At 43.5% G+C, this 144,179-nt stretch overlaps 2 protein-coding genes and 1 pseudogene across 3 annotated transcripts; 2 read left to right on the plus strand and 1 right to left on the minus strand.

Annotated features, from left to right (window-relative positions):
• Positions 1 to 1,982: 1,982 nt before the first annotated feature.
• LOC133073958 (small ribosomal subunit protein bS18m-like) lies at positions 1,983 to 39,001 on the plus strand (annotated as a pseudogene).
• Positions 39,002 to 47,764: 8,763 nt separating this feature from the next.
• On the plus strand, positions 47,765 to 54,947 carry IL12A (interleukin 12A). The gene is made up of 7 exons (XM_061167860.1): positions 47,765 to 48,048; positions 48,669 to 48,820; positions 51,754 to 51,867; positions 52,218 to 52,259; positions 52,336 to 52,377; positions 52,476 to 52,619; positions 54,346 to 54,947. Exons 1-7 carry the CDS (start codon positions 48,033 to 48,035, stop codon positions 54,499 to 54,501), a joined length of 666 nt encoding a protein of 221 aa, XP_061023843.1. The 5' UTR covers positions 47,765 to 48,032; the 3' UTR covers positions 54,502 to 54,947.
• Positions 54,948 to 60,706: 5,759 nt separating this feature from the next.
• On the minus strand, positions 60,707 to 103,080 carry LOC133074206 (NACHT, LRR and PYD domains-containing protein 1b allele 5-like). 2 transcript variants are annotated; one of them, XM_061168232.1, is made up of 17 exons: positions 102,935 to 103,080; positions 90,347 to 90,378; positions 88,415 to 88,459; positions 81,777 to 81,812; positions 81,401 to 81,430; positions 77,514 to 77,558; positions 76,417 to 76,464; positions 76,212 to 76,258; positions 76,066 to 76,115; positions 75,332 to 75,549; positions 74,970 to 75,220; positions 71,522 to 71,656; positions 68,613 to 68,751; positions 67,158 to 67,211; positions 66,822 to 66,902; positions 64,052 to 64,324; positions 60,707 to 62,212 (listed from the first exon to the last, which is right to left on the minus strand). In XM_061168232.1, the coding sequence occupies exons 1-17, from the start codon at positions 102,964 to 102,966 to the stop codon at positions 62,193 to 62,195; spliced, it is 1,536 nt and encodes a 511-aa protein (XP_061024215.1). In that variant the 5' UTR covers positions 102,967 to 103,080; the 3' UTR covers positions 60,707 to 62,192. The 2 variants fall into 2 exon arrangements, with proteins under 2 accessions (XP_061024215.1, XP_061024216.1); XM_061168233.1 differs by lacking the exons at positions 60,707 to 62,212; positions 64,052 to 64,324 and adding an exon at positions 64,339 to 66,325.
• Positions 103,081 to 144,179: the final 41,099 nt, after the last annotated feature.

Here is a 144,179-nt window from a genome sequence, read left to right on the forward strand (position 1 = left end):
CAACCCACTCCAGTATTCTCGCCTGGAGGATCCCACGGACGGAGGAGCCTGGCGGGCTACAGGGCTCACAAAGTGTCAGATACAACTGAACACACACGCACACACACCGCAATCCACACAGGCTGAAATCCCAACACCCACGGCATCCCAGAGACTGCCTCAGGGTGGAGAAGACCACGGCTGCAACAGGGCCCAATCAGACCCCAGCAGGCACGGCGTGGAGCCTACTCCCGCAGCAGAAACACGCTGAATCGCAGCCCAGAGAACTATGGAGTGGCTCAGAGACAGAACCAAGGAGATATCTGGGTGTTCTGGCCTAGATTGCTGCGTAGTTGCTCAAAGCTAAAGTTAGCTTTCCTTCCTGTCAGCATTTATCAGCTTTCATTTGAACCTTCTCAGCTGATGTGGAAGAAAATGTGGCTCCCCGGCATTGTGGAAAATCCTTCACCATCAATCAGCCTTTTTCCAGAGAATTCAGATATCTGCCAGCCCAGCTCCGGAGAGCTCTTTCAGGTCCAGGAAATGTGCTAGTGAGTCAGTTTCTGGGGGCCTAATTTCATTATTAAAGAAGGTTCCTGTGCTATGAGGAACTACAGCTGTGAACTCTCTCTCTCTCAGCCTATTCTAAATTTAGGATACGAGGTTCCATGGGGCAAAGCACACTTCTCTATGAATCCACAGAAATCCCTTCTGAAATTATAGCTGGGCAATACTCTTTTGTTTCTATTCTGTCACCGCGTCAATTCACAGACAACGTGTAACCAAAACATGGAGGAGAATTTCAAGCTTTGTACAACTGTTGAAGAGACTTATACAGAGCAATGCTGTTATTGACTAACTCATGGTTTCCAGTAAGAAGGAAAAAAAAAAAGGCTCCTTATTTCTTAAGAAAAATCTATCCATTGAAAGGTCATCCACTTGTTTTGTTAAAGACCTTGGATGCTCACAGGGCCTATAAGCTTGTGGGGAGGTAAAGACAGTGAGTCCTCATGTTAAAGGAAAGAGAAACATTACAGGGGGGTCTCATGTTTTTAAGATTTTAATCTTCACATTGCGTGTTAGCATGGAAAAGTACCAAAACCAGCTATAACAATAATAGCTACTGTCTATTCTGTTTATTTACCATGTGCCAAGCACTTTATATGCAGCGTCTTATTTAATCCTCAGAACAACCTTACAAGCAGAGCTGACATTCAGCCTTCAGTAGGTTTTTAAGCTACTGAAATATTTCTTTACTGGTTGGTAAAACACACACTGCCCTGGGACCATTGAGTGACAGCCCTCCTCCCCATGTTCACAACATTCTCTCCAGCCTTCCTCGCCTCTGGGGACATCCAGGACTGTCCTCTAGACTAAAGCTTTCATGCCAGTGACTGTTGTGATTGGTAAGTGTCCAGGCTATACTCCTGATTACATATTTTCAGTGTCTCTGCTACCTTATGAGGTAGATATGGTTATCCTCATTTGCAGAGGAAGAACAGGCAGCTTGAGACAGTATGGCAGACTCTCTTTTCCAAAATTAGCTCCAATAATAGTTCCAAGCACACATGCTCTTCCAGAACCTTGTCACTTCCCCATCAGAGTTGGCATCCATCTCCCCTCCCCTAGAACCTGGGGGGTAGGGGTGAAGGGTTGTGTGACTGTCTCAATGAGCAGAATGTGACAAAAGCAGTGCTCTGTGACTTCTGGGGCTAGGTCAGCAAAGAGGGCTTCCCTTGTGGCTCAGCTGGTAAAGAATCTGGCTGCACTGTGGGAAACCTGGGTTTGATCCCTGGGTTGGGAAGATCGCCTGGAGAAGAGAAAGGCTACCCACTCCAGCATTCTGGCCTGGAGAATTACATGGACTGTATATAGCCCATGCAACGAGTCAGACATGACTGAGCGACTTTCACTTTTTCAGCAAAGTGATCCGGTTTCCACTTGGCTTTCTCAGGACACTTGCTGTCGGAGTGTAACCACCATGGAGAAGCAGCCCAAGCCATATGAAGAGGCTGTGGGCAGTTCTCTGGCTGATAGTCTCAGCTGAGGTCCCAGCTGCCAGCCAACCTCAACAGCTAGAAGTGGGAGTGAAGGAGCTTTCAGATGATGTCAGCCCCCAGCTGCAGAGCTACCCCCTCAGCCTGTGAGTTTCCAGTTAAAGCCCCAGACACCAGACAGCAGAGACCAACTGTCCTGATATGCCCTGTCTAAATTTCTGACCTAAAATGTACCAGTATGCAAAATGGGAGGAATTTGTCACCTGGCACTACATGATCAAGTGCTGTGCTAAACTGCTTCAGTCGTCTCTGACTCTTCGCAACCCTATGGCCTATAGCCCACCAGACTCCTCTGTCCATGGGATTCTCCAGGCAAGAATCCTGGAGTGGGTTGCCATTTTGGCCCAAGGTCACACAGCTAGTAAGTGGTGAAGCCAGGATTTCAACCCAAATCACCTGACTTTGAAAGCTGGCATTCTTAACCACCCGGTAACACTCTTCCTGTGTTCACAGCATCATGAGGCAACATGGTAAGGTGAAGATGCCAGCTGGACAACCCTTCAGTGGATGTGTGGAGTTGAAGGGTGGGCCTGGCTCTTTTTATTCTATGACTCTGCTGTATGTGGTTCCAATTCCTAACACCACCTCCCAATCCAAGATGACAGCTCCAGTTCTAGCCATCATATCTGCATTCCAGTCACTAGAAGAGGAAAAAGGGAGAAGCAAGAACCCCACCTTTCAAGAAAACTTCCTGGGAGGTGCAGACCCTATTTCTGTTTAATGTACCACCACCCAGAACTTCAGTACGCAGTGTACTTAGCTGCAAGTGATGTTGGATGACCTTGTGTTCAGCTAAAAACTAGAGGCATGGGACTCCCTTGAGGGTCCAGTGGCTAAGACTCCATGCTTCCAATGCAGGGGACCATGGTCTGATCCCTAGTCAGGGAACTAGATCCTACATGGTGCAACTAAGTGTTCACATGCCATAGCTTAAAGATCCCATGTGCTACAACAAAGATGAAAGACCCCGTGGGCCACAGCTAAGACCTGGCATGCCAAATAAATAAATAAATATTTGAAGTTAAATTATTCAATAAAAACTAGAGGCATGTTTCTGTAGATTCTGGGGAGTAAAGGGAAAGACTTGATGCTTTGACAACTGGCAGTCTCTGCCATAGTGAAGAAAGGGGCTTGTATAAGAAATGAATCATTTCCAATTTGGAGCCATACTCTTCCCTATCTTCCTCTACTTACCCCAGTCTTTTGGTTAAAAAAATATATCTATCATCCATTATTAAATACTTTCTAGAGAATTTAAACTGACTTTACTGTAAGAGTGTTAAGTACCTTGAGATAACAGGAATCCCCTGTGACTGGGTTGAAGGGGAGACTTGCCCTAAGGATAATCTGGGCTCAGTCTGCTTGGGTTCCTCATGTTCCAAAAGGGTGGAAATGTCACGTGGACCAAGACTCTGAAAAATAGAGTCACATTCAGTCTTCACACAGAAAAAGCCACACATGATTGGCTGGTAGTTTTTTGGGGGAGGAATGGGGGAGCTGTGTCGAGCCTCAGTTGAGGCGTGTGGGCTTCTATCTAGTTGTGTTGCACAGGCTTAGTTGCCCTGCAGCATGTGGAACCTTAATTCCCCAACCAGGGGTTGAACCTGCCTCCCCTGCATTGGAAGGTGGATTCTTAACCACTGGACCACGAGGGAAGTCCTGATTGGCTGGTAGTTTTGGCCTGGTTGAAAAATAAAGTTTAAAGTGAATTTTGCAGGAGCCCATTTCCAGTTTTCAAGATGTATTTCCTTCCCTCTTAACTGTCCATCTAGAGAATTTTTTGGATGATATCTCTTTGGATGGCTACACTGCTAAAACTGATTTCACTGATTACTCCATAAAATCTAAATGCCTACCATATTCTACAATTCCAAGATCGTTCCCAACATGGAAAGCTTTTAGGAGGTAAAGGTGGAAATCACAGGGTCCCTTGGAACAAGCACATCATTTGACATCATTACAAGCCTTTAAGGTCTACATTTTTCAGTGCTTAATGACTCAAACACAAAGAATTCTTTTAAAAAGGGACCTGACCTGCAATAACCAATGGAAATGAGTTTAAAGGAAAGAAAATCATACCATCCCCAACATACAGATCTGTTTTTATATCATTTCAATGAAAATTTGCTACCACATAACTAAATAAAACAGAAAATGAAGCACAGCTTAGCAATAGGGAGAAAAGGCTCTAAATACAATGTTCTGTTGGCACAAAAATGCATCTGTCCTCTGAACTGGAGTCTATTTGATCCTCATTAGAGATTTCTTCAACTTGCTTCTCCAAGAAATGGGACTGCAGTCTTCATAGAATGTTTCATCCAAGCCTCCAGAGGAACTTGGGAAAGGGTAGGTAACAAGAAGTCCTAACCCCATGAATTCCCTGAAACCTGAAAAACCCTGATCCTGAAAGAGAACTGGGTAAGAACTCTGCGACCATCACTTTTTGATGAGAACAGGGCAGATGTTTGGGTTCTGCCCACAGGAGAAGAGGGTAAATTTTGCTTTAGCACATGTAAAGCCAGCCCAAATATAAAAACAGAGTAAGTTGGGACTTCCAGTGCAGTGGATGTGGGTTTAACTCCTGGTTGGGGAACTAAGATCCCATATGCCGTAGGGCAATTAAGCCCTCACGAGGAAACTACTGAGCCCATGCTCTGTAACAAGAGAAGCCCACGTACTGCAACAAAAAGCCTACACACCGAAACAAAGCCTAGAGTGGCCAAAATAAAAAATAATAGTAGTAAAAAATAAAATAAAAGCAGCATAAGTCTGCATAACATTTTATGATGTACAAAACAGATTTTCACACACATCACCCTCAGCCTCTACAAGGCTTGCAGTTTGTAAGGAAGGCATATCATCCGCTTAATTCTGATAATGGTAAGGAAGGTTCTGAGTACTTATGATTTCCTAGGAGTCACCAGCTGGTGAATGGAAAAGCCAGAACTCAAACCAGGGCTTTGATGCCAAATAGACCATTCGTTCCACTATACCACATTTCTCTCTCTCTCCACTTTTCCAGGAGTTCAGGTTGTGTAAATACATACAGCGTAAAAAAGATAGAGAGGTTTTAAAATATGTCCACAGATTCTCCAAAACTCCTTGAAAGAAGTAGAGTCTACTAATTCCTCTTTCTTTCAGCATGGAATGGACTTAGTAACTGATGCGTAATAAAAAGAATATGGTAGAGATGACTGTATAGTAACCTGGTCACAAGAAGCATTGCGGCCTCCTCCCTGTTTGAGTTCATCGTCCTTGGGGAAGTCAGTGACCATGTTGTAAGGGCACTCAAGCAGCCCTGTGGAGAGAACTAAGTTCCCCATCCAACAGGCAGCGAAGAAATGAGGCTCCTACCAACAGCTTTGTGAGTAAGCCACCTTGGAAAAGGATCTAGACCCAGTCAGGTGTTCAGATGACTGCAACCTCAGCTAACATCTTGACTACAGGTTCACGAGAGACCAAAAGCCAAAACCTACCAGCTAAGTGGCTCTCAAATTTCTGACACATAGAAATTGCAAGATAACAAAGGTTTATTGTTTCAAGCCACTAAGTTTGGGGGGTAATTTGCAACACAGAAATAGACAACTAAGATACTAGGGAATACTTTATTCTGTTCCTTGACTCCCAAGTGTGTGTTCTTTCCATGATACCACACATTTTTCTATCTTTCTTCACTTTTCCAGGTGTCCAGACTGTGCAACTATACACAACCCAAGAAACTCCTTATTCAGTTCCTTGGCACCCAGAAGCCCTACCTTTTGGGCACATTCACCCAGATTCTTGTTATCCTTCAGCTATTGAGTCAATATGTTATTATTTAATAATTTAATAATAATCACCCCTTCCAGATACCCCTTCCAGATACTAACAGGGAACTTCAACATCTTAACCTAAAGGGCAGTCTCAACAGAAGGTAGAGTGGGAGGGGAATTTCTGGCCATTGAAGATCCCTTGTGTTCCCCGGTCTTTTTCTTTACGTAGATGCCCTACCGGCTGTGCTCACTATGTGATTACCCAAGACAACCAAGGACCCAAACCTTGAATTTGAAAAGGGTCTGAGAAAGGAAGTAATGGAAAGGTGAAAAGTAGAAGGCTGACTTCGAAAAGGCTACACGCTGAATCATTCCAACTCTATGACATTCTGGAAAAGGCAAAACTATGGGGACGATAAAAAGATTGGTGGCCGCCAAAGATTAAGGGCAAGCGAGGGATGAACAGGCAGAGCCCAGAGGATATTTAGGGCAATACTGTAGTGATGGACACATGTCATTAAGTAGTCACCTAAACCCATAGATTGGACAACACTGAGAGTGAACCCTGATGTAAGCTATGGCTTCTGGGGGATCACAGTGTGTTAATCTAGGGTCGCTGATTTTAGCACATGTACGTCTCTGGTGCAGGATGCTCATAGTGGAGGAAAGAAGGGCATACATGAGGAAAGAGGATAGACAGGGAAGCTCTGTACTTTCTACTCAGTTTTGCCCTGAATCTAAGACTGCTCTTTTAAAAAAGTCTATGAAGGGACTTTCCTGGTGGTCTCGTGGTTGAGAATCTGCCTTCCAACGCAGGGTACATGGGTTTGATCCCTGTCCAGGGGAGTAAGATCCCATATGCCTCAGAGCAATTAAGTCCGCATCACACAGCCAGTGAGCCTGCCTGCCGCAACTAGAGTCTGAGCACTGCAACAGAGTTCCCATGTGATGCAACTAAGGCCTGACGCAGTCACATAAATAAACATGTATTTTTTAAGTCTGTGAAGACCTGACAAATAAAATCTAAGAGAACAAGTAGGAGGTTAGTCTAGATTTATAGATTGTATAGAAGAGAGGCAGACAGCAACAGAGGAGGCCAATTTTAAGGAAGTCTTCCATCTGACATCAGAATACTTGATGTCCATGCAAAGAGTCAAGATGACACCTCATCAACAGCAGAGTCTGTTTCTGGGCTATTTGTTTTCTGCCGAGCCTTAGGCTAGATGCTGGGAGTCTGGTAGATGACTTCCCAGATCTACAGTCTATTTAGGGAAGCAAGATGACTCACAAAAAGGAGAATAAGCAAGAGCAATGAATAGAACCCAGGAGACACTTGTTGCTGAAATGCGAAGCAGTGAGGTCAGGTGTAGATTGGCTAGTAAGGTGATGGGTAAGAAGTAAGTGGATGAAGTGGGGGGGCGGGTGGTGTTAAATGATGCCAGGTACAGAAGATAAAAGGTAAAAAATTGGGTGGGCAAAGTGGCTGTTTTGTGGGGATTCAAGTGAAGGTATCTTAGAGAAGCAGGATTCTGGGTGATGTTGGTGGGGATGAGGGCACTGAACATGGATTTTAAATCCGTAACTCTAAGTCTATGGACTTGACGTTGTCCTCCAAAGTCTCAGCAGCTGGAGAGCACCCCCAATGATAGAAATGGAATGTGCGTGTGCTTCCTCTGCCTCCATAGGGAGCCCTGTCCGCAGCTGGGCATCTGCTCTCACAAGAGGACCTGGTGTTTCTGCCCCACCCTGTGCTTTATCTCTGGAGCCCGGCAGCCTGTGGAACCACCCATCTGACCCCAGGAAGGGACTCCAGAGGCCAGCTTTTTGTGTGTCGGGGTGAGGCAGGGCTGGTTTGTGGTATGAGCCCAGGACACTCAGACAGAACTCAGAATTGACTGTCAGACACTCAATGGAAATGAAAGGTCAGGGTAAGGGGGCCACAAAGAGGGCAGCCAGTCAGGATGTGGAACCAGTCAGACAGAGATTCCCTGAGATGGGAAACCCCAAAGCCCAGCCTTGTTATACAAACATCACTCTCAAATGGGAAAAGGACCCCTAAGGTACAGCCCTGAAACTGCCTATCTTTATCTGTTCCCATCTGTGAATCGGGGAAGCTCACAGTCCTTGCCTCACAGGGGTGCTACGAAGATTAGGTGAATTCATACATGAGTGATCACTTGGGGCTTCCCAGGTGGCACTAGTGGTGAAGAATCCTCCTGCCAATGCAGGAGACACAAGAGAAGAGAGTTCAATCCCTGAGTTGGGAAGATTCCCCCGGAGTAAGAAAACAGCAACCTACTCCAGTACTCTTGCCTGGAGAATCCCAAGGACAGAGGGGCCTGGTGGGCTACTGTCCATGGGGTCTCAAAGCGTAGGACACAACGAAGAGGCTGAGCACACAGGCACACACAAACATGCACAATTGTTCAGAACCATGCCTCGCACAAACTGCTTCCTAAAAAGATTAGCTGTTGCTATTGTCATGACAGAAGTAGCAACGGCTCCTAGCAAGAAAATTGCCAGAGGAGCCCACACACCATTTGCAGACAAGTACGCATCTGGACAGCATGCTGGAAACTCTTTTTGAAACACCTGTGGAGCTGACTATCCTTCAGGAGACAGTCAGGGGACTGCTTTAGGGGACGATCCATCCCAGCCAAGCCCCCAGGATCCTGCCTCACTCCGTGTGGGAAGCCATGAGGGGGTGGCTATACAGGGGCCCACTGTCATATCATCCTATGCACCATGGGGACCGTCTTGTGGCCAGGCAGCAGCCACTACCAGCCTCAGCCCTCAGCGAGGCGTCGGCAAGGAAATACGGTTTTCCCCTTTCAGGGGGAGATTTGACCTGAGAAAATCAAGTTGCCATTATCTCAGGCACAGCCCATCCTGAAGCCCAGATTAATTCCCTCGGTTTAGTGAAGGTGCCGTTCCCAGGGTTATCTTTATAATTCACACTCCAAATGCTGCAGCCAAGGAAGGATTTTACTGATGAGCGAGGAGATGAAACAGCTTCACTCAGTCACCACAGTCACAGAAGGAGGGGCCTGGGCTTGTCAGTAGGCCAGATGCATCTCTCAAGAATCTTCACTCTCTTCCGACTGAGGCAGCTCTCCTCGTTACCATCTGTGTTGTGAGTCACCACGGGCAGACGGTTCCGAAGTCTTGGGGTCCTCTTCCCTTTCTTTGTGGAGACCCCCTCCCCACTACTCTTCACCAGCATCCGTGTGCTGCCTTCAGCTCGGCTGGCTTCTAGACTTGGAAGCATCTAACACTGTTGGTCACTCATTCAGAAATATTTCTTAAGGACCCATTGTGTGCCAGGCACTGGACTAGGCCCTGGGGATGAAAAGATGGCTAAGATAAGGTGTCTGCTCTCTAGGGTCCCTGTCTACTTGGGGTGGGGGTGACAATCATGAAAAAAGTAGTGTGGTCACTTCTATACTGTAGGACTGTTATATGATTACAGGACTCCAAGCAGAATACATGAGGGACCACATCCATAACCTATCCCTTGATGGACGTCTTTGGGTCCATCCCTGTCAGGGAGAGTTATGTTTTAATAAAAGCACAGTACAGAAAGGAAGAAAGGCTTTTAAGATGAAAGGATTAATCTGTAGGAGAGAAGAAACACCTTGCCAGGGAGAACGAACTAGCGGAAGGAATTGTCCTTGCGCTTTTTAACTGTTGGAATGTACCTTCCTTAGAAGGCAGTGCCAGGACCTAAGATTATAACTCAGATGCCCACCTTCCTGCCAAATGTCTTTAAAAAAGAATCACTTAAGAGTAACAGTTTTCCTACAGAGAAGAGGGAATTTTGTCTGCTGTAAAGAAAAGTGAGATTTTTCACCATTTATTGTTGCTGTTCGGTCGCTCAGTCGTGTCCAACTCTTTGCACCTCCATGGACTGCAACGCGGATCTTTATACTAAGGACATGGTTTCTTCCAAGATTCAAACCCCTTTCCAGGGGAAGAAGGTGTCTGGAGTCAGTTGTTAATGCGTCATCATTTATCTGGCAAGGGATGCTCATGGGCCCCAGGCCACGGAGGGAGAATGTCATGGTCCAGGGTGCCCAACTGATGCCCAGCAGTGTCAGCTAAAATTAGGCTCTATCTCAGCCGCAAAGATCTCCCTCTTTCGGGAAAAGCTATTCTGGGAGATAAAGGAATCTGGTTGTTGCCTTTTTACAACCCATTTCTAGCTAAGAATGACTTCACTGGGTGTTCTCAACCACAAGGAAAAGGGGAAGCACTCTACTATTCAATCCCCACTTTGAGCTCTGCCCTGCCTACCGCCCTAGATCACGGCCAAAATTAGGAGCACACTGTCCTGGGACCCCACCACTGCTAAGAGTTGGCACTCATTTAAAAATAAACAAAGCTGAAGGAAAAGCCACTGGAGTTGGGTTCTGCAGGTCAACAGACTATCCATAGGACAAGCACAGTGTGAAAGGGTCTAACACAGACACTCAGGAGAAAGAAAGGGACAGAGACCCTCATGTCGTCTCCAAAGAATTAGCAACCTACCTGCAAATCCCACCACCCAATAGAGCAGAGATTATCTAATAGTTAATTATCATCTCTAAAGGATGATGAGTGGAATACTCAGTACTATAAATGGAGGAAAGAGTTGAGAGGACAGCAATTCTGTGGGTTAATAAATTTACAGAAAACACAGGACTTATGTTGGGCCCTTGGAGCCCTCAAGAAGGCAAAGGAAGGCAGTCTCAAAACCAGTCATTGTAACTCGAATGGTGTTTGCAAGTATCTGGGCCAGAGATTTGAATTGTACATGTGAGAGGTGTGTGCTCAGTCATATCCAACTCTTTGTGACCCTATGAACTGTAGCCCACCAGGCTCCTCTGTCCGTGGGGTTCTCCAAGCAAGAATACTGGAGTGGGTTACCATGCCCTCCTCCAGGGGATCTTCTCCACCCAGGGATCGAACAGGCATCTCTTGCGTCTCTTGCATTACAGGTGGATTCTTTACCCACTGAGCCACCTGGGAAGCTCACACTAACTTATGAAAGCTTGACCTGGCTCCTGCAGTTGTGCTTATTAAACTAGGAATTGATTTTTAACTAGGAAAGATTAGTTTTTACAAAATGACTGAACTCAAATCAAAAGAGACCAACATATTTTTCTAAAATGACTGATGCAAACAAAAACAAAGGCATTTATTCATTCATTTGCTCACTCAGCAAACACTAGGTGTCTGCTAGTGCCAGCCAGTGTTCCACATAGAAGGTTCCTGCCTTTGGAGCTTACAGTTTGGTAGGGGAAAGCCAGACACTAAAATAGATTGGATAAACAAGGAAATTTCAGGACTTAATAAGATGAAAATGAAACCAAGTTATGTGTTCAAACTACTAATTCAGATTGAGTGGTCAGGGAAGGATGCTCCAGAGAAGTGACTTTTAATAAGAAATGGAAATGACAGGAAGGAGCTGGAAAGGCAATGATAGGGCACTGGGGTCATTCCAGGCAAAAGGAACAAGACCAAAGGTAGAAGCAAGCTTAATATGTTCAAAAAACTGAAAGGAAACAGGGGCTGGACAGTGATGGGCAAGGGGAGGGTAGCACAAAATTAGTTAGGAAAGCCAGGCAGGGCCATGTCACAGAGGCATCACAGGGCAGGGTGAGCAGCTTCGACTTTATGCTAAGTGTGACAAGAAGCCATCAGTGGTTTCAGCTGCTGTGTGGAAATGGGCAGGAGTGAGCAGGGAGGCAGGGAGACCACATCAGGGACAGGAAGGCTGGTGAGGATGGCCATGGCTTATACTAGGCACGCATGCGAGCTGACCCAAATCTTGATTTTTCCATTACCATCATCAGAAAGCATTAACAAGCTATACTTAGGTTGAAAAAACCAAATTCTCCCAAACAAGATCCAATCAAACCACGTAGGGATGCCCTTTTCCATCAGGCCATGTTACAGTTTAGTTAGTGTGCTTGCTGAGTCAATCAGTCGTGTCTGACTCTTTGGGACCCTACAAACCGTGGCCCGCCAGGTTCCTCTGTCCATGGAATTCTCCAGGCAAGAATACAGGAGTGTGTTGCCGTTTCCTCCTCCAGGGGATCTTCACAACCCAGAGACCAAACCTGCATCTCTTGTGTCTCCTGCATTGGCAAGCGAGTTCTTTACCACTAGCGCCACCTGGGAAGCCCAGAGTTTAGTTGGAGTCTCGGACAAAAGAACAGACAAGACACCCTCAGTGAGGTATCCTTGAATCTTTAAGAGCCTAAGCATTTGGTGAGAAGATGGGTTTGAACTAACTGTACCACCACCTTTCTAAAATTAGCAATGGACTGTCCCTCATTTTGGAGAACAGGAGATGAGGTTTGAATATGAATCTCCTCTGGTACCTTCTGAACTTTCAAGCATATCCATTCACCAGTCTCAAACTGGTTCTTCTTGGCCGGGCAGGAGGAAAAGGAATATGATTTCATCACTCACTGTTCCCACACAGTTTTATATAATGTTCTACAAGGTAGAAGAAAACTTTAAGAAGTATATAATTATCATTTGCCAGATGCCAACTTTATACAACTTGATTTTCTTGGTTACTGGTCTCCATTTTGTAAATTAGTTCAAACCAATAAATCAAGCTCCATTTCATGCCACGAGAGCTGCAGCCTAGGCTAGCAAGCCCTGTGTGGAGAACTTTATACAAGAATAAGATAGTAAAGGTTGTGATCTTAATGCCCATTTTATATGCATGACTTGAGTTGAGCCCTTATGCATAATTCATATGGTCAATTAGAGGCTTTTACACGACTCCCCCTTTAAGAGTTAACTAACAAAGGGCAATATCAGCCATGGCAACAAGGATATTATGTAAATCTATCTCTGTACCAACATAAGAGGGGGTGGGTTGATTAATTAAAAGGACAGAGGAGGACGGGAGGCAAGGTACACATGCCTCTTGATGTTACTCATCATTTATTAATATATTTAATTGAAAAGAATTTTGAAGGGTAAACTTGTGTTTGTATATTGCCACTGGGTGGGATGGCTCTGCTTAACCCTGTAAGCAACCATTTGAATCAGTGAAAAACACCTGATTTCATTCATTTCATTTCTTCTCCTTTCAAGGAACAGCATCATGAAAAGGTGAACTAAGTCTTGGATTTGATATCAGCTTTAGCCCATTATACTAATCAAGATACTTAACTCCTTTGAGACTCAGTTTCTTGCATATAGAATACACATGAAAATACCCATTTATTTACCTGGTACAGAATGGGAGGGGACTATCCAAGGGTATGGATAGGAGGAGGCAGGAAATATTGGGGATCATCTGGAAGGCAAGCAACCAGATGTCAGAAGGAGAGACCAAGGTGATTCTCCTAAAGTCACTGGGATGATACAGAGCCAAGTCAACTATAAAGGTCCTGACATAACTGCTGTTCATTGAATTGCTGGAGGGAACCAAAGTTCCCTCTATCTTACCAAACAGGACTTCGACATTTTCATTTTCAAAAGCTGATCTGAAAGCAGTGATAGGGGGACTTCCCTGGTGGTCCAGTGGTAAGAATCTGCCTTCCAGCGCAGGGGACACAAGTTCAATCCCTGGTGGGGGAACTAAGATCGTGTGTGCTGCAGGGCAGCTAAGCCTGCACGCCACAGTGAAGACCCAGCACAGCCAAAAAGAAATAAATTTTTAAAAAATTAAAGCACTGGTAATGTCTGACCCATGAGTATTTAAAATATTTACACTTTACCTGAAGAACAGATGTTTCCATCAAGTGCATCTATAAAGCAAGACTGAGGCAAGAAGAAAGTTAGGCTTGCACTCTCTCTCTTGGTTTTCAGTACTGAGACAAGGTCAGGGCTCCTATCCAGAAGAACCTTCTAGACAAAGTGAGTGAAGCAATCAAAGTTTTTTCTGGATTTCATAAACAGTCCTGAGGTAGCTTATAATTGATGGGTGACTACTTCCAGGCAAACCGAATTCTTGTAGACAAGACAGCAGCCACATTTCCCACGAACTGCTAGCTTTTGACCTTATTTCCAACACCTGGGAACTGAAGACACTTCCTCCCACATCACAAGTATTTACTCTTCAGTATTTTCTATTTTAAAATTATGGTGTAATTGCATTCTTATCCCACATGACAGAGAATTTGGGGATTGTTCTGATTCAGCTGTAGAGAAGAAATTCTGCATTTCTGTTCCAAAACAACCTCTGTTGTTTTTTATTATAAAATAATTTACGTTTACTGTATACATTTTAAAAAGCAAAGAAACATCTGAAGGAACAATTAAAAATTCACTGCCAATAGTTGATGTGTTTTCTTAGGGATTTTCTTTCTGTATATGTGGCACTAGTGGCAATGAATCAGTCTGCCAATTCAGGAGACTCAAGAGACATGGGTTCGATCCTTGGGTCAGGAAGATACCCTGGAGGAGGGCATGGCAACCCACTCCAGTATTCTTGCCTGGGAAATCCTATGGACAGAGGACCTTGGTGGGCTACAGTCCACGGGGTCGCAAAGAGTCAGAAATGACTGTGCACACATATATGTGAATATAGCTGTAATTACGTTAAAAAGCATGACCTATTTTCCCTTAGGGAAATTCATAATTGGGGTTGTCTTCTCTCTGAATTGGAGAAGGAAATGGCAACCCACTCCAGTATTCTTGCCTGGAGAATCCCATGGACAGAGGAGCCTGGTGGGCTACAGTCCACGGGGTCGCAAAGAGTCAGATACGACTGAGAGACTTCACTTTCTCTCTGGATTTCAGCATTTCATACATCACAGGGGCCACAATGATGTGAAATAAAACAAAGTTACAACTATAAACTTCTACAACTACTTGAAATTATAAAATGGATACAGTCTTTTTATTTATTTTTTGGTTTTGATACAGTCTTTTTAAATGGGTGATGTTCATTATTCCTATCATAGACAGGATCCCAAATTACAATGACTACACATAGACTTCCAAGCCACTGAGCACCACTGCTAATTTTTGCAAGATGTGAGCATTCTTGGAACCAAAGAGTTCCCTTCCTAGCCTTGCGGGAAGAGGAGCCTCCAGGATCACAGAGAATCATGGATTTGCAGAGCTTTGCTGTATTACCTTATGTAGCCCCAGACTCTAAGCGTGACCAGTTATGAGACTGATAGCACTGAGGGTCTTTGCCTTTCCTCCCTGGGAGCTAGAGACCAGTTGATACCACAATTCCTTACACTCCTAAACCACAGTCCACAAGGCAAGCCTCTCTTGGTTTCTGGCATCTCACATATTCTTAATTCTATATTCCTTAGAATATCTTTCACCATCTCCATCCATTATCATTTTTTTTCCTAAGAAAACTTCTGATCATCCCCCCTGGAATTCTCACTCCATGTGAAAAAACCTTGCAACCTCTCCTATTTCTGGTAATGTCACAGGTTATTTGGAACAACTTCCTGCTGGAAACAACTAAAGAGGAGCTGAATTCATCTACACTCCCTCAACACCTCCATTTCCATTTCTGAAGGATGTGGAAACAGCTCACTTCACTTCAGATGTCAGTGTTTATTAACACCAGGGCAGATAAGATAAACATCTGAACTGTCACAGATTAAATAATTGAGACAGACGTGAAAGCTTTTTATGTTGATGCTCTTGCATATCATTTATTGACAATTCAATCCTGTTTAACTCTTTCCCATCCCATTTGGGGGTTTGTTAAGGACCTGCTGGGATATTTTTTGCAAGCCATTTTGGACCAATTCTTTAGCAAGCAAATGAATTCTCTGTAAAGGGTGGCAGGCCAGTGGTGGCAATGTTGGGAGAATCAGACTCTTTCTCAGTTTGGTGCCAAGCTGGCCCATGTTCCCCTCTGTACCTGGTTCAGACAGCTCCCAGGTACTGGGTCTGAGTGGGGTCTGACCACTGCCTCCCCCTTACTGAGTTCCTCTTGCTCACTTATTCTGATGCCATTATTGAAACTGAGTCAGAAGTTAAACTATGATTTATATGCCCTTTCCTGTACAGCTTTGTGTAAATAAAGTTAATAATTATCTATCTAAAGTTAATAATTATCTATTTTTTATTTGATTATTTTCCAACATGCTTTCTAACAATTTGACCACAAATTCTCCATCAGTCTTCTAAATTCCACTCAAGATGTTTGGAGGCATCAGGTATTTATCAAATCATATTCCTGAAGAATTTTCCCTTGGAGATTTCTGACTTGCTCTGATCTTGTTAAACCAAAATTGAGGGGGAAAAGCTAGCCTATATTTAAGTAAAGATTCTTCAGCCATTATAAAAGTCAAACAAGAAGAAACAAAGGAAGAAAAAAGTAACTGGGAAATCTTAATGTATTGATAATTCTGTAAGGAAAATGAGTTTAAGAATTGTGAATAGCTAAGATTCCAAGCTCAGGAATTCCCCACTCTTGGGACAGCTTTGTGATTTCTCTCTCTCTTTCCCACATGAACTGTAACCAGACCTTCTCACTCTCTCCATCTAAGACCTTGGTCCTTGTCTCACCGCTCTTTCCTCACTGCCTGTTCCAGATCCTGGTGGTCCAGACATCTTCCTGACTCACCCCTCACCTCCACGAAGTCTCACTGCCTTGATCACACACCCTTACCCAGTCCTGGTCCACACGCCCAATGCCCTACACTCTGCCCAATCACTTCTGTTGTTTTTAATTATGCACATGTCTTGTGATTATTGGGGATTCCCTGGTAGCTCAGATGGTAGAGAATCTGCTTGCAATGCAGGAGACCAGGGTTCTATCCCTGGGTCAGAAGGATCCCCTAGAGAATGGACTGGCAACCCACTCCAATATTCTTGCCTGGAGAACTCCAGGACTGAGAAGCTTGGCGGGCTAAAGCCCCGGGGGTCGCAAGGAGTCAGACACGACTGAGCGCAGCAGTGCCATTGTGAGGATTATTTATACTATGTCCCCTCCCCACCCACTCTCATATAGAGAGACCTTCAAGTTATATTCACTGATGTATCCAAGAATCACTAGGACAGTGCCTGGCACATGTGTCAAAAAGTGTAACTTTTTATTGAGTGAATAAATGATTGCCCAACCCAGCACCCCAGATGCTTTTACCACCCTGGTTTTCTCCCACCTTCATTGTGTCCATTTTTTAAACTTGAATCTACCCAACACTGATTTTCTCAGCCTCTGATGCTGTGGCTTCTGCTATTTTCAAGCTGCTGAGATTAGCTGGAGAAAATCACAGAGGCCTGCCAAGGAGATCCTCCACAAAATCATATTGTTGAACTCATATGTGACTTTAATCATGACTAACAATCTCTGTGGGCTTCCCAGGTGGCTCAGGGGTAAAGAATCCACCTGCCAAGCAGGAGACATGGGTTCAGTCCCTGGGTCAAGAAGATCCTCTGGAGAAGGGAACGGCAAACCACTCCAGCATTCTTGCCTGGAAAATCCCATGGACAGAGGGGCCTGGCGGGCTACAGTCCATAGGATCGCAAAAGAGTTGGATACGACTTAGCAATTAAACAACAACAATCTTCGTATTTATCTCATGTTGCCTCCCTAGCAAATTCCACACCGTGATGTCCCAAAACAAATTCCCTTTTGTATCTGTGTAGAGTCAGACTTGTTGCCCAACCACAGCCAATGTTCAGACTTGAGCAACTGTTTTCATTTTTGTAATAGGTTCTTTCCAGCTCTATTTTGTCCCTACTCTTTTGGCCTCTCCCTCACCTACATCTAACTTAGGCAATCTTGCTGAATTTTAAATCTACTTACAAGCTGCCTTAAATGATTTTGTTTTAATAGGGTTATAAGTTTGTTGTTGATGTGTTTTAGTTTCTTAGGTAATTTTAAAGCACTTTGTACTTTGTAGATTAATTTTGATGGTCATATAATATTCTATGATAATGTACTTACTTTCACTAATGTTGGACATACATATGTTTTTCCATATATTTTATCATAAAAGCCTAGGCACATAAATCTTATTTGACATTTCTGCAAATTCCTAATGGTAGATTCCTAGATTTATTGGAGTCAAAATAAGACTTATTTAAGACTTATGATAAATGTAGTCAAATTTCTTTTCAGAAAAATGGTACTGATTTATGTTCCTATTAGTCACAGTGATCACTTCATTATACCCTCACCAGTACTAGTATTTTTGTTTTATCATTTTTTTCAACTGGATACACAAAGAATAGCGTTTCATTTTAATTGCATCTCTTTGGTCATTTGTGAATATGATATTTTTCATATATTCATTAGCTATATGTACTTTTCCTTTTGTGGATTGCCTATTAAATATCTCTCCCCATTCATCTGTTGAGATATTCATGTTCTTGGTCATTTTGTCTATGTTATTGAGAAATCTATGGCAGTAACTGTGTGTAATGTTTGCTAGAAATAATTTTCTGGCTTGAAAATTGCCTTTTCATTCATTTTTTTCTTCTTAATATGTACACACCATTTTTAAATCTTGTCAGAGCTTTGTATCTTTGCCTTTGGGATCTTTGCATTTGTTTGTAACCATGGAGAGTCTTCTCTGATCCAGAAATTTTATAACATTTTCCAGTTTTTGTTTCTAACAGTTTGACATTTATAAAAGCTATTCTTCATATATCTGCATGTGCTATGATACGAATTTTTCCCCCAGCCAGTCAACCATTTGGTCCAGTTTTGGAGTTTTAGATGGACCAACAAATAATATCCTTTCTCCATCGTGAGTTGAAAACCTATTAAGAGATAAAGACACAAGGCACAATGCAGCCAGATGTTGTCTTCTTTATTTCTGGGTAAAGCTGATTAGAACATGTAGTTTTAGATAAACAGCCAAAATAGCCTGTCAATACACCTCACCCCTGGACTAAATAATTGGAGTCACATGAACTCGGACCCTTCTAAGTCAATTCGGTTGTGTCCAACTCTTTGAGACCCTATGGACTGTAGCCCACCAGGCTCCTCTGTCCATGGGATTCTCCAGGTAAGAATACTGGAATGGGTTGCCATGCCTTTCTCCAGGAGATCTTCCAGACCCTAATCTTTTATGTCTCCTGCTTTGGCAGCAAGTTCTTTACCCCTAGCACCACCTGGGAAGCAGGCTGTGCTAGATAGACCCCAGTGAATTCCCATCAGGCAGGAGCAAGAACTTCTTCAATAAGGGGCCACAAAGCAAAGGGCAGAACAGCAGTCTGCAGCCCAGCAGATCCAAGAGAGGAGGAGCCTGAGCCACTTAACACTGTATTTCTTCTTACAGCCTCATCCGTGAGCTATTTCCCTCCTCTCACTCTAGGGAGGAGAAAGCGAGGACTTGGGAGAGAAGTGGGACGTGGGACTCGATGTAAAGACTCTGTGTAGAGAAACACACATTTAGGAACAGTCTCTCTCCCTTCCTTTCTCCAACCCCTTCCATCCACACCAATAAATATCTAGCACCATTCATCGGAGAATCTTCCACTTGAGTCCTTTCTGTGACACCATCTTTATCATTATCATATCATCTCGTGAACTCAGGCCCTGCTGTACTAAGTCGCTTCCGTGATGTTGGACTCTTAGGGACCCCGTGGACTGTAGCCCTCCAGGCCCCTCTGTCCACGGGATTCTCCAGGCAAGAATACTGGAGTGGGTTGCCATGCCCTCCTCCAGGGCATCTTCCCAACCCGGTGATTGAAGCTTGGTCTGTTTCTGGCCTATCTATTCTGTTTCACTAAACTATACTAGTAACAGAAACAAATTGAAAGCATTACTGTTCTTCTGATGTCTTTCACTTTCTGGGAAAACTAATCCCTCTCTGCCATCCACCTGTTTTGTTTTATTTTCTCAAAATATATTAGTTACTATTGACTGTTGTCCTCTAGCTGCATTTTAGAATGATTTTGTCATATTCCAAAAATAACCCTATAGGGATTTTGATTGGAATCATATTATAACTATAAATTAATTTGGCAGGAAATTGACATTTTTTATAATAGTCAGTTCTCCCATCCAAGAACACAGTATGGTTCTATTTATTGAAGTCTTCTTTTATATCTTGTCGTAAAATCTTGTCATTTACTCATATAAATCTTTCATAGTTCTTGTTAAGTTATTCCTAGGTATTTCATCGCTTTTGTTGCTATTGGGAATGCAATATTTTTCTCCATTATGTTTCATCACTAGTTTTGTTAGTAAATAAAATCCAGTAATTTTCAGATATTTATCTTAATATATATGTGCATGTTTGCATACACGCAGGTGTCCTCAGTCTTTCACTCACGTCTGACTCTTTGCGACCCCATGAACTATAGCCTACCAGGCAACTCTGTCCATGGAATTCTCCAGGCAAGAATACTGGAGTGGGTTGCCATTTCCTACTCCAGGGGCTCTCCCCAACCTAGGAATTGAACCTGTGTCTCTTGCATCTCCTGCATTGCCAGGTGGGTTCATTACCCCTGAGCTAGCTGAGAATCCCCCTCTATGTACGTATCTTTAATTTATTAAGTCATCCTTTTCACTCTTTTATTAACGTCAGTACTTCCTTCCTTGGTCTTTCTAGACTGGAGTTTTCCATGTGTGCCTCATGCCGTCCACTGTTGTGCTGAGAGTGGGACTCAGATGCTCCGTAAAATACTGACTGCCAGCAGTCAGGGAAGGTCTGGTGCGGCCACTTGTAGCTAGTCACCTACAATCAGGATGCTCCTTGGAGACTCAAGAAAGAGTCCCAAGCAGAATAATTCTGACTACGAGATCACTATTAGCAATGAGCACAACTGACCACATCCCACACACCTTGCTTTGTGCCAATCTGTTAAACCAACCCAAGGAGTGCCCTCTAGCTAGGGCGGAGCACGTCTCTGCCTTGTAGCCCTGGGATCATGGAGCTGCTGGAGGCGTGTGGGTACCAAGTGCCCACGGGCCCAGATCACAGCCCAAAGGGGCTCAGGGAAGGTTGAAATCCTGGTCCTGACGCACAGGAGATGCAGCCATATTTTTGTGCCGATGGATTCTTTTAATGACCTTCAAACTACTTGCAAAGTGACTGCTCAGATAACACCAGTCTTTTCTTCACATTAAAGAGCTTCATCACTTCTTTGAAGCACATGAAATGAAAAAGCTACATTGATTTGAAAAGTCTATTTGCATCATCACAGCAAATTTCAGTATCACATTTGTCTATGAAAGAATGAAAGAGCTGTTAGATTCTCTTGGCAACTATTATACATTTTAAAGATTAAAAACTAAATATTTAAAACTAGCAAATTATATGAACAAAGTTTCTCATTCATGTTGAGTAATAAAAGATGATCATTAAAAAGTCAACATAAATAGATATGGATAACTCTTTCAGGCATATAATCTTTTTTTAAAATATTATTTATTTATGTTGTGCTGGGTCTTCATTGCTGTGAGGGCTTTCTCTAGGTACAGTGAGCAGGGGCTACTCTTCGTTGTGGTGTGAAGGCTTCTCATTGCAGTGGCTTCTTTTACTGAGGAGCACAAGCTCTAGGCGCACGGGCTTCAGTAGTTGCAGCATTTGGGTTTAGTTGCTCCGAGGCATGTGGAATCTTCCCGGACCAGGGATTGAACCTATGGTGGCTCAGACGGTAAAAGCGTCTGTCTGCAATGCAGGAGACTGGGTTCAATCCCTGGGTTGGGAAGATCCCCTGGAGAAGGAAATGGCAACCCACTGCAGTACTCTTGCCTGGAAAATCCCATGGACGGAGGAGCCTGGGGGGCTACAGTCCACGGGGTCGCAAAGAGTCAGACACGACTAAGCGACTTCACTTTCACTTTCCCCTGTAATGGCAGGCGGATTCTTATCCACTGTACCACCAACGAAGTCCAGGCTTATAATCTTAAAGTTATGTTCAGAGAAGGAAGCCTAAGTTTTTAGGTAAATAATTTGAGAATATTTAATATGGAAGTTTTATATAAATTCAATATTGAATATCTTCCCTAATACATTACATTTTAATTTTATTATCATAATTATATAATATAAGAACACACTAAAATTTTTCACCAAGCTATAGAAAATTGCCTCCAGCCTTCCTATGGTTTATTCCCATATATCTTACAGATATTATTATTTTCTTCAAGGACCATACTGTGAAAAAGGACTGAGAATCTCTGTTTTAGTTGTTCAGTCACTCAGTCATGTCCAGCTCTTTGCAACCCCACGGACTGCAGCACACCAGGCTTCCCTGTCCTTTACTATCTCCCAGAGTTTGCTCAAACTTATGTCCGTTGAGTCGAGGATGCCATCCAATCATCTCATCTTCTGCTGCCCCATTCTCCTCCTGCCCTCAGTCTGTCCCAGCATCAGGGTCTTTTCTAGTGAGTCAGCTCTTCTCATCAGGTGGTCAGAGTACTGGAGCTTCTGTTTTAGAACAATAAACAAACCATGATAACCATGTACCTTCTTTTATAATAAGCTTGTTATTCCTGCTTTAAGCCACTGCAACAACAAAACCTTACACACACACACACAAACCACACACACACAAAAGCAACTGTGGGTTTGATCCAATTACTTTCTATCTTCTCCAAGGCCATGTGCCATCAGGCGTCCTATTTTTCTCCTCAGTCATTAATCGCTTTCTCTCTTGGGCCCCTTCTCTTCAGTTTAAAGAAACAGGATCAGATTCTCCATCTTGAAAAAGGAAGGAATAGTCCACCAACTTTGGATTCGCAAGCAATCTTTCTAGCTCTCACCTTCCTTTTACCGTCAAACTTTGTCAAAAAATGTTTGTGCTGACTTCCCCTCCCGCGCCCCTCCTTTACTCCTGAACCCACAATAGTCTGGTTCCCGCTCTGATCGTGCTACCAAAATCATCTCCGATGATCATCTCCCTTGTGCATAACCCTACCATCTCTTTTCAGTCCTCATCATCCTTGGCTTCTTTGCTGCCCACACTGTTTTTCTTTTTAACAAAACTATTATTTATTCAACATTTCTTGTGAGTCAAGGATTGTGCTAAATCTTTTATTTAGAACACTGGATTCAATCTTCATAATAGCCTTATTTTAGGTAGGTCTTACTCTACCTATTTTACAGATGAAAAAACTGAGACTCAGAAAGATAAGCAAAATTCCCCAAGGTCTCACAGTAAGTAAGGAGCAGCAGTGGGCATTCATATGACCAGAATCTTTCCAGTCCCTGGTTGCCTTCTACGACATTTTGTTTGCCCCGCTCTTTATTCTTATCCTGTATTTCTGCTGCTCATTTTCAAAATTAGGGAAATTTTCAGTCATTATTCTCTCAAATATTTTTTCTTAAGTTTCTTTCTTCTACTCTCTTTCTGGGACTGTGATAACATGAATGTTAGACCTTTTGATATACTCCCACAGGAGAAAGAGGGGTTATGTTCTCCCTACCCTTGCCAAATCTTTTTTTTTTTTTTTTTTCTGTTGTTTGTGATGGATAATTTTTATTGACTTTTCCTTTAATGTACTGACTCTTCTGTTATATCCATTCTGCTAGTCAGTCCATCTGGGGAGCTTTTTATTTTGGCTATTGTATTATTTTTTTAGTTCAGAAATTCCCATCTGGTTTTTTTATATCCACTATTTCTTTGCTGAGACTTTCTGTCTTTCCATTCATTTCAAGAATGATTACCTTTACTTCTTAGAGCATTTATATAACAGCCACTTAAAAGTTATAATTCCAGGACTTCCATGGTAGTCCAGTGGTTATAGGTAGCCAGTGGGAATTTGCTATATGATTCAGGGAACTCAAGTCAGTGCTCTGTGATAACCTATAGGGGTGAGATGGGAGGGAGGTGGGAGCGAGATTTAAGAGGGAGGGGACATATTATACCTATGGTTGATTCATGTTGATGTATGACAGAAGCCATCACAATATTGTGAAGTAATTATCTTCTCAGTTCAGTTCACTCACTCAGTCATGTCCGACTCTTTGAGATCCCATGGACTGCAGCACGCCAGGCCTCCCTGTCCATCACCAACTCCTGGAGCTTGCTCAGATTCATATCCATTGAGGCAGTGATGCCATCCAACCATCTCATCCTCTGTCGTCCCCTTCTCTTCCTGCCTTCAATCTTTCCTAGCATCAGGGTCTTTTCCAATGAGTCAGCTCTTTGCATCAGGTGGCCAGAGTATTGGCGTTTCAGCCTCAGCATCAGCCCTTCCAATGAATATTCAGGACTGATTTCCTCTAGGATTAACTGGTTGGATCTCCTTGCAGTCCAAGGGACTCTCAGGAGTCTTCTCCAACACCAATTGTCTTCTAATTAAAAATAAAATACATTTTCTAAAAAAAAGAATTCTGCTGCCAACACAGGGGACTCGAGTTCAGTCCCTGGTCTAGGAAGATTCCACATGCCCCCTGGCAACTGAGCTGGTGGTTCCCCACAACTACTGAGCCCATCTTTCACAACAAGAGAAGCCACCAGAATGAGAAGCCCACTCACGGCAACAAAGAGTAGCCTCAGCTCTCTGAAATGAGAGAAGGTCTTCGAAGCCATAAATAAATACATAATTTTTTTTAAGTTATCATTCCAAAATCTGTTGGCTTCTGTCACTTACCTTGTCTCCTGTGAGTTGACATTTCCGTTTCTTTGTATGATGGTAATTTTGGATTGTAGATTTGATATTTTGATTGTTATGTAATGAGGCTCAGGATCTTGTTTAAATCCTATGGAGCATTTTTATATTTCTGTCTTAGCAGGCAATTGATCTGGTTGGGTTCAGGCCACAGGTTCTGACCAGTCCTCTGAGGGTTGCAGTTCTAACGACAGTTGAATTCTCTGAGTTTGCAGGGCTACCGGATGTGCCATCCGGGGACCAGCGTGAGACCAGCACGGTGGCCTGTCACATAGTTCAGTTCTCACAGTCTTCAGCAACCTATTTAGGGCCAGGTCTACCCATGTACAGATCAAGGGTGAGGGGGTTCATAAACAACTTGATGGGGTTGATTTTCTCAGCTCTTTTCTCTTTAAGATCATCTTGGTCTTTTCAGTTCCCTAGGGCTTCCCTTTTCCATCTCAGTGTCTAGCTACCTGACTCTGCCATGCACTTGTTACATGAAGTGTGCGTTCCCAAACCTGGAATATGCACTCCATAAGGTAGGGCCAATTAAGTGCCATGTCCACCCCTAAACCATCGACAGTCTGCAGGGGCAGTGCCTTGAGCTGACTGGCTTACACCAGTTAGGACACTTCTAAGGGCCTGGAATGGTTGACATGTGACAAAATTGGGCTCTGTGAAGAGCAGTGACATAGCTGTTGGGTAGACAGCCAGGAGTGTTTAGCCAGCGCTTCTCGTCTCTTCTTCCCTGAAGCACTAAATGTCAGCAATCTCCTCCCAATCGCTCAGGTTTAAAACCTCAGAGTTTTCTTCTCCTCTGTGCTTCTCCTCCCCATCTTCACTCCTGCAAACATCCAAACAGATGCTCAGCTCCCTCACTAAAGTGTCTTTCCTTCATCCTTACATTTTAAAGCCCACCTTTCATACTTCCCTGGTGGTCCAAAGGGTTAAGAATCCTCCTGCCAATGCAAGAGACGTGGGTTTGGTCCCTGGTCTAGGAAGATCCCACATGCCGAGGGGCAACTAAGTCCATGCGCCACAACTACTGAAGCCCAGTGCTCTAGAGCCTGTGCTCTGCAACAAAAGAAGCCACCTTAAGGAGAAGCCCACGCACCGCAGAAGAGTAGTCCCTGCTCGCCACAACTAGAGAAAGCCCGTGAAGCAATGAAAAGCCAGTGCAGCCCAAAATAAAAAATAAAATTAAAAAATAAAGCCCTCCTTTTTAGCTTTCTTGCCTCAGATTTCCCCGCTCTGTGGTTAGCATCTAAAAGCAGAGTACAGCTGATGACCAAATTCCCCTGGCCTACAGAAGAAAGTCCTTAGTGCTGTGATCCAGGCCTCCCTGCATCTATTCTAACCGTCCATGTCTAGGGTCACGTGACAGCCCTCTGTCCCCAACACTCCCGCAGCTACCTTTGACTAAAAGTCAGTCCTTAAACATACCCTGCATCTTGTGCCTTTTGTTCCAGCTGTGTCCTCCTAAAAGACCCTTCCACCAAACCACAGTAGTCAAGGCTCAGCTAGCATGCCATGTTCTCCCGGAAACTGAGCCAACACCAAGTTAGCATTCATCTCCCTTTCCCGTTAGGGCTCGTGGACATCTCTACTGTGGCTTTTGATCACAGTGCCTTGAGCTGCACTGTTGTCTCCTTCAGTAGAGCATCATGAGCTACTTAAGATGTGAGACCCTCTCTTGTTCTCCTTTGTAGCCCCCAGAGTGTCTGGTCCGGTATCTCAGACACAGTAGATACTGCCGACCTGGTTGTTTCATTAGGTTCAATTAGAACTCACCTGCCAATGCAGGAGATGTAAAAGACGTGGGCTTGATCCCTAGGTCAGGAAGATCCCCTGGAGGAGGACATGGCAACCTACTCCAGTATTCTTGCTTGGAGAATCCCATGGAGAGGAGCCTGACAGGCTACAGTCCATAAGGTCACTAAGAGTTGGATGTGACTAAAGCGACTTAGCATGCTCACATGTAACATTCTTGGGATCAAAAGATTTCAGGAAAATAGTTTTCACCTTCTAATAGGCTCCTGTGGGTGTCTTATTCAAAAGGCATTTAAGAGGAGAAATCATTCCCTCCCCAGCAAAGCCTGGGTGCTCACCCCTATGCTCCCATAGCTCCCCGTGCCCCTCATTTTTATCATTCATCATTTTTCCATTACTCAAATAGTATCTGTTCCCCTACCTCATGCTTTCATATCATTCTTGGAAAGTAGGGACTCATCTTTCTTATTCTCCACTGTATGACTGACACCTACTACAGTTTCTGCAGGTTTGCAGAAAGCACTCACAAATATTTATTCTTTGAAAGGAATTCCATAATTAAGAGCTACTGAGAAGAGATAAAGAGAGGTTTAAGTCTGTTATATAGCATTGCAAATTGCAGTGATGAGAAATAAATTTGGACAACCAGAATCAATTGAACAACAGCAAATACGAAAACACCATAAAATATAGTCTACCTTTACCAAAACAACCTTAGACTTTTCCTTCTCTTTCTCCCTTTCTTAACTTGCCCAATTTTCATTTTCCTTTCTTTTCCCTTCTTGTTTATACATGGGAATGGGACTCCCAGTTGTCTCCTTATTTCCATTCTCATCTTCTTACACGTGAATAGAGTTTTTAGTTCATCATAAAGCCACATAAGTAAGTTGATATTTTTCAGCCACCCTTGTAGCTTGGTATAGCCATGTGGCTAAGTTTTGGCCAGTGGGAGGTAAGTAGAATGATTAGAATGATATATGCAAATTTGGGGTCCTACCCTTCACAGAAAGAAGTGTGCTCTCTCCTTCCATCTATCCCCTTCCCACCAGCTGAAATGCAGATGCGCTGACTGAAGCCAGAACGGTCCTGTTGGCCCACAGAATAGAAGCTGCATGTCATGATGTAGCAAGAAGATTGCAGAAGCCTGATCCCTAATCCCACGTAGCCACCAAACCCACCCTGGCTGCTTCAACCCACATTGTTAGGAAAGTGATCCAGAGAACTGTCTATTTTATTGACCTTTGTCTCTTAAAGAACACCAATATTTACATCCTTCTAGAGCCTGTTATACAGAGTGAAGTAAAAAAGAGAATAACAAATACAGTTTATTAATGCATATATATGGAATCTAGAAAAAACAGTATTGATAAACCTATTTGCAGGGAAGAAATGGAGACTCAGGGGCACAGTAGGAAAGGCAGTGAGTGAGTGGGATGAATGGAGAAAGCAGCATCAATATACATACATTCTGCTGTGCCGTGCTGAGTCGCTCAGTCATGTCCGACTCTTTGGTCACCCCGTGGACTGCAGCCCGCCAGGCTCCTCTGTCCACGCAATTCTCCAGGCAAGAATGCTGCAGTAGGTTGCCATGCCCTCCTCCAGGGGATCTTCCCAGCCCAGGGATTGAACCCAGGTCCCCTGTATTGCGGGCAGATTCTTTACCATCTGAGCACCAGGGAAGCCCTAATATACACTCTCATGTGTAATGATACATGGTTAGCTGATGAGAAGTTGTTGTGTAGCACAGGGAGCCCAGTCTGTGACGCCCTAGAGGGGTATGATGGGGGGAAGGGAGACAGGCTCAAGATAGAGGGGATGTATGTATAATTATGGCTGATTCACTCTGTTGTATGTCAAAAACCAAAATAACATTGTAAAAATTAAAAAACAAAAAAAAATTTTTTTAATATAATGCATGGTCGTCTTTATGGCCATTTTTCCTAATAGAAAAAAAGGAAAAAAGATACCTTTGAAAAATCCTACATTTGCTCTGTGTCTTGAAAAATTACAGATACATGCTAAAACTATTAAAATAATGTTGACTTTTCAGTGTCTAAATGAGAAAGGAAATGTCGTAATTGGATGTCTACTGAGAATCATTTTGGTTAAAAAAAGAGGTTAGGCAACTATACCCATTGAGACTTTTGAGACAAAAGAAAAAAAATCTAGCAATAACATTACTGATCAATATTTAATGTTACCTTGAGTAGACAACAAAAGGGATTCTATTGAAAATGCCTTTTAAATTATGTTTGTCTCAGAGTTCTGAATCTTTCATTCACTTCTCAATAAAATGAATTAACTACTTAATTTGTGGCCTGGCAAAGCGAGGCAAATTATTGACCAAGAATCCCCCTAAAATACCTAGGGTAAGTACTGAGATGTGTGAATTTCATTAATTTAGCTGCTGAGATCTTTGATTTCTTACTCATATTTATGTAACATTTCCAACTTATTGATGATAACTTCATTTTTTTTTTTTTTTACCACACTGTGAGGCATGTGGGATCTTAGTTCCCCAAACAGGATTGAACCCTTGCCCCTGTAATGGAAGGGCAGAGTCTTAACCACTGGACTGCCAGGGAAATCTAATAACTTTATATTTTAAATTAAAAAAAAAAAAACAGTAGACTCAACATTCTTAGATTTAACCTCATGGTTTCTAATATCATGAAAAACTTAAGAAGTACATCATATTACATAATTGCTCCAGTTCACAGAGGAAATTATATCCTAGAATAATCCATTTGACAGTTCACAAAGGTCTGGGAACATTCAGGATCTACTTTCTAGTATTATGACAGTCCTCTCTTCAGCAGGAAGCTTGCCTGGTTCAATAGACTTCGTTCATCAAGAAATCTGATGGGGACTTTCCCTGGTGGTCCAGTGGTTAAGAATCCACCTGCCAATGCAGGGGACACAGGGTGGATCCCTGATCTGGGAAGATCCCACATGTCTTGGAGCAACTAAGCCTATGTACCACAACTACTGAATGAGTCCTAGAACACATGCTCTGCATTAAGAGAAATCACCACAATGAGAAGCAATGAAGAATAGTCCCCACTCACTGTAACCAGAGAAAACCCTCGCTCAGCAATGAAGAGGCAGCACAGCCATAAATAAATACATATTTATTAAAACATAGTAATAACAAAAAACCAAACACATGTTTAAAAAAAAAGAAATCTGATGAAGGTTTCCTTCTATACCGTCTAGGATCTGTAGTGCCTGGAGGACCAAGAGAAGAGACTATTTCTTTTCAAAAACTTTTCTGTTAGTCCTTATTGGTAATGGAGAGAATCAAGTGTAAGTTACTGATCCCTCTTCCTTACAAACCATTCCCTTGTTGAAGGCACATCTGCATTACTGATAGATATGCAGTTCATAAGGAAGCTTATCACTCAAGAGATTGAAGATGAGTAAGGCCCTCCATAGAGGCATCCTTGACTAGAAGTTCCTGTGTGTTCACTGTTCTCTTCAAGAACCTATCACAGAAGAAAAGAAGAACCTAGCCCAAGGTCATGTGCACAGCAGGTGCTTAACGAAAATCTGCTGAATGAATAAACAAACAGATTCAATGCATAACGTGAGGAAGCATAAGACATACTTCCTGCCTTCAAAGAGCTTACCAGTCATACATACCCATTACATAAACCAAAAGAAACTCATTTCCTAAGAAGCAAAGGATTAATACAGATTTTTAGGTACTGTAGTTTTTCTGGAAGGTCATTCTCTAGGGTTTTGATTGGAAAAGATAAAGGTGAGAGGGGCCAAAAGAGAAGGGGAGACAGAGAGAAGGGAATTCCAGAGAAAAAGAAAGGCAGGTCCAAGACACCAGGCAGATGAAATGGCAGAATAACAGAGTGGTTGAGAACAAGGTTAGGGAGAGAAGCTGGGGCTGTGTGTGCGGACGGCTCCAGACGACCAGCCAAGAGTGTGGAGTCCATTGTGGGTCATGGGGAGCCCCTCTAGTTTGCTCCATTGGACGAGACAGACAGGAGGGGGCAGGAATAGGGGGGCAGCTGCTACCAGGGCTGTGTAACCAGGAAAGAGTGTTTATCAGGGCAGTGGCAGGGCAATGCAGAAAAGGCATTAAAACATCTAGAAGCTCAGCGAACCACCCCTGCAGGGACCTGAATGAACCTGCAGTACTCCTTCAGGCATCTCGAGTCAGTCACCTGGGTGCTACTATGACACAGGGCAAACTAAAATCGACTCTAAAGTAGAAAAAACTTTATAAAAGAGCTCTATTAACTTTGTTTAAATTTTTTTCAGAAATATACAAGGTCATTTATTTTCAAAAAATACACAAAGTATATAGGATAAGTAAAAATTACCCCAAATCCCACTCCCAGCCACCAAGATTACTGTTACTATTTTGGTCAATACTTGCCCTCACATTGTTCTATACACAGATACATACAAAGTATGATAGAATCTTATTAGATGTAATTATTCCATACAAGCTCTTCCAGAATCAATTTTCCTCACCCACTAATACGTTGTAAACATTTTTCCATTTTGATAAATATTGATCTACATATAATGATGTCAATCAGTTTGCCTCTATCACAAGGTTCCACTAATGGATATTTGGATTTTCCTTCTGTGTGTTGCTCTAAACAACCCTCTGATTAACCTCATTGTGTATATTATTTTTCAACTGTATGATTATCTCCATAATACAAATCTAAGAAGTTGGATTAGCTAGCTCAAAGGTATATATCATTTTATGTTTTGACACATATTCCCAAACCACCCTCCAGAAAAGTATGTTTATTCTTTTACTCAATAACTATTTTTTGAGCACTTACTATGTACCAAACTCTGTTCTATGTGTTGGAAATACAACAGAGAATAAAATGGACAAAGTCTCTGCCCTCATGGAATGTACATTCTAATGTAGGACAATAAACAAATAACTAAACATATATTGTCAAACAGTGGTAAGTGTTACAAAAGCACAGTCAAACTGAGTAGGGGGCTGGACAGTCCCAGGGGTCAGGGGAGGAAATAGAGTGTTTTACATAAGATGGTGGGGAAGGGACTATGAGGAGGAGGCATGACATCAGACACGTGCATGCCCGTGGGGACCGCAATACAGAGAGGGAACAGGAAAGCCAAAACATCTGACGTGGGAACACGGCTGGCATGTACCATGGCCAAAAACCCAGTGTCTCTGGAGAGACTGGAACAAGAGGGAGAGTTGTGGGAAATACAGATGGAGAGGTGGCCAGGTCAGACCAGAGAATTAGGGATGAGCACTTGTAGAGGTGTTCGAACTCGTTATGATATTGGCTAAAGGAATGAGACTCTAGCCTGAGACTATTAACAGGAGAAGAAAGATGGAACTGGGTCTGTTTCAGTTGTGTTTTACCACTGCTCAGGCTTCTATTCACTAAACACTGCTTAATGAATGTCTGCATTCCTTCCTCCCCTCTCCCAAGTCCACCTTCCCACTTATGACTAGGGTCTGGCAAGGATGGAACACGTGTAGGACTATGTATATGGAAGATGATTTAAGCGTCCATTATGCAGGTCTTATTATGAAGTCTTAGGATATCTCCCAACTTCAATGAGATCTGAAAACTCTTTTTGCCGGCATCTTAACTAAGGTGAGAGAGTCCCTGCTCCCCTGATTGGAGACCTCTGTCATCTTAATAAAAACTCAGGCAGCCACGTGGGCTCATCACGGCTGATTTAAATCCATATGAACTTTCCCAAGTCCTCCTAACACAGAATTTTTAACATGGAAGGTGATCTACAAACATATGCTGGATAAACAAAAGAATATTCACAAATTTTCTCTGAAGCACCTTTATTTGGTAGGAAGAAGCTCTATCCTATTAGTTTGATTAGTGTCAGTATCGGCGGACACGTTCTGACCACGTCCTTCAATTCTGATGTGCTCTGATTACAGCTCCCTGGGCCCTGCCTTTCGTTGTCTCCTTGCCATCTGCTGGGAAAGCTCAGGGGATTTAAATGTGTCCAAAGAGAGCTTGGGACTTCCCTGGTGGTTCAGTGGTTAAGACTCCACATTTCCAATGTAGGGTTTGATCCCTGGTCCAGGAATTAGATCCCACATACCACTACTAAGACCCAGAGCAGCCCAATAAATACTTTAGGGATCCCAGGTGGTTCAAGGATAAAGAATCTTCTTGGCAGCGCAGGAGACAGGAGACATGGGTTTGATCGGGAAGATCCCCTGGAGGAGGAAATGGCAACCCACTCCAGTATTCTTGCCAGGAGAATCCCATGGACAGAGGAGTCTGATGGGTTACAGTCTGTGGGGTCACAAAGAGTTGGACATGGCTGAGTGGGCACAAGGAGAGCACCTACATACAGTGTTTAGGGCAAGGTTTGAGTAAACACAGGGCTTTACTCTCTCCCAAAGTAATTATTTGCTTGGGATAAGGATTTCTTCTCCAGTGATATTATAGAAATTGCACAGCCAAAAATAAGACTAAGAGCAAAAGAAATTTTTTTTAATTCAAAGAAAAAAGGTGACTTGCTGACAGTGGAAATTGCAATGTTGGCGAATTTACTGTTCTTTAAACAAAATTAATAATAGCATTTTCTTCTGGTTATGAAAGTACTTTGTACTCATTCTAGAAAAATATTTTAAATATCAAAAAGCATAAAGGAGAAAATAAAAATTACTCATAATTCATTATTCACAGATGACATTTTGCTGGATTTCCTTCCTTTCTAAACATCACTATAATCATACTATATATTGTACAGTTTTACATATCTCTTTTTCACCTGACAACAAATTCTGAACCTTTTCCCCAAAAAAACATTTTTTAATATTATTACTAAAAGATACATAATGTTCCAACTATGCCTTTGTCATAATTTATATTATGTGTCTATTACAATTAGTAGGGGGATAGAGAACGTTAGTTTTCAATCTATATTATAAACTCTTATAAATAATGTTTCAGTGAACATCCTTGTACATAATCATTATTTAAATCTCTGAACAACGTCCTAAACTAGACCCTCAGAAGTATAATTACTTGGTCAAAACATGTGACATTTTAAAAGCCTTTTGATAAGTATTCCAAAAATGCTTTCCAAAAAGTTTATATTAACTTACACTCCCCTCCCACTACTCTCAACCATCCCGCTCATGCCACAGTATTTTAAGAGAGTAGCAAAGAGGTGCTGGGTTCAAATCTCAGCTCTACTATCTTAGGAAAGTTATTTAACCTCACTAAAGCTCAGTGTCCTCATTTGTAAATCAGGGATAGTAACGGTTATTTAACTCAAAGAGTTGTCTTGAGGGTTAAATAACATAAAATTGCTTAGCACAGTCCCTAGAACGTATCAGGTAGTCAATACTAGCAGCTATCATGTAGTCAATGTTACCAGTAACCAGTAACATCACCCTTCCCCAAATTACTGCTAGCCAGAGCAATATTTGGGTGCAAAATCCCCTAAACACAGTCATAAAAAGTACCAAGCTTCCCTGTTGAAATAGCTGAAGTCACTCAATTATTGTATCCATACACAAAGCCTCAGTATTCTAAAAATACTCACCTATTTGGATTCCACCTGGAAGCAAAAAGGGTCTACTGAAAGGTGTTTTCTACCCTCTATATGTTATTTTAACAAGGGTATGTTTTTCTTTATTATTCCAAGGGAAATATTTATTTAAGGGTCAATGGCTCAAATTTGGATTTTTTTTTTCCGGCAAGAAAAGGGATCAACATAAACAGCCTTGTAATTCATCATTATAAACAGACCTCATAACCTTCAAACTACTATGTTTTGGTCATAGCCTCTCAAAAGAGATCAGTGTCTTTTTAAAAAAAAAAAAAAAAAAAAAGTCCCTGAACAACTTAACAAATAAAAAGTTATTCTAATTATTTAATAATCTGAAAGGTCTGCTGGAACTTTGCTTAGAATTCAGTGAGTTTTTTATTTGATTATCCTCCGATTCTTTGGTTGAGATAATCCCAAGGTATTAATAAATGAAATCAATTGTAGAAACTTGTTTATTAGATAGATGTCCTAAAATTGCTGCAGGAAATTAGTTTAGCTCTATTTAATGTAAAATAGATCAATTTCAAGTGCTTTATGAGAATATATTTGATTAATCTTTCTATAGAGCTAAATATTTACTGGGTGTGGAAACATTAGTTCTCAGCTGCTGGAGAGAAACTGCTCAATAGTACTCTGTGTCCATCGTCTAAAAGGCTATTACTACCAGTAGAATAAATATACAGTACTAAGTTCTTTGGACTTCCCTCATAGCCCAGTTGGTAAATCATCTGTTTGCAGTGCAGGAGACCTGGGTTTGATTCCTGGGTCAGGAAGATCCCCTGGAGAAGGAAATGGCAACCCACTCCAGTATTCTTGCCTGGAGAATCCCACGGACAGAGGAGCCTAGCAGGCTTCAGTCCATGGGATTGCAAGAGACGGACACGACTTAGCCACTAAACCACCACCACCAAGTTCTTTGAAGTTCCTTGACACTGGGTAAATTTACACCATTAGTTAGGAGAGAAACACTGGGGCATTTCATGCCGTGAAAACAACACAGGAAATGAAACTGTAGGATATCAGAAAAGGTTCTGACTGCTGCTTTCACCTGGAGTTCCTTCTCTGGAAATCTATTCTGGTCTGATACCAAAGGTAGCATCTGGGGACAGAAAACTGATTCAACTCTTCCCTTTCTGAAGTACAAATATGGCCAGTGTTTTCCTGTCCTATTTTCCTTCTCCCTACTCTGAGATCAGTGTTATCAGACCCTGTAAATTTCCCTGCAGTGGGTCCCAAATAAACAGAAATATATGATAACAAGCTGCTGGGTTTAGACGTCTTTCTGTCCAACTGTTTTGGCCAGAAAAGATGGGTAATGCCTCTTGTGAGATAGACAAGGAAAAATTCTTAGAATTGTCCAGAATGTGAGTAAGAGAAAGGCACTCCTTCCTCCTCGCTGCAGCGGCTATCACTTAGCTTGACAAACAAAGCACGGGGTAGATTTTGCTCTAAACTCTCTCTTTGGCCTACACAATCATACTGTGTAACCCCAAATTTCATTTTCACAAGTGCCATGTGTGTTGCTGAATTCTTAATAACATAAGAAAAGCAACAGGACAAATGATAAAATATAACTTCAGATCTCAGCTCCAACGTGGAAATCAAAAGGTTTTATTGTGATTCTGCATGTGCCCATCTCTGTGCAAGGCATGCAGGGGATACAAATGGAAAAGAAGAATGCAATGAGTTCCTGAAGGATGCTATGGTGTAAAGATCTCTCTGTATATTTCTCATTACCTGTTATAGAAGAGAGAGAAAGATTATCATATTACCTTCTCAATAATAAGACCTTGTTTAAAGTTCTAAGCTTCTGCTAAGAATATCAGACCCCACATAGATTCAAATCCCAGTACCGTTCCTTGCTAGATATAACTTTTAGACACTCACTAATATGTCCCGTTCCTCAATTTCCTCATCTACAAAAATGAGGATGATAAAAGTAATGCCTATGTTATATGCTGTGCTGTACTCAGTGAAAAGTGAAAGTGAAAGTTGCTCAGTCGTGTACAACTTTTTGCCGCCCGATGCCCTGTAGCCCGCCAGGCTCCTCTGTCCATGGAATTCTCCAGGCCAGAATACTGGAGTGGGTAGCCATCCCCTTCTCCAGGGCATCTTCCCAACTCAGGGATCAAACCCAGGTCTCCAGCACTGCAGGTGAATTCTTCACCGACTAAGCCACCAGGGAAGCCCAAGAATACTGAAGTGGGTAGCCTATGCCTTCTTCAGGGGATCTTCCTGACCCAGGAATCAAACCGGGCCTCCTGCATTGCAGGTGGATTCTTTACCAGCTGAGCTACCAGGGAAGCCTTGCTAAGTAGCGTCAGTCACGTCCAACTCTTTGCAACCCCACAGACTGTAGCCTGCCAGGCTCCTCTGTCCATGGAATTCTCCAGGCAAGAATACTGGAGTGAGCTGCCATTTCCTTCTCCAGGGGATCTTGCCAACCCAGGGATCTCTTATATCTTAACCCGCATCTCTTATATCTCCTGCATTGACAGGCAGGTTCTTTAACATTAATGCCACCTGGGAAGTCCCAAAGGTCATTCCTATTATTCTGTGTTCATCACAGTTTTTCTAGTGCCAAGGATAGTATATTATTTTTAAAAAGAATTCCATCTGTTGTCATAATCACTCTGAATTTAAGCTTTAACTTTGGAATGCCTAGCAGGCCCTGTATTTAAAATGGCTATTTGGTTTCTATTTCTAGCCATGGCAGGCTAGCTTGTAGTTTTAAAAAAAAAAAAAAAACTTCCCATGAAAATAGCTGGACCTAAATTAAAAAAAAAAAGTTAATGTCTGAAAACATTGAAGAGCCACTGAGGCAGCCAGGGCTTGAAGAGTCAAGTCAGTATCCCTAAAAGAAGGCAAACTCACGGAGATAAACCTGACTTTCTCCAATCCCTACTGAGTATCTGCTGACTCACACGCATAATGAATAGAGCATAGAGACGCTGAGCAGAGAGTGGCTTTTAAAGAGCAGAAAAGGGGAGCAGGAGTTTTGGTAGACTCATTGGAGAGACAAATATTGAGGCTCAGGGCCACCGAAACAACCAGAGCTTGAGTTGCTAAGATTCTGGAGGGAAAGAGCGTACAGAGAGCTGATTTAAAGAGAATTATCTAGTTTTTGCCTCTACATGTTTGCCAATTAGTAAGCAGAGCAGACTAAGAGAGGCAGAACAAAAGGACTGAGAAACTAAACGGAGCTAATGACATAGTGCTGGATAAATAAACATTAGCACTCAGAGCCTAGCAAAGCAGAGTGGGTTTTGTAAACACTTCCTGCTTTCAGTGGAACTGATTGAACTACATTCTAGAAATAAGGGTACATAGATACAGATCAGCCTCGTAAAGGCTTAAAAACCCAGGTTCAAGTCAGCTTATTCCCTTTTTAGTTTAAGGTATTCTGCTTTTAATCTGACCATCTGCCAGAGTTAACATCATGGACAGTCTTTACAACTTTTTATATGCAATGTCTGGCATTCAATCAAAAATTACCAGGCATACAAAGGGACGGGGCAAGAGAAAAAACACACAATAGAAAGAGATACAGAGATGATCCATATTATTATCTGTCACAGATAATATCTGTCACAGAATGCAAAATAATTGTGATCAATATGCTCAAGAAATTAGATGACAAGATGGAGAACTTCATCAGAGATTTGAAATCTACGTATTAAAAATAAAAAGCCAAATATAAATTCCCAAACTGCAAAATATAATAAATTTAATAACAGTTTAGACAGATGAAATTAAAATTCAATAATTGAATTTAACAACAGTTTAGATAGATGAAAAATGCATTAGCGATTCAGAAGATTGGTTAATAGAAAATATCCAGATGGAAGCATCCAAATCAAAAAAAGAAGAAAAAGGTGAAAAATACAGAAAATAGCATAAAGATATGTAAGACATTGTGAAAAGGTCGAACATATGTGTAGTTAAATTCCAGAAGTGTTCTAGAGTGAAACTGAATTGGAGCAATAGGGGCAATATTCGAGAATTTTTCAAAATCAATTTGAAGGGATCAAGTTATAGATTTAAAGGGATCAAGTAAGTTATAGATTCAAGAAGTACTACAAACCTTGAGCAAGATAAATACAAAGGAAGACACATCTAGGAATAGCATAACCAAATTTCTAGGAAAACAAGACAAAAAAAGAAAGTCCTCCCGAAAATCAGTCAGACTATCTTCCATATTACCCTCAGGAGAGCAATGAGAAACAGAAGTAATGGAAGTCAAAGGACTCTGGGATAACATCTTCTAATGCTAAAAGAAAATAATGGCCAAGCAAAAGTATATTTCAAATATTAAGGCAAAATAAAGACATTTAAGACAAAAAGTAAGAGGATTTGTTGCCAGCAGACCTGTGCTTTAAAACAAAGAAATCTAAAAGGAGCCATTTAGTCAGAAAGAACAATTATCTCTGGTATAAGATCATACAAATGTGGAGGAATGAAAAACACTGGAAAATAAACATGAATAATGACTATATAAAACTATAAAAATGACTGTTTGGAGACTTTAAAAAGCTAGTACTAGCTAGCCTGTTTTTCAGGCCTCGTATGTTGAGAAACTTTCACTGTTTTTTAAGAATCAAAAAAGGATTGTCTTAACTAGGAATATTCTGTTTCCTTCCACATGAGGGGCCATACAGCCTCAAGAAACTAACCTCAGCCCTTCTACTCACTGAAGAATAGGGCTCCTGATGGGCCCTCCAGGGATTATTTAAAGCCTCATCAATCACTGTTTAGAAACCAGCCCCACAAAAGGAAACTAGCAACATGCTAACATACTAAGGGCAAGGCCGCTGTGTTACAGGGCCTCGCCCATTGCCCAACTGTGTGTACATGATCCCAGTAAATTGTCCCAACAATCCCAGCAGGTAGGTGTTTTTCCTCCTGTTTTATAGGAGTTCAGAAAAGCTAATGAAATAACCCAAAACTGTACAGTTAGAAAATGATGGGGGGGAGGGGAGGAGCAAGGAACCATGTGGCCTCTATGGTAGCTCTTGCAGTAGGCTAGGGAGGAGAAAGATGCATTTCGTGACAGCTGCTGTCTGCCTCACAAATTCTGGGACTCATGCAGTGCTGTGAAGTTGTTCACAACATAAACAGATAGCAAGCAAGGAGGACCTGCCTGCTCCAATGGAAAATCCTTATAAAGAGCCTCTGAAAAATTATATTTTGTGTGGAAACCATATAGATTATAAGAATATACAGCTTTTATCCCAGTTTATTTCTACATTTACTGGATGCATTTATGGGAGGCACATAACAGGTCTTTGTGGGAAGAAACAAAAAGAAATCACAAAAAGGATTAAGAGAGCTCAAATATAGGGGGTTATGCCAGTTACCCTGCATATCTCAAAGACCCTAAAGTTTGTAACATCAAATATAGGGAGTAAATTATATAAAGTTATCATCAATAAACTTACTTTGCAATTAAAAAAAAAAAAAGAAAGTGATGGAGGTTTAGATTTTAAACCAGTTCTGCAAAGCCCATGGTGTTTCCACTCTACCAGGCCAGAGGCTAGAAAGGCTCCAGCCAGTGAAATAAAGTGAGTCACATAATAGTGACTACATGCATAGCACAAGTGAAATGATAAAGGGATGGATGGATGAATGAATGGACGGAATGCACGCGCATGTGTGCTCAGTCGTGTCCACCTCTTTGTGACACCATGGACCTCTGGCCCACCAGGCTCCTCCGTCCATGGAATTTTCCAGGCAAGAATACTGGAGTAGGTTGCCATTTCCTTCTCCAGGGGATCTTCCCAATCTAGAGATGGAACCCAAGTCTCCAGTATCTCCTGCATTGGCAGGCGGATTCTTTACCACTGTGCCACCTGAGAAACCCCAGAGATTACACATCAAGGTAAATCAACTATATTTCAATAAAAAAAAAAATTTAAGAGCTATCAGAATGGGCCCAGAAGCTCTCTGGAAAGTTCACTTCACCTGCCATTAGGTGATCTTTTAAAAGACAAATAAAACAAAGCGAAACAAAAATAAATACAGCTGCAATATATTTGAATGTTAAATAATTCAAACAATAAAGAGGCGATTCAATAAAAAGCAGATTTTCTCTGTACTTCAAAGATTGAATCTCCTTCTCTAGTGGAAATGGTCATTGATTTTCTATGCTCTTATGAATGTAGATCTATGTTGATGCTATACCTACATCTATGTGCACATATATACGTGTGTGTATAAATATATATGTATATACGTTTTCCTTGCACAAACAGAAGCATACTACACAGTGGATGCTGAACCTTAATTATTTTTTTTGGCCATGGCTCACAGCATGTGGGATGTTATTTCCCTGACCTGGGACGGAACCCTCGCACCTTGCATTTGAAGTGTGGAGTCTTAACCACTGGTCCTCCAGGGAAGTCCCTGAGCCTTGATTTTTCACATAACTATTTTTTTCAAGATTTTTTTCAAATGTGAACCATTCTTAAAGTCTTTGTTGAATGTGTTACAACATTGCTTCTGTTTTATGTCTTTTGGATTTTTTGGTCACGAGGCCTGGGGGATCTTAACTGCCTCACCAGGGGTCAAACCCACACTCCCTGCATTGGAAGGTGAAGTCTTAACCACTGGACTGCTAGGGAATTTCCTCACATGAATTTTGATATAATGAAGATTGTTCCTATCACGCATATAAATCTAACTCAAGCTACACTGAAGAGTCCGTTGAAAAGACGAACTATGCTTTAATGAAATAAGCCCCTATTAATGGACATTTAGAGTGTTCTAGGTCTTTGATATTAAAAATAATACTTTCAATGGAAATAAGTCCTCATGTATATGTGAACGTGTTAGTTGCTCAGCCGTGTCCGAGTCTTTTCGACCCCATGGACTGTAACCCGCCAGGCTCCTCTGTCCATGGGATTCTCCAGGCAAAAATACTGGAGTGGGTTGACATTTCCTTCTCCAATATTGTGCAAATAGTGTATAGGATAAATTCTTGGATATAGAAATGCTGAGCAAAAGTATATGTGTACTTTTTTTTATTTTAATAGCTATAGCCAACTAATGCTTCCAATAGATTGCATTAGATTACACTCCCTCCAACAGAATATGGCAACCAATTTCAACATACCCATAAATCATCAAACTTTTCAGTTTTGTGAAGTATAAGGCTAAAAACCATATCTAGTCATTTTAATTTGCATTTATCTAATTTAAATGCAGCTATTTGTCATATGTTTCTAAGTAATTTATATTTTTCTTTCTTCAAAATGTCTATTCATATCCTTTGCCCGTTTTTTTATTGGATTGTTGACTTTTTTCTTTTTAATATTCGTATTCTTACACTAAGGAGATGAGCCCTTGATCTGTCACATACTGTTGCAAATGTTTTCTTTCTAGGTTATCATTTGTCTTTAAATGTTATCTATGGTATCCTTTTGCTGTAGAAATGTTTGTTCTTTATATAATCAAATTTATTATCTTTTTCTTTTTAATGTCTAAGCATCAGGTGATCTCATCAGGCATGTAGCTGCAATGGCCAGGAGCTGTATCATTTTTGCTTGTTTGTTAAACTGTCTCAAGATGCACAAAAATTTGCAATGATATTCATAAAAACCTTTATGAATATGGAGCATCAGCGAGCAATAATAACATCTTTCCTGGAAATTTTTTCTTGAAGACCAATGTTAGTATTTTTTGAGGTTCTTTAAGACAGTATGATAACATATAATGTTGCCTATAGAAACAATACTATGCACATTTAGGACTCCCCTTTCCCCTCATTGGGAAGTTGCCACTTAACATTTAAAAGAGTGCCAAGAGTCAGTTGTGGAAGAAACTAGTGACCGTGTGCCTTAATCCAAAAATCTTAACTACCCCTCTCACTGTGTAGTGGTATTTCACAGTGATGACGCTCTCCACCTTTACAAAATACTTACCTGGTGATAGATTATATAATCTGATCCGATGACTAAACTAGGCAACCAGGCATTACCATCTCCATTTTGCAGATAGGAAAATTAGGAAAGGCAGTGGCCTGTCTTAGTTTATATACAGCTACCAAGTAGCAGAAGCCAGCTAGAATTAAGGTCTTTTGACCATAGATGCAAAGTCAGTCTTTCTGCCTCAGCTCACTACTTTTCTCCCTGCTGCTGAAACACTTCACCACCAAAAACAAAATTGCTCCATGGAACCAGCCTCATTAACATGTCATGCCTGAGGCTTGTCTATTCAACTCAGTTCAGTTCAGTCGCTCAGTCGTGTCATACTCTGTGACCCCATGGACTGCAGCACGCCAGGCTTCCCTGTCCATCACCAGCTCCCAGAGGTCGCTCAAACTCATGTCCATCGAGTTGGTGATGCCAAACCATCTCACCCTCTGTCATCCCCCTTCTTCTCCTGCCTTCAATCTTTCCCAGCATCAGGGTCTTTTCCAATGAGTCAGTTCTTCACATCAGATGGCCAAAGTATTGGAGCTTCAACTTCAGCCATCAGTCCCTCCAATGATTATTTAGGACTGATTTCCTTTAGGATGGACTGGTTGGATCTCCTTGCAGTCCAAGGGACTCTCAAGAGTCTTCTCCAACATCACAGTTCAAAAGCATCAATTCTTCGGCGCGGAACAGGAATGTAAGGCTGTGCTTCTTACCATGACAGGTCACCTTTCAGGAGCAGAGCTGTACTGGACCCCACTCTGTCAGGTGTCTGGCAGGAGAACACCAGTTGATTTATGCTCAAATTCAATGATCCCTATAGAAAAGAACTGCAGGAAAACTGACAGCGGAATCCTCGCTGTGTTGTGAAGGACCCTGGCATTTACAATACCCACCTATAGATTCACACTGACAGTTTCAACTGATCACAAACCTCTTTGGAACCTCACTTCTTCCAAGAATGGGCTGCCACTCTAAATCATGGCACCAAAGATACAGTGCTAAGTCTTCAGTTCAGAGCCTATGACCGTCAACTTGCCTCCCAAGGAGAATAACAACAAAGGCAGGTAGTCTGAGCAACTACTGCTATCTGATACAGCTGCAGTATCCAGCACTACTGATAATTTGGACGGTGTAACTTATTTCAGTTTGGGGGTGGGAGCAGCCATCCTGGGTACTATAGGATGTTGAGTAGCACATGGCATCATTTCTCCACCCACTAGACATCAGCAGCAATTCCTGTCCCCATTATGACAACCAAAAATTGTTCCAGACATTGCCAAATGTCCTCTGGGGAACAAGGCCACGTCCAGGTGAGAAACTGTGATACAAGACCTTAAAACATTCTGCCAAATATCTGAAAAGACCTCTGATTACCAGCGATGGATCTATTAGATGAGATCTCAGAGTGGCCCACCGCTCAAACTCAATGGGAAAAGCATGACTAATAGAAAAGCTATCTGAATGTACCAAACTACAAATAAAGTTTGCAAACAACCCACTCCAGTATCCTTGCCTGGAAAATTCCATGGACAGAGAAGCCCGGCAGGCTACAATCTATGGGGCTGCAAGGCGTTGGACTCGACTGAGACTAAAACACACACGCACACTTATATTTATATATATATTTTTAATCCGCATTCCTCATTCTCATCCCATCACTCCTCAGTGGGATCTATCCTAATATGTTTAACACATTTCATTTGTTTGTGAGTGTCCTTGTATAACATGTGCCATTTTTAATATATTCTTCTCATTAAAGTAAACGTAAGTCTGCAATTGCTTATCCGCAATTCTGAAACCTCACAGTTCTGGACCCCAAAAGCTTTTCCTTAAACTCACTTAGTAAAATCTGATACATGGGACATGAGGTTATTTGTAACCTTTATCCTGTTATTTGTAAGAGTATTTGTAAGGTTATTGTAAGGTTATTTGTAAGGACATAAGGTTATTTGTAATCTTTATCCTGTTACTTAATGTAACACATTCCTACATTTTGCTACAGAAATATTGTGTTCAATCATGAGATGCTGCCTTTTCTTTTTCTAAAATCCAATTTTTTTGTACCCCTAAACAAACCTGACTGCAAGAGATTGAACTGTCTGTGTCTAGTATTATACACAGATCTTATTCTGGTTTTATCTTTATGTTTTTACCTAGTATTATGTTTTGAAGATCTACTCATATTGATGTGTATACATCTAGTCCGCTACTTCTAAATGCTGCAGAATACTCCAGGAACTGGATCCCTCACACTCTATCTATTCATTTCCCCACTGGTGGGCAACTAGATGGTCTCCAACTCCCTCCACTACAACCAATGACTTAACATGTATGAACATCTTCATACATGCCATTTTATGGACTTTGGGATCTATATCTCTTTAGGATATATATCCAAGCTAGAACACTGGATAATCAGGTATGCATATACTTAATCCAACTGAAGCCAGATGCCAAAATGCCGTCCAGGATAGCTGCATTAGTCTACTTGTATTACATAAAAAGAACCCAGGATCCTACATTTTCACCAACACTTGTCAGTGTCCAGTGTACTCATTTTTTTGGTGGTCTAAAAAGTCAAAGTGATATATTATTCTTCTTTGCTGTTCTGGTTAGCCTTTGAGGTTTCTTTTCTGTATATTGTTGCCTGTTCATAAGTTTTGCCCATTGTCATTGGGGTTTCTTTTTCTTACTGACTTTTAGGAGTTCCTTCTATACTTTCCTGTTGGTTTTAGACATTGCACAATATTTTCTCCCAGTCTGTCAGCTATCTGTTAACTTTGTCCATAGTTAACAGGAAATCATACTACAGAAAATTTTAATTTTATGTAATCAAATATATGAGTATTTCACTCATGGCTTGGGGCTTTCATGTTTTTAAGAAGTCCTTCCCCTCTTGAATGATGAAGATAGTGTCCTACATTTTCTTCTACTACTGTACTAATTTTACTTTTCACATTTAGTCTTTAACCTCCTTCTAAGTGGCTCCAATTTTGTATGATAATATTTTCTACTAAACAATCCATGCTTCCCAGATTGATCTAAGTGTCATCATACCTTTATACTAAATATACATACATATGAGTCTGTCTATAATTTTCTATTTTGTTTGAAAGGTGCATTTGATTGTCCTATTGCCAAATGTTATTTTTATTACTATTGCTCTGAACTATATTTTTATATCTGGTAGGGCTATTTGCCTATCTCCATTATTTCTTTACAGGTTTAACTTAGATATTCATGTGCTTTTATTCTTTTATATTTTAGATTAGGCTTATTATTAAGTTCCTCAGAAAAGTTATTTGTAATTTGTATTGGGATTGCATTGAATATGTGAATTAACTAAAAGAGACTTGGGCTATTTATATCTTAAGATCTTCCAAGGTTATGTGTTTCCATTTAAATTAAATCACTCTATGTTCTTGACTGAATTTTCCCCAAAGATGATTTTATGCTTACATTAACTCATGTAATAATCACAACCACCCTACAGTACATTTATTATCATCATTTTTCAGATAAGGAAACTGAGCTTGGACAGATAAGTAATTTGCACAAGAACACACAGCAAGTAACTAACAGAACCTGGATTCAAAAAGTTTAGAGTCCATATTCTTAACCACTGTACTGCTTCTCCATCAACAGGCAGTTACTTTATAGTTTGGCTGCTATTGTGAATGATATCTTCTTTTTATTACTGTCTATTTACTATCTGGTACATTATTTTTATTATATTTTCTGAAAGGTTGTTACAGATGTAGAGAAATTTGCTTGATTTTTGAAAGTTAGTATTTGTATCCAATGAAGTTTATAGATAGAGTCCATACAGACTAATTCTCTTATTAGTTTAGTATTTGATCTATTCTTTCTGTTGCTTTTTTATATATCAACTGTAAATAACGAGAGTTTTGTCTTTTACTTTCCAATTTTAAATCTCTCATTTCTTTTTCTTTCCTTATCTCATTGGCCAAGACTTCCAGTATAGTGTTAGACATCATGTAGTAGCGATCATGGGCAAAGAATGTCTCTTATAGAAAAGTAATCTTATCTCAGAAGAAGGCTGTCCTTTGACCTTGGCTACAGAATGTGCAGCACATCAGAGAACTGTTTCACTAAAGTACAGGTTAGCAACCATGTCCGGTGGCCAAGAATCCATTCTGAGCAGAGGCCCTATGCTCATTTACGCTGCAGAAATTCTTTTTCACAGGAGACAGCCTTTCCAAGGGAGAAGTGGCTCTGCTAAACTTGATTTCACTCTGACTTTAAGTACATGTAACTCCATCCTAAATCCCCATGGCAACAGTACAGCTCAGCACCCCTTATTTGCTTCACACAACCTGCAGATTCAACCGTTTCTGACAATGCATTGCTCTCCATCCCCAAGGGGTAATTCATAGACCACATTGGAAGGAGCCTTAGAGATCAACTGTTGGTCTCATTTTACACACATCTAAAAGTCCCTATGGTGGGTACCTCATAGCAGATGATCTGCTAAGGGGACTGATACCAACAAAAGAGAGAGCTGGAATCAGAGGAGGGGTTAACACAGCTTTCTCCTAATTGGTTTCATCACCACATCTTTAGTAAAGGTTGGCCCTGCCATGCATTCATGGTAACATCTCAAGGCCTACCATGAGCTCATCCATCCAGACTTCAACAGGGATCCAGAGGAAGCACCACCCTTCTCTCCTGTATTCCAAAAGGCTTATCCCTCTACAAGATGAGTGCATCTGCCCAAAGGTGGACACTGGACACTGAACACTGAAGTCCTGGGGCCATAGTGCAGTCAGATCCGTTGGAGGCTCTGAGTGGATGACCAAACACACCCTTCCCTTTCATACATACCCAGGGTGACTAACGCTCATGGTAGAAATGAGTGAACTGAAAAGTCCCACAGGAACCTCAAACCCAACACATCCAAAGTGGAACTTCTCAGTGTCTCCTCCAAACTCACTCCCCTCTTACAGTAACCCCTGTGCAGGAACCAGAACAAGCTCTCTTCAGCCATCCTCGGCACCTTCCTATCCTGCTCACCTGAGGAGTTACCAAGTCTCGGTCCCTCCCCACCCTAAGGATTCCATTGCCCACCCTCGAGTCTCCAATCTGAACAGGGCTTGGTCATGCCCTCCACTCCTGACCCCTGGGACCCATCCCCCGCGTTGGTGTGTTAGTCACTCAGTCATGTCCGACTCTTTGTGACCCCATGGACTGTAGCCCACCAGGCTCCTCTGTCCATGGAACTCTCCAGGCAAGAATAATGGAGTGGGTTGCCATGCCCTCCTCCTGCAGGGGATCTTCCCAACCCAGGGATTGAACCCAGGTTTCCTCCACTGCAGGCAGATTCTTTACCTTTGAGCCACCAGGGAAGCCCCCATCCTCCACACTACTGCTGATTTTCCCATCATGCAAATGCAACCGCATCTCCTGCCGAAAACCCTAGAAGGCTTCCCACTATTCTCAGCAGAATGTACACTTACCAGCACAGACCCTACCCTCACAGCACAGCACCCTCACTCTTTCCACCCTCACACCCAGTACAGGACTGCCAGATCACCCCCTTCCTTTACCTTCCCCAACTGTGTGTCTGATCCCTGTTCCCTCGACCTAGAACTTGCATCCCATCTAATGTCTACTCACCTATCAACAATCAAGTCGCAGCTCCCTCCTTCTGGGCGCTTTTGCTGCCTCCTCAACGCCATGGCTCCTTGATGACCTTTCTCCGACCTCTCCTCCCAGGACTCTGTACATCCATCCCACTAAACTCTAACGATTCTCTCCTGGACGCTGTAAGAAACTGGATTCTCTAAGAGTAGTTATTGCATAGCCAGTCTGGTTTCATCCCTTTTTGTATTTAAGATGGTACCCAGGAATAAAACACATTGAGTCAGATTTGGTGTGGGAGTGAGCCGAAAGTGACCAGGTCACTGCTGGGTGCCCGTCAGTGTCGCCCTGGCCCACCGTGGACTCTCTGGAAAAAAATGAATGATGATTGAATGATTTGCCTACCCCCATCCAGACCTAGGCGAGAGGTCAGATCTCATCCTAGATTTGGATGGACGGGGGATGGCCTTACTCGGTGTTCCGTCGGGAGGGGGCGCTGCGGAGCGGCGGGGCCAGGGCTGGGGAACTGGGGGCGGGGGGCGTCCGAGGGGGCGAGCCAGGGGTCGGGCTTGCCCGGGGACCCTGCGCCGCGACGCTGCGCCGAATTTCACTTTCGTTTTGGGCCAGGCCGGAGGCGGCGGGGCCGTCCCGGAACGACTGCGGCCGGGCGCACGGGGAGTTAATCCGAAAGCGCTCCAGCCCCGCGGGCTAGACTCCACGTGTCATCGAGAAGCTGATGTAGAGAGAGACAGAGAGAGAAAGCAAGCAAGAGATCAGAGTCCCGGGAAAGTCCTACCGCGCCTCGGGCAATTATAAAAATGTGACCCCTGGCTTGGCCTCCCAACCACCACCCTCACCTGCCGCGTGCACCCGTCTGCGTCCAGCTGCCGGCTCGATTCCGCGTCCCGCCGCTCCGCTCAGCATGTGCCCACCTCGCAGTGAGTAACCAGCCTCGCGCTCGGGTTGGGGGACCGCGGCCGGGCGGCAGAAACTTGGGATGGGCTACGTGGAGACTGGAAGACGGCAATCTCGTGCAGAGGAGGAAGGATGCAGGGAGACAGTGCGGGCTTATCCTGCGCCCGATGAGACATCCTCTCTCTTAACCGTGGAACAACCCCAGGAGCTAAGTATTATGCCCACTTCGCAGAAGAGAAACTGAGGCCCCGCAGGATAATTTCTTGCTCAGGCTCCCTTGGAGACACCATTAAGAGGACAGATCCCAGCCAGTCGGCTTCAAAGCAAGGCTATGTCTCCCCACTGTTTCCAAAACACTGGGTGGCTTCCCCACCTGGCCTCGCTTTCCCTCTTCCTGAAACGGAGACTTTTTCTGGGTGAACTCTGCCCTGCGCCCTGGTCTGAACTCACAAGGCAATAGTGTCTGTGAGTTGGCTTTCAGCCCTAGAACAGAGCACTGCCCTTCAAGAGCTTGATTCATCATCTCTCAGTTTCTGAAAGATCAGTGGGAGGTTGGCGCCCAGGAAGGAGATGGGCGGAGATGGCCAGAGGAGATGGAAGGTGGAGGTCGGCCTGCTCATTCTTGCCCTGGATTCCCTTGCAGGCCTCCTCCTCCTGTCCACCGTGGTCCTCCTCCACCACCTGCCCCACCTCAGTTTGGGCAGGAGCCTCCCCCCGACCACAGCAGGCCCAGGAAGGAGTTGCCTCAACTACTCCCAAAACCTGCTGAGGGCCGTCAGCGACACACTGAAGAAGGTGAGCTTTTCATTGTCTTTGTCCCCACCGTGTTCCCACTGCAGTCTCTCTAGTGAAGGGACAGCTCTGAACCCCTGGTCACCTGAAGGAACTGCAGGGAAATTGTGGAAGTTAATCAGGAGCTGTCAAGAGAGAAAGAGGGAACTTTACAAATGGCCCAACTATTAGCTTAAGAGTCTCAATGAAATTGTGTCTCCAGAGAAGGCAGGCGAGGTCATAAATTACAATGGCATTCGTTTTGGCTGTGCCTGCACAGAGGAAAGTGGATATTTACAGTGTTCCCTGTAGCCTGCCAAAAGAGATGGAATTGTGTCAGGCCCACACTGTTCCTCTGACAACTTATCAATCCAGGAAACTGTTATTAGGGGCGGCCTCTGTGCTCTGGGGGCTACAAAGATGAACCGGCCCTGCCCCTCATGCTCCTCGCCAACTTCCAGTCTGGTGGCTCCGTTTGAGAGTAACACATTTCAGGGGGCTTGTGAAAGTGCACGTCCAGGCTTCCTTTTCTAGGGGGTGAATTATCTAATTTTATTTAAAGCTTCATTTTTTTTTTTTTAGCTTTCATATTTTAATGCAAAAAAATTTTTTTTCTTCTTCCTTTAAAAACACTCCAACATCTATTGCTTTGGCTGCAACAGCCTAAACTGATGTTTTTAAAGATGTCCTTTGACCTTCCTGCTCTCTAGTAAATCTTTCTGGAATATTTCTAGCTTGTTGCTTTATGAATGTCTTAAAGTAAGCTCAGTGCCACAAGTTCTCCTTAAGGAACTCATCCCACCCCCAGCCCCCGCAACCTTTCATAATGGGCTGCCCATTTTTCCTTACAGTTCAATCCATCTTAATTAAAAAGGCAGCTCACCAAGTGAAAACTGCAGAGATAAGTCCTTTGATTCCTAAAGAAAAGTTTGGTATGGGTAAAATTTAGGAGCTCTGATTTAAATAGATGCTTCATGTGAAACATTTGACTCTTCTACTCCCCAGAGGCAGCACCAAAGGTTAGAAGATCACAGAACTCAATTTGATTTTTTAATATGATTCCTGTGTCAAGTTTGCCAGAACAAATCATCTGGCTACTTGTTGAGAAAGCAGAGGTAGCAAATGCATGTGATTCAGAGGCCATGTCCAGTCCACAGATCTGTCAAGTTTGGCCAGTGTCTTTTATAGTTTAATTTTTGAGTTTGATGTCATTGAAAAAGTAGACCGTTCATATAAGAATCCAGATTTCTAGCTTCTCCTGAAAAGATTTGAAGAACTATAGCAGTTGGACCCACATTTCTAAATATATATATATATATAATTTTTCTGCTCTATTTATTCATTTTTTCATTTAAAAAGTAGTTATTGAGTGCCTACTGTATGCCAGGCACTATTTCATGGATTTGTCTTTTTTAACAATGCCATAATAATATAGATAGTCACTGTTTCATTTTGGAATAAAGGAAGGCAGTTATCACAGAAATAAAGCTATTGTCTTATTTGGAGATTTTTTTCTTTTCCTTGTTGCAGTGTAGTTGCAAATCTAACTTTTTACAACCTGCTCAGGCCTCCAGGAGCAGTGTATTCATTTTCTATTGCTGCTGTAACAAATTACCGCAAACTTAATGGCTTTAAGCAACACAAACTTATTATCATACAGCCCTGGAGGTCAGAAATCCGAAATGGGTCTCACTGGTCTAAAATCAAGGTGTCAGCAGAGCTGTATCTCTTTCTGGAGACTCTAGAGAAGAATTCATTTTCTTGCCTTTTCCAACGTCTAGAAGCAGCCCACATTCCTTGGTGGCCCCCTTCCATCCTCAAAGCCAACAAATGAGTCTCTCATGCTTCATCTCTCTGACCTTGACTCTCCAGCCTCTCTCTTCCATTTACAAGGACCCAGAGATTACACTAGACCCACCCAGACACTCCAGGATAATCTCTCTATTTCAGAGTCAGCTGATTAGCAACCTTAATTTCATCTGCAACCTTAATTCCCCTTTGCCACATAATGTGACATAGTCTCAGGTTCTAGGGGTTGGGAGGTGGATATCTCTGGCAGGGGCATTTTTCTTCCTACCGCAGACAGGGTAGCAAGCTTTACTACTTGTTGCCACACGCGTCCTGTAGTCTCAAGCTTTGATTCATGCCCCATGCTGTTCCCTCTGCCTGACGATCCCCCTCCTCTGAGGATGTCCCATCCCTGGGGAACTTTTTCATCTCTTTCCACTCCCTTTTCAGAGCCTTCTGACCCTTCAATTCAGCCCTTCTCACCTGCTGGCATGTCCCCTAGTCATTTGGGCACTGGCCTGTCTCCGCAGCTGAACTGGGAATCCTGGCGGGAATAATACAATCCCCTTCTTTGTCACGTTCCTTAGTACCTAGCATAGAATATATCAGGCTTGTTGAATGGAAAAATGATCTCAATCTTTAATCAGCAAATCATTGACTTCTTAAACTAAATTTCATAAATATGTTCAGCATGCTGGTAAGATGATGTGTGTGTGTATATACTACACATTAAATCTCCACTTGTTTTCATGGTTGCATGTTGGTTATAGCCATCAAGTGGTGACCTTAACAATCCCCCTCTAGAAGCTATATTTGAAAAAGATATTCATAAAACACAGATGCTTTGGCAAAAGGAAAAAAAACTGTTTTCACCAGAAGCAAGTGTCCCAGCATGGTGTAGAGGCTGATTAGCACAGCCTGTTGAAATGATTTATAGTATTTACATAACGGAAAAACATATCATCCGGAGAAACATGTCATAAGCAAAAGGAGAGGAGGGAGTGGGAGAGAATGTCAATGACCTGTTTCTTTGGTCTTATGAAGACCTTGAATTTTCTATAGGTCAGAGATGGCAGTCAAAGGCAGCCAACTCTTGCTTTGGTGCCAGCATTACAGGGAGCCTGGTGCCTTATTAATATCATAAGCTGAGTTTTTTTTATATTTTACAGGCCAGACAAACCCTAGAATTTTACTCCTGCACTTCTGAGGAGATCGATCATGAAGATATCACCAAAGATAAAACCAGCACAGTGGAGGCCTGTTTACCACTGGAATTAGCCACGGTATAGAGGATTTTCCTCCCAAAGCTTATAACATGGTTAAGGGCTGTGCATCAGGTCTCATCTTCTTCCAAAACTGTGCATGCTTCTGGGCTCCATCCTCATGGGATGTCAACAGGCCCCATTGTAGAAGTTCAACTTGAAACAAAAATGTGTAAAAATATGTGGTTTTTTACAACAGTGTAAAATATATGTAACACTACTGAACTATGCACTTTAAAATAGTTAAGATGATAAATTTTATGTGTTTTTTACCACAGTGAAAAAATTTGATGTTTGAGGAGTCAGAAAAATTTATATTAAGAATTAGTATCTTTTCAATGTGTGATTTTTTTTTTTTTTTTTTGCTCTAGAATGAGAGTTGCCTGGTTTCCAGAGAGACCTCTTTAATAACTGTAAGTCAGAAAATTGAAGGTTTCAGCTCATATTATGAATTCATATCATTGATATCTCATTATTTTTTTCTTATAGCATGGGAGTTGTCTGGCTTCTGGAAAGACCTCTTTTATGACAGTAAGACACAAGATTCTTTCTTCAAATGCAACATTGGGGTTGGGGGATGTTTTTAGCCCATTTCAATGGTTCTTTCCCCACTTCGTTGTATCACCCAGACCCTGTGCCTTAAAAGTATCTACGAGGACTTGAAGATGTACCACATGGAGTTCCAGGCCATGAATGCAAAGCTTCTGATGGATCCTAAGAGGCAGATCTTTCTAGACCAGAACATGCTGGCAGCTATTGCTGAGCTGATGCAGGTAAGACCTCCTGTCCTTCATGCTGAGACAGCCAGCCAGGGTCCCTGATGAAGGGCTCGTCAGCCCTTCCCGTATTGGGGGAGGCCTGAAATGCCACTTTTAAAAGCCAGCTACATTGTAGAGGAGACAGCCTCGAGGGCACCCTCTAGTGAGCGGGCAACATGAGCCGATCACGTTAAGGAGAGCAGCCTACTGTTTGTAGATCATGTGGTGTGCCCCAGGCTCTGGGCAAAGATGTTCGGACATGCGCTGTCCCCACAGCAACCACATGGGGTCTGTGGAAAGGAGGAATCCCATGCTAGAGGGTTGTTCACTTGTCCGAGGTCACACAGCTTGGAAATGGCAGAGGTAGGATTTAAACCACCAAAAAGGGATTCCACTCCACTCATCTTCTCACACATCTCTAAAAACCTCTGCAATGTTCATGGCAGGGGCCATGCATATCTGCAAATACTGTTAGTAAAAACACACTAGTCTAGTGCCCGGATAGGACCCATCTAGAACCAAAATGTGGGTGAGAGAGAAATGACTTATCACCTGGGGATGTCCACAGTGTAACTCAGAGACAAGAACTTGCCTTGTTATCTCCTGAATCACCAGAGCACATGATGCTAATATGAAACATAGAAATAACCACTTAGTAAAGAGCAGGGTGCTGCTGTGGTGACCAGGGCATGGGATAAATACGGCGTCAAGAATGATTATCTAAAAAGAAATTTATTTTTATTTCATTCCCTCTTTTTTTTTTCTTTTTTTGGTGCCAAATTACTTGTTTGAAAGGCAGTGAACATCACGCAAGTATCAAAGAATGTTACCATCTAGACAGTTGTAGATGACATTTTATTTTCAGGACCAAGAATGGAGTCAGTTCCACCAGTAATCAGACAACTATGCCCAGACATTCTGTACCTCTGTGCCTCAGTTTCTTCCTCTGTGAAATGGGGTGATGACCCACTCTACATTTCTTTTGGGCTTTTTGTGAGGAAGTACAAGCAAAAATGCCAATCATTGTGCAAATATACGGGCTTCCCAGGTGGCACAGCAGTAAAGAACCTGCCTGCCAATGCAGGAGACCCAAGTTCTATCCCTGAGTCGGGAAGATCCCCTGGCAGAGGAAATAGTTACTCACTCCAGTCTTCTTGCCTGGATGATCCCATGGACAGAGGCGCCTGATGGATAGAGTCCATGGAGTCACAAAGAGTCAGACACAACTGAGCAACTGAGCACACAGTCTTGCGTTATCAAATTAAAGGGCTCAAACTGGGAGACCCAGTGCCAGGTTGATTTATTTCACATGACTGAGCATCTGTAGCCAGCAGGTCTGATACTGACAGACAGTTTCCGATCAGTAGCAATGCATCACCTCCCTCTTCTGAAAAGGACATAGCTTCTTAATGTAACAGACAAAAATTAATTGGATATCATAGCAGATGTCTCTTAACAGAATTGTTCCTTTCTAAAATGCAACTCCCACTGATGATTTTCTAAATAGCTTTCAGGCTCTTTTCAGAACTCACTGAAGATCCATGTGCTTGGATAATGAGCACTTCTTCCCTCAGGTTCTGCCTGCCCATCTGGCTGGGAGTGGATTTGCGTTGGGTTTAGGAGAGGGAATGAGGGAGTGGGTTGCAGGCTCTGAGACATGTATTGGTTTCACCCGTTTTTACAGATGAACGTTTTAATTTTGGAATACCGTCTATGTCATGCTCAATATTTATTCTCCTAGGCCCTAAATTTCAACAGTGAGACTGTGCCACAGAAACCCTCCCTGGAAGAAATGGATTTTTACAAGACAAAAGTCAAGCTCTGCATCCTTCTTCACGCCTTCAGAATTCGTGCGGTGACCATCGACAGAATGATGAGCTATCTGAGTTCTTCCTAGAATGCTGAGGTTTCTCCTAACCTTAAAATCATTTTTACAAAAATTGGAACCAAAGAGATTGTAATCGGGCATGGGTTAAGAACTGGGGAGGGGGTGGCTGGACGTGTCCCTACTGAAGCTGGTACAGAATTCTCATGATTGTTGAGTCATCTTTCCAGACTTGCAGAATGTGACTGTTCTATCCACATGATTCTTTTGATCAAGTCTATTTCATATTTACTAGGGATGTTATTTTTATAAGTTTTCATGAGAAAATTGATGAGGGAAAATGTCCTCACAGAACGTGTTTTCTTTTTTTTCCCTTTAAAAGAAGAGCAAGGAATTATAAGCTATTTTAGTACCAAAGTGTTTGTAGAAACAAACACTCAAACATAATTTATTTTAAAGTATTTATTTATATAATTTTGTGTCCATGAAAGCATGTGAACTAACTTATATTTATTTATGTTATATTTATTAAGATATTTATTGCCAAGTGGATTTGAGCTGTATCTTATGTTGTTCTAAAAATAAAATGAATTAATTAAAAAAAAGTAATTCTGTTTTTCTAATGTGATTGGAATGCTCTGAGTGCTAAAATACACATTGTGGGAAAACTGAAAACTGGTGAAATTTGAAAAAAATCACCTTGGAAAGAATGCCATGATATTCTTGCCCATTTACTAGTTCCTTTAATCCCATATTTTATTTTTTTTAACATCTCTAAAATTTTTTATCATTTATCTATTGGCTCTGCTGGGTCTTTGTTTCTGCATGTGAGTTTTCTCTAGTTGCAGCAAGTGACCGGGCTATTCTCTAGTTGCGGTGCACAGGCTTCTCTTCACCGTGGCTTCTCTTGTTGTGGAGCATAGGCTGAGAGCACAGGCTCAGTAGTTGGGGTGCACGGGCTTAGTTGCTCTGTGGCATGTCATCTGAATCATTCCAGACCCAGGGATCGAACCCATGTCCCATGCATTGGCAGGCAGATTCTTAACAACTGGACTACCAAGGAAGTCCTTTAATCTCATATTTTAAAGGGAGCCTCATAAGACTGATCTACTTTAATACTGAGGCCGTTTGAGTGAAATTACAACCTGTGAAAATATACTTTATTATTTTTGTTCAACATCTGAATCAAAAAGTAAAACACATAAAAATGCTTTTTTCTATTAACCACAGCCCAGTAACATACTGTGCATTAGCCAAACACATAATAACATCCTCCAACTGGGAAAAACATCATTAAGAGGCTTTCTAGTTACATTATTCTAATTTTTGTGACCTCTTGGTCTCTCAGGGGAGAATTATTTCTAAATTACAATAAGAAAAACTCTCCCTTTGCTTTAAATTATATAGAACTCCTGCCCAAACCGCATGGATAATAGCCTTGTTCTGGCTTGAGAGATGTGCTTTTTAATTCTTTGAACAATGAGAATTTAAAAAGATTTACCTGATGGAATACCATGCAATTTTCAAACTCTGTTAATCACATTCCTCCTTAATATGAAAAGGCCATAAGGAATGGACTATTCAGAGTCCGTCCCTGTCTCCCCTACCTTTTCTCAGGTGAGTCCTCCCCTCAGAACTCAATTCATATCCCAGTGAACAGGGAGGGGAGTGTATATGGCCACCCCAGGTCCTCATCTGTGGAGAGATGTACTCGTTTTTCAGAGTCTCCCCCTGCCAAATTGATGTGCAATTGGATAGAAATCATCAAGCTAAGATCCCATCACATGCCTCCTCTTCTTTAGGGACTCCTCCTCAAGCTTGGATGGCCAGCAGGTGATTCACAGATAGGAGTTTCTTGCCTTTGAGTACAGGGTTTGGGCGGCCGGCTTTGATCATGGCAAGAACTCAGGGGCTTTGATGGACTGGCGCCGTTGAGTTGCTGGCATCCCACCCCAGCCCCTCCTTGGAATGGCAAGGTTGTCTGTGCCCAGAAATAAGGACAGGCAAGACTGTCGACTATGCTATAGACTGGGTTTAAACAAATGATCACAGGTGTCTCCTTGGTTCCAGAAATTGCCATGACATATCCCTTCAAAAACATTACTAGCCCAAGAAACATCTTCACAACAAAGTCCATTCTTCACTGCTTGACCAGTTTTCTGGTTTTTCTCATTTACACCTAGTCTGCCGTTTATAACTTGTATGATATGACCATGTTGTTCTGACCTCTCCCTGTCCATTTTTTCTTCTAAAAAGTGAAGATAGGGACTTCTCTGGTGGTCCAATGGTTAGGGCTCTGTGCGTCCACTGCCGGGGCTACCGGTTCAGTCCCTGGTCAAGGAACTAAGATCCTGCAAGCTGTGTGGCACATGTCCCCCTAGAAAGTGAAGATAATACTAGAACCTACCTCAAAGGATCAGATCAAGCGTCACATGGAGCAACTCCTGGCATGTAATATGTACAAAACAAATGGAAGCAATTTTTGATCATGATTATTAGCCCTTGGGTTTGGTGATGGGCCAGATGGGTTTGCTCTTTGCTACTATTTTCATCTGTGAAATTCAGAAAACTGTAGCCCTATTTCACAGCGCTATTGTGAGGACTGAATGACTCAGTACAGTGCCGGCCTCTACTCCACACTCAACATCAAGGTTCTAAAATTCTTAGATCATTTGCTTGAAGACCTCAGTGATGTCTTGTCCTGCCAGGGCAGTCGCCTACCTGGGGGCGTTCAGCAGAGAAGACTGTCTGGCCCAAGACACAGTGTCAAACAAGCAGGGTCCTAACTTCCCAGAGCAGAGGGTGGGGAACAAGGGAACAGGAAGACTGAGGTCCCTCCTCAAAATAGGCCTCAGATCCAGCCTACTAGAGAAATTTGATAACAGATCACTTTTTAAAAAGGAAATAAGAATGACTGAGTCCCAGAATTAACATCAAAAAACAGCTGACAGTGGCCCCACTGAAGGCCCAGAGCTTTGGGGAAAAGGGGTCAGTTCTGCAGAGTGATCCGGCCAGATAGCCCGGCCAGATAGCCACAGGTGGGTGTGTTACAACTCAAGAGATGCACAAGGGCCTTAGACACCCTAATGAGGAAAGCAAGCCTGGGAGTCAAAGGAGGGGAACACGGGCTTTGTCTGAAGCCAGAAGGGACAGAGGCCGGAGTCCCTGTGGCTGTGTCACCTGGACCACGCAGTTTCCCTGCTTGAGGACTAAACGGTTGGTTCCAGCTAGCACAACTGTGGCTTCCTGTTTTAAGGCAAAGTGCATCTACAATACTGCCATGGACTGAACGTCTGTGTTCCTTTAAAAGTCACACATGGAATCCCTGATCCCCAGTGTGACAGTATGAGGGGTGGGGCCTTTAGGAGGTTAGGTCCTCGTGGGACTAGTGCCCTTGTCAGAAGAGACTTGGAGGGGACTTCCCTAGTGGGCCAGTGGTTAAGACTCTGCCTTCCAATGCAGAGGGCACAGGTTGGATCCCTAGACAGGGAATTAAGATCCCACATGACTTGTGGTGTGGCAAAAGGAAAAAAAAAAAAAAAAGAAGGCTTGTGTTAATAAAGTTAAAAAAAAAAAAAAATAGAGACTTGGAGAGGTCTCCCCCAACCGCAATGTGAGGACACAGTAATAAGATGACCTGTTGCAAACCTGGGAGTTTTCACCAGACACCAAATCCACCAGCACCCTGATCTTGGCCTTCCCAACTTCCAGAACTTTGAGAACACACTTCTGTTGTTTAAGCCATTCAGCCTGTGGTATTTTGTTGTAGCAGTCTGGGCTGACTGAGAAAACATTTAAATAAGGAAGAAAGTCCAACCATATTTTTCAAAAATTGAATTGTATCAACTTTTTGGTTGACATGTATTAGGTCAACAACTCAAAAGTTTTAGTTATTTGTATGTATCTTTTAGTATGATATTAAAATTATGAGTGTAAATTATGACATCAATGTAACATCAGAGACAATACACTCAAGTAACCTTTTTCTAGAAGCAACAGGAACTAATGCTTACCCCTGCTTACTAAGTACCAAGCATGTTTCTGCAAGTGTTTATACCACAAATGCACAGAATCCTCTCAAAAACCCTGAGGAGGCACCACTGCCTTCCCCTTTTTATGGATGAGGAAATAAAGAAAGAGACCATAGAGGCTTACACCGGAAGTAGTAGACGCTGGGATCTGAGCCCAGGCGGCCTGGTTCTGCCCCGTGCTTGCAACCCGTACCCTTGGCTTCTCAATCTCAGGTCACAGGTTTCCCCCGTGACTCAGTGGTAAAGAATTTGTCTGCAGTGCAGAAGCCGCAGGAGACATGGGTTCGATCCCTGGGCCTGGAAGATCCCCTGGACAGAGGAGTCCGGTGGGCTACCGTCCATAGGGTCGCAAAAGAGCTGGACACGACTTAGCGACTAGACCATAATTCGGGTCACAGTGAGTCATCATAACCATGCAAACAACATCAAATCTACTTAAGCTTCTCCCCTCTCCCTCACTGCACTGTGAGAGATGCAAGTACAGGCAAGGTCATGTCACTCCTGTACTTGTGGACTCAGGCCCTGGCACTTAAAAATGGTAGAGAGAAAAAGGCAAATTTTCACAAGTTCCCACGGTTCTCATTTTTTAACCTAAGAATAAATAAGAAAGTCTTTTAAAAATCAAATCGTTTCCAATCACACAAAAAAAGTATAGAATGCATATGTTCCCCTGGCTCAAAACAACTGCACCTGCTGAGAATGGGGGAACACCTGTGAAAGTCACCAAGGCTCCTCCGAGTGTTGGTTTCCTGGCTTAAAACAAAGGTCCATTTCTTGCTTGAGGAACAGGCTCACTGTGGATCGGCTGGGGGCTCTGCTCTGCTGTTCTCTTCCGGAACCAGGGCTGATGGAGCAACAGCCGTCACGTGCTCTCATCACTACAGAGGGAAAGGCAGGCTGGAAGGCCTCTACAGGGTGGATGATTTAAGCGATTAACATATCTATGGCCTGGGATTATGTGGTCCATCAGGAGCAATGTGCCACCGAAGGATTACCAGTGAACTGAAAATGGGGTTATTTCCCACTGCAGATGTCACAGATACAAGCTACAAGAGACCCAGTCATCTCAACGGCAGTCACCTCAATGGCTGGTTCACACACTGCTCAACAGGAGCCAGTCAGGGGTCCAGCAGGGCACCTCAACAACCCCACATCAGCCCTCAGTAACCCCCCGAATCAGAGCAGCGCCACTTCTGAATGCTTCACCAATGCAGCTTCCAGGTGAGACTTCCTTTCACAAAAGGCTCCTCCAGCTAAAGAAAACATGGAACTCATCCAAGCCCCTCCCCGCAGTTTTTATGTCACAAAACCATCTTTTAGATTTCCCAACTTGCTTGAAAACAAAACACTGCTATAAATGCACAGATAAGACCCCCTTCTAAAAATGAAACTTATGCCAAAGGTTAAAGCACACAGCAAGAATGGACTTCTGCAGAATAAAGATGGCAGCCTAACTCCAGGCTGCTTAACTAGGAATTTACAACATGATTGGAGTAAATTGGATCTGAGTCCTCTGGAGGCTCCAGGCTGGAGGTCTCAGCTTAAAAAAGCAGGAAGAACTTCAGAACTCTGCACTCAGAATTCTACCCCAGGGCCTCTGTTAAGTAGCAGCAGCCACAGAGCCATTATCAGAAATGCTCAAACCCCGGTGTGTAGGCTGGAAGAGATGCACTCCCAGCAGTCGGGATCTCTGCCTTCAGCAAGAAGCAGGCTGCTTCACCCTGAGGACTTCCAGCAATGGCAACAGGCTGGACCAACTGCTGAAAACAACCATCCTCATGAGAACACACTTCAATTCAGCAAAGATAGTGCCCTCTTTAGAAAATGGAGTGAAAACACTTCCATTTGACAAAGCAGGGGAGAAAGCCTGTCCCCTAAAGCCACCCCCCAAAATGACAAAACATGTCGCAAATGTGCAGGAAAATCCTGTTACAGAGACACACAGGTAAGGAGCTCACTATGAATACACCTGGTTTTAAATAAAAACATACCTTCCCATGCACAGGTGGGAGAACTCATTCCTGGACATTTCTGGAGGGAGAAGGGTTAGGGGGTGTGGGGGTGCTCCTGAATCTGTGAAAACTCCTGGGTTATGTGCCCCTGCTTTACCCTCACTCAACTTTACTTCAAGAACTGGGTCTGGGAGCAAAACCAACTAATGCCCAAACAGCCAAGATAATAATAATCAAGGAAGATGATGCTTTAAAAAGTAATCTGTAAGTAAATAATAACACAAAGAAGACATATTTGCACTGTACAAATGCAGATTTATTGTTCTTCCTTTTATCCACAGTAGGAAAAAGGCTGGAAATTGTTAGGAAACCAGCTTATATACAAAGCACCTCTGAAATTGCGATTTTCTTTGGAAAACAACTTACAAAAAATAATAAACACTTAAAAAATTCAAGACCTTTAAGTATTTTACACTTCTGAATGTTAAAACTCCATGTGTTTCCTGAAATATAGAACAATTAAAAAAAAAAAACTCATAAAGTGACACTGATTTTTAATTCCACTGGATCCCTGATCATTAATAATATCAATACGTTCTTCCCTATAAAATGAATTTGTTCTTCACAGGCAAAGCTATAAAGTGTGTTCCTCTGATTAATTCATTAAGATTGAATTTACTCTCCAGCTACTGTCTACAGGGGACTAATGGTAATTTATAGTTTCTTCAAATAAGTTAACAAAACATATCCAAAATGTTAAATCACCACACACATGATTCTGGGAGAGTGACAATATCTATACATATTAAGACATATTTAAAAAAAAAAAAGATTTCACCCATTAACAAGAGCCAATATGGCCCATGATTCCCTGGGGCAAGTCCTCTTCGAGAAGAGACGACAATGTTCCTTGGTCCTGACTAAGGCTATTTCTAAGTGGCATTTCCGCACTGCCCGCCCCCCCACAAGTAAACAATCCAGGGTCAAGGTCAAGAAATGCAGTGTTTGGTGATTTCAGAAGGTTGACGAAATCTGCAGGGACTCTGACAATGGATCCAGGTGAACTTCCCCAGTTAAGATGAGGCCACCACCTGTGAGCGTTTGCACCAGCCCGGATGGGGAGAGGCTTATAATCCTTTCTAATAACCCTAGGGCCAGGTAACATGATTGATTTAATGGTCTAACAGACCACCAGCCAGACTGGTTAGTAATGTGAGACATGGAAATCACACCTCATATAAAAAGACATACTGGACCCGGCAGCACATGAGTATCTGACTGTGTGGGAGCTAAAAGAACAGGAGCCTCTCTTCATCATTAATGACACAAGGAAAAAAAGCTAGGTGAAATTGGTGCAATTTAAGTACTCCACCACTTAATTGCTAAAAAAAAATGTTCCAAACGCTTGATAGGAATTTCATAGTTCACAGACTCCAGTAGGAAAATTACCACATTTCTCGCCTGACTGCTGTTGAGTCATTTTAGGCACCCTTTATAAGTGGATGTGTTTGGGTGGGGAAGCCGGGTGGGATGGTGAGAGTGGGAGGTACAAAAAAAAAAATTCTTGATATTATAGAGGTTTTTTCTTCTTCCTCAAGGTTTCCAAATATTTCACATTCCCTTTGCCCCTGAATAATGTGAGCTGCAAGTGGTCTGTGAAAGGAGCTGCTTCCACAGGTTGTGTAGCTCTGGGTCCCGAAGTCTCTGCCTTATTACCACGGAGACAGTCTCTGAAGGCGGAAGTTCCTGAGGCTTCCTTTTCCAGCTCATCTTTCAAACCTCACGTTTCCTGTAAGAAGCCTAACAAGGGAGAGAAACGAATTCAGGGATTCATTGTTGTGGGGAAAGAGCACATGCGTTTAAAGAAAGGCCGTTTCAAACGGCCATTTCACTTGTCCGTTTCAAAAAGGAACTGCTGGAGTGGCTGGGTTTTCCTGAGATGAAGATAAACCAGTGCAATTTTTTAAGGCTGCAGTTATAAGACACTAAAATGCCCTGATAAAGACACAAAAGTCAGCCAATCACCCAGATATTTTGGCTACAGGAGGGCAGAAAACACTGGAAAATTTCTGGCTTTTTGTTCGTTTGTAACTCACTGAAGATTTTTCTCCTATTCAATGACAAATTGGACTAATAAGCTTTTATGATCCATTTCACTGCCAAAAAAATGTCACAAATCCTTATTCAGCTTTATGTGGCAACAAGTCAAGCGTCTAGCGAAGTCAAGAGCAGATAAAAACAAAACGACAAATAACCACCCATTCTACAGGATCTGTGAGACGGTCAGACTTCCAAGCCTTCCTTTGATGGAAGAGGCTATGATTGTTTCCTCAACACAGCAGAGGCCAGTACTGTCAATAGGCAGAAGTGCCTATATGCAAATAAGGAGATTTCCACATGTGGGCCTCAGTGATTTACATAATTTCAACATATTCAAGGAAAAGAAATTTGATGTTGAAACTGGCTATTCTATTGGCTTGCAGCTCTTGCATCCAAACCGGTGGGGGCGTTCAGAAAGCTCGCCCTCCACACCTGACTGCATCCTGAGAGGTCACCCCAGACTTTAACTTGTCATATAAGCTTTTGGGGTGGCTGACACACTTTTACATTCTTTAAGGAACAAAAAGTCCGCATAGAATTCCAAATAAAAACCTCTCTCTGACTTGCTTCTGAGAAGTAACACAGCATTTGTTAATCATGGTAACAATACATATTAATAAAAATCCAAGTTGTGAATTGGTTTGACCTTGGGTCTAACAATATGCTAAGTCAAGCCACAAAAAAAAAGAAGTGCTTCAACACAAAGGAAGGAACCCTGTGGTTTTCTGGACTGAGACCAGAAACAACTCCCTTTAGCTCTCTATTCCCATCTTTGCTGCTGGAGGCTCACTAGTGCCACCAAGTGGAGCACTGCATCAACACCACAGAAAGCCTGGAAGGCTCAAGGCTCCCAGTTAGGTCTCCAGTTAAAAGACATTATCAATGGACATGAGTTTGAGCAGACTCCAGGCGACAGTGAAAGACAGGGAAGCCTGGCGTGCAGCCGCTCATGGGGTCTGCAAAAGTCGGACATGACTGAGCAACTGAACAACAAGAAAGGACATTATCTACTCCTGCCTGAGTCTCGCTGCCTGAACCTGGAGCTTTATATATGCATTATCTCTTTTCATTCTCACAAGAGACCTAGGACATTGGGAGTTTTGCATCCATTTGACAGATGAGAATATAGAGGCTTTAGGCGAGGTAAGGAATTTGCTTAGTCATAGATATATTGCACAACACAGGGAATATAGCCAGTATTTTATAACTGTAAACAGAATATAACCTATAAAAATTGTGAAACATTACATTGTACACCTGTACCTTACTGTATATCAAGTATACTTCAATTAAAAAAAAAAAACAAACCTGCTTGGTCACAAACCTAGCCAGCACTTGAGAGGGTATTCAAATACTTCCTCTGATGCCACACGTGAGTCACCTTTACTTAGATTATGACCCATGTGCGTACTGTGGAGCATTTGCACAATCTTCTGAACCCGAGCTTAGACGTGACTAACACATTCTAGAGTATAGATTTGCTATTTGCAAAGACACAGCTTGACCCCAAGTAAATGACTAAGATAATTTTTTGCTTACCTCTCAGCACATCTTGGACTTCAACTGAATCAACATTTTTTAAGCAGTTACATAAATTCTGAGCTGTGGCATTACTCTGCTCCTTCTCTTGCCACTTCTTCAGCATCTTAAACTTACTGATTGTAACATTGTCTTCCTTCTCCCGGATAGCATCGATTTCGCTAATATTCAGCTTCAGGTTGGCAATGGCAATCTTTAACCACTCCTTCCCCAGCTTCTCAGCAAGGTTAAACAACTGAGTGTCTGTTAACAGGGTTTTAGTCTTCACCCCATCTAAAAGCACACGAAGAATTCAGTAGTTCCTCTCAACACTTCATTTATAGTCATTGACAATGAAAATGTATTCTCTTTATATAAAAAAGGATACCATGATTTGAAACTTTAACTGCTTTTAAAATAAATTTAAGCACCAAAAAAATCCCTGCTTTCCAAACTATTAGAAGAACCGAAGGGAATGATTACACATAAGGTTGAACTGGGGTATAATGCTCACAAGGATAATTCAGTGATTCAGGGAATGAAATTGTTTTGCAAAACTGCACAAATTAGGCTGGAGGGAAAAAAAAATAAGGCGCCAAAAATACTTTATGTGGCTCAAAAAGAAAAATATACAACTTTTCCCCTTGCCCATCTCTGCATCTTCACATACAAAGCGCTAACTTCAGTGGTCACCTAAGAGGGTAGCAAGAGATATGAACTGCAGTCTCCATTCTGCCATCTCCTGGCATTAGGGGGAAGAGCATATTCCACAGAAAAGTCAGGGTACAGCGTCTGTAATATTAGTATCTGTTGTTCACTAAGAAACCATGTCATCATTCTGGAAGGGATTATGTTTGCCAATGCAAACCAGTGCCCCAATACAAAATACCAGCCCCAGCTGGGTTTTCTATGTTCACACTTTTCAGATGGTTGTGCTATGACACAGCCAAGCTCACCAGGGGTAGAGTCTCATTAAGGATCCTCCAGGCCTTACAAACCCTGGAGCTGCCATAAGAGGGTGAGAGGAAGAATCCTTCCCGCCCCTCCGCCAGAACCATAACACTTCGCTCATCCAGAGCCAATAGTCTAATGAAGGGAACCTAACATTTATATTGAACCCTAACCACTTTACTCAAGAATGGTTTCTAAAGGGCGGCCACTGCCCCCTAGTGGTCTTCTAACACATGTGACTTCTGTTCCTCTCAAACTGCTGCAAGAAAAACCACACAGGGAATCCATCCATCCAAGACGCAAGTTCTCGGGATGATCCCCAAACCTACCGTGTCAGATTCTGTATCGAAAGTTTAACAAGATCTCAAAGTGACTCAGAGTTAAGAGATGACTATATTTTAAAAAGCAATATGGTGATATGCTGAGCCTCAAACCATCAGGATAGTCACTCAGTATCTTAAAAAATGTGAAAATATCTAAACAAAAGTAAATCATTAATAATTTATTTGCTACCACATAGTCAACTCGAAAAAGGCTGGAAATCCTTAATTTTCTAGGTAGTATTTGATCATTTTATTCTATGTCTAGCTACTTGTTCTTGGAGCTAATTTTAAATAGCCAAATAACTGCAAAAGAGGAAAAAATTTTCCTATGTGTCCCATTCAGTTATAAGTGAATAATTTTTGAGGATCTAATATACAGCATGACTATAGTTAATAATAAATACTATGCTATACTCTTTGAGATTTGCTAAGAGAAGGTCTTATGAGTTCTACCACCAAAAAAAAAGGTGACTGTGTGAGGTGATAGATGTGCTAATTAATTCAATCGGTAAATATTTCACAATGTATGCATACATCAAAGCATCCCATTGTGTACTTATATATAATTTTTGTCAACTATATTTTAATAAAACTGAAAGAAATATGTATTCCAATTTGGTTAGGTTTTAAAAATAATTCCAGAGCCTCATTTATTTTGATGTTCATTTAATAGAAATAATAAACAATTCTCTAGTGATATACAGTAAAATCAGACATACATCATCCTCTTCAACTCCAAGCGAATAACATCTTATTTTAGTCTATAGAGTTTATCTGCTTTTAGATTCACACCTTCTTACAATAATAAAAGGTATTTTGATGAAAGGGTTCATCTACATGAGGCCCCCAAAGCCTTAAGATCTTGTCTTGTGTAATTTAAGCCTGGGTTTTTAAACTTCGATTTATGAATTCTGGTTGGACTTGAATTTTGAGGTACATACTCCATCTTCTGGTTCCTTGGAGTACTGTTGTTAAGTGCTTAAATCTCTACTGTCTTTTCACAGCTATCAAGCCTTGGTCTCTGCCATTTAAATGGAAGAAATTAACTTGACCTTTATCTCTAACAATTGAGCTGGTGGCTCCCTCCCCCCAAGCATAGTTAGTAACTGTGAAGCCAGTGAATGCGCACATGGACATTCATTATTCACTTCTTCAGTGAACGCTCATTATCTTCTACATTAGAGGCTGCAGGCTCAGTGCTATACGAAATGCACAGATGGACTGGCCATGGCCACTGGCTCTACAGGCTGCAAGACCTTCCCCTGGCCCCCAATTCTACTTTCACCGAGTGCAGGGTAGGACTGGGCAGCCAAGGTGGAAAAGGAGGCTGGGGCAGGCCACCTAGGACCTTTATCCAGGCCTGAGAAGCTTGGACACAGGGGGAAGGTAGCTGGGAGAGCAGGCACACCTAGGATATGACTCCAGGGAGTCTGACCCAAGAAGAACACGTGTCAGATGAATGTCCTGGGGGAGACCAGAGGAAGTGACTGACAGCCACAGAGGACATTTTTACAAACCTGAACTGTCAATCTGCTTCATTCTTTTATCATAGACCATCTCATCGGGTAAGCTGCTACTCCTTTTTCGTCGCCTGTTACCTTTAAAAAAACAACAACAAATTGGCTTTCCCTTAGGGTTTTATTATCCACCCATCTTCAAGCTGAACTTTTCAAAAATCATTTTAAAATCATCATTCTGACAGCAAATTAAAAAAGGATTCAAAGCTCATTCGGATGATTAAGAGTTATGGAACACTTAACAGATCCTGAACGTTACTGGATTTGCAAAGCAGAATTAAAATTCTAGTGGATGGAAGGAAGAGACGAGTTTAATGTCCACTTACAAGCACTTACCACTTGTGCTGCTTTTTGAAATGTTCTGGTTCCGATTTTGCTGAACCCAGTCACCTGTTAAGGTACAATAAACAGCAGTTGGAAAAGTGGCATGAAATTGGAATTAAAGCATCGATGTGTGAAAGCACGTGAAGCTCTAGGGTTTTGGTAGTCTCTCTCAAATTCAAATGTGGGTTTTAACTTGGTATGTATGCAAATACCCTGAGCTTGAACTCCTTCCAGCATGTCTGGTGGGACCAGCGTTTCCCATATTTCAGTCATCTGCACACTGCCGGCATGGTATCTGCCACACCCAGAGGCCAGGTGAAATATCATTCCTTCCGTATTTCTCTAAATCTAAAACTACTGTAAATAGAACATCACGTGCCATATGGAGAAGGAAGCCATAAACATTTTTTAAAAATAAATAACATCTTTAAATTTTAAGTATATTTATATGTACCCCACTCCAGTATTCTTGACTGGAGAATTCCATGGACAGAGGAGTCTGGTGGGCCATGGGGTTGCAAAAAGTCAGACATGGCTAAGTGACTCTCTCTCACACACACACACACACACACACAAATACACACACGTTAAAGAATCTCATATATGTATTATCATTATGTATACTTGGTGGGTTCTTTGCAGAAACTTCATTATGATTTGACACCACCTGCCCCATGAGTTCAGCCCTGCTCAAACAGACGCCTTTATGTTGGGCAGGCCTTCCACAGGTCCCTTGAGTGAAGACATCTTATGAGTGATGGGCAATTTCTGTTCATCGTTAGGACAGGCCTCCCCAAAATAACAGAAAGCAGAACCATCTTATGAGGCAGAATATTATTAAGTAAAGTTTTAAAAAGAAGTCTTAAAATAAAAGTGGTCTTTAAAACTGCCAAGAGCTTAGTCTGGAAGAACATCTGTTATTCAGGTTGCTACATATTAAATACCTTTATTACTGTGGCATTTGCTATGATTAAAAAGTAACACCTTTCAGGTTCATTTATTTGAGCAAATTAAATAAAACAATCTCCAATACAGAATCCCAAAACTAGGACTCCTCTGGGGTAAGTAACGGTAGTTTGGATAAAAGGGCCTGTTTCAAACTGGCTAATTTAAGGGTATAATATTGAGAACAGGAGTCACACCTATACAAAAGCTTCTGGCTTAAACTAGGACAGAATCCCAAATGGATTAGATTGGGTTTTGTTTCTGGAGTATAAAGCCTCAATAGCAAATATGGGCTCTGTGCATCTGCTGAATGTGGGGATTTGACGGTGGAGGCCTGAGAACCAGAGCCAGCACTTTTGTCCCAAGAACTGGGGCCTCTGCTTCTCTTAATCGAATTTTTTGATGTTACGGTGATGGAACAGACGAGTACTCTATTTGCCTTCCACCCGAGCCACTCACCCCAACCCTCCCCAACCCCCCACCTGCCAAACAGAGTTTTAAGTCAAGATACAAGATACTCACACTCTCTCAGTTTTGCCTTCCATACAATTTCCTCAGAATCCATTTCAACCAAGAGTAATTTAAACTCCACTGGTTGCTCCAGATACACTTCAATATAACTTTTCAATTTTAAAAGTGAACCATCCACAAATTCAATTTCCTTAAAAAAAAAAAAAAAGGTGGTTTTCGTAAATTTAAAAGTTGCATTAATTAACAACATAAAATGTCAGATAAGGAATAAAGGCAATGAGAAGGGTCAGTGCTTCAGTGGACACCCGTTGAAGTTCTGACCTTGTAAATCCACTCCTTAACCACACCGCCTCTCCCTCTCCCGCTTTCAGCCCCCCTTACTCTTACTTAGAACTGTTTTCCACCTCACTGAAGCTTCTGGTCCCATGGCCCTTGTTTTCCAAAGTGTAACTTTTTAGCCCTTTCCTGACTTCCAGTATTTCATGTTCCCCAAATGGAACCTGTGCTCAACCATCAGCCACCCTCTCCCAGGTGCTTTAAGCTCCTTACCACCTTTCTCTTAGATCATTCTCTGACCTGTCCAACTGATTTCACATTTACACAACTATGTGCAGTGTTGTGTCCACATTCCCTCAGTGAACACCACCTTCCCCCAACAAATCCTGTTATCACTATTTTATGAGTAAACGATCCCAGAGAAGTGAATGAATTTGCCCAAGTCCACATCTAAGTGGTGGAACTGGAACTGGAATACACGTCTGTGACTCCAAAGTCTGAGCTCTTAACCACTATTCAGACTGTCTCCTGGCTTCCCATGCCTCTGCTTCTCTTCTTGTCTAGCAAGAAATACATCTTTAAAAAAAACATTAGTGAACTGCCCCGGGTGTCACCAATACAAACTAATGCTCTTAATCTGTTCCTCTTCCTTTCTGTTCCAAGTCACTAGTATTATCCTCCTAACCTTCCAACGGTCAGTCACCGAGCTCTACAAAGCTGAGACAGCGCCTCCCCTAACCCCACTCTCCTAAATCCCTCCAGGTTCATTTCCCCAGAACTCTCCTGGGGCTCAGCCCAGCTGCACAGTTCCGTGCCCTCCTTAGGCACCTGCGGCCACCTCTCCCAGAACAGCCTGGGAAAGCTTGTCCCCCCCAGGGAATCCCTCACCCTTCAAACCCAGAGCCAACATCACCCACGAGAAAGCCTTCCTGGAAACCCACTGCACCCGTACTCATCTCTAAAGGAACGCCACGTTATAGTAAAATTATTTCTCTGCATGAACGGAGCATTTCCCTCACTACACTGGCGTCTTTGAGGGAAAAGACTGTGACTTACCTATTTTTTAATTCTTAGCTTTTATCAGGCGGGCTGGTAATAGGCACATCTGATGTCAGTTAAGCAAATCATTAATGGTATAAAACTAATAAGAGCACCTTATATTTACACAGAGTTTTATAACTCTCAGGAGTGCCCCAAACCATTACTTTATATGATCCTTACAGCAATCTTGGGAGATTATCCCCATTTTATAGACCAGAAATTTGGTTAAGAGAGAGCACTCAGTTAGTGACAGACTATGCACCCACTATGTGACCGACTATGCACTAGAATGCAGACTATTTAAAGCCCTCTAGCTATCAACATCTTTTGTAAGAAACAACTCCTGAGATCCCCTCGGTCTCTTTCTGGGAACATCCACCCATTCAATATGTATTCTTCCCTCTCCTAGTGGTTCTTAACCTTGGCAGCACATTATAGTCACCTTGGGAGGTTTAACAAGTCCAATGCCTGGGCCATTCCCAGACCAATTAAGTCAGCATCTCTGGAGGTGGGACCCAGGCCACTGAATTTTTTTTTTAAAGCTTCCCAGGGAAATCCATTATGCTGCACAGGCCACTGAAAAGCACACCCTTCTCATTTAGTTCCACTGCCCAGACAAGGCTGCAGTTTGATTCTCGTGATTCTCTTGATGTGCCATCTGCGGGGGCCTGATCAGTATGGAAGGGACGAAAATCAACCTCTCAGATCCCAGTGGGGAGACGGTAGATTCAGGAGCCAAGGCAGTCGGGGCCGTGGGCAAGCTCTGCTCGCCTATGTGGCCTGGGCAGAGCGCCCACCTGCTTTGCACATTGGCTTCCTCAGCCGTGTTACTGTATGGCTCAAATGGTTCAAAACATGTGCAGAGATGCTTTGAAACAAAACAGGAAGGAAGACTGTCCTGATCAACCTGACTGCTTCTATGGGGTGCAAGGCCCTGATAATACCAATGCAATAAAACAATGCAACATGGACCACTGCAATTAGCTCTCTGGCCTCCCATTTTTAATATGGAATCAAAACATGTTTTCAACTTTTCATAAACTGTAAAACAGACAAAGGAGGTAGACAAAAGGAATTTCCACACAGATGTCCAGACTAGATAAGCTATGGCATACACCCAGGGCACATAATGAAAATAAACTTTAAAAATAACTAAGTCATTTCCGGGAAGCCAAAATCACTTACAAGTGTCGTGGTGTGTACAGTGAATGCTTCAAATCTAACAATTTATTCCCATAACTATTTTTCAAATGCCTTCCAGTAGGAAAAGCCCGATATCCTTTGTTAGCAACTCTTTTCCATTAACCTTTAATGCTTTGCATGACTTAAACTTAAGTTTTGTATTCCTTTGAAGCTAAAATTATTTTAATAACTTAATTTAAAATGCAAGAAAACTGAAAACCTTTTCAAAGGTAAAGAGAAATGGAGAGTCTATATTTTTGATGACTGCAGATGAACCCTGAAATTCAACAGCACCTTTGGAATAAAATGCAAGTTTAACAAAACAACTGCTTTCTTAGACACTGGGAAATAAAAAAAGGAGAACAAAATGCATTATTTTTAAATATCTTCAAGATGCTGTATCTAAGAAATCTACACACTCCCCCCACTGCTACTCCAAGCTGATTTTCTACAGTGTCTACCTCTGGGGTGATCTCAGCTTCTGGCTCACTGATCAGCCTGTACTTCTTCCCATTCTGCAGCAACTTCTGGCAAACTGGAGGCTTGTCGATTTTCATGAATTTCTTAGAGGAGTGCTTTACAGACTTGGAAATATCCTAAAGGTGGAAATAGGTTGGGTTTTGAAATCCATCAGCAACAACTGTGAGAGTCAAAGTCAAGAGCCGGGCAGTGTATGTGCCAGTCGCATTATTTTCATGTCCTCCTACAGAAGTGACGGCCAGGGAGGATGTCCCACAGTGATCACAAGGGGAAAAAGGCCCAGAAGCGGAGGCACCTTTGTCCTACGCATCTCTCACACAGCCAAACATCTCCCCACAAAAGCACTACAGCCAAAAGGGTCACTTATACCCTCTGTGGCACCACCAATTTGCTTCTGAAGGGTCTGAGCACGTTACATGAGCACTTGCATGACACATGCGGACTAATTCCATGCCCATCATGTGAACAGAGAGCACCTCTTTTACTGGAAGTGGTTCCAGCTGACTCCCAGTGTCTCTGCCCCACACTGGATATGTTCCCATCCTGCTAACACAACTCTCTTTCTGACGTGGCCCTAGAGGGGACACCGATTTTACATGTATTGTTCCAAGGCCCCCCAAGAGGTGAATGTAATCTCTGGCCCAAGCTCCCTTGGTAAAGTAGCTGTCTGGCTGAATATAAAATTTAGGTTTTTTGAGACAGAGTTCAAGGAAATCTTTTCCTACACAGGAAAAAAAAAATTAACTGGAGAAGGTGTAAAAATAAAACACCAGCCAGGAAGGATATCCTGCCTTCCCCATGCCACGCTCTCCATTGTCCTGACGGCAGCCTTCTCCACATCTGCTGATGTAATCAGCTCCTGACCCCAGCTTCCCAGGAAGTCTGGATCATGCTCTTTCAGTTAACTGAATTTACTTTTAAAATATAAGGTTCATTAAATAATAGTGCTTTTTCCAAATCTATGCTAATTCTACTTTATAGGTATGTGTGTTCAATCACTCAGTCATATCCAACTCTTTGTGACCCCATGGGCTATAGTCCACCAGGCTCCTCTGTCCATGGGATTTTCTAAGCAAGGATACTGGAGTGGGTTGCCATTTCCTCCTCCAGGAATTATACTTTAGGTGCAGTTATTTTTATACCACTTTGAAGATTACTTTCCCAACTGAAAGTATTATCTTTAGTGAGATTACAGAAAGCATATTTTACTTTCTTAGGAGGAAACAAAAAAATCTGTTACTTAAAGTTTTTACACTTTAATACATATTGCTAGTTATAATCTGTATAACATTTTTAAAGCATGCAAATACTACAACCTAAAACCACTGGGAGTGGGTAGCTTGATATAAATTCTATAACTCAAATTATAATTCACAAAGTAGTATACTTTATCATGGCTGTGTGGATCACAATCAACTGTGGAAAATGTTGAAGGAGATGGAAATATCAGACCCCCTGACCCGCCTCTTGAGAAACCTGTATGCAGGTCAGGAAGCAACAGTTAGAACTGGACAGGGAACAACAGACTGGTTCCAAATAGGAAAAGGAGTACATCAAGGCTGTATATTGTCACCCTGCTTATTTAACTTATATACAGGGTACATCATGAGAAACGCTGGACTGGAGGAAGCACAAGCTGGAACCAAGATTGCCGGGAGAAATATCAATAACCTCAGATATGCAGATGACACCACCCTTATGGCAGAAAGTGAAGAAACTAAAAAGCCTCTTGATGAAAGTGAAAGAGGTGAGTGAAAAAGTTGGCTTAAAGCTCAATATTCAGAAAACTAAGATCATGGCATCCGGTCCCATCACTTAATGGCAAACAGATGGGGAAACAGTGGAAACAGTGACTGACTTTACTTTGGGGGGGCTCCAAAATCACTGCAGATGATGACTGCAGCCACGAAATTAAAAGACACTTACTCCTTGGAAGGAAAGTTATAACCAACCTAGACAGCATATTAAAAAGCAGAGATATTACTTCGTCAACAAAGGTCTGTCTAGTCAAGGCTATGGTTTTTTCAGTGGTCATGTATGGATGTGAGAGTTAGACTATAAAGATGGCTGAGGGCCAAAGAATTGATGCTTTTGAACTGTGGTGTTGGAGAAGACTCTTGAGAGCCCCTTGAACAGCAAGGAGATCCAACCAGTCCATCCTAAAGGAGATCGGTCCTCAGTGTTCACTGGAAGGACTGATGCTGAAGCTGAAACTCCAATACTTTGGCCACCTCATGCAAAGCGGTGACTCATTTGAAAAGACCCTGATGCTGGGAAAGATTGAGGGCAGGAGGAGAAGGGGACAACAGAGGATGAGATGGTTGGATGGCATCACTGACTCAATGGACACGGGTTTGGGTGGACTTCGGGAGTTGGTGATGGACAGGGAGGCCTGGCGTGCTGCAGTCCATGGGGTCCAAAGAGTCAGACACAACTGAGCAACTGAACTGAACACTTATTTTTTTTTTCACATCTGTCAAACCCTGATTTTGAATCTGAAAGGATAATTTTGAGTCACTGCTTTATCTTTTGTCAATGCTCCACCCACCTCTAAGTCACTATAACTGTATTTAGAGTGGGCCAGGGTATAAAAGGAGATTCGATCCTCTGTTCTCAATGATATTGTTCAGAAAATGGGCTAAACAACATAGATTTATTCTGCATTCTGGCAAACGGGTTCCATTATGAATATCTAAACCCTTCCCCTCAGGTCATTCTACCTTAAACATATTGGGTGCTTCATGAATATTTGCTGCTACAAAACCTAGAATGTTGAACCCATGAAGCAAACATCAACTTTTATCCAAAAAATTACTCTGGAATGAGTTACCCTATGAAGTATGTCTTACTGGCAGAGCGTTAAGCCAAGGAGGAATCTCCAATCTCCCTACATTTGACCCAAAGACCCGAAACAGACCCCCAGTGAATCCAGAGCAGGTGCCTCGCCAAGTGTAATGTCCCAGTCACCTGGGAATTCTGAGCAGGGCAGGCAGGTCTGGGTGGTGCTGAGATTTGGCATTTTAAGGAGCACCCTGCTGACAGCAACCAGCCACTCCTGGTTCCCTGGTCCCCAAAGCACATGTTCAGCAGCAAGGCTGTAGAGAATAGATGGCCTTGGCTGTTCTCCAGGCAACCCTCTCCGAGGCCAGGCCTGCTTGATTGTGCCACACCCACCTCTAGAGAGCTATTTTCCTATCTGCTCTCCTCCCGACGTTGTTCACGTGTATAAACACCCATGCCCCAAGGATCTGAGGACCTGGCACTGATCTTATAACTTCAGTGAGTAAGCATGACATCAGACCCACCGTGGGGAGACAATTAAATCAACAGAGGCACCCAGATCTTAAATCAACAGACATCACCCAGACCTTGCGTTAAAGTCTGAACACATGGTATTCAACATTTAATATTCACTTTCATTGACTTTACCTTGATGAAGGATTCATTATTGGTTGCTACATACACTCGAAAAGACAAGGACGGGTTATGGTCGATGGCTTTGTACAGGATCACCGCCCCGTGGTGGAATACCGTCTCTTCGCTTTGAATAACAGGTCCCACAGGAGAAAGAGAGCTCACACGCCATTTGACGTGGGTGGCAGAATGGTCCACAGTATATTCTAATGAGGCCCCAGTACTTTTAACGTGGAAGACTTTGAACGTCATGCTGGCATCTCGGTCTGTTAACACATGAAGGTGAATTAGTGTCCTGGGCATTGCACGCATCGCACACATACCCACACATCCACACATGCACATGCCAATTAAACTTTTAGCAAACAAGTACTCACGACCCAAGCAGAGGGAATGTGGAAACTGAATGGAGGTAAGACAGAGCGGGTCACATTTAACATCAAACAAGGGTCCACCGACGGCCCAGGGCTTCACAATGAGGTCTGAGTATTTGCTCCAGGACAAGACGCAATACTTGATATCAACTTTCCTGTTAACCTCAAATATCAGACCAGTCTCCGTGCACTGGTAAGTTCCCTCTCCATCTACCTTCAGCCTGCATTGGACAGATAAGAACACCTGTCAAGTCCTGATGTTAGGAGAGGATTTCTTTAAAAAAAATTTTTTTAACTCATTTTTTTGGTTATTTAATTTCACTCAAAAGCGCTGAGGGAACTCCATAACATTTTGAAGCAGCATCACACTCAAAGGAACCAATCTAAGGTCTTCCCTGGTGGCTCGGTAGTAAAGAATTCTCCTGCCCATGCAGGACACACGGGTTTGATTTCTGATCCGGGAAGATCCCACCTACCTCGGAGCAACTAAGCCCGTGTGCCACAGGAGAGCAGCCCCCACTCTCCGCAACTAGAGAAAAGCTCGCACGGCAACAAAGATTCAGCACAGCCAAAACAAATAAATAAAATGATATATATATATACAAAAAAAAAAATCCAAGAAAGTACATAAAATGTGTGAAGTTATGCTGTTTTGTGTTTCCCCAACTTGGGGTTATTTTTGCATAGACAGATAAATTACTAATGGTGTCATGTCTCCCGTATTCCCAATGACTCACAAAAACTGTCCTCGGGAAAGAAGCCTGGGAGTCACCAGTTCATTGTGTTTCTGGAGAAAAAGCACAGATATAACATATAAGTAAACGTCATTTTCTTAAATAAAGCAAATTAAAGAGCCATCCTTTATAATTAAAAACATACTTACATTTTCAGCATTACAGTGTTCACAGTGAGACTGGATTTTATTAGATTCTAAATGATAGAGAAAAAATTTTACTTACAGGAATGTGACTGGCATTTTCAGATGAAATTTTTTTAACAAATATATATGATACGACCATATTACAAAATTCAAAGATATAGGCCCCCTCAGCAATAATGAGACTATTTTGGAGAATGTAAGTTCATACCTGAATTAAAATGCTGTGTGGGCAATTCTTTATCCTCCCATTCTTCAACTGTAAAAGATATTGCCACACATGTATTGGCATAAGTCAGTCACAGGATAAATCAGTTAACCCCCACCCCCCACACCCAGCTTCACAACCAATAAGAACTTTGTGCTAAATCACTTCGGTCGTGTCTGACTCTCTGCGACCCTATGGACTGAGGCCAGCCAGGTTCGCTGTCCATGGGATTCTCCAGGCAAGAACACTGGAGTGGGTTGCCATTTCCTGCTCCAGAAGATTGTCCCGACCCAGGGACTGAACCTGTGTCTCCTGTGTCTCCTGCATTGCAGGTGGACTCTTTACCACTGAGCCACCGGGCAAGCCCAACAGGAACCTTAAACGTATATTAAACATCTCTTTGAGTGGATTCGGTGATACATGACACATTCTGTTTGTGAGTCTTGCTGTAGGTATAAGGCAGCAGTCCCCAGACTTTCTGGCACCAGGGACTGGATTCACAGAAGACAATTTTTCCATGGACTGGGGGGCGGTGAGAGCCGGGGTGTTTTGGGATTATTCAAGTGCATTAGATTTATTGTGCACCTCATTTCTATTTTTATGACATTGTGATATATAATGAAATAATTATACAACACATCAGAAGGCAGAATCAGATCATCAGGCATTAAAGTCTCATAAGGAGTGGGCAACCTAGATCCATGGGCAGTTCACAGGAGGGTCTGTATTCCCATGAGAATCTTGTCCCACCGCTGATCTGACAGGAGGTGGCACTCGGGCGGTAATGCAAGCGATGGGGAATGGCTGTAAGTACAGATGAAGCTGCACTCGCTAGCCCACCGCTCACCTCCTGCTGTGTGGCCCGGTTCCTAATGGTACCAGACTGTCGCCCAGGGGTTGGGGACCCCTGGTATAAAGCAGGAAAATAAGCTTGAATGTGAAAGCTTCCATGCACCCCACTTTGGCACATTAAGTCTTTAGCTGATCTTTGGACACTGAAGCAAACAGCTCTCGCATCCCCCTTGTCTCACAGCACGGGCGCAGGGCGGACAGGATACCGTAGGGGACACAGGAGGGCAAGGGCACCGCCTCACTCTTACCCCGAGCAGACGCTTCCTCGGCGGAAGACTCTCCTAGCTCCCCATCTGTGGAGACAAAACGAGCTCAGGGCACAGGTGGTCAGGAACGAGCTCCTCACCAGTCACTCCTCAGCTAGACCAGTGTCTCAGCGGGGCAGCTACAGGCCCCGATGCAGAGTCCCTCAGAGGGGCCAGAAGTCAGGAACTAAGCTGGAGTTGTTATCCCCAAGACAGAGCCTGATTGGCATCAGCCCTTCAGCTTAGAGATTAGCGGAGCAGTGAGAGAGGAACTGACGTCTGATTTTAGGCATCTTTAAGGAAAGCCTCTTGATGAAAGTGAAAGAGGAGAGTGAAAAAGTTGGCTTAAAGCTTAACATTCAGAAAACTAAGATCATGGCACCTGGTCCCATCACCTCGTGGGAAATAGATGGAGAGACAGTGGAAACAGTGTCAGACTTAATTTTTTGGGGCTCCAAAATCACTGTGGATGGTGACTGCAGCCATGAAATTAAAAGACACTTACTCCTTGGAAGGAAAGTCATGACCAACCTAGATAGCATATTAAAAAGCAGAGACATTACTTTGCCAACAAAGGTCCGTCTGGTCAAGGCTATGGTTTTTCCAGTGGTCATGTATGGATGTGAGAGTTGGACTGTGAAGAAAGCTGAGCACCAAAAAATTGATGCTTTTGAACTATGGTGTTGGAGAAGACTCTTGAGAGTTCCTTGGACTGCAAGGAGATCCAACCAGTCCATCCTAAAGGAGATCAGTCCTAGGTGTTCACTGGAAGGACTGATGCTGAAGCTGAAACTCCAATACTTTGGCCACCTCATGCGAAGAGTTGACTCATTGGAAAAGACCCTGATGCTGGGAGGGATTGGGGGCAGGAGGAGAAGGGGACGACAGAGGATGAGATGGCTGGATGGCATCACCGACTCAATGGGCATGAGTTTGAGTAAACTCCGGGAGTTGGTGATGGACAGGGAGGCCTGGCGTGCTGCAATTCATGGGGTCGCAAAGAGTCGGACACGACTGAGCGACTGAACTGAACTGAACTGAAGGTGGAATTGTCTAAGAGTCTCTGATTTAGCATGCAGACTCTTTCCATTGGCTCCCCACTACTCGTCCCTGGCCAGCCTCCCTGCGTTTACTGCCCTCCAGTCACTCTGAACCACTCTCCACACCAAAGCAAGCTCTTGCCTCAGGCCCTTTGCACTCTCTGTCTCCCGGGCTGAATATTCACATTGCTCACCTGGTCACATTCCTGCTGTCTCTGCTCAAAAGTCACCTTATCAGAGAGGCTTTCCTGACGTTCCACCCCTCTCCCAAAGCAAGGGCCTGCCTGACACATCTCTTCCCCCTTTCATTTTCATCAAGGCACTGCTTACCACCTCGCACATGATCAGCTCAGTGTTTCTGCTTCCTGTCTCTCTCCCCATTAGAATGCAAGTTTCACAAGGACTGTAATCCCAGGGCCTGGTAAGTGTTCATTTTCTGAATGACTAGAATCCCAGAATCCAAAAATACATTATGAAAGGGAACAGTGGTGAATTTTTATATTATCTACACCGGCTACTAGTTGCATGAGCTTAGACTCTTTAGTTATGTATGAAATCTTTGTCTATTACTTTCCTCATCTGTTAAATGAGAATTAACGTAATACTACCGCCCAGAAAGACAAAATTAAATTATAGGTAGGGATTGCGCCTGGCACTCAGCAAGCAGTCAGTGAGTGCTAGCTGTTATTTTGCTATGGTGATATGTGAAACTCAAAAACATTATTAATTCTGAAGCAGACAATAACCTTTCACCTGGGAGATGACCTAATATGTTGAATACTTGCTTTTAGATTTGAAGGATCTGAACAACCTTTGGGAGGATGAGTCCCATTAGTAAGACAGGCATCTTGAGCACATGTGGAAGGTCCAGGCCACCACCAATGCCCAGGAGTGGACCCCCTCTCTGCCACCCCAGGACCCTGGCTCCAGTCCTTGCTACACAAGCTGCCTGCTCTCAGGACATTACACGGGGACCAGGGGTTGCAAGACAGAACCAGACTTTAAAAACAGCATTAAAATGAACTAGAAAATAGAGACTAAACATATTCAGAATTCTGGACTCAGAATACCATAGATCTGAAGGTTCTGAAACACTGATTCAAGTCCTGCACTGGAAAATATTTCAATCCTATCCCACAGTCGCTATCCTAAAAAGCATCATAAAATTCTAAATATTTAATGACTATCATCTACACTGCATTTCATCCACATCCCATGTTTTTTGTGTCTTGCTATTTGCCTGGGGAGCTGAGAAAATGAAAGTTGTTAGAGAAGCCTAGCACACAGTGTTCCACCAGGTCTTCCCAGCCAAAGCAGAGAAACTGATGCACTTCTCTCTAACACAAAACCCTCGGCTTCTCTTTAATCCATGCGATTCAGGTGACTATGGAGCTCAGAACAGAAGGTATGTCCAATCAGAAGGATGATGGGTGAGCCTGCACGACCAGTTGGCCCATCCACAGAGAAGCCAGCATCCCAGGGTAGACTATTTGGTCCTCCCATCCGACCTGAGAATGGAGGTGAATGCGGGATATCTTTTTGACCTCTTCCCCAAGGTGGAGGATAAAAGGTCTTTTAACAAAGAGAAGAACCTTGGGAAAGGCAGGGCCCTGTGGATAGCCCTGGACATCCAGGTGTCTCATATGGCCGAGGGCCAGGTCCAGCGGCTCCATCTCCTACATGTGCCCTGTGTGATGGCACTGACTCCAGCTTCCCATTCAAATCCGAGCCTATATCGAGCCTCACAGATTCCAAATGCCTTCCACCTGGTTGCCACCCTGGCAAGGCCCTGGGCCAAGCCTGGCTGCCTGGACCCTGGGGGCCCTGTCTCTGGATCCCGTGTCTCCAGGGTCATTTACTCAGTTATTAACCAGGGACAACAAAGAACAGATCCCAAGACACAGCCTCTGACTTCATTTCTATTCTAGTCCAATCTATGGAGTTTGGAATTCTGATTGCATTTAATTGGATGAAATAATCCTTATTATGAATAAGGAGGATTGGAAGTAGAAAGGCTGGTATACATTATTCCTTATGGGTATCAGATGGTGACATCTACTCCACGTGTGATACAGAAATAACTGCAGGTTCTTATCTACACGCAACATGACTGCAAGGAGCTTACAATTACCTTCATGGGTTCCCCACTGGGAAACTGCAGAGAGAATTAGATTAAATACAGGACTTCTGAGTGAAAAGACTTCATTTATTTTAAAATATTATAAAGAAACCCCCTGACTGCCTTGTCATAGTATTTGTGTTCATAAGCAGATTATATTCTAAGAACTGGGAGGGGAAAAAATCCTAAGGAATAATAAAATCAATTAAAATAAAAGCTTAGTCATGCAACTTAAGTTTTTCACAAAACTTTAGACCAAAAGCAAATTTTATATTTAGAATCTATATCTTTACAGTGGTTTCATGACTCAAGTTGTTCATAAACAACCAGAACAGCAAGCCAGAAACTTTAAACCACAAATGGTACCACATTTTCAGCAGTGAACAGTCTACTCTGTGATTAACTGTGAGCAGCGCCCACCACGAGAGGAAGCAGAGGCTGTGGCTGTAGATTTTGGTCAGTCCCTCAATCTCTTCTCCTCTGGGAACCGCAGAGCAAAGCCGCACATGCAGAGTCTCGGCATCAGTGCAGACCAGGAACACACCCCTTGTATTCCAAGTGTACTGAGCTCAAATTTTCAAAATGCTTATTCATTTCCCACTGTTGAGCCCAATCTGACACAGAAAAAGATCATGAGCAAGCAACCTGCAACTTAAAAATCTCAAAGCCTATCCTTCTTTCTTCCTTTCAGTAACAAAAAAGAAAGTCAGAAGAAGGAAGGATATACTCACTTGTTTTTTCTGGTTTTGCCTCCTCATTATCTACGGGAAAAAAAAAAAGGTTGAAATCATATGTCATATGAAATTCATATGAAAACTAAGAAAAAAACACACAGGCAAATGGAAGAATAGGTAAAGTGTTTGCCTCTCACCAATAGCAACCATTTCCTGTCTTTCTTCCTCAGCTCATCCTGTTTTGCCACTTTACTTGCCAACTAGAAATTATTTACCATGTAAGTACTTTTCGGTACTTCACAAAAAGGACACTTGTAATTACTATGTCCTTAAGCAACATCAGTGATATGGGCTTTACACTAAAAGAAAACTAAAGGTGTCCATGTTTAACTAGAATTCTGTTATTAAAGAAACACATACACAGATAACTCACCAGATTCAGAACCGCTCTCAGAACTGCTGTCCTCGCCTTAAAAAAAAAAAAAAAAAAATAGGATACACAGGAGAAGCACACAATGAATAAAAAAGTAGGAACTATTTTTTAAAATTATAAATATAATAAAACAGACCCAAACTCAACTAATTTCCTCCTTTGACTTCATTCTCACTGAATCCCAAACTAGTCTGATTTACGAAAAAAGGCTTTATCCTTTGGAGCTGGATGAAATACACTTTAATTACTTAAATTTGAGCCCAAATCACACTCTGGCTGCAGTAACCACTTCATTTGGGTGTCATCCAAGTCTCGCCCAGCCTGACCTGCCTTACTGCTCCCATCTTGCCTCTGCACTTGTGCATCTAGAAGGTTCCATACCCAAGTTCAACGACACAACAGTACAGCATTCTGTAATGCCACCTGCCATTTCCCTGAAGCACAGGACAAAGAGTCTACACGATTCAACTACTTCTGCAAAGAGTGACCCCAAGAATGTTCCCTCCCTTTCCTCACCCCCAACTCTCTGTCCACTGCAAGCAGGCTTCTGTTCCCACAGTTAGCTTGGAATTCTTTCCCCAATGTCCCCAAAGGCCCACTAACCCCAGACCCATGGGACAGATCCATGGTTCCCACAGGTAAAGGCATCTACTGGCCCTTCCTGTCCACACAGCTCTCCCATCTATCCTGGCTCTCCACCGACTTCTGCGTGCCTTCCATCTGCCCTAATGTGTGTGCTGGGTGCTCGGCCGTGTCTGACTGCTTGCCACCCCGTGAACCGTAGCCCGCCAGGCTCCTCTGTCCACGGGGATTCTCCAGGCAAGACTACTGGAGCGGGCTGCCATGCCCTCCTCGAGGGGATCTTCCCACCCAGGGATCAAACCCCGGTCTCCTGCACTGCAGGCAGATTCTTCACCATCAGAGCCATGAGGGAAGCCCACCCAACCACTAATACCCAGGCCCCACTTCCCACACACACCCAGCCTTCCTTCTATCTCGAGAGCCCCGCAACGACCTATGACCTACTCCCAAAGCGGATTCCAACCCCCAGCTCCCAGGGCGCCCTGACCTGTTCCTGACAGAGCAGACAAGCAACAAGGCACCGCTCTCTCCCTCACCCACCCCCTTCAAGTGCTCCTCCTGCTTCACCCTGCTTGGGATCCCCTGAGTAAGTAGTACGTGGAAAGCTATTAATATGATTCTCAGATCTTCCCTCCATACACACACACTACCAGCCAAAACCAAGGATGGGCAATAGCTATACGGAGGAAAGAAAAGATTCGAGAATAAAGATGAGAACAATCATATAGCAGCTAAGAGCAGCTTTTGCGGGGTGTTCACTATGTGTCAGGTACTATACAGTATATATACTTACTCATTTACGTGTATTCATTAATTACATTTATGTACTCATTTTGCATACATATATCTACATATATTTACATAAGAGCTTTATATATGTTAACACATTAGCCCTCACAACTGCCCAATGAGGTAGGCTGAGGTCAGTTAATCTCCTTATGTAAGACCACCACCACCACCCACCCCACTATCTTCTATTCTCCACCCAGGGAGTCTGAAGCTAAGATATCAACTTGGGTAGTCCCGCTTGAACTTGCATTCTTAACTATGTTGTTTCACTTGCAAACATGCTTCTTATTGCTTCAGCAGTTTAACACCCAGGAGCTGGTGATGGACAGGATGAGTGGGAAGAAGGGGAGCAGGAGGCGGTTCCTACATGAGATGATGCCTGAGTGGAAGGCGAGGCACTGAGACAGGGGCTGGGAAATCAAAAGTGATAAGACGTGGCCTTGGTCCTCTAGGGCTCAAAGCCCAGAGCAGTGCTTCTCAACCTTGGATGCACACTGATACCACCAAGGGAGCTTTCCACACTGGGATTCTGCCCTTCCTTAGGGGGTACTAACTAATCGGGGGTAGCATTTTTGATAAAGGTCCCCAGATAACTTGAATGTACAGCCAGGGCTGAGAACCATGGCTGAAAACCAACCCACTGTAATCACTTCCTCATTCCCCAAGCTGCACCCCAGCATGATTACCACTCCTTCCTCCAAGTCCTCAGACACACCATCCCACTGCCTGGATAGCCCTCCCCAGACCCCACCTCCAGACCCCAAGGTATCCAAGAGAAGCCAGCCCAAAGTCACTTCTGTGGACTGACTCCCTCTGCCCCACCAAGTCAGATGAGCCATGCCTCTCTCCAATCCATCCGTTTACCCCTCTGTCAAGCAGTGGCTGCTTGTTGAACTGTTGGTGCATGAGCCCTGGAGGACTGAGGCCATGTCTCACCACCCTGATCCCCCTGGCACCCATCGCTATAGATGCTCCATGAATGATGAATATGTGAACGAACAAATGCTTTGCCCCGCTTTAAAGAACCGAGCAGCCCCTACCATGTCTTTATTCTGCCAGTTCCCTCTAGCAGTCTGGGACTTCTGCGTGTATATGTGTGTGCGCGTGCGTGCTAAGTCGTGTCCAACTCTTTGAGACCCCATGCACTGTAGCCCACCAGGCTCCTCAGTCCATGGCATTCTCCAGGCAAAAACAGAGGAGTGAGTTGCTGTGACCTCCTCTAGGTGATCTTCCTGACCCAGGGATCGAACCTGCCTCTCTTATGTCTCCTGCATTGACAGGCGGGTTCTTCACCACTAGCGCCACCTAGGAAGCCCCTAGGATCTCTGCAGGGATGTAATTCTGCCTGGACCAGCCCCAGGTGAGGCCCACCTTCTGCTCCAGGTCCCTGGGAAGTGGAGTCTGGGGCCATCCCTTCAATTCACCTTCCCTCTGGTCTGGGGCCTAAGACTCCTGATTTCTATTTCTGCTTCCCTGCCCTGCAAGCCCCCTCAAGCCCCCAGGACCATTTTTCTGTCTCATGGCACATATTTGAGAACTAAATAAGAAGTCTGTGAAGAGTGACCAGCCCGGGGCCTCATACACAGTAGTCACGATTTTTAAGGGGTAGCGGTTTTGACTAACAGGTCACACTCCTAAACTCTAGTGACAGGCCAGCCCAAGCGTGCTACCACCAGCACTAAACCCTCCCCACGTTTGCGCAGGTTAGAGCTCTGGCAGCAGGAGCCCTGTTTGGGGAAGTTAGCATGCAAACAGTCCCCAGCTCTGAGTTTCTTTTCTCTCATTTTCTCATCCTGATGGGTTCCACCTTCACCACATCCAGCTGTCCTGAATGCCAGCCTAGATGCAGACAAAACCTACACCCCTTCCTTTGACCCATTTTATTCCACTAAAAATAGACTAAACTTTTTAAAATAAATCTTAAAAAAAAAAAAAATTGAAAGGAAGGACAAAAAGGTGAGAAGGGGAACAGCGGGAATGCGACAGCAGGCCAACTGAAATCCCACGTCCCACGCCTTATCCAGTCGAGGAGCCCGGTCCGCAGCAGTCAAAGTGTGGAGTCCTGACCACCGGGCTGCCAGGGGATTCCCACCTACACCTCCTGACCAGCCTCCCTTCAGCCAGCTGAGAAGGCTTCACCCCACTCTGACCTGAAGTATCTCTCCCCTCACTCGAGAATCTGAATTATCTACTATACTCTGCATTCAAACATTTTTAACTCTCAATTTCAGACACTGTTGGCAGCAGCAGGCTTTCTCCTCCTTTCGTAGACAGCGGTCCTTGCACAATCGCCTTCTAATCTTCATTTTGGTTGCATATCACGAAACCATCGTTCTCCTACTTTTTTATTTGACGTTAAAACCAAAGGGTACTTAGCACAACTTTAGGGACCATTCTTCTTTAGTCACTAGGAACACAGAAACCTCATAAAGATAACTGATGTAATCACCAAACCAGTACAAAATTACCTTGATGAAAAAGGGGAAAATATACTTAAACTTCCAGATATAAAGATAAAAACTCCCATCTGGCAACAAGATTGCCAGGTGGCCCTGTTTTCAGAAATGACAAGGGCAAGAAAACAAACTAGAGGGACAACTTTTGCTACTTGTCTGTCCTAAATATAGTCTGTTGCACATAAACCTAATCACAGGAGTAAATCAAACATGCAAAAACCACAGTCCCACAAAATGGTTCAGGACGAATGGCCCTAGGCACAGAAATGATTGAGCTTGAGTTTTTTCAAGAAAACATGGATTTTTTTTTTCTGGATGACAAGCTTCAGATTTTTTTCTTCTGATATAACTTTTTTTATTTTTCTATAACAACCTTGAGTGAGTGAGTGAGTGAAGTTGCTCAGTTGTATCTGACTCTGCCACCCTATGGCCTGTAGGAGCCTACCATGCTCCTCTGTCCATGGGATTTTCCAGACAAGAGTACTGGAGTGGGTTGCCATTTCCTTCTCCAGAGGATCTTCCCAACCCAGGGACCGAACCCAGGTCTCCCGCGTTGAGATCTAATTCATACACTACATAATTCAAAGTGTACAACTCAATGGCTTTTCATATATTCAGTTCCGTGGTGGCTTCAAAGGTAAAGAATCCACCTCCAATGAGGGAGAACTGGGTTCAATCCCTGGGTTGGGAAGATCCCCTGGAGGAGGGCATGGCAATCCAGTCTAGTATTCTTGCCTGGAGAAGCACCATGGACAGAGGAGCCTGGTGGGCTACAGTCCATGGGTTCGCAAAGAGTCAGGCGTGACTAAGCAATAACAACTGTACATCCATCACAACAATCAATTTTTCATTTTCAATATCCCCTAAAATCCCCTGTACATTTTAACTATCACTTCCAATCTCCCCATTCCCCCTAGACCTAGATGACCAATACTCTATTTCCTGCCTGAATAGATTTGCATATTCTAGACATTCCATAAATGTCCAGATAAATTCCATACATAAGAGATGGGCTTTTGTACCTAGCTTTTCTCACTGAGCATGTTTCCAAGGTTCCACCATGTTGTAGCATGTATCACCACTTTGTTCTTTTTTATGGCTGAATAATATTCCACTGTGTTGTGTTATAATATTGAATTGTGCTCCCTCCCACAAAAACGTCATGTTTTAAGTCCTAACCCACAGTACCTTAGAACATGACCTTATGTGGAGATACAGTCTTCATAGAAGTATTTACCTTTAAGTAAAATGAGGTCATCAGGGTGGACACTAATCCAAGATGACTGGTGTCCTTACCAAAAGGGGAAATTCAGACCCAGAGACACACCACAGGGAGAACATCATGAGATCACGGTGATGGCTACCTACAAAGCCAGGAAAGAGATCTGGAACAGACCTTCCCTCCTAGTCCTCCAAGAGAACCAACCCTGCCAACATCCTGACTCAGACATCTAGCCCCCAGAGTGTGAGACAACATACTTCTGCTGGTTAAGCTCCCCAGTCTAGGGCACTTTCTCACAGCAGTCGCAGCAAACAAATGGGCACACCACATTTTGTTTACGTGTTTAAAACTTGATGGACTTTTGGGCTGCTTCCAACTTTTGAATAGCATGAATAATGCTGCTGTGAACATGCATGCACAAGTTCTTTGGTAGACATACGGTTCCATTCTTCCTGGCTATACACACGGGAGAGAAGCTGCTGGGTCAAGCGGCAATTATATTTAACTATTTGAGGACTACCAAACTCTTCTCCCAGGTGGCTGTGTCAATCTACATTCCTATCAGCAGTGTGGGTGGGTGTGGGTGTTCAGTCGTGTCTGACTCTCTGTGACCCTATGGACTGTAGCCCACCAGGCTCCTCTGGTGGTATTCTCCAGGCAAGAACACTACAGTGGGCTGCCATTTCCTCCTCCAGGGGGATCTTCCCACCCCAGGGACTGAACCCACATCTTCTGCATCCCCTACATTGCAGGAGGATTCTTTATTACTGAGCCACTGGGGAAGCCCTCTATCAGCAGTGTATGAGGGTTCCAATTTCTCCACATCCTTGACAGTTCTTGCTATTATCTTTTTCATGTCACCCTGGTGGCTGTGAAGTGGCATCTTTCTATGGGTTTGAATTGTATTTCCCTGAAATAATATTGAGCATCTTTCATGTGCTTATTGGTCATCTGTACATCCACTCTGGAGTAAAGATTTTGTAATCCAAAGGTCCTATGCAATCTAGCCCCCACCTGTCTCTACAGACACACTTTGGCCCTGCCACCCCTCCCCTCGCTGATTCCAGTCATCTGACCTTCTTCAGTCTCTGCAAACAAGCACTGTGCACTTTCCCATATGGGGACATTTACACCTGCAAGTCTTTTGAACTCATATAACCCTTGTCCCCACCTTTGCCCTGTTACCACAATGCATCCTTCAGAGTTCAAGTCAACCATCACCTCCTCAGGAAAACCTCCCAGGACCACCCCAGCCAAGTATCCACCACCTGGCTGGACTCGCAGAGGACCCTGTATTAGGTTAGTGAAACCAATCTAGAAAATGGTCCAGTTGCCTCATCAGATAAATTCTCAGTTTCATTAAGTACAGCTTCATCACTGAAGTTTAAGTTACTGATTTCACTAGGCTAGGTAACCATGAAAGTTTAAAACTTAATCAGCTCTTTCAAGTAGAAAGATGAAAGCTCCTATCTTTCATGAAGATTGCTTGAAGTAAAACAGAAGAATAAATTGTTATTTATCTTGCAATGAATTGGTTATTTTATAAAAATTTCATTCGGGCATTTACCAATGTTAATCATATCTCTTACCTGATTTAGAGTCCCCTGATGTATCTAGGTTGGGGCTGGGGCAATCTAAATTTTGAGAAAGAAATCAAGTTTAGTAGTATAAATACAAGGATAAAATAGAAGATTGTGTTCATTTTTGTAAAAAATTGCTAAACCAAAAATACCAGCAGTTTCCTCTTCTATAAACTGAATCACCTTTTTAAACCCAAAGCGGCACTGCAAGTCAAATTAAAACCCAGTTACAAATGGTAAGCAAGGGCATATTCTCAAAGGAAAAAAGATTTAGACCAAGCAACCTTAAGCCTTTTCCAAGAGAGGGCAAACAGAAAGCCAATAAACTTTATAACGACCTTTGGTTGGGTCCCTGGCAACCTCTCAGTTCTGTGCCAAAGGAGTGGCACTGTCTCTGTTTGATCAACTTAGCCGCTCCCTAAAAACACCCCTGGTGATTAAGTAACTTGACACCAGAAAGGGAAAAAAAGCACCTGGTTTTAGATTTTGTAACTGAAGAGCAGACAATGGTGTTACTATACAAGAGAGTAGAGTCCTTTCCCACTGAACAGTCAATTCATGCAAACCACCACCACCGATTTAGTGAAATGACACAGATAGGTTGGAGGTGAGGATCCAGAGAAGTTGGGACCAGACTAGGGAGGACCTCAAATGCAAATTGAGAAGAATTGGCCTTGGGGGATGGTCCTCCTACAGGGAATGACATGGAGATGCAGAATTACATGAGTACTTCAAGCTGAAATGGGCCTTGGTGTTCCCCAAGACGCTGGTGGACTTTGGTGAGAGGGGCAGTGGGTACTGTTGTTCAAGATGCACTAGATTCCAGAGAGTCTAAAACCCCGCTGTAGAGATTCAGCTATGAAGTGCTAAGAGCCAAGGCCAGTGTAGGTGCATGGGAATGGAGATATTATAGTAAATATTAGAGAAAACGAGAAGAAGGGTAACTGTTGTAGAAGTTACCAACAATATCAACTAGAGCAAGAGTATTTCTGTGTAGGGAAAGACGGCCACTTAGTTACCAGGCCCCTCATCTGTATTTATGCCACGCTCAATCAGATGGCTCATGGAACAGGACCTAGCACTCTTCCATTTCATTTGTCTGGAACATTCAGCCACGCCAGGCTGGTGAACAGAAAGGGCTTGATTACTGGTTGACTGCTTTCCCTCGGCACAGGCAGAGACTACTGTCCCTTCACTGACTTTCTGTCCACCATGTGATGGGCACTCTGCAGAAATTAAGAGAAAATCCAAGTTCTAGCCAATAGCATGTGTGAGGACAAGGAAGGACCATGCAGTAGACAAATGAAATTAGGACAATATGAAAGTAAGGAAGGCGCCTGTATTTTGCTGGTCAGAGAGAGAAATTGAGAGAAGCCTCAGCAACCCCTAAACCTAGACCATGACCTTCTTTTAATAGCTGAGGTTTTACTTGACCCAGTTTCAGGGATAGAATTAGGTGTTGCTATTTTCATTAAGTATCTATAATTGATGATAACACTCAGGTATTAAAGAAAATATCTACTCGTGCATAGAATTAGAGAATTCCGTTGACGATGCTTCTCCATTCTTACTCTACTGAATTTAAAATGAGGTTAAAAAGAACATTAGAGCCAGAGTTTAAAAGGAAAGAGATGTAAGAGCATTTGTTTTCTGTTCTTAAGTTATAAAAACCACAAAGGTATGAATTCTTTACATTTCATTGTTTTAAATGTCTGTTGACAAATAATCTTAAAGAAAATTCTGAAAAATTGTCACTATTCCATCATCCTAACGTATTGATTATTTCAACACATTTCTGAAAGTTGGTGACTGCATGAATGTAATGAGGCAATTGCAGCCAATAAATAAAATGAATAAAGAAATCATTTTCTGAAAATGCAAATGTCCACACAGTGCAGCTTAAGTTTCTCGATTACCCAACGTTGACTTTAGAGTTCATACCTTTTTCTTCTGAAGAGGCACTGTGATCATCACTAGAACAAGAAAAGAAAAAGTTTTATAAATGGGTACTAACTTTATACAAGTAATTATGAAAGTCTTCAAAATGATCATACTATGTTTCTCCAGAAATGTTGGCAGGTGGGATAACTCTCTCCCTTCTCAAGGCTCTTCTTGCCCCCTCAACTCACCACTCCCGCCGAACTCAAAACCACAGGGATAGAGGTGACTTTGGAGTATGCAGGTGAAGCCCTGCCGGTCTGCTCACACCCCGGGTACCAGCAGCACCGCGCACAGGGTCACCGCGCCGAATCCCCACGCCCCACGTCTCCAGCGCATCCGTCCACCGCGCCCCGCCACGGGTCACCACGCCGAATCCCCACGCCCCTCATCTCCAGCGCATCCGTCCACCGCGCCCCGCCACGGGTCACCGCGCCGAATCCCCACGCCCCTCATCTCCAGCGCATCCGTCCACCGCGCACAGGGTCACCACGCAGAATCCCCACGCCCCACATCTCCAGCGCATCCGTCCACCGCGCCCCGCCACGGGTCACCACGCCGAATCCCCACGCCCCACGTCTCCAGCGCATCCGTCCACCGCGCCCCGCCACGCCGGCCTCCCGTCCCTCCTCCTGGTTCCCACAGAGGGCAGCTCGCTGCTCACTCCAAGGTCTTCTCACCTGCTTCTCCAGCCTCCTCCCTCAGAGCACTTCCGGGAAGTGAAGGGCCTTGGACAGCTCCCCCACTCAATTCGCTGGTCCTTCCACTTTCCTGACCTGGTGCTTGCATCCCCACCCCGGCTCTGCCCTGCTCAGCCTCACCGGAGGTCTCAAGGGAGAACTCCCCATTTCCGCTTCCCACTCCCCGTCCTCTCCCAGACTCAAAGCCACCAGCCTTCTGCTTTTTGTACGGAAACCACTGGAGCTAGAGGCACCGAGGACCCCCGCCCAACAAGCCCAAGGGGCCCGCTCAGTCCTCAGGGACCACCTCTCTAGATGAAGCAGGTGACAGGCTCAGCGGTGGCTTCCAGTGTCCCTCACCTGGTCTCCTCCCTCCTCTCATCTCGGGGGCCTCTCCCCCCTCCAGGTGCTTCATCTCCCAGCTCCATCAGTTCCTGGCGATTGGCTTTGTCCCAGGACCACCTCGGTGTGCCCTCCACACACTGCCTCAGGCCCGCCTTCAGGCCAAAGCTTCAGATCCTAGATCTCTGACCCCTTCGCAGGCCTCCTCCCTGACTTCCAGGTACTTAAGGCCCGAGGGTCACTTCAGCACTTTACATACAGTCAGCACTAGCTAGTCCTTGCCTTCTTCTCTCCAAGAAAACCTGCTCCTCCCAACCTGTCTCCGCAGACAATCACCAGGTCACCTAACTGGAACCTCCAAGTCACCACTAACGCTTTTGCTCCCTCTTTCTCAGCAAGCAGCACAATCAGACTCCTCCCACGCTTCCTCCAACCCATCTCTCAAACTTCTCCCCTCCTCAGCGCACACGGCTTCTGCCTGCCTGCAAGCTCGCTCTCTCACTGGTTCTCACACTCTCTCACAATCACTGTCTCGCTCTCTTGGTCTGCCCCTCTGCAGGACCTTATCATGTCTTTGCCCTTCCGGGGCTTCTCACTACTTCCTGGGCTGAGCTCCCTGGCACCGCACACGTGGACCCCCACCCTGCTCCCTTGTCCCCCACCCTTCGTGCTCCCCCAGAGGGAATGTTCTTCAGTGTCCAAGCACACCCTGCATAACACACACACACACACACACACACACACACACACACCACCCTCTGCACCCTCCCCTGAAAAGTCACTGCCGGGAGCCTTGCAGGTCTGGAGCTCAGCTATGCGTGCCCCACGGACACGCAGACTTTGTGCATATGAATGGCAGCCCCGCCCTCCACCATGATGCCCAAACCGCTCCTAATCCCCCAGGAACAGCATTTCACAAGGTGTGGACTTGAAGACATTAGAACTCTCAGAGTGCCTTCTAAAAACCATTTTTCTGGGCCCATCAAATCAGAATCTTGGATGAATAAATGAAAAAACAGGAAGAAAACAACAATGGTGTTATTTGCAGTTATGGGTGTTTAAAATCATTCTGGATCTTCTCATTGAATCATCCCAATAAGCCTATGAAGGCCATTTGACAAATGCAGACACTGAGGCTCGGAGAGGTTCATTAACTTGCTTGAGGTCACACAGCTAACAAACAGAAAAGGAGCACTTGACTGTTGGGACTTCACTGGGACTTCAAAGCCCCACTCCCCACCCCTTCCCCGGCTGACCCCAATCCTGGCAGTGACAGTGAACTGAAGAAGCAAAGAGCAAAAGCAGCAGAGCAACTGCTGGTCCCTTCCTTTCTCTTCTTCAGTCAAGTTAGTCAGGCGCCTCCAGATTTTGAAAACCTCCTGACTCACGGTTTTTTCTGATAAACATTCCCAAGTATTTGGTATTTCCCAAGCTCCATGTCCTAGGAAAACTATGCATTTTCATTTTCAGACCCAAGTCCTTTTATTTTTTAATCTTAACTTCTGGCTCAGGTCAGACAGTGGTGGTAAGCCTGAAATTAGGAAATGTTTCACAACATTAAGAAAGACTAAAACATGGTTCCCAATGAAATGCATACAAGAACAAGGCAGCCATTGCACCGTTTTTCTCGAGACTCATACCCTTATAATGCAGTCATTGTGCCTTTTAATTTAAAAGTAATTATGAGAACATGTAATGGAACCAGATGCCATGATCTTAGTTTTTTGAAAATTGAGTTTTAAGCCAGCTTTTTTACTCTCCTCTTTCACTTTTATCAAGAGGCTCTTTAGTTCTTCGCTTTCTGCCATAAGGGTGGTGTAATGTGTGTATCTGAAGTTATTGCTATTTCTCCCAGCAATCTTGATTCCAGCTTGTGCTTCATCCAGCCCGGCATTTTGCACGATGTACTCTGCATATAAGATAAATAAGCAGGGTGACAATATACAGCCTTGACGTATTTTCCTTTCCCAATTTGGAACCAGTCTGTTGTTCTATGTCTGGTTCTAACTGTTGCATACAGATTTCTGAGGAGGCAGGTAAGGTGGTCTGGTATTCCTATCTCTTTAAGAATTGTCCAGTTTGTTGTGATCCACACAAAGGCTTTGGCATAGTCAATAAAGCAGAAGTAAATGTTTTTCTGTAGCTCTCTTGCTTTCTCGATGATCCAACGGATGTTGGCAATTTGATCTCTGGTTCCTCTGCCTTTTCTAAATCCAGCTTGAACATCTGGAAGTTCAGCGTTCACGCACTGTTGAAGCCTGACACTTCACGGCAAATAGATGGGGAAACAATGGAAACAGTGAGAGACTTTATTTTCTTGGGCTCCAAAATCACTGCAGATGGTGACTGCAGCCATGAAATTAAAAGACACTTGCTCCTTGGAAGAAAATCTGACCAACCTAGACAGCATATTAAAAAGCAGAGACATTACTTTGCCAACAAAGATTCATCTAGTCAAAGCTATGCTTTTTCCAATAGTCATGTATGGATGTGAGAATTGACCTATAAAGAAAGCTGAGCACCAAAGAATGATGTTTTTGAACTGTGGTGTTGGAGAAGACTCTTGAGAGTCCCTTGGACTGCAAGGAGATCAAACTAGTCAATCCTAAAGGAAAGCAATCCTGAATGTTCACTGGAAGGACTGATGCTGATTCCAATACTTTGGCCACCTGATGTGAAGAACTGACTCATTGGAAAAGACCCTGATGCTGGGAAATATTGAAGTCAGGAGGAGAAGCAGATGAAAGAGGATGAGATGGTTGGATGGCATCACCAACTCAATGGACATGATTTTGAGCAAGCTCCAGGAGTTGGTGATGGACAGGGAAGCCTGGCATGCTGCAGTCTGTGGGGTTGCAAAGAGTTGGACATGACTGAGCGACCGCACTAGACTGATGAGAACATGTATTAAGAGTTAGACATCCTTATTGTACAAAATATGTCTGCTTAAAACAGTGACAAACTTCTGACTGTCCCTTTCACAGTCCCCTTTCTACAGCTGTTAATCTTTATTTCCAGACGTGTATGCATGTGCATAGATATCAGAACTTCTGCTAAAACCAGAAAACCTTTATGGAAAACCTTTATTTTTACCATGTAGTGAGGCTGCAGGGTAGAGGGTCAGCTCTCTGTATCAAAACACCCAAAAGTTATGGGGGAAGGGGCTTAGCCCGAGGCGAAGGAGCCGCCCACTGGGCAACAGCAAAGACACAGCCTGGTGGAGGAAGCAACCCCGCGGGACCCACAGGGCCCTTGCGCTGTATAAGAATCTGCTTTAGAAGCAGCAGAATCTGCTCCCCTAAAATATGTCGCTTTGGCATATTAATTACTTCAAGCTGGTTATTCTCTAAGAAACAGAAGGCAAAGGAAAAACATTGAAAACCCAGCAGGGGTTGGCCTTTTGGAAGAAACATTAACATTTGTAAGGGAAAGCTCCATGTGTAAGGGTGTCCAAATCTGTATCTTATCAGTGAAAGGGCAGGGGCTGAAATCTCAGGACAACCTCACCCGGGTTTACTGCGCTCTTCCTGGGGACTTCCCAGAACTGACTCTCCCCACCCTCAACATCCTTGTCTGCCTGCTGAGGACGGTTCTGAAGGTGAGGGATTTGGCCATTTTGGAGAGTTACTCAAGTTTTCCTTGGTATCTCCCATGTATGGCTGTTGTCCCTAAGGCATGTGCGACTCTTTCGCAACTTCGTGGATTGTAGCCAGACTCCTCTGTCCATGGGATTCTCAGGCAAGAACTCTGGAGATATTCCATTTCCTCCTCCAGGGGATCTGCCCAACCCAGGGATCGAACTCGGCTCTCTCAGGTCTCCTGCGCTGGCAGGTGAGTTCTTTACCACTAGCACCACCTGGGAAGCCCCTCTCCCATGGACACCAGTTATGGATGATCTTCTCCTGTTAATCTGACACGTGTCAATTTAATCCTTAGACCAGAAGAACCCAGAAGGGTGGAGGAAGGTTTTCTTCCTCTCTGACACGCCACATGGATGCAAGTGCCCCACATCTTCTTCCTTTCTGCTTCTCCATGTGGTTTGTTAAAAGGAAAAACGAAAGTCATCATGGAGAGGGAGGACCCATTCCAAATGTTCCCAGTGTAATTTAAGGGGCTGGAGATCAGTAGGGAATGGAAGCGGACATTTACTTAATCACTTAAAATTCCTTACATTTTCATCCCGACTCAATGGTGATGACGAGGTGTAATGTCAATGCTGCCTTGCGCCTACCAGCTCCCAGGCCCTGCCTAGAACAGGTCTCTTTCCCTGAGTGGGAGGAGAAAAACGCTGCATCTTGGCACTGTCACACCCAACCCGAGGGAGCCTTTCTCCCACCTCTGCACCGGGGCCTGACTGCAGACTGGACAGGCGCATAGTAGGCGCCAGAAGGGTTTCAATCAAATCTGGCTCCACGAGTAATGATTCTCCAGCTAAAGATTTCAACAATCCTTAAAGTGAAAATAAAACCATAATTGTTGTTGTTGTTCAGTTGCCAAGTTGTGTCCAACTCTTCACGACCCCATGGACTGCAGCACACCATATAATATATATAATATATTATTATATATCAATCCAATTATTAATATGGTATTTTATTATATTTAAACCATAATATAATAGCTAATTTTTTTTTTTAGTATTTACTGTGTGCCTGAACCCGAACCAAGGACCTGGCAGGCATCAATGGGCTCCTTGCAACAAACTTTTTAGTGCCTGATGCTGAACTATTATCATCCCCATTTCACAGATGAGGAAATAAGGCTTGGGTAACTTATCCACAAGCCCAGTCCATCTGACTGCAGAGCCCAAGCTTTTATCAGTACATTTCACAACAAAAGGCCTAAAATTCTGCCAGGCAGGTAAAGACAAAACACTTGATACTTTCTAGTCTCCAGTCCTAAGGTGTCCCTGTTTGTGAAGGTAATTCTCAACTAGAGTCACCTTGTAGTAAATAATAAAAAGTTATCAGGTATAATTAAACCCATAATGGGTCAACTCAGGCAAAGAATCAACCTGCAATGCAGGAGCCACAAGAGATACAGGTTCAGTCGCTGGGTCAGGAGGATCCCCTGGAGGAGGCCACAGCAACTCACTGCAATTCTCTTGCCAGGAGAAGCCCATGGACAGAGGAGTCTGGCGGGCTACATAGCACAGGGTTGCAAGGAGTCAGACACGCCTGAAGTGACAGAGCACACATGTGCACAAACCTATAATGAGACCCAAATCCTCCTCTAACTCTTCACCAGAATGAAACCAACTAGTGGTTTACTTCTTTTAGCCCCTATCAACCTTCAGGAAATAGGTCAAAAAAAGTTAAATGGGTTAAGAAAGTGGAAAAGAGTTAATGTTAGTCACAAACTAAAGTTAATCTGCATAATCATAAAATAGTTATACTTTCCAGAGAATAAACTCGATGAAAATACTATTCCCTATAATACAGATTTCTTTTCATCAACTGAAATCAACTCACAGTTGCTGTGATAAGCGGAGGGGATATAAAAGTGACACGTGACTCAGGAACCTGGTCCCCAGGGGCACACTAACCGAAGAGAAGACAGATTGGGAAATAAAACGTATGTGATGTGGGACGAGCACAGTGAAAGCAATATGTTATCATTTTAGCCCAGAGCAGGCCATGGTGACCTGGGAAGAATGCAGCTCTCACGCGAAGACCACAGGCATGAAACTTAAGACCACTTAAACCTCAGTGCTAAAGTCAGCTTTTGCATTTTCAGAGAAGGCTGCTGCTGCTGCTGCTGCTAAGTCGCTTCCGTCGTGTCCGACTCTGTGCGACCCTACAGACGGCAGCCCACCAGGCTCCCCCGTCCCTGGGATTCCCCAGGCAAGAACACTGGAGTGGGTTCAGAGAAAGCTACCACCCCTCAAGCAGGATCCTCGCACTGTTAGACTCAGCAAAAACTGAAACGGAAAGGAACCTATAAAGATCTTCCAGTCTGAGGCATTATTTTACAGAGGGAGAGATGCACTCTAGGAGAGGTGAAACTAATACACACCCAAGATCACAGCAAGTTAGAAGCAGAGACAATCTTACAACCTGTCTCAGGTCCTCTAGTTTACCCATCAATTCATCCATTTAACAAGCACAGATGGACCATGTGCCAGGCATCAGTGAATAAAGCAACTGGCGCTGTGGCTTCAAGAACCCATCAGCCTGCTGGGGAAGGCTGTCTACTTGCATCTGAGAAAGGAAGTGCTGTCTAAGATTGAAGAATGGGGGGGGGGGGGGGGCGGGGGGCGGGTGGGAGGCAGCTTCCTGAGGAACTGACATTTAAACTCAGCCACAAAGGACAAGCAGGAATAGGCCAAAGAAGAATTGGGGGCAGGGAGAATTGAGGTCACAAAGCTTCTGTCTGAGGCAGGAAGGAACTGATCAAGATCCAGGGACAGGAGAAAAGCAAGTGTGATCAGCGGGAGAAAGGGAGGAGATGAGAAAAGACAGGGAGGTGGAGAAACTCCAACTCTGTAGCCAAGCCGATGGCAACCCCAGGATGCTGAATGCAGATCACCTGGTCCACCGAGTGGTCTCTAAATCCTTCCTCTTGGGAAGATCTGAAGTTTGAGTGCAAAGGAGGAAGTAAACAACGCAGGGTTCCAGAATCTGCTGTCATCAACATCTCTCATGGGGAATGTCTGACCCTGGGCAACCCTGACAGCCTACAGGCTCAGACACTGCCTGCGTTGAGCCCAAAAGGTCCAAGCATTTCCCCAAAGAAAATCTCAGTCTCCAGGTCACAAAAGCCAGGCCTCCCTGCCCAAGAAGTTGTAGTACCAGATGACAAACACCCCTCAGGAGACTAGGAAACTTTAAAGCATATTCCAAGGAAACTGTCTTCACAGACTTGAGGTCTGGAAGCCAACTACACAGCCCCTTACATAGGGACAGAAGGATTTCCTGAACTCCAAGCCCTCTGGGACCAGACTGGGGTGGGGGCGGGGGGGAGTGAGAGGAGAATGGGGTCTGGGAGGGGGAGGTCAAGGACTCCATAGGGGAAAGTAACAGGCAGGTGGGGGAAGGCGGAGGAGAGCTGTGGGCATCATGAGCCAGCAGCTGTCAGTTCTCCCAAGGGACACTTCCCAAGCTGGGCAGGTTTCCCATCATCACCCAGCTTCCTTTATTCTAAGCATCCTCTGACCACCACCTATAATCAGCTCACCTGGGATGTAAGCCATCCCATCACCTTTTTCTTCTATGTTCAGGTCCCGGAATGAGAGCACGGCCTTAAATGCTTTGGAAAACATTTAGTGCCAGCAACGTGAAAAATCCACAGGCCTAGCTCTCCAGGCTGGCTCCTTCATCTATTCCCTCCCTTCCTTTTCTCCAGTTACACCAGCAGGAAAAAAAAAAAAAAATAGTGGTCAAACAGGTAGGTTTTTGGATATCAAAAAGGTAAAGGATTCACACATCATTAGTTCTAACAGGCAAACCTGGAAACAACTGCCATGTTCATCAAGAGAAAAATGGATGAACAAAATGTGATTCTGTCATAAAATGGAGTCCTATAAGCCACGAGGGTGAAAAAGTGCTTACATACAACTGCGAGGATGAATCGCGCAAACATAACAGCACAAAAGAAGTCAGACACAAACGGCATATGCTGTATGATTCTCTCTTTATAAAGTTTACAAACTAGCAAAACTATCTCTGGTCCCTTTGGGATGCAGGGGTAGGAAAGTAGGAGGAAAAGGAACGGGGCTTTTAGGATGCCATGTTCTATTTCTTGACCTGGGTGGTGGTTACACAGATGTGTTTACCTGTGATAATTTATCAGCTGTACACTTAAGATGCTGTGTTTTCTGTATGACTGTACATACACACACTTCAAGGAAGGGTTTCCAGCATCTTGGGAAAGGAAAAGTACATAGGACTTTAGCTTTGCGGGCCACGTTTATGAATGGAGAATGACCCCGGGTGGTGGGGGGCAAAAGTGAAGAGATGACTGCATTTGGGATATGGCCCAAATGGCAACTGTGGGGTGACAGGAACTAGGGTGAACAGTTTCAAGGTTTACTTCCTTCTTTCTCCTATAACTAACTGTCAATGAAATCTCTGCATACTGTACTCCAAAGGAAGTGGGACCAGGAGGAAAAACAGTTGGACCTGAGCTGGCTTAAGGGAGAAGGGAGGCAACTGGAACACTTCTATCAGTGAGGGGACAAGGAGGGGAGGAGGAAGAAGAGGGAAAAGAATGAAATCATAAATGCCCAGGGCAGGCAAGAAGGAGAGCTGGCCTGACTGGGAATGGATGGGGTGGGGTGATTACCATTACTCAGCCCAATTGAAGGGATCCCTTCTCTACTCCCCTCCCTGATCCCTGCTCTGATGCACACCTAAATTAACAGCTTTATTGTGCTGCTCAAGAGATGCAACAATCTCTGGATCGTGAAGATCCCCTGGAGCAGGAAATGGCAACCCACTCCAGTATTCTTGCCTGGAAAACTCCATGGACAGAGGAGCCTGGCAGGCTACAGTCCACAGGGTCGCAGAAAGTCAGACACAACTAAGCATGCATGCACGTTGTACTCTGTAAGTCCTTTATAACTCCTGGGAACTGAAGAATAAGAGGGGTGGGTGTGTGTGTGTGTGTGTGTGTGTGTGTGTGTGTACTCTGTAAGTCCTTTATAACTCCTGGGAACTGAAGAATAAGAGGTGTGTGTGTGTGTGTGTGTGTGTGTGTGTGTGTGTGTACTCCTGGGAACTGAAGAATAAGAGGTGTGTGTGTGTGTGTGTGTGTGTGTACTCCTGGGAACTGAAGAATAAGAGGTGTGTGTGTGTGTGTGTGTGTGTGTACTCCTGGGAACTGAAGAATAAGAGGTGTGTGTGTGTGTGTGTGTGTGTGTGTGTGTGTGTGTACTCCTGGGAACTGAAGAATAAGAGGTGTGTGTGTGTGTGTGTGTGTGTGTGTGTGTGTGTGTGTGTGTACTCCTGGGAACTGAAGAATAAGAGGGGGGTGTGTGTGTGTGTGTGTGTGTGTGTACTCCTGGGAACTGAAGAATAAGAGGGGTGTGTGTGTGTGTGTGTGTGTGTGTACAACAAAGGATTCCACATCCTCAGCATCTAACACATTATTTGGCGTACAGTTTGCACTATTAAAAAAAAAAAAAAAAAGGTTCACTGGATAAATGACAGAAACAATGTGGTAATTAGATATAAAGTTGCTGTTGCTGAGTCACTAAGTCATATCCAACTCTTTTTCGACCCCATGGACTGTAGACCACCAGGTTCCTCTGTCCATGGGATTTTCCAAGCAAGAATACTGGAGTGGGTTGCCATTTCCTTCTCCATGGGATTCTCCTGGACCAGGGATTGAACCCACACCTCCTGCATTGGCAGGCAGATTCTTTACCACTGAGACATCTGGGAAGTCCCTAGATATAGAGACCCCCCCCCCCTTAGTATTTAAAAATCAGTAATAACATTTTAAATGGCCAAAAATGTGGGAATCAGAGTGGCATACTGTGCAGCTACTAAAAATTACAAGTAACAGTAGCAAACATCTGTAGGGTGCTTTAGGGTTTACTGAGAATTACACCTCCCCCTTGTTTGACACACAATTATACAGACTTTGCTACCACACTGAAATGTGCAAATGACTCATTAGTAAGTCTTCCTGAAGAGACCAGAAAGATAAGCGATTTCGGGCTAGCAAATTTTTATGTAAAGAGGTAGGGAGGACCCACATTTCAGAGTAATAGGGTCACAAAGAGTCCAACACGACTGAGCGACTGAACCGAACTACGAAGGAGTAGGTAGGTAGAAGTTGAGTTAGCTCTGCTTTGTGTAAATAACCGTGCATGTTAATTTCACACACTATACTTCAATTCACTTCCCTTTTCTTTTGGAACAAAACTTTACTTTTGCTGTATTTGACTGATTCAAAATTCACTTTAACCACTATTTGCACGTCTTCCTGCTAACTGACCACCTCTAAGGAAGTGTTTTTGATGACCCAAGTGGACCCAGTTCTTGTGGGTCCACCCCTAGTGGGGTTTTATTAATGCTAATGTCAAGAAATTCAACAGCAGAACCTAGCCACAATAAACCTTTTGACACTGTCTTCCTGATTGCAACAGTGTTATAAAGAACAGAGGAGAAAAAAAAAAAAATCACACATAAAACAAACCAAAAAAATCCTTCCCTCCTTCCTAAAAGAATATGAGCCTAATGTTCAACGAATAATCCACGAACACTTAAGTTACGAACACTTTAAAGCTCCGTATTCTCTAGTTGATCCTGCAGAAACTGTTATGTGGCAGGGACTGTCCCGTAAGCAAGTTCCCTGCAGTCTGAATCTTGGCCCAGCGTTTCTGCACTGCTTTGGGCGGGCTTCCTGCAAGTGCTTACAGCAATGAGAGGATTACCTAAAGGATACATTTCACAAACAAGCCGTCACGTGTCTTGCGCTGAAACTGCATCCAATGCCAAAAGTCTGCTTCTGCAGATGAGAGCTCTAAAGAACTCGACCACCACAGCCCAAACCAGCTCTGAATACACATTCCCACGTGAAAAGAGGCTGCCTTTAAAGGTCTGTGGGACGCTGATGACAAACAGAGGCATTGGCTACCTTTACAGTAAAAGCAGATATCCTAAAAGCAATGTTGATCTCGTGCCTTCCGTGCTAAAGACACTATTAGGGCCCCATGGGAGCGCAGAAGGGATGACTGGCGCAGGGGGGTGATGGGGGTGTTCCACGCATGGGCAAAAGGGCATTACGGAAATAATCCCGCTCTCGGCTCAAACCATTTGAAAGTCAAGGGGCTAAAACGCCAGTGGTGTTCAGGAAAACTTCCCAAGTCCTCCCCGACCCGGGTGCAGTGGGCGCAAGGGATCCGGAGAGCTGAAGCTCGAGAGACGGGAGCAGACGAGGACAGCAGAAGCCGGCCTGCGGGGCGGGGAGTCAGCGCGGAGGCGGGAAGGGCGCGAGTCCACTCGCGCCGGGAGCAGAGGGGATGCCACCGGGCGACAAGCCCCCTCCACGCCGGCGCGCCGCCCGCAGCCGCTGCCGCCGGGTGGATGCGGACCAATCGGGCCCACCTGCCGCCCGGTTTGCGCCGCGGCTGCCGAGGGGCCGGGTAGCGGGCGCCTGCAAGCCGCGACGACAGGGGGCAGCAGCGCCGGCCGTAGCCCCGCCTCCGGGCCGAGCGCCCCGGGCCTCGGAGCCGCGCGCCACCGCCTCCCGCGCGAGCACCTGCGCGCGACCCCGGCGCAGCCCGCCCGACCCAGGTGCAGCCGCCCGGGGCCTGCCGGCGGTAGGGGATCGGAGTCCCGGCAAGAGGGCGAGTCGCCACCCCCAAGCTCCGCGCCCGCGCCAGGCAGGCGCCGCCACCGAAGGGTGCTTTGTTTGTGCGGCTCGAGCGGGGATGCCGAGGCGGGAGTGCAGCCCCCGCCCCGTCCGGAAAACGGGAAAAGCAGAGCCCGCGGTGGAGGGTGCTGAGGACCGCAAAGCCCCTCTCCACGCGGCGACGTCGGGGCCAGCCGCACCCCACCCCCGCTCTGCCCGTCCTCCTTCCCAAACCCCGACCCCCGCCCAGCCCCGCGGCTGCGCTCACCTGCTCCCCGCGACCCCCGCGTCTTGGCTCATCGTCGTTAGGCGTCTGGGAGGGGGCGCCACGCGCGCCCAGGGCTCGGCGCTCAACTAGCGCCCGGGCGCCTGCAGGAGGGGTTCGCGTGCCGCGCGCGGCCCTGCGCACCCGGAGGCGGCGGACGCTGCCGGGGGAGGGACGAGGGCGAGCCAGAGCCGCCGGGGGAGGGGACTGGGCGGGAGGGGGCGCCGGGCGCGCCGCTGCGGCCGCAGCCGGAGGCCGCCCGGGCTCCCGAACGGAAACGCACGCTCGCCGGCGGGCCCGCGCGTGCACGCCGGCGGGCACACTCTCACACGTGCGCACACCGGCCGCTCGGGGGCTGCTTACCTCCCTGCGGGAGCTAGGTTGGGTGTCACTAATGCCGGGGCTTCTGTGAAAGAGCAGGGCCAGCGCCATTCTGCAGGGAGCTCATATCACCCCCATTGGGGGTTTTCACGAGACCGCCTCCCTCGAGGAATTCCCAGATTCTCTTCCTAGGGTGTGAAAGCCCCTCGAAATTGATTTTCAGATTTTATATCTAAACCCAAGAGTCTAGAATGAGGGACCGCAGCTTTCATACAGTTAAACAGCCTTGTGACCCCCGCCCCCCCCCCCCAACTGTAAGGGTGGACGGGCTAAACCAATGGTTTCCCAACTTTACTGCACATTTGATTACCCAGGGAGTTTTTTAAATTTTGATGCTTCGAGTGGTATCCCAGATGAATTAGATCAGTGCAGTGGGATCCAGTCAGTCATATTTCTTAAAGATCCAGGTGATTCCAACATTCAGAAAAGTATAGGAACCACTGCTTAGACTGCCAGTGGTCCTGGTGGTACCGTTTTCTTTTACCCCGATTCTCAGCGTGATCCTTTGCTTGTCTATTTTCCATGTAGTAATGGGTGTCACACAGCATCAAGCCCAGGTCTGACTCACAGTAAGTGCGGAGTACACCTCTACTGCAGGAAGGACGCAAAGGCAGAGTCCAGGATGGGCCCTCTACCTTGCAGCCCCATCTTTGCTCTTTCTGACATTGTCCACAGGCTGAAATACCCTTGACCTCATGGAATTGGCTTCGCGTCATGCCTGAAGCCGGAGAAGGCAATGGCAGCCCACTCCAGTCCTCTTGCCTGGAAAATCCCATGGACGGAGGAGCCTGGTAGGCTGCAGTCCATGGGGTCGCTAAGAGTCGGCAGGACTGAGCTACTTCACTTTCACTTTTCACTTTCCTGCATTGGAGAAGGAAATGGCAACCCACTCCAGTGTTCTTGCCTGGAGAATCCCAGGGACGGGGGAGCCTGGTGGGCTGCCATCTACGGGGTTGCACAGAGTCGGACACGACTGAAGCGACTTAGCAGCAGCAGCAGGCCTGAAGCTGGGGAAGAAAAGGAGTCATTGAGCTTGAAGGGACATCTGTCTTTTCGTTTCCTCCAAATGTCCCCACCTCAGAATACCCCTGTCTGTCTCACTGTGACTCAGAGGTTCAGTGCTGACTGTGGCTCAGGGACTGGAACACCAGTTGAGTCCAGCGCTAGGACTTGATGGTTTATACCTGGGAACGAGACGGCCTTGGTACTATCACTGGGCCTTGGTGTTCTTCTGTTAAACATAAACATGAACAAGTTCTCAGAACATCAGCATCCGACAAGGCCCCTCTGTGGCCACGATGTATGAAGACAAGAGCAAGACTCCTTAATCATGTCTAAACACAGACAAAATATGAACATCGTCCCAACCACAGTGGACACACAGCCATTCTGGCCAGTTAGAGCTTCTTTGCCAATTATAGCCTTAAGTCTCCCTCTGGTCTGCCCTTCTGTGAATAAGATTTACAAAGATACACATTTGTAGAATGAACTCTGGTGTCCTGAATGCCCCTGCACTCAGCTTACAAAAAAACAAATCCTTTAATAATATTTTCTAATACCTTCTCACTGACACACCTCCAGGGTTTCCCATGGTATGCATTTCCCTCAGTGCAATGAGTAATAAATCCAACTCTTTAAATGATAGGAAATATTCCTAGTGTTCTTTGGCAAGGGAGCATTAAAAAACATCTCAGTCATCACAATAATAGCACAAGGTAACTATTACACCCTCTTCACATATAAGCTAACTGGGGTTCATACAGATCATGTAACAAACTCACACAGGGCTGCCTGCTGTCAGTGGAGAGGCAGGCTTCATGTTCACGTGGGTTTGAGGGGTGCCAGGCCGGCATATTACCTTTTCACAGTAACTCTCACTTCCAGATGAGCCTGAGTTCTAGCCCCAGCTCAGTCCTTTTCTAGCTATGGGCATTTGAGCAAGTCATTTAACTCTCTTGAGTTCACCTTCCTCGCAAAAGAAAAAAAAAAAGTAGACCTAGAAACAGGTGTTTTTTATTTAGATATACACCATTTTATTAGTTTCAGATGTACCATATAATGATTTGGTAGGTGTATATATGTGAAATGCTCACCATAATAAGTCTAGTTCATATCCATCACCACACCTAGTTACAAAAATTTTGTTCTTATGCCAAGAACTTTTAAGATATATTCTCTAAGCAACTTTCAAATATATAATACAGTATTATTAACTATAAGGATGTGTATGCTACTGGTATATTTTTCATAAACTCCCCAGGTGGCCTGACAGTACCTGTTGGCAGATCCTGGTTTTGGAAGTTACCTTGCATCTGCCAGATCTGAAGTCCCCTTTTCCAAATGTTACTATGTCACTTGACTCTTCTCACCTTCCAGAAGTTTTCTGGCTTCCAGGAGGCCCATATAATATGATAAGAAAATGAACTAAAGCCTGAAAAAACCATGTGAGTGAACTTGTATTGGATCCTTCAGCCTCACCTGAGTCTTTGGACCACCGCAGCCCTGGTGGACAGCTTGCCTACAATCTCATGACAGACCTTGAGCCACAACTACCCAGCTAAGCCATTTACCGATTCCTGACCCACACAAACTCTGAAATAATAAATATTTGTTGTTTTAAGCTGTTATATTGGGGGGTAATTTGTTATGCAGCAAAAAAGTAATACAAAGGAAATAAGATCCCACAGTTAGTGCAGTAGGATCCCACTATTTGCACTTTAAGGTACATTTAACCATATTCACTCTGCAAAGGCGGGAGAGAAAACAGTTTACAGTGTCAACAATTCTGCCTGTTGCTCCAGTGAAATGCGGGAATGAGAGAGGTGGGGCAGGTTTTATCAGTCAGTCTCTGACTCACTCCTGGGTATCTCTCACAGAGATCAACGTCTTGATACTGGCTATGTTGCCTGTATTTTTAAATATCCATGTTTTGCACAAAGTGGAAAGAATGAGGTTAATTCACTGACTTAGATTCTATATATAAGATAATCAAAATGACACTTGAAACCCCTTAACTCATCAGGACTCGAGCCCAGAACGTCCCCAAATCAAGAATAGCACTGGCTTTAGACCAGTATAAGAGGGGACCCAAACCCAGGACCCTGGCTTCAGAGGACCCTTCCACAGCTCTCATCCAATCACACTTCCCGTGGGCTAAGGAGTCCATGAGGCCCAAGGGATGTGCCCTTCCATAGCTTTTGTCCTGTCTCCACCTCTAAACCAAGCTCAAGGGAAGAGAGATCCCACATTCCTCTTCAAATGCCCTGAGCTCACTTCCAGGGCCCACAACAGGCCTTTCCCCAGTCCAACCTCACCAGCTCCAGCTCTCCAAGGCTGGGACACAGCAGGGCCAGGGGAGACGAGATGTAGCTGTCTAAAGGGATGTGGATGGAGATTGTCTGTGCAAGCCTAGTGGTCCACACATGCACAGAGGCCCTCGCCACCCAGGCCAGCAGCAGAAAACCAAGAACAAGACCCACAGACCATGAGCTGGATCTCCAAATGCTGCCTCTTGCTGGGTGTATGACTCTGACAGCTCCCACTTGACCTGTCCCTCCTGTCAGTTATTCATTTGGCAGGAATATTTGTCAAAGCAGGAAGATACGGTATATTTCATGTAACAAACAGCATGCTTGCTTGACTTATAACTTACATGTTTAGACATATTACACATGGATGTCCATGTGTACTTGGGCCTCAGGTCCCACAAATGACTGGGATGACCTGGCCCAGAACTAACTTCTTCATCTTTATTCTGTTTCACTTTTTTAGTTCTGGCCTCTTTTTGCCTGAGAGAGTGGAATCCAAGGCATTATTTGCATGCTGCTCATGACACAGCCAAATATATAAAAATAAAAGTATGATGCTTTCAAAATTTTAAGAATAAAGAAATATATTGGTGTATGATTTTGCCTAACACATTTGGTTAAATCCACAAAGATGGGGTGTCTTCTCTCTCTGAGGCCCAAATGGGGTCTCTCTAGGTAAGGTCCATGCTTGGATTTTTGTGTGTAGTTGTTATTGTTTAATACTTTGCTAGGATAATTACTCATCTCAGATGGAAATGTCCCTTCCAGACCATTTTCCTTACATCTTCATATATATTATAAAAAAAAAATTGTGTGTGTGTTTGCCTCAAAATTGTATGATATATGCACTATTTTTCCATTTGTTTTTATGCTATAATATATCTCAAAGATCTATCCACCTTAGCTACAAATTTTGCTATTCATTTATTTATTATTAGCACTATTATTTATTTTTTAGCTCTATTCCATTAAAGATAAATTATCTCATTTTGATACCTAATGTACTATATGAAATTTGTATGTGAGTCATGCATGTTTTCAGATTTAAAATGCAAGTTTATTTATGTTAAATTTTGTAGAAGGGGTGTTAGTGGAGAGAGATCTGAAGAGAAAAGATTTCCTGAAGACATCTTGGAGAATTCCTTAAATACTACAATACCAGAGTGAGAATTGCTTATGGAAGCTGTGAATAAGGGAAGACTAGCCATTTTCTGACTTAATTATGGCAAAAACTACTCAGTTTTCTGTCCATGTCTGTTTTCTCTGTGTTGTAGATTTTTGTCTTTCTGTTTCTGCCTTGGAAAGGCATGTGCAGCCAAGAAACCAACAGTGAGATGTTCTTTGGATGCTGGCATGAGCCAGGGGAAATCTTGATGTGTTCACACAACTCCTGGTTTTCTTCCTAAAGTCCTTTTGATACTCTTTTGTGTTCTGAGCTACCTTGGAGCTTGCCTTCTTTGTTTTCTAGAACAAGAGCATCAGTTTGTTGTTTAAGGTATTATTCATGGCCTCCCAGGGCTTGTTATGCATCTCCTTCTCCAACTGGCAGAAGGTTGCCATCCTCCAGGCTCCACAGGAAAGCAAGTGTTCCCACTGCTCTGCTGCCAATCAGAGCTCACCAAGGGTGCACGTTCATTACAGCAAAAACACGCCACCACTGGTAACAGGGAACTCTGCCCAGAACTGACAGACTCCTAGCACCAAAGCTAAATCATTTATCTAGAAGAGTCTTTATCTAGTTGTAGTGGACCGAATGTCTGTTTCCCCACCCCCTACAAATTCACATGTTGAAACTCTAACCCCGCTGATGTGATGGCATTAAGTGGTGGGGACCTTTAGGAGGTAATTAGATTTAGATGAGGTCATGATAGTGAGGCCTCCAAAATGAGATTCATGTCCTTATAAGAAGAGAGACACCAAAACTGTCTTTCTCCATCATGTGAAAAAATAGCAAGAAGTCAGCCATCTGTCCCTCACCAAAGTCCAAATCAGCTGGTCTCTACGAGTGTGAGAGATATGTCTAAGTCACCCAGGCTATGGTGTTCTGTTATGGCAGCTTGAGATGACTTAGACACTAGTCTTTAGGCCTCTATTTTCCATACCTGATACCATAATTTGGGGAGGGCTACTCTGCTTCTTGGCTTCCCAGGTGGTATTAGTGGTAAAGAACCTGCCTGCCAATGCAGGAGACACAAGAGATGTGGGTTCGATCCCTGGGTCAGGAAGATCCCCTGGAGGAGGGTCTGGCAATCCACTCCAGTATTCTTGCCTGGAGAATCCCATGGACAGAGGAGCTTGGTGGGCTACAGTCCTTGGGGTCACAAAGAGTCGGACACAACTAAAGCGACTCAGCATACACGCACTCTGCTTCTGCCTTTATCTAGCTGAACTCTCTTTGTCTCAGTTATTCAAAGAGACAGTGCATGAGGAAAAGATTCTGGGAAAGTGACTTTAGTCAGGAAGTTATCATTCCTGCCTCCTACACCCCTTACACCTCTACTCTAATCATGCACCCGAAGATGTAAATACATAACAGAATGGTTTCCAAATCTAGTTTTAGGATACATCGCTTCAGTTAACTCTAAAGGTTATTACAGAACAATAAAATATCACTCAACACAATTTTGACTCACCTTAATTTTAAAAATTAAGCATCATCCAGCCCTTTCCCTAGAAAATAATAGAATAAATAGAATAATTGTCATCCCAGAAAAATTGAAAATTTTCCTTTTTGTGTGTTTCAGTATTGATTTGTGTATAAACCATGCCCCCTCCACCCGTTATTGATGACAGAATCTACAAGTATTAGTCAAGGTATTTGTTAAGCTGAAAACAAATAGAAAAAGCATGCTGCACAAAGTGGGGTCCTCAGCAGCTGCAGCATCACCTGGGAGCTTGTTAGAAATGCAGAATCTCAGTTCCAGTCAAGTTCCTCTTGAGTCTCATTCTACATTTTAATATAATCTAGTGATTTGTAGGGCTTCCCAGATGGCACAGTGGTAAAGAATCCTCCTGCCAATGCAGGAGACTCAAGAGATGTGGTTTGATGCCTGGGTTGGAAAGATCCCCTGGAGGAGGAAACGGCAACTCACTCCAGTATTCTTGCCTGGAAAATTCCATGGACAGAAGAGCTTGGTGGGCTACATACAGTCCATGGGCCCACAACGAGTCAGACACAACTGATCGCACACACACACGTACGGTGATTTGTGTGCATTTTACACTTTGAGGTGTACTGGTTTTAAAGATGGTAGGTATAGGATTTCCTTGGTGGTCCAGTGGTTAAGAATCTTCCTTGCAACCCAGGGAACATGGGTTTGATTCGTGGTCAGCAAACTAAGATCCCAGTGCTATGGGGGAACTATATGAAAGATCCCGTGTGCCACAAATAAGACCTGGTGCAGCTAAATAGATTTTTTTAATGAATAAATAAATTATTATTTAATATTGGATTTATTATTTTAATAATTAAGATTAATATTAAATATTTAAATAAATAAAGATACTGGGTAGTTCACAGACTCTCCTTCAGAAGAGCCAAATTTGGAATGTTAACATCAGGAGCAAAACCCAAGTCAGTCCTCAGAAGGGCTCAGTGAAGACAGCCGCCTTGGGGCCCAGATCACAGTCTGCCACCCAGTTTAAGCGAGGCCAGGTAAAGCAGTAGCATTTTCAGTTTAATTAGTGAGCATTTAAATGAGGAGAGGAGGGGTATGCCTCTGAGAGAGAGGGCGTTTTCAAAACATAGGCAAGAGGGTTCAGCTGCTGGGTGGCCAAAAAAATAACAGACTGCCCCTCCCGATGTTTTCTTTTTTTTTTTTAAGAAGAATGGTGGAGTCCAACTCCACCATCAGCTACCCAGACACCTTTAGCAAGTGCAAGGACATTTCATAGCCTGGATTTCCTCATCTTTAACATGATAGTTTCTATTGACACAGAACTTTATAGCTGGCAAGGCATATATTTTCATTTGAGCTAACAGAGCAACTCCATGCAATAGATGAACACAGTAGTGTTACCTCCATTTCACAAACTGGAAAAGAGAGGCACAGAGTAACCTGCCTGAGTGCTGAGACCACAGAGCTTCAAGCCTTTATACTGTGACCCTGGAACCACAGCCACATGCGTTTACATGTGTGAAAGTAAACTGAAAACTGTAACACGTTCTCCCAATAAAAGGTGTTCCTTATCACTCTAGTAACATTCCGCAAACACACAGCAATCTGAACTGACTCACCCACCAAGATAGGGGTCCCAGCATCAGCAACCCCCTTTCTCTCCTTGTGTCGTGGTAAAACTATTACCAAGAAAACCTAATAATTAATATCAGTGATGATGTGCATATGAATGAGCAATAAAGGAAACCCCAGCAACCCAGATGGAAAAAACTAATCACCCTTGCGTTGTTTCATTGTTCAGAGTCTTCTGCAGGAAGTAACTGAGAAAGACTTACAATGTTTCTTTAGAACTATTTTGAAGAAATAAAATCATGACCATTTTAATTATTTGTTATTTATCCTCATATTTTTCACATTCTTCAACAAGTTCCTATGACCAATCCAAGGAGGTTCAAAGGCAAGCTAAAGGACCAGGATAATGATAAGATCAGGATTCAGGCCTTCTGTTCTCAAAATCAATGTTTATTTTGGGTTTTGCAAATAATGAATCTCTTCTATTTTTTTCTCTAGAAAAAAATAATTTCCTTTCACAATAATTTCCTTTCATCTGTCTCTTAACAGGTCACAACCTATGTTTCTTTTATCATCTGTTATGAATTCCACTAATTCTCTTCCTTTCTTTGTCACTGATGTTACATTTAAGTGAAAGGCTTTTCAACAGAGTTCTAAATTGGGCGAGGTCTCAAGGTCAAATGTCTTTGCATAGCCTGCTCAAGGAAATAGATTTTCAGTTACAGTAGTAGAGAAAGGAATATTATTTTTTTATTTATTTTTATAATCCCCGCTCTGCAAATAGATGATGAAAAATACGTACCAACACCATTCTATCTAAACTGAAATACATTTATTCACATTTATTTCCTTGCCTTTTTTGTGGGGAAAGGGGTTCTCTTCTATTTTGAATATGTAATATGTATGTATTGATAATAACCTCCATTTGTGGTTGTGCCTATTGTACACGAAAGATTATGCCAAGTATTTAAATATATTATCTGGAAACCCCCTAGCAATTTAGAGGTTAGGACTCTGCACTTTCACTGCCAAGGGCATGGGTTCAGTCCCTGATGGGGAACCAAGATCCCACAAGCCACTCGGTGCAGCCAAAAATTAATTAATAAAATATGTTATCTTAAATCCCCTTTGGTACTATCAACAATATTATCAAGACTCTGCAGTTGATTACACGGTTGAATATTTACAATAATGGTGGTGGTGGTGGTTGTCAGTCCCTAAGTTGTGTCTGACTCTTTGCAACCTCATGGACTGCAGCACGCCAGGCTTCCCTGGCCTTCACCATCTCCTGGAGTTCACCCAAATTCATGTCCATTGAGTCAGTGACGCTATCTTAACCATCTCAACTTCTGCGACCCCCTTCTCCTTTTGCCTTCCATCTTTGCAGCATCACGGTCTTTTCCAATGAATTGGCTCAGTTTTCACTGCTCTTTAGACTACAATTGGCAATAGTGCTGGGCTCTTTTGCATGCGTTGTCTTGCTTAGTCCCCACACCAGCCTTATGAGGTATCAACAGGCAGAGAGATGCCTCCAGTCTCCTTCCTCAGGATGAGTAACCCAAGGCAGAACCTAGCACGGGTGACCCACTAGCTCAACTGGCCTGAAACTCACCCAGTTTCAGCATAGAAAGTGCCATGCTTGGAGGAGACTCCTCAGGCATAAAGGGACAGTTGGTCACCCTCCTCCAGCAGAGGGCACCCCGTGAGCCCCACCACACTGCTGTCTCCGGTGAGAGCGGGCGTGACAGGCAGGATAATTGCCCACCCACTTCCTGTTCCCCTCCACTTCCTGGCAGGAGGGAGAGCACTTCTCTGCTCCTGCGAAGTTAGCTGATGCCCTTTGACTTGCTCAGTCCAGTAAAACATGAATGGAAAAGATGCTTGTGACTTCTGGGTAGAAGCATGTAAGCATCAATATGGGGAGGATGCAGGAGGGGCAAATTAGGATAAATTAGGGATAAATTAGGAAAAATTGTATACAGTACTGTATATAAAATAGGTAAACAACAAGGACCTACCATACAGCACAGGGAACTATGGTCAATATTTTGTAATAACCTACAAGGGAAAAGAATCTGAGAAAGAATAGATATATGTGTATGTATAACAATCGCTTTGCTATACACCCAAAACCTACACGACATTATAAATTAGCTATATTTCAACAAGATAATAAAATAAAAATTTAAAAATAAAATTAAAAAAAGAATCAGTATGTAATTCTCCATATTTCCTTCCTCTTGCCCTGGCACTGGCAACATCTAAACAGCTCAGCCTCTGTCAACCTGAGCCCCTGAGCAAGGACCACACAGAGCAAAGTCCTTCGTGCCTATTTGCTCAGTGACTCAGTCTTGTCCGATTCTTTTGTGACTCCATGGACTGTAGCCCAGCCAGGCTCCCCTGCCCATGGGATTAGGAGTGGGTTGCCATTTCCTTCTTCAGGGGATCTTCCTGACCCAGGGATCAAACGTGTGTCTCTTGCATCTCCTGCATTAGCCGGCAGATTCTCTACCACTGAGCCATCTGGGAATCCCTGTATATCTTTTTACACACCATAAACTTTGTATATCCTTTTGCTCTGCTAAAAAATAATAAGAGCTTAAGTAAAAAGACACCACCATATTGCAAAAAGCGCTTACGCCCAGAGCTAAAGAAAACTGCCAGTGGACATGCTTCCCAAATTCCCTGATCCAGGGATTCCCACCCTGGCTGTGCCTACAAATCACCCAGGGATTAATACATATGCTACCCAGGCCATGCCCCAACTGTATTAATTTCCTGTGACTGCAACAAATCAGCAGAAACATAGAGGTTTCACACAATAGAAACTGATTCACAATTCTGGAGTCTGGAAGTTTGAAATCAAGGTGTCAGCAGGGTTGCCATTGAAGGTGTCAGCAGCCTTTGAAGGCTCGAGTGGGTTTTCCTTGTCGCCTTCAGCTTTCAGTGGCTCCAGATGTTCCTGGGCTGTGGCTGCATAACTGCCTCCATCTTCACGTGGTTCTTTCCTTTTCTTCAGGTCTCTCTTCTCTGAATGTTTCTTATAAGGATACTTGTTGGAATTATGCCCTACTGGGGTAATCCAAGATGATCTCATCGAAGCATCCTCAGTTTCATTTCATCTGTGAAGACCCTTTTTCCAAAGAAGGCTACATTCACAGGTTCTAGGAAGTGAACATACCTTTTGGGGAATAAATGCTCGACCCACTAATAATTTTTTAAAATGTTTATTTGTTTATTTATGGCTGTGCTGGGTCTTCGTTGCTGTGCAACCCACTAGTAATCGCTATAGACTAGATGTTTCCATCCTCCTAAAATTCATTTGCTGAAACCTAATCCCCAATGTGCAGTTATTTGGAGGTGGGGCCATCAGGAGGTGATTGGGCCGTGAGGGTGGAGCCCTCATGAATGGTATTACTACCTCATAAAAGAAGCTTCAAAGAGCTTCCTCACCCTTTTCACCAGGTAAGGACTCAGCAAGATAGGCTATTTATAAACTAAAAAGTGGGTTCTCCAGTATGGAATTTCCTTTAAAAACTAGAAATAGAACTACCATGTGACTCAACAATCCCACTACTGGGCATATACCCTAAGAAAACCATAAATGAAAGAGATGCATGTACCCCAATGTTCGTTGGAGCACCTTTTTACAATAACTAGGACATGCAAGCAATCTAGATGTCCATCGACAAATGAACGGATACAGAAATTGTGGTACATATATACAATGGAATACTACTCAGCTATAAAAAAAAAATGCATCCACTTAATGAGGTGGATGAACCTAGAGCCTATTGTACAGAGTGAAGTAGGTCAGAAAAAGAAAAACAAATACTGTATATTACCGCATGTGTATGGAATCTGGAAAGATGGTACCGATGAACCTATCTGCAGGGCAGCAGTGGAGATGCAGACTTGTGGACACAGTGTGGGGGGGGGGGAGGGTGGGATGGACTGAGAGAGCAGCGTGGAAATATCTACATTGCCATTTATAAAACCGATAGCCAGTGGGAATTTGATGTGTGACACCAGGAGCTCAACCCAGAGCTCTGGACAACCTAGAGGGGTGGGATGGGGTGGGAGGTGGGAGGGGAGTTCAAGAGGGAGGGGACGTGTGTATACATCTATGACCAATTCATATTGATGTATGGCAGAAACCAGCCCAATCTCGTAAAGCAATTATCTTCCAATAAAAAATTTTAAGATATATACATTTTTTTTTTTAAAAAACAAGTGGGTTCTCACCAGATGCCAAGTTGCTGGCACCTGGATCTTGGACTTCCCAGCGTTCAGAATGTTTCTGTTCTTTATAAGTCACCCAGTCTATGGTATTTTGTTAAAGGAGTCCAAAAAGACTAAGACAGAAATCAACCAATTAAATCAGGCTTTTAAAAAAAATTTTATTTATTTATTTTGACTGTTCTGGGTCTTAGCTGCAGCTTGTGGGATCTTCCCTGTGGCACTCAAAATCTTAGTTTCTGCATGCATGCAGGATCTAGTTCCCCAACCAGGGATTGAACCTGGGCCCCCTGGTACTGGGAGTGTGGAGTCTTATCCACTGAACCACCAGGGAAATCTCTAAATCAGTCTCCTTAGAAAGTGAATCTGGGCATTAGAATTTTTTTAATTTTATTTCTTTTTAATTGAAGGATAATTACCTTATAATACTGTGTTTGTTTTTGCCATACACCAACATGAATAAGCCACAGATATTCACACGGCCCCTCCTTCTTGAACCTCCCTCCTGACTGCCACCCCATCCATCGCCCTCCGTGGTCACAGGGTGCCAGTCTGAGCTGTATCTGTGTCATAGAGCAAATTCCCACCGGCTATTTCACATACGGTAATGTACATGTATCTAAGCTATTCTCTTAGTCCCGCCCTCCGCTTCCCCAGCTGCATCCACAAGTCTAGTTTTTAAGGTTTAGAATCTGCTAATAAAAGGAAGTGTTTCTCATGGTTAAAAGTAAGGCCGCGAAGTCAAAGAGGCCTGATTTCACACTCTGGCTCTGTCATTCTCTTGCCGTGTATCCTTGAGCAAGCCACATAACCTCTCTGCACCTTAGTTTCCTCATCTCTCAAAATAGAGATGGAATACCAGGCACACTCCTGTCAGTTACAGAGATAAAGGCTACAAATGGAAATCAGAAACGATAGATCCCATTCCCAGAGAGGTGGCTAACTGGATACCGAGGGGGAAAGAGCAGAACAATGGGGAACAAATTAAATCTATAATCCCTTGGTTATTTTTACCTGTAATCACTAAAAGGAAAGTAAAAGGAGCAGATCCTGGCACCGTGCCATGCTTGCATTTGCCCCAGTGGGTCAAAGCTACGGTTGCTGCCCTCTGGACTACTGCCAAAGGGACAAATGATGCTGGCACATCAGATAATACCTCTACAATCCCTAAAGGAAGTAGTCCAGGTGGTAAATGGAAGTGGTATCAAGGCTGTGCAAAACCAAGGAACTATTAAACCAAAGGGTATAGTCTGAAGAAGCGATTTCATTTTGTAGATCAATATCATCAGCTTCCTGAACTTTTACTAAAATGGGTAACGTGCATACGTACTAAGTCAGTTCAGTAGTGTTTGACTTCTAGTGACCCTACAGACTGTAGCCCGCCAGGCTCCTCTGTCCGTGGGATTCTCCAGGCAAGAATACAGAATTGGGTTGCTATGCCCTCCTCTAGGGAGTTTTCTTACATCCCCTGGAATCTCCTGCCGGAATCTCTTACATCTCCTGCCTTGGCAGGTGGTTCTTTGCCACGAGGGCCACCTGGGAAGCCCCTCCCCGCTCAATGCGTGTGACTTAACTTAGGAGCGGTCTTCTTGGCTTTGAATGTCAGAGAATAAAGGCACATATGATTGATGCAGGGCCCATAGCTTAGTATTGAACAATCAGAGGTGGCAATATATAATCCAAACAAACAGTAGGCTGTTTCTGTAGGGACAGCTGAACTGAGGGACTGGACAAAAGCCACTGTACGGTTTATATCCACTGAGAATGTTAACCGATGACTCCTCCCCTCAGAGGCCGAGTGGAACTCCCCAGATGAGGCGGCTCATATGCTGAATGTGCAGTTCATACTGGATAGACTTTACGATGACCGGGGTGTGCGTCCACATAACATACTCCTTACTTAGCTCAGAGCAAACGCTGTGACTAAGGGAACCCCTTTTGCACAGACACCCCAGGTAAACTTACTTCTGCGAAATCAAGCAACAGTCCGAGAAATCGTATCAGAATTGTTATCTCAGCTTACCCTTGGTCTAAGAAAACGGAATCATTCACAAAAGCATCGTGGAGGAAAGAGGGATAGTCAAGGGGCTAGTCCCACCAGGGTGGAAATATTCATTAAGTTACTAAGAAATGGGAAGAATATGGAGTCAAAACACAAGACACTACTGGAGGTTGAGTGGACTGTTGGCTCTCCTGCTGGTGCTCCAACATGAAAGGGCCCTAAACAAACCCACTTTACTGACTCTAATTGTAAAATTCTAGAGAAAATTTTAAAGTGGGAAGGCAAAGACAGCATTGAAAAACCCAACTTTGTATCCTTGGGGGCTAGGGCCAGCAAATTAATCTGAGTGAAGAGTGACAAAAAGGGTCAGGGTCCCTTCGTCTGATCCCTAGCTGGGGACCCAAGGTCATGTTCATGTATGTGAGTCAAGTGACCAGAAGGTGGACACAAAATATTCTGGGTGAGCTCAAAATCTAAAGAAGCCCATGGTTAGCTTGGGCACATATGGAGATGCAGCAATGATGGGATTAATGTGAAAGTTAGGGTCAAAATTGGAATGTTTGAACAGACTTAATGTGAAGTGGTTGTGTTTCCTCCACTTGAATGTATAACTGAGATGGATATTATGTCTGACATGTATATGTATGTGTATCTTGTACTGTAAAACTGAAGGCACGTAAGTTTGCCTTTTGGCTTTCTTTATTTGAACAAGCTAAATGAGAACCCATAGATTTGCTTGCCCACACAGAGGTTGTTAACTTGACACAATACTGGATGCCTAGTGAACACAAAACGATTTCCACTTTAATTAATGACATATTGGAAGTTGGAGTGCTGGTGCCAACAAATTCTCTGTACACTAGCCCTGTGTGGCTCATGAAAAGGGTGGCTGGCTCATAGAGACTTCTAGTAGATTATCAAGGCTTGAATAAAGTAGGGTCATCTGCAGCTTTTTTCTTAACCACAGTCTGAAAAAGGAGCCAACTACAGTTTGCCTTCATGTGAGAAGAATCACAATTCACATTTGCTGTAAAGCCTCAGGGTTATTTGGATTTACCAGCTGACTGCCATAATTTGGATTGATAATACTCTGATATGTGTGTGTGGCATGATTTTAATTACCTTTGATATATGTATATAGGGCTTCTCAGTTGGCTCGGTGGTAAAGAATCTCACTGCCAATGCAGGAGAGGCAGGAGGCACAGATTCAACCCCTGGGCGGGGAAGATCCCCTGGAGAAGGAAGCGGCAACCCACTCCAGTATTCTTGCCTGGGACATCCCATGGACAGAGGAGCCTGGCGGACTATAGTCCATGGAGTCACAAAGAGTAGGACACGGCTAAGCACAATTCAGCACAATTAAACAGGACGCGTCAATGTCCAGGAGAATCTCTTCTCCAGATTCCACTGTGATAGAAACCAACAAGTGGGCATCTCGGTACACTCTCTTAAAGTGTTCAACTGGGTCTATGAAATGAGTGGCTCTGGGGGAGCTGCAGCAGTGCTGAGATGCGCTGACTGTCTACACAATCCTCCTTCCCTTGAGAGGCACAAAGGGCCGACCAGAACTGTCCCAACAAGACAGGGACTGCAGACGGCTGTGAGGTCCATTCCCGGAGAGAAGACCCTCAAGTATAACTGGTAAGTAGAATATATGGGGCCACTGCCCAGTAGCCCCAGGAGGTTAGACACAGGTCCTAACAGAAACAGACACTTCAAACTAGACTTTGCATACCCAGTGGTAGATGTGAATGCTCAAAACACCATGGAAGGAGTGGAGCAGAAGCTACAATACCAATTTGGACCAGGAAATGAGTTACGTTCCTTCAGACCAAGGAATACACTTTCCAGCTCATAGTATGCAGCAGTGCGCAAAGAGATATCACATCTAATGGACATGTCATATTGCTTATCATCCTCAGAGTAGTGGTTTGGTAGAGAATTGGCAGGGACAATTGAAACATTTACTGCAAAAATTGTGGGAGATAAAGGCATGCAGATCTGGTTTTATGTATTTTCCCGAGTGTGTGCTCACACCCAGTAGATTTCCTCTGCTTTTTTTGGAGGGGGGTGGTTAAGGGAGGAGGCATATGGAGAATGCTAGTATAACTATACACTTACTCCCCACATCACCTCAAATTTCTTTGTTCCTAACTGACTCAGTATTCTGGGACCATGGTTGCAACCGTGGGTCACTGAAGCAGGTTAAAGTAGGGGTGATCCTTAAGCAAGAAATTGTAACTATACCTTCTAAAACTTTATGCCAGAATTCCTAAGGGCATCGTGAGCTGCATCGTGCCTTCACTCTATCTAGCAAAATTTAAGGTGACAATGAGTACAACCATGTTGCGATGTGACCATACCATAGGAACAAGGGTGGACTAAGTGGGAGGCACTTGATAGGCTGGTACTACTGCCAGAAATCTGGACCTGCACAGTGGCTGAACCTAATATCCCTTCAAAATCTGGAAAAATTGGTATTAAAATCAAAGACAATGGAGAGAACGAGAAATAATAGCTGGGAGTAGAGGAATGAATAAATGGATTATGCAACAAGGGAAATCTAATATTGCATTGTTGCCTCTAGAGAGGCTCAGAGCAACAGAAGGATATTGTTTCTTAGCATGACTATACCAGATGCCTAAAAGAGTAAAGCTGTATGCTTGCCAAGACCACCTCAGCTTATGGAATCTGCAAACCTGAGTGGTATTGCTCTGGGAGACATTTTAGTCATACAATATAATGATGAACCAAACTAATTATCCATGACTGAGTGGAACTCTAGTATGTTCCAGCATCTTTTGGCTTTTTTTTTTTCCCCCCCAGGTCACATCTACTACAGAGGATATCAAAATAGGAATTTCCAGGAAATCCCTGGAAAACATCTCCCACTGGGCTATTGGGCCAAATATTGTATAGCTTGTGGTGTGCTGTGTAACAATAAGCCTTGATGATCAAATGCTTATATTAATAAAAGTCTACAGTTCTAACGGTCAAATATAGCGTTGCCATGCCCACCCCACAGTGCACCACGCACAAATACATATCCCCCTTGTTTTTGTGGATGCGTGCATGCTCATAGCTTCAGTCATGTCTGACTCTTTGCCACCCTATGGACTGTAGCCCATCCAGGCTCTTCTGTCCATGGGATTCTCCAAGCAAGAATAAGATACTGGAGTGGGTTGCCATGTACTCCTCCAGGGAATCTTCCCATCCAGGGATCAAACCTGCATCTGCCTGTGTCTTCTGCATTGCAAGCAGATTCTTTACCCACTGAGCCACCTGGGAAGCCCCTTTTTATGGGTGGGAAGCTGTAGAACAGAATAGAGAAAGACAATGAGTTTCTTTCTTTCTTTTTAAAAATATTTATTATTTATTTATTTGGCTGTGCCTGGTCTTAGTCGTGGCACGTGGGATCTAGTTCCCTGATCATGGATTGAACCCGGGCTCCCTGCATTAGGAGCTTGGAATCTTAGCCACTGGACCACCAGGGAAGTCCCAACACTGAGTTTCTGATGGGAATAAAGCAGAGGGCTTCAGACAATTGATCTGAGTTCCCCTGGGGATCACCCCACTCCCCAGATGAATAAGGCTATGAGATGTCTAATGGCATAGTCAAGACTAAACTGTGCTGAGGCGTAAGAACCACTCATCCAACCCTAGTATGGGGACTCAATATTTTTGAGTACAAAATACATATCATATCTGCAGTTGGGCCATCAGTACACAGTGATGGCAACATGCGTGGTGGATTCAACACTGACCTGCAGGACGAAACAGGGCCTTATGGGACATGGGTACCAGTCTAGACAGCATGGGATAAACCAGTCTGCTTTCTCTCTTTACTTTTTGTTTTCTTTTAATCATTTTAAAAAATTTTAATTTTGTACAGGAGTATAGTTGATTTGGTACTCACATAGTAAAGAATCTATCTGCATTGCAGGAGACCCAGGCTCAATCCTTGGGTTGGGAAGATCCCCTGGAGAAAGGAATGGCTACCCATTCCAGTATTCTCGTCTGGAAAATCACACAGACAGAGCAGCCTGGTGGGTTACAGTCCATGGGGTCGCAGAGAGTCAGACACAACTAAGTGACTAAGGCTTTCACTTTCACTTTTCAGAGTTGATTTACGATATTGTGTTAGTTTCAGGTGTATAGAAACATATCCATACTACTATGTATATAAATAGATAGTCAAAAGGACCTACTGGATAGCACAGCAAACTCTACTCAATATTCCATCATAACCTATGTGGGAAAAGAATCTGAAAAAGAATAGATATATGTATATGTCTAATTGAATCACTTTGCTATAAGCCAATTTGCTTTTAATGAGGAGCAGGATTCAGAGTTTTATCACTAGCATGAGAGCTAGCCTATTTAGGCCCATTATGTAGTACACAGGGACAAAGTCCATCCATATCACTGAAAATTAGAATACACTTTTATTGAATGCCAAAGGCAACTTCAAAATAAAATCCAGGATTTCCCTGGTGGGCCAGTGTCTAAGACTCCACACTCCCAATGCAGGGGGCCTGGGTTTGATCTCTGATCAGGGTGCCGCAACAAAGACCCAGGTGCAACAGATCCCAGGTGCTGCAACTAAGACCCAGCTCAGCAAAATAAATAAATATTAAATAAATAAATAAAAATCTTTATTAGAAAAAAATAACAAAATAAAAATCCCACTTTTTATTGGGCAAGTAACCAAAAAAATATGCCCCTTAAATTTATAAAATGAAGTTCTATACAGTCAGCAAAAACAAGACTGAAAGCTGACTATGGGTCAGATCATGAACTACTTATTGCAAAATTCAGACTTAAATTGAAGAAAGTAGGGAAAACCACTAGACCATTCAGGTATGACCTAAATCAAATCCCTTAGGATTATACAGTGGAAGTGAAAAACAGATTCAAGGGATTAGATCTGATAGACAGAGTGCCTGAAGAACTATGGACGGAGGTTCGTGACATTGTACAGGAGGCAGTGATCAAGACCATCCCCAAGAAAAAGAAATGCAAAAAGGCAAAATGGTTGTCTGAGGAGGCCTTACAAATAGCTATGAAAAGAAGAGAGGTTAAAGGCAAAGGAGAAAAAGAAAGATATATCCATTTGAATGCAGAGTTCTAAAGAATAGCAAGGAGAGATAAGAAAGCCTTCCTCAGGGATCAATGCAAAGTAATACAGGAAAACAATAGAATGGGAAAGACTAGAGATCTCTTCAAGAAAATTAGAGATACTAAGGGAATATTTCATGCAAAGATGGACAGAATTAAGGACAGAAATGGTATGGACCTAACAGAAGCAGAAGATAGTAAGAAGAGGCGGCAAGAAAGCACAGAAGAATTAAACAAAAAAGATCTTCATGACCCAGATAATCACGATGGTGTGATCACTCAGATATCCTGGAATTCAAAGTCAAGTGAGCCTTAGGAAGCATCACTATGAACAAAGCTAGTGGAGGTGATGGAATTCCAGTTGAGCTACTTCAAATCCTAAAAGATGATGCTGTGAAAGTGCTGCACTCAATATGCCAGCACATTTGGAAAACTCAGCAGTGATCACAGGACTGGAAAAGGTCAGTTTTCATTCCAATCCCAAAGAAAGGCAATGCCAAAGAATGCTCAAACTACCCCACAATTGCACTCACCTCACACGCTAGTAAACTAATGCTCAAAATTCTCCAAGCCAGGCTTCAACAATATGTGAACCGTGAGCTTCCAGATGTTCAAGCTGGATTTAGAAAAGGCAGAGGAACCAGAGATCAAATTGCCAACATCTGTTGGATCATCCAAAAAGCAGGAGAGTTCCAGAAAAACATCTACTTCTGCTTTGTTGACTTTACCATAGCCTTTGACTATGTGGATCACAACAAACTGTGGAAAATTCTTAAAGAGATGGGAATACCAGACCACCTTACCTGCCTCCTCAGAAATCTGTATGCAGGTCAAGAATCATCAATTAGAACTGGACATGGAACAACAGACTGGTTTCCAAATCGGGAAGAGAGTACGTCAAGGCTGTATATTGTCACCCTGCTTATTTAACTTCTACGTAGAGTACATCATATAAAATGGTGGGCTGGATGAAGCACAAACTGGAATCAAAATTGCTGGGAGAAATATCAACAACCTAGGATATGCAGATGATACCACCCTTATGGCAGAAATTGAAGAAGAATTAAAGAACCTCTTGATGAAAGTGAAAGAAGAGAGTGAAAAATTTGGCTTAAAACTCAACATTCAGAAAACTAAGATAATGACATCTGGTCCCATCACTTCATGGTAAATAGATGGGGAAACAATGAAAACAGTAACACATTTTCTTTTCTTGGGCTCCAAAATCACTGCAGATGGTGCCTGCAGCCATGAAATGAAAAGATGCTTGCTCCTTTGAAGAAAAGCTATGACCAACCTAGACAGCATACTAGAAAGCAGAGACACTACTTTGCCAACAAAGGTCCATCTAGTCAAAGCTATGGTTTTTCCAGTAGTCATGTATGGATGTGAGAGTTGGACTATACAGAAAGCTGAGTGCCGAAAAACTGATGCTTTTGAACTGTGGTGTTGGAGAAGACTCTTGAAAGTCCCTTGGACTGCAAGGAGATCCAACCAGTCCATCCTAAAGGAAATCAGTCCGAATATTCATTGGAAGGACTGACGCTGAAGCTGAAACTCCCATACTTTGGCCACCTGATGCGAAGAACTGACTCATTTGAAAAGACCCTGATGCTGGGAAAGATTAAAGGTGGGAGGAGAAGGGTATGACAGAGGATGAGATGGTTGAACGACATCACTGACTCGATGGACATGACTTTGAGCAAGCTCCAGGACTTGGTGATGGACAGGGAGGCCTGGCGTGCTGCAGTCCATGGGGTCGCAAAGAGTCAGACATGACTGAGTGACTGAGATGAACTGATTGATTGCTTTTAGAGTCTGTGCCAGGAATATGCTTATAAATTCTTTTTTTTTTTTTTTTTTTTTTTTGACTGTTCTGGGTCTTCATTGCTGCGGGGGCTTTTCTCTAGTTGCAGTGAGCAAGGGCTGCTCTCTAGATGTGGTACGCGGGCTTCTCATTGTTGTGGCTTCTCTTGTGCGGCACGGGTTCTAGGGCTTCAGTGGTTGTGGCACGTGGGCTCTAGAGCATAGACTCGATAGTTTTGATGCACGGGCTTAGTTGCTCCACAGCATGGGGCTCTTCCCAGACCACGGATTGAACCTGTTTCCTACTTTGGCAGGCAGATTCTGAGCCACCAGAGACGCCTGCTTATTCATTCTTAAACATAATTGTGTGCAGTTTGATTTTTTTTTTTTTAAGGGTAAGAATTTTATGTCAGCAACACTGAAGCTCCACGTGAATCAGAGAAGATAACTTTCCAAAAATATAAAATGGCCTGTCTCCTATATTTCAACTCCTAAAACTCTCTTTCATGGGCTTAAGGGTCCAACAAGTTCATCTTAAAGTAGGTTTAGGCTCCTGTACCTGTCCTCTGGATTCAGAAGACCCCAAACAATCTTGCCTCCCTCATTCCCTGAAGCTGCTGCTTAAGCTGCAGAATTTTATGGGGTTGGGAGGAGGACAGGAAGCATTCCAAACCATGAAGTAAATGGTAAACAATGAAATATTGATGGCGCCAAAAAGAACCTGAGGGAGTCACAGAGGCTCACATTACGTAAAAGGCTTGTGGGTTTTGTAAAGTTGCTTAGCCATATGTTCAAGGATAATAAAACATAAGCACATTGCACAAGACTCCAATTATGAAAGATACTAACACTTGCAAACAATAAAGAAAAAATTAAATTCTGCATCTTAAAAATATTTATTGTCACTTTCATCTGTTGGGAACTATAAGCAGATAAATTGAAACATTCATATTTGAAACCAAATGCAAAAAAAAAAAAAACAACTGCGTACTTTAGGACAAAACTTCCAACATCTTATCATTATTTTAACACTTATCAACTTCTCATAAAAGAAAGAAAAAAGATAGATTTGACACTTTTGGAAAACATGTTCTTTTGAAAGTTTTAAAATACATTTTTTGAGGATTTTAAGTAGCTAGTTGAGAATAAAATACTGCCACATTTAGCTTCTGGTAGACGATGTCTGAAAAATGTTTTTATTGCTTTAGAAGGTTCAAAGCCAGATAATTTGTGGGTAATTGCTTAAGCATCTGGAAATATCAACTCATTTTGGTCTGACCTCTGGGAGGTGCAAGCATACATTGAGAATCACATCAATTTTTCCATTGTTTATGTAGCCACGATTACAAGGATAGAAAAAAATCAGACAAAATGAAGGTAGTTTGATTTATAGGGGTAGATAAAGGGTTATGGGTAAATTTTTTTTCTTTTCCTCTGATTTATGTTACTGTGCTACTACTGCCATGATTTCACAACCACATTTTCACAAATGTTCCCTGCATGATGTTTCCTCTAGAGCCAAAAACATTCGGTGTTGTACAAAACCAGTTGTGATATAAGCAGGTTCTTACTCAGATTTGTGTGGATTCCCTCTAGAGACCAAGATGAGAGGCCAGAATTTGAGGGATTGTAAGTTAAAAATAAAGACTCCCAGTTAAAAAAAAAAAGCACTGGATAAGCTTATACATAAGTAATAATCTAAAGGAGCATACGAACCATAGGAGGGAAAATCTAGCTGTAGGTCAGAATTACCTTCAAGGTAATCTGAATTACCTTTAAAATTAACTGCTTAAAATACAGCTGCTCCAATTCCCAGGTCTTTTGATTCAGTAATTCTAGGGAAGAGGCCAGACATCTGTAATTCTTCATTTTTAAAAAACTATTTATTTGATTGTGCCAGGGTGTCTTTGTTTTGTTTTTTTGGTTGCCCTGTGTGGCTTGTGGGATCATAGTTCCCCAACAAGGCATGTGGGATCATAATTCCCCAACCAGGGCTTGAACCCACGCCCCCTGCATTGGAAGCATGAAGTCTTAGCCCACTGGACAACCAGGGAAGTCCCAGACATGTGTATCTCTTCAGATCTCCATAGACTGCAGTCAGGAGGGAGAACCTCTGTCCTGCACAAAACAGGCCATTTCCTAAAAGTAGGGTGGGGGAGTTACTTTTCATTTTGTATCCAAACCTGTATTTGACTTTTTTTTTTTTAATCTGTGGATGTATTATTATTACAAATACAGCTTAATTTGAAATCATGTATTAATAGATATTTGTCCTTGCTAGACAAGCCCATAAACATCTCCCTTCTCTGATCCTGCCAGAAAAGTTGGTCAATACCTTCTCAGCTTTACTCCTTTGATTGCTAAATGCAATATCCCTTGAAACATTGGTCCTTGGAACCAGGTTAAGCATCAGAATCGTCTGAGAAACTTTTCAAAATAGAGATTTCCAGGCCCCTGTCCCAGGGAGATCTAATGCAGAACATCTCGGGTAGCATTAGGGCTTTGTTTTTTTGTTTGTTTGTTTTTTAACATTTAAAGCAATGTATTTATTTGGCTCTACCAGCTCTTAGTTTCAGCACATGGGATCTTTAGTTACAACATGAAAACTCTTAGTTGTAACACGTGGGCTCTAGTTCCCCTACCAGGGATCCAACCTGGGTCCCATGCATTAAGTCGTAGCCAGTTGGACCACCAGGGAAGTCCCCAGGAATCTGTACTTTGAAAAGGCTATCCAGAAAGTTCTATATGGCGTGGGATCTGCTGCCTCAGGAGAGCTGGCAGAGAAAGCAGGTCCCAAGCCAGCATTGACACCTTCGAGCCTGGGGACTCAGGACAGGTTTGGCCATAGCTGGTCCGCGGAAGGAGAGAGGAGGCTGGCGGATACTACCTGTCTTGTGGGAGGCAAAGAGGGAAGAGGACAGCCTTGAACCAATTCTCCTGCCCTCGGGTTTGCCAGACTCTAGCCAAAATCTTGGAGAAGGCAATGGCACCCCACTCCAGTACTCTTGCCTGGAAAATCCCATGGACGGAGGAGCCTGGTAGGCTGCGGTCCATGGGGTAGCTAAGAGTCGGACACGACTGAGCAACTTCACTTTCATTTTCACTTTCATGCATTGCAGAAGGAAATGGCAACCCACTCCAGTGTTCTTGCCTGGAGAATCCCAGGGACAGGGGAGCCTGGTGGGCTGCCGTCTATGGGGTCGCACAGTCGGACACGACTGAAGTGACTTAGCAGCAGCAGCAGCAGCAGAAGCTTCCCAATCTAGGGATCGAACCCAGGTCTCCTGCATTGCAGGCAGATTCTTTACCAGCTGAGCCACAAGGGAAGCCCAAGAATGCGGGAGTGGGTAGCCTATCCCTTCTCCAGGGGATCTTCCCAACCCAAGGATTGAACCAGGGTTTCCTGCACTGCAGACAGATTCTTTATCGGCTGAGCTACCAGGGAACCTAAAGTGAGAAGCAGCGCATACTAAATTGTAATTCTCGAAGGCAAGGGGCAGGGTCCACCCTCCGGTTTCCCAGCTCCGGTGGCACCTACTGAGAAACTGGCGGACACCCAGTGTGAGTCATTTGCTCACAAACAGTCCAACAAGCCTCCTGGTTTTTATTTCTAGCTCTTCCTCTGAGTTCAGTGGGATAAGTCATCCCTTCAGGGTCTGAGGTTACTTTTTTGGCTTATCAACAAGAATGTTTTCTGCAGAACTTTGAGGATAGGCCTTCCATGAACGTTGCTAGAAACTAGAAAACTTTGTTAAATACGACAGAATCAGTTCTGGACATAATCAAGGTAGAGTGTAGAATAAAAATAAAGCAGGATAGTTTTTCAAAATCCTAGAGAACTTGTGGAAATAGGGCCTGAATGGAATTTATTTAAAGAGCTAGTGAATCTGTTCACAATTGTAATGTGATATAAACATAAGTCACAAGATAGTATCAAAGCTTAGGAGCATTTCTTCAAGCCAACCTTTTAAAGACATGTTTACTAATTCAGACATGTTTACATATGCATGGATACACTCAAACAAGATACATAGATTAATATGTATGAAGGCAATGCTTAAGTGACATTTACTTTCGCTTTTGAAATGGAACCCTCTCCTCCTCTTTAAGCCACATATTTTGGTTCCCAGTAACATTTTTTCCTTCAATTCCACTCACTTGGTTTAATTTTTTTTAAGTGCCTTTCTCCACCAGCTTTGAAATAAATTATTTACCCTTCTGAAAATGTTTTAAACATCAGCCCAGTCAAAGCTGATGTAAGTGAACCCAGGGGTATTGACAGCACACAAACTTAAAGTTTTTTTTCCTTAAATGGGACTACAGAAAAACAAAGAAAAAATGATAGAATAGACTTAACTCTCCTTTTCCGAGGAGGAGAAATGAGTCAAGACAAATTGAGGCATGATGAGATCTTCCTAGAGTTTTCATTTTCCACCTGGAGGCGATAAATAACATATTACAGATGCCTATTACAAATGGGCAAGTCGCTAACTTGCAAAAGTTAACTGTTAAATAGAAGAATGTTAGGATACTTTATCAAAAAAAAAAAAAGAGGGAAATATTGCAACAAGGTACAGTAAATATTTAGTGTGATTAAGTTAACATATAGAGTTTAATTAAAGAAGACTGAAAAAGAAGTATCAGCATATCAGCATAAATTTCATTTTTAAAAAAGTCTTGTGGCAAATGACCAAAGATACAAATAACGAACTGTGATTTTTCTCAAGTTCACAAAGCAAGAATAAGATTTTCCAGACCGTTTTACCCTAAGAGAAATCCAGAAATGGATACAGCTTTGGCCAAAAAGGGGATTGTGTACTGAGTTCCCACCTGTATTTACTAAAGTGCTCCAGGAGAATCAACAATAAACCTTTTACTGCTGTTTATCTCACCACAGCTGGATGCAAAGTAGCCAGAAAAACGGTAGAAAACAGTAGAAACAGGGCCGAACTTCTTCGTGGAAGCAAGTGTGGGCAAAGCAATGAGCTGGGATCTGTTCCCACAAGAAATGTTTATATTTTCATTAAATCAGTGACTTGAGCCAAAGAAATGTCTCCAGGGACTAGGAATCAGGATTCTTTTGAATGCTTCAGCTTGTGATGAGCTATTAAACAGAGAAAGTTAATACAGGAGAAGAACTGATTTTAGTTTTCTACCTGCAGATTCCAGATCCTTGGTTTCAAAGTGAGAAGGGACCTTAGAATTCACAGAATCTAACTTTTCCTCCACCTTATTCTCTAGTTTCTAAACCTCCTGTCTGCCCTCAGAGCCTCAGTCTGGTCACTTGCTAAGTACCCTCTGCTGGCCAGTACTGTCCTGCAGCCCTCTTAGTGACAACAGTTTTGGTCAGCAGGATCCTTAGATGAAATTAAAAACCCCTCAACAAGCCAACTACTTCCTTCTACACATATGCACACACACACACAAACACACACACATATCCTTACCCACAAAGGACGGAAGCAAGAACAAATCCCTCATCTAAATAGTAAAATGACAAGCGATTACTACATGGTGCATGGGCACAATGGAAATACGTGGAGTAACCATGAATACACAACGTGAAGGACAAAAGCAATGCAGCACTGTGAGAGCGAAAGAACAGCAAACGTGGGGGGTGAGGAGCAGGTAGAGGCATATAAAATATTCTATTTATTTACAGTGGAGAAACCTGACCAACACTCCCTCAGCCAGAAGATCAAGGTCAGCATCAACAGTGATGTCATGTTGATGGTAGGTACCCTTGATATGATGGACTGAAAATTATGCTATATTACCTCTGTGGTCTATTCCCAAAACACATAACCCCAGTCTAGTCAACAGAAAAACATCAGCCAAATCCCAGTTGAGAGGTATTCTATTAAAATACCTGACCAGTGCTCAAAACTGCCAAGGCCATCAAACACAAGGAAAGTTTGAGAAAGTGTCACAGCCAAGAGGAGCCCAAAGAGACATGACAACTATCTGTAACCTGGCATCCTGGGTGGGATCACTGAAGAGGAAAAAAGACGTTAGCTAACAACTAAGGAAATCTGAATAAAGTGTGGCACTTTAGTTAATAATAATGTATCATTATTGTTTCATTATTTGCCACAACTGTACCATACTGATGTGAAATGTTCATAACAGGGATGCAGTGTTTAAGAACTCTCTGCATCATCTTTGTAGTTTTTCTGTGAATCCAGAACTGTTCTAAAATTAAAAGTTTATTTTTAAAAATTCTATTTATGTGGTCCATACGGTAGTGGGTTTGAAGTCAGAGAGATCAGTTTATAATCTAGTTTCATCTCATCAGCTTTGTAACCCTGGATGCTTCTTGCTTTCATTTACCTCAACTCTAAGTGTTGTAGAATCTGAAGGGGATCCAAATACGTCATCCCCAAACACAGCTCTTTGGCATAGTGTTATTCTGATTATTTTCTGCTAAAGGCAATTAAGAAACAGCAGACAGACAGAGAAAGAGCTCTCTGCCCTCTCCCTTTCTGCCTAAAGTCAGGGCATAAATTTCCTTTTGTAAAGGTGATACACATTTCCATTTTTAAGGATGTTCCTCACCCCAAAACTAGGAGGAGAACTAGCTTAATCACTGGAGAGGGTCAGAATCAGCATAACAAATCTTACTAAAAAACCCTTATCTATTGTCCATTTCCTAGTTAACTTCCCACAATTTACCACCCCACCACCCCCACCAAGGAGCCCCAACCCTCTTGTTTATCTAATCACTTCTTCACAATTCATCACTCTGTTAAAATGATATATAAACCCTCAAATCTAACCATGTCTTTGGGTTTTCACTTCTTTTCTGTGAAGCCCCCATGCATGTAGCTGTGTAGTCACTAAGTCCTGTCTGACTCTTTTCTGACCAATGGACTGTAGCCCACTAGGCCTCTCTGTCCATGGGATTTCTCAAGCAAGAATACTGAAGTGAGTTGCCATTTCCTACTCCAGGGGAGTCGTCTCAACCCAAGGAAGGATCAAACCCACATCAGTGGCATCTCTGGCATTGGCTGGTGGATTCTTTACCATTAACACCATCCCATGCATGTAAAAAACTAATAAAATCTGTCTCTTCTTCCAATATTCTGGTTTTTGTCAGTTTAAATCACAGGCCCTAGGTACAGAACCTAAGAAGGTAGAAAAGCAGTTTATGTTCCCTTATGAAATCAAGTGAGAGCATACAAACTGTATGTGGAATTAGAGTAAGAACACACGAAGCTTCAAATTATTCCCTATTTGTATGATTGTAGTAAATATCTTCTTTAGAATTCTGTTTCTTCATCTAAAATCTAGATGGAATAATAGCACTTCTATCTCAAATATATGTTATAAGCAATACTGAGATCATAAAATGATGTAAAGTGTCCGATGCCGTTCAGGCCATGTAAGCTCTTATATAGAGTCCCTGTTGCATAGCTGACTTTCAGCTGGTGACTATTCCCTTCTCTTGCTCCCCCACTCCCTGCCCCCAGAGGTAGAGGCATCATGGGGCAATATCTCATCCATTGCTTTGTTAGTTTAAAAACCATATTTTATCCATCCATTTAGGTGTGATCAGGGCCAGGGAAACTGAGGCACCTCAGCCAAACTTTCAAGAGATTAGCTCACAAACCAGCAAGCTTATGTGTATTAAGTTTCTGGGGAAATACGATGGTTAAAGAGACTATGTCTGGCTGTGAGGCTGGTTTCTTCCAGTCGGAACATTCTTGGGGAAACCATCTTAGGTTCAGAAGACTGCTCAAGAATGATTGGGATAGAGAGCAAAGAATGTTATGGTCTTGATAGAATATGTAGTGAGCTCTTGGTAATTTATGTTTGCACCCCACTGGTAGCAACGGAGGGCTTCCTAGGTGGCACTAGCGGTAAAGAACCTGCCTGCCAGTGCAAGAGACATAAGAGATGCAGTTTCGATCCCTGGGTCAGGAAGATCCCCTGGAGGAGGGCGTGGCAACCCACTCCAGTCCTCTTGCCTGGAGAAGCCCCATGGACGGAGGAGCCTGGTGGGGCTCAGTCCTTAGGGTCACACAGAGGTGGACTGAGCGACTTAGCATGCATGCCTGCACACGCCGTTAGGAACTGAATTGTGCCCTCTCAAAATTCACATGTTGAAGTCCTAACCCCAGCAGGTGACTGTATTTGAAGATGAGGTTTTAAAGAGATAATTAAGGTAAAATGAAGTCATCACAGCTACTCTTTTCCAGTACAAGTATGTCCTTATGAGAAGAGGAGAAAAGGACACAGACAAGCGCAGAAGGAAGGCGACAGGAAGACACAGGGAGAGTGAAGTCACCTGCAAGCCAAGGAGAGAGGGGTCAGAAGAAGCCAATTCTGCTAATACCTTGACTTTGGATTTGCAGTTTCCAAAACTGTGAGAAAACAAATTTCTGCTGTTTAAGCCACCCAGTGTATGGTACATTATCATGGCAGCCCTAGCAAACAGCACCCTCAGCTATAGAGAAATGCCTAGTGAGCCCGAGAAAAATTCTTCCTACTCCCCGTTTCTTCTCTTTTCCTCTGTAATCACAGCATATACTGAGATATGTTATAATTCATTTGTGCAAATTAATTTTTATAAACTTATTTATAGAAATAAATCTTTTTGTAGAACTATATATAAGGAGATAATTAGAATCCCTTGTTGAAATTAAAAAGACATGCTATTCTTTATGACAGTCTCCAAGTCCATCCACATGTCTACAGATGACTCAATTTCATTCCTTTTAGTGGTTGAGTAATATTCCATTGCATATATTGTATATATGTACCACATTTTCATCCATTCTTCTGTTGATGGACATTTAGGTTGCTTCAATGGCCTGGCTATTGTAAACAATGCTGTAAATTATGTAAAAATTACTTTGCCAAAGTAAATTTCTTTACTAAAAAAAAAAATTCTGTATAAAACACATTTGAAAAATACCACACATCATAGCTTCTCTTAGAAGTACATCATGTACTTTAACATATTAATGATTCAAGAAGTGCTATGATATGTGCTTCAACATGATTTAGTTCAGTATCTGCAGAGAGTATTTGGTGATGGAACTCTTTCTAGTAGGCTTCTCTTTACAATTCACTTTGAGGAATCTTGCTCTGGTCTAATGCTTCTCACTTACCCATCATCACTTAAATGTGCTATTTCCTCAGAAGTTAGTTAATGTCATCCTTTTTATTCCCATGATTTTTGTTTTTCTCTGGGTGACGTTTCTTGGCTATCTCTCCAGATGCCCAAACTCTTATTCTTTTACTCACACACTGTGGAAGAATAAAATTCTCCTAGCAAAACAAGGCCAAAGGAAACACGAAAACCATTGGAGTTAATATCATTATCTTGTCACGTCAGTTAACTATAAAAGTTTCAACAGGAACCCAGAGAATATGAAAGAGTATAAGATGCTCCCACTCAATAAAATGTACTTTTTAAAAGGCCATTTTTTTGAGGCTTTCTGAGGATCTCTAATTTCGGTTAATATCATCAACAGCTAGATAAACAAGAGAACTAGGTGGGAAACCATCTGTTAGCTGTATGATGGCTGAAAAGGCCCTTCTGCAAATTAAAATTTATCCTATCTCTAATCAACTTCAACTTGAGTTTTATCTTGATTATAAGAGAATAGTTCAGACAACTAATGTGAAGAGCTGACTCACTGGAAAAGACCCTGATGCTGGGAAAGATTAAAGGCAGGAGGAGAAGGGGATGACAGAGGATGAAATGGTTGGATGGCATCACTGACTCAATGGACATGAGTATGAGCAAGCTCCGGGAGATAGTGAAGGTCTGGGAAGCCTCGAGTGCTTCAGTCCATGGGATCACATAGTTGGACACGACCTAGTGACTGAACAAAAACATAAGGGAAAAGTCAGCTCACTGAGTTAAAAGTCACTATTACTTATAATCGATTTCTGTCTTACTACTTGGCCAAATGACCAAAAAAGAACCACTATTCCTGTTTTAGTCTCTTCTCCACCTTCATCTCATTTAAGATCCTGAGAGTCATTTCAGAGTCTGCATCTTGGTAGACAGCACCTTCTGAAAAAAACATGACCAGCTTGAGCGTAAATATAAAACTTCATTTTCTAAAATAAGTAAGCTAGGATGCAACCTACAAACCTGCTAAATGCCTCTGTGGAATTGCAAGTAAAATTAGAAAAGCTGCCCAGAATTTTATAATTGAGAGAGAAAACGACGACTCTCCCATGTAACATCCAGCCCCTCTCATTTTTCTGTTAATAGAAGAGGAGGTTTGGGGCCAGAATGAAAGGGAGATGGCGTGGTCCCAGCAAGGGCAGGCACAGTCCCAGACACCTGGCTTCCAGCGTGGGCCAGGCAGCTGGGTAAGCCTTGGCCATTCAGTCAACCCCTCCACAAGGCCGCTGCTCCTCCGTCAGATGCCATCATCGCTGCTGTGCCCTCCTTATGGATGCTTCCAAGCAGTTAAGCTTTGGAAACATGAGTGAGTCAGGGCTGACAGAGGTTGGTGGCTGAATGTTCTCCTAGTTTAGAGGTGTTGTAAAAAGCAAAGCCCTAAGGAGGCAGGAAGGGATAGCAGGACACAGCTGAAGAGATTTTAAAGAGAAGAGTGAGAGGTGTATCTTTGTGATGCGTAGAAATTCCTCTAAAAGTCATTTATTCAAGACAATTCCACAAGCCAAGTCATGCCTTCTCTCCATTTCACCTTCCCTCTGCTACCTCCTGAAACATCTTCAGTTTCCTTACTGTGGGGTGTCTTTCATGCCCTCTCCAGTTATCTAAGGAAGTCCAGCCCTGATCACTTCACTGACCTTTTCAGAAAACTGCGGTTGTTCTCCATTGCCTTTGAGGTCAAGATTGAAATCCTTAGTGTGGCTCAGAAGACAGTTTGCAACCTGATCCCATCCTGTCTTTGCTGCAGCTTCTCCCCACCAGTCTTCAAGCTTCAGCATCCACTGCACCACCACTCAACCCCTGCCCATTAAGCAACAGAAGTGAAGCATTTGTCATTATGGCAAGGGAAGGGTCCCAGAGGAGCTTAACTTCTGCATTTCTTGGAACCCTGGCAGGCCATGGCAGGTCTTCAGGAGCCCTGTTTACAGAAGGACCAAATGACTGTGAGAGAAACAAAAGAAGAGAAAAAGAAGTGTTGGCGCCAATATTAATCCCAGAAACCCTGGCATTTAAGGCTATCCCAATATAAATGGTGCTTAAGTTGGAAGTTGTAGAAAAATAACCGTGCTTTACTGGAAAGCTAGACATTGTCTAGAGGACAGCTCTCGGGTTATCTGATTCTAATCTTTCATTGCCTTTGAGCTATTTTACGACCTTTCCAGTTGTAAGTAATTGGTAGTAATGCAAGATGATTTACATAGATGTGCAAATTCTGTCTGGTAGAGGTCCAATTGATTTCCCTACCCCCTGTGGAAAAATCAGTTTGCTTCCATTTACATGTTCATTTCAATATTTCTGATCTATAAATATGTCTCTTCTTTGAATTACAATGCCTACCTGGTTCCTTCATTGATTAATGAGTAAAATAAAATCTTTAACATATATACGTGCGTGCATGCTCAGTCGCTTCAGTCATGCCCAACTCTTTGAGACCCCATGGACCATAGCCCGCCAGGCTCCTCTGACCATGGGATTTTCCAGGCAAGAATACTGGAGTGGGTTGCCATCCCCATCTCCAGGGGATCTTCCCCACCTAGGGATCGAACCCACATCTCCTGCATCTCCTGCACTGCAGGCAGACTCTTTACCACTGAGCCACCAGAGAAGCCCTTTAACATATATATGTACATTAACAATGTATATTTATATATATTTATAATATATACACAATATAAATATATATATAATATATAAAACATATATACATATGTAAAAGATAATTAAAATAAAATCATGCAGTAGACACACATCATAACACACATACTTACATGTGTGTGTGCCTGTGTACGTGTGGTGCTTGTGGCGTGATTTTAATTTTAATTATCTTTAAATAAAGAGTAAGATACTGTCTGACCCCACCCCACCCAAATTTCTTCCAAATCAACCCAGAGAGAAATTGTTTCAGAATCTTCAGGGAGTTGCAGGAGGCCAAGGGAGTAAGGTCACTATTTCAGGATTTTATAAGAATTGTGAAACATTATGTGGAGGAGAGCTTCTTCATTAGAGAGGCACCACAAGCAAGTCAACAGACACCTGCTGTCAACATCAAAAGGCAGAGGGTCCCCAGGGAAGTCAGAAGTGGGGCTGCAATAGCAGTCAGGTTCTGTGGTGTGGCAGTGGTGGGTTGGGACGAGCCAAATCCATGGCTGACGCTGGAGGACTGTGATGGACATTAGCCCCAGCCTGGACAAAGTGGAAAAGGAAAGCGGAGGAAAGCATGAGCCTCAGATCTCAGCGGGCCTTAGACATACAGATTTTTCTTGTCATCACTGATAGTGTTACCCACATTCTTTGAATAACCTCCTGAAGGCAGATGAGGGAATCAAGCTTTAGGTTGTGTGCACACATGCTAAGTTGCTTCAGTTGTGTCCGACTCTCTGCAACTCCATGGACTGCAGTCTGCCAGACTTCTCAATCCATGGCGTTTCCCAGGCAAGAATATTGGAGTGGGTTTCCATATCCTTCTCCAGGGGTCTTCCCGACCTAGGGATCAAACTCACTTGCATTGGCAGGCGGGTTCTTTACCACTAGCGCCACCTGGAAAGTCAGGGTTAGGTCACCTTGTGCTATATTCAAGGAGTTCTCATTATCCTAGTACTCATTATACAAGAACATGGGATATCAGGTTATTTAGGAAAGCAAATATCTTACAATTAAAAAAAAAAGCCCTCTTTCACTGCCCTTTTCTTTAAATTACCCCTCACTCAAGCATCCCTCTCCAAACACACTAGTATCCATTTCAGCCATCAGTCAAAGACTTGAGGTCAGACTCTCGACAGCTGTCAGAAACTGTAGAGGGATCTGCCATTTTCAATGACATCTGTGACTAGGAAGACTACAAAGAAATCAATTGCAAAATGAAATTGCAAGTCTTCTCAAAGATGAAGGTTCGTGAAGCACTGAGTCTGACATTGGAGAACAGTTTGAGTCACGCACAAAGCCACAACAGGCAGGAGGAAGCAGTTAATCACAGAGAACAGTGACCAGATTTGGCAGGCATTATAGGTGACTCATTCAATATCTCCCAACCCCTTCTTTTCTTGCCTGTTCCTACTTTAGAGGCTGGAAAAGCTAAAACAGCTTCTCTCTCTCTTTCTGTCCTGCAGCCAACAAGAACCAGACTGCCCAAGTTCAAATCTGACTTTGTCTCTTCCTACCTGTGTGATCCTGAATGAGTCAATGAAGCCTCTTGCCCGCTGTTTGTTCATCTGTAAAATGTACCTTCTTCATGGAGTTGTTCTGAGGATTAAATGAACTAATATACTTGAAGCCCTAAGAATACCTCCTGACAAATAGCTTACTGTAAGTGTGACCAGGAGTCTAACTCTGATCTAGAAGTCGGGTCACACACAAGCACCCTGCTTGAGGTGGAAGTGAGGAGACGTGATTTGTAGCCCCACAAACACAAACAGTTTTACTGAAGGAAGCTCTGAGTGCTGGGCTGCCCAAAACACTAGAGATCCACTGGACCTGTTCAGTCACCAGGGACAGCCCAGGGCAAAGGTCCAAAACCGTCCACTTGCCAGTGGCCCAAGGAGAAGTTGTGTAACTCCTGGACTATTGAATTCCAGAGCCATGGCCACTGTGCTCTTGGAAGTTCAGCCCAGAGCCAAACCAGGGTGGAAATTTCTTTTCTTCCTCCCCTCATATTCCTTTTACATTTTCTTATGCTTAATTTTCTTAGCCCTATATTTAGTCACATGAAATTGTGATAAACATCCTTCTCCCCCCTGTGATGTCCCTCTGTAACTATTTGGAATACATAATCTTGCCAACCCTTGGCTGGCTATCCATCATGAGCAGAACAGTTTTGCCCTACTTCAGCCACACTGTCAAGTTCCTACGATTTGCGGGGCTCACACTCTCCTCCCTTAATAAGTCTTCTTGGTAAGCCCCTCCATTTTTTTCTACCTTGCTGCTTGTATTTTCCTAATAGTTTCTCAATTTTCCTGTTCCCTACTCCAGACTCTTCAGGGACCCAGCTTAGCATGTGTTCACTGGCAGGCAGCTGAGCTGAACACACATGTCCCAGTTCTCAGCTAACCTCGATCCCTCATCTGTTTGGTTTTCTCTAGAGCCTAGTGAAGTGCAATTGCACCCAAACCTACAGCAAAATCAGTGCCAAGAAATAACAGCAGGCCCCCTGAGCATAAAATGACAATTTCAAACTGAGGAGATGTTTTTCTAACCATTTCCTGCCTTCCTCAATTCCTTCCATCCCATCTATATTCATCCTCCCTAAAGATAAAAATAAAATAAAATCTGGTTATAGAATCATTGAACGTTAAGCAGATTTGTTCAAAAAGGTCATAGAGCTTCCATCTTGTGCAAAATTTCCCATTTGAAGGGAACAGGTATGCAATCCACCTGCAAAACTAATAAAAAATTACCTCATTAGTAAGTGAGCCAATTCAATGTAGACATATAGAAGGGACTGTCAGGGGTAACCAGTGGAAGCTGAAATGATGAAGTAGTGCTATTACCAGCACTGTAAAGTTGGGTCTTTAAAAGCAGCCCAAGGACTTCCCCGGTGGTCCAGTGGTTAAGACTCCCTGCTTCCACTGCAGGAGGCATGGGTTTGATCCCTGGTCAGGGAACTAAGATCCCACATGCCATGCAGCACAGCAAAAATAAATAAATCACAAAAAATAAAAGAGAACTCTCGGTTGTCTTATTTTCTGTGATCAACAATCTTGAGAATATTGTTCAAAGCCTAATTTTCAGTTTAAAATATTATCAGCTAGCAAATACTTCAAAAAAGAAGATAAACCAGTGACCAAAAAACACACCAAAAAAAAAAGTTTAACATCATTAGTCATCAGGACTCACAAATAAAAACTACAGGGGATAAAACTATTACCTACTAGGATGGAGATAATGCTTTGTTCTTGTTGTTCTGTCACGCAGTCTTGTCCAACTCTTTGTGACCCCACAGACTGCAGCATGCCAGGCTTCCCTGTCTTTCACCATCTCTCAAAGCTTGCTCAAACTCATGTCTATTGAGTCAGTGATGCCATCCAACCATCTCATCCTTTGTCATCCCCTTCTCCTCCTGCCTTCGATCTTTCCCAGCATCAGAGTCTTTTCCAATGAGTTGGCTCTTCCCTCTTCTCATCAGGAGGCCAAAGTATTGGTGCTTCAGCTTCAGCATCAATCCTTCTAATGAATATTCAGGGTTGACTTCCTTTAAGATTGGCTGGTTTGATCTCCTTGCAGTCCAAGGGACTCTCAAGAGTCTTCTCCAACATCACAGTTCAAAAACATCAGTTCTTTGGCACTCAGCTTTCTTTATAGTCCAACTCTCATGTCGATAGATGACTGCTGGAAAAACCGTATCTTTGACTATATGGACCTTTGTTGGCAAGTAAGGTCCCTGCTTTTTAATACACTGTCTATGTTTGTCATAGCTTTTCTTCCAAGGAGCAAGCACCTTTTAAGCATGATGGAGATAAGGATGGAAATAATGGCAAATCCCGTATCCTGAGATGGGTCCTTCCTGAGTTAGGGTGCCGCGGACTAGAGCTTTGGAGAGAGTGAGCCTCCTTGGGTTCCCTGTTTGATTCAGCCTTCCCAGGCTATGTGTGTAACCCTAGTAAATACAATACAGTTGGAGATGACTCAAGTCTCTAAATCTCATTGTAGAGATGATGTCCACTCCACTGACAGGACTGAGCTCCTCAGGGTCAAGGACCCTGGCTCTTCCATCTTTGTCTCCCCATTGCCAGGTGTAACTCATTAAATGTATGCTGACTATATGAAGCAAGGCACTTCATATGTTACTGGCACATTAAAAACAAGGGACTTCTAGATTGCGGTCCTAGAGCAACCTCATTTTGCTTGCCATGTCTCTATAGATTTCTCTGGTGGCACTAGTTCTGTCTGTGCCCGTGTTAAGAAAAAGTCAGGCAGGTCCTATAACTTCTTTGTCTACCTCTCAAGTCACAAACCCAGTCTCAAATTCAGTATTTAACATATGTAAACTGATATACAATGCAAAACTCCAATGTTGAATTGTTCCCCTTGGGCAGGTGGCGGCCCAGGATCTGATGACAACAGAAAGTCTCAATTTGGGGAAAGATGGTGCTTGTCTTTTCTTTGCTCCTGCCTTGCTGGTTTCTGCCTCCTCCGTGTAGCCCACCAGAGTTTCTGATCTCTACAGGGTCTGAGGGTCACAGGAGAGTTCTGAGCTGACTGGCTCTGTTATCTGCTGGCTCCAAGCTTTTGAGTCTGGCAGGGGTTTAAAGTCAATGCTTCCTTTCATGAATATTTTGTAGGTTCTTCAGAGAGCTTTGCTCCCCCTCAAAAGAAAGCATAGATTATTCAACATGCAGTTATCTTGCCCTGGGTGAATTCAACTCATTTCCACTGGTACTTGACCTAAGATATTCATTGGCCCTAGGAATGCAACCAGACCCTCATCTCCTCTCAGCTCTGTTTGACCCTCAGTGGATCTCTGGGATAGGACCCAAGTAGACCGATGCGAGCTCTCTCTAGTGTTGTGACCTATACTTGGTACACAAGTAATGTGTGTTCTTAGCCTGCCAGGGTCTGTGAGTGACATCCAATTCCAACCTGACCCCATTTTGCACACAAACAAAGCTGTTGGCTAGCCTACCTCTCAGCAATGAGATTCATTTCTCAGGCCAGAGTTGACCCCAGATCGCTGTGACCCAACTGTAAAAACCCCCATGTAGCTCTCCTGAGGCCCCTTGCACTGGACTTGAGATGGAAGCAATCCTTACCCCTTAGCTTGGATCAAATACTCGGTGAACCTAAAGAGGATTTCCAAACATCCACTCCCCAGCTCTCTGTCTCTGCTCCCTTCAACCCTTTCAATTCAGTTCAGTTCAGTCACTCAGTCATGTCCAACTCTTTGAGACCCTGTGAACCACAGCATGCCAGACCTCCTTGTTCATCACCAACTCCAGGAGTTTACCCAAACTCATGTCCATTGAGTCGGTGATACCAATCAACCATCTCATCCTCTGTCATCCCCTTCTCCTCCTGCCCTCAATCTTTCCCAGCATCAGGGTCTTTTCAAATGAGTCCCCTCTTCACATCAGGTGGCCAAAGTATTGGAGTTTCAGCTTCAACATCAGTCCTTCCAATGAACACCCAGGACTGATCTCCTTTAGGATGGACTGGTTGGATCTCCTTGCAGTCCAAGGGACTCTCAAGAGTCTTCTCCAACACCACAGTTCAAAAGCATCAATTTTTTGGCACTCAGCTTTCTTTATAGTCCAACTCTCACATCTGTACATGACTACTGGAAAAACCATGGCCTTGACTAGACGGACCTTTGTTGGCAAAGTAATGTCTCTGCTTTTTAATATGCTGTCTAGGTTGGTCATAACTTTCCTTCCAAGGAGTAAGTGTCTTAATTTCATGACTGCAATCACCATCTGAAGTGATTTTAGAGCCCCCAAAGATAAAGTCAGCCACTGTTTCCACTGTTTCCCCATCTATTTGCCATGAAGTGATGGGACCGGATGCCATGATCTTAGTTTCAGCCCTTTACATGCTCTTAATGCTGGAGAAGAGTTCAAGAGTCTGTAAGCACTTTTCTACTAAACTCTTTGGAAGCTTGCACGTTGTTATGCGGTATCTGTTAGTTCTGCAGTGGCTCAGCAGTTAGACATACATTGAAACGAACTGAAGCATAAATGCTATTAAAATAAAAGTAATTTCTCTGCCTAGTGAAGTGAAGACTGGCTGAGGAGCTGTCATGACTGAATGCCCCCAGAGGACTCACATGTGTGCTCTGACAACTTCAGGGGTGCAGAATGGGCCCTGCAAACTTGAGCTCAAGCTTCCTGCAGATGTATGATCAGAAGGCATTCCCCCTAGGGGAGTCTGTAATGGCCAAGGCTCAGTGAGAACAACTGGAGTGAAGTAACAGGCCCCACCCTGCAGCCTTCCTTGACCGTGGTGGCCGGGGACTTTGGGGTCTGCTGACAGAGTACTTCCCAGAAGCCCCTGTGGCCCCTCTTGAAAAAGTGAAGTGTTGGTTGCTCAGTCATGTCTGACTCTGGCCCCATGGACTGTAGCCCACCAGGCTCCTCTGTCCACGGAATTTTCCAGGCAAGAATACTGGTGTGGCTAGCCATTTCCTTCTCCAGGGAATCTTCCCGACCCAGGGATCAAACCTGGTTCTCTGCATTGCAGGCAGATTCTTTACCATCTGAGCCAGCAGGGAAGCTCCACGCTGAATAAAAGTGAAAAGCCCGAAGTGAACTCCCCTCAGGAGGTCAGGAGTTAAGGGAGTTTGCAAACAGCTGGGGTTGGCTTTACGAATATCATATCTGATATCAACTTTTCTTCTGTCTGTGGCTAAAGAGGGATAGAAATGGTTCTTACAAAGTTCTGGACTCGAAGGACAGGTGGCATGCCGGATGGGTAATGAAGAGACTTGACTGACATTGTAGGCATGACACAGGCATTTGAGAGGTGACAGTGGTTTAGGACAATGCTGGGCAATGAACACCTGATGGAACTTCATTTGGAAGATCACTCCATTGGGAGCCAAGTAAAGGCGAGGAGATTTAGAGACACAGTTGACAATTCTACAGACCCCTGGGCAGTGGAAGTCATTACTGCTGCTGGGGTTCAGCACACACTACCCCAAAATATGGTATCTTGGCATTTTTGTTAATATTTTAATCTGAAGGAGTTTGAGAAAATGGCAGAAGCAAGAAGGTCACCCTGACCTTGTCCCCCCACCCTTGTTACCCTTCTTCCCTGAAACAAGTCATAAAACCCTCACATGAGAGGTGCTTTCCTTATATCTGGAAAAAAGGAGCCTCCTAATCTCCAAAGACAAAGGAATGCTAAGAAGAATCCTAACAAGTCTGCCTTGCTAAGATTCCCCTCAGTTTACTACCATTACCTCATGTTCCTTCATCAATCATACGTACATGGCTGCCCACTCTTCATGAAAACCTACCATAAAATAGAGGTCTGGCTGTTTCTTTGGGTCTTTATTTTCTTATAAAAGAGTCCACATCCTATAAAACTTATATTAATAAATGTATATGCATTTCCCTGTTCACCTGCATTCATTAGTTTAATTTTCAGTCTCAGCCAGTGACCCCAAGGGGTGGAGAAAAGTTTTTTCCTCTTCTACACACCTTAGGATTTCTTTCTAACACTACAGGTAGTTGCTCAGGATCCTGAAAAATAAAACCCACAGGAAGATCCAGGACCAGGCTTTTCCCAGGATTCTTGCCCCTCATCCAGGCTTGGGAAGTGGGTGAAACCTCTAGGAGGGAAATCAAGAAGCTCTCTTTGTTTCTGGAGCCCAGGACCTAAGGAGCCTGTTCTCGGCTTCTTCATACCAGAGACACTGCCCCAGACCTCCCATCCAATAGCAATCTCCCATGATCCTCTGCCAAGCTTCCAAAGAGACTTCCCTTGTGGTAAGAGTCTGCCTGCCAATGCAGGGGACATGGGTTTGATCCCTGGTCCAGGAAGATCCTTCATGCTGCAGGGCAGCTAAGCCTGTGTGCCACAGCTACTGAGCCCATGTGCCCTAGAGCCTGTGCTCTGCAAGAAGAGAAGCCACCCCAAGGAGAACCCCAAGCGCAGCCACTAGAGAGTAGCCTCCACTCTCTGCAACCAGAGAAAGCCTGTGCAGCAACCCAGCACCATCATTAATTAATTAGAAGAAGTCTCCAAGAGTGCACCCCCAAATCCTCACTAACTTTCATACTATTTTCACTTGTCCAAATAAAATTTCAAACACTCCCTCCTCCTCTCCTGGGGAGGAGGCAAGAAAGAAGGAAACATCTGTCTAGTATTTCTGAGCCCAAAACAGGCTAGCCTCTTTTCCCCCAATCTTAACAGATAGCATGGTTCCCAAGATCTTGTTTGTGAAGGCTGAGATAAAGAGGAGCGGGGAGGGCAGGGACATCAGAGGACAAGAGCAAGAGGGCCAAGAAGTAATGGAAGAGAAGGTTCAGGCTAGAGAAATCCTGATGACCCAGGAGTTCAAGACCTACAAGCATGGGGCAAACGGCGTAGGGGTCAGGATGGTGCAGAGGGGACTGTGGGCTTGGACCGGAAG

The sequence above is a fragment of the Dama dama genome, chromosome 19 (assembly GCF_033118175.1).
Source record: "Dama dama isolate Ldn47 chromosome 19, ASM3311817v1, whole genome shotgun sequence".
Taxonomy (NCBI): domain Eukaryota; kingdom Metazoa; phylum Chordata; class Mammalia; order Artiodactyla; family Cervidae; genus Dama; species Dama dama.

Bases quoted from the DNA above. Each gene is read 5' to 3' on its own strand.
- LOC133074206 (XM_061168232.1), bottom strand. From the start codon at position 102,966: ATGAGCCAAGACGCGGGGGTCGCGGGGAGCAG. The intron at 76,465-77,513 runs GTAAGAGTGAGG...TATCTTTTACAG, and splicing joins CGAGGAAGCGTCTGCTCGGG to TTGAAGAATGGGAGGATAAA. The intron at 76,259-76,416 runs GTATGAACTTAC...TCTATCATTTAG, and splicing joins CACACAGCATTTTAATTCAG to AATCTAATAAAATCCAGTCT.
- IL12A (XM_061167860.1), top strand. The intron at 51,868-52,217 runs GTATAGAGGATT...TTTTTGCTCTAG, and splicing joins TACCACTGGAATTAGCCACG to AATGAGAGTTGCCTGGTTTC. The intron at 52,620-54,345 runs GTAAGACCTCCT...TTATTCTCCTAG, and splicing joins CTATTGCTGAGCTGATGCAG to GCCCTAAATTTCAACAGTGA.